At 47.9% G+C, this 142,774-nt stretch overlaps 1 protein-coding gene across 5 annotated transcripts; it reads left to right on the top strand.

Annotated features, from left to right (window-relative positions):
• Positions 1 to 55,081: 55,081 nt before the first annotated feature.
• COL6A3 (collagen type VI alpha 3 chain) lies at positions 55,082 to 130,171 on the top strand. Of its 5 annotated transcripts, XM_046018262.1 has the most exons (45): positions 55,082 to 55,144; positions 55,419 to 55,623; positions 66,101 to 66,221; positions 67,920 to 68,537; positions 73,556 to 74,158; positions 77,896 to 78,480; positions 80,250 to 80,849; positions 82,377 to 82,949; positions 84,322 to 84,930; positions 86,622 to 87,227; positions 88,598 to 89,212; positions 90,106 to 90,705; positions 91,364 to 91,701; positions 92,811 to 92,889; positions 93,290 to 93,435; positions 94,851 to 94,943; positions 95,394 to 95,447; positions 96,219 to 96,290; positions 96,998 to 97,024; positions 97,138 to 97,182; positions 97,296 to 97,349; positions 97,812 to 97,874; positions 98,498 to 98,563; positions 98,946 to 98,999; positions 101,247 to 101,282; positions 101,852 to 101,914; positions 102,890 to 102,952; positions 104,238 to 104,300; positions 105,198 to 105,260; positions 106,738 to 106,788; positions 106,983 to 107,018; positions 107,466 to 107,528; positions 108,222 to 108,284; positions 109,478 to 109,510; positions 109,596 to 109,632; positions 109,736 to 109,747; positions 109,844 to 110,337; positions 111,868 to 111,964; positions 112,836 to 113,534; positions 114,848 to 114,953; positions 117,376 to 117,776; positions 118,814 to 119,077; positions 120,127 to 120,222; positions 128,550 to 128,714; positions 129,359 to 130,171. In XM_046018262.1, exons 3-45 carry the CDS (start codon positions 66,131 to 66,133, stop codon positions 129,397 to 129,399), a joined length of 9,537 nt encoding a protein of 3,178 aa, XP_045874218.1. In that variant the 5' UTR covers positions 55,082 to 55,144; positions 55,419 to 55,623; positions 66,101 to 66,130; the 3' UTR covers positions 129,400 to 130,171. The 5 variants fall into 5 exon arrangements, with proteins under 5 accessions (XP_045874218.1, XP_045874221.1, XP_045874220.1 ...); XM_046018265.1 differs by lacking the exons at positions 55,082 to 55,144; positions 67,920 to 68,537 and having other exon boundaries at positions 55,413 to 55,623; XM_046018264.1 differs by lacking the exons at positions 55,082 to 55,144; positions 80,250 to 80,849 and having other exon boundaries at positions 55,413 to 55,623.
• Positions 130,172 to 142,774: the final 12,603 nt, after the last annotated feature.

Here is a 142,774-nt window from a genome sequence, read left to right as displayed (position 1 = left end):
TGTCATGAGTAGGCTGCAGACATCAGTGTCACAAAAGTGCTTCAGTGGTCACTTCCAAATCATTGGCTTATAAACCGCAGGTAGTCAGAATCAGGAGGCCCTGCAGGATGTTGCCACTGGCTGTGTGATCTCGGAAGGCTTTCCAGGAGCCGACTGCCTACTATTACACTAGGATGTTGGTGACCATTCCCTCAGCCACGGTGCTATCCTACAGGACTGACCCACACAGTCACAGGCCCTCCCCACACCACCCACAAGGAGGGTGCCCGAGCTGTCCCTGTGTCCCAGAGGACTGAATGGCAGGGAGAATGCTTGTCTGAGATGCACAATAAAAACGAGATGGACGCACATACCGTACCTTCCCGGCATCTGGCCCAATAAACGTAAGTGGCTAATATTTTATTTGTCTGTATTATGGTTATTTTCTAGGATTTTAAGGCTTTGTGTAAAAACCCTCAGGACAGTGCTCATCACATTGAGACATCCTCCCTCCCTTCCTCTGCTTTCTGCCCTCCTCGCTGTATTCTGACCATGTGTCCACCTTTGCTGGAGACATAGCAATGAATGGAACTTGGAGGCACCCTCCAGGGCTGATCTCTGACAGTGCCAGGGCCCGTGGATGCTCCCTCCAGCTTCCTGCCCTGGATGGCAGAGTGAGAAGGGACCCAGGGAGCCCTGCGAGGCAAGGCTTTAGGGACAGCAGAGGCATAGTCCCAAGCCTGCCACTGGGCCATTGCCCGCTGATTCCTCTGCACTGAGAGGGAGTGACAGAGGCCTATGGCCAGTGGACTCCAGGGCACTCAGTGGCTGACATCTTGCCCTAAAGGGGCAGTTCTGGCCAGGGCAGTCATCCTGCTAAGGCCAGCTGGCTCCAGAGCCCAGACTCCTGTCCCTTACAGCCTCAGCTTCCCCACCTTTAACACTGGGACGTGATTCCATGCTTTGGCGTCTGAGCTCAGAGGACAGAGGCTAGCCTTCACCAAAGTGCTGTGGAGTGTGAAATAGGACCCCATGCAGCTCGGATGAGGTCCGGGCTGAGCGAGTGAGATTTCAGTGCAGCATGGAGAAGGGGGCATCTCATCCTCTCACTAGCAGGACTCCCTCCCCACACCCTCCTCCTCCTAAGCCTCCCCTCCCCCAATCCAGGCCTGGCTGGGGCCTCTGAAGACTTTCTATTGCTGCCAACAAGCTTGCATCCAGTTTTACTCAAATGCATAATTAAAGGCAGAGATGCGGTTTCTGCTGGGGGCGAGCCCCTCACAAGCATGCAGGTGCCCCACCCTTGTACATCTGCCCCTTTGGTGGGGCTGACTGTGGCCCAGTGGCCCCCACCCTGGCAGATGTCCGCAGCAGCCGAGAAACTAGAAAATGCTTGCCCTCTGTTCTCCAGTCCTTCCCTATGGACCCCCAGGGGCTTCTGACACCTTGGAAGGCAGAACCCCCAGCCTCACGCCCTTACTAGAAGACCTTCATCACAAACCATACTGTATAGTGGACCAGCGGTAACGGGGACCTCGTGGGGACCTGACGGCGTTCCAGAACCCAGAACAGTGAATGTATTAGGTGAACCTGCTCTTACCCCTCCCAGCGTGTGAGTCAACACAAGACCAAACCAAGGTGTAGATAAGTTACGGACTTTTATTTTAATTTATTTTAAAGATTTTATTTATTTATTTGAGAGAGAGAGAGTGAGAGCATGAGAGTTAGGGGGAAACAGACTCTCTGCTGAGATGAGCAGGGAGCCCTGTGTGGGACTGGATCCCGGGACCCTGAGATCATGACCTGAGCTGAAACCTGAAACCTGAGTCTGAAGCTTAACTGGAGGAACCACCCAGGAGCCCTTAAGTTATAGAAATTTAGCACCCCATGTTTTTATCCATGGTAATTACTTGATTGCATTTTTTGGTTTTTTGTTGGTTTGGTTTTAATATCAGATTATAAAGAATCTCCTCTCCTGCCTCTCCCGGTGCCCCTGTCTGGTTTGTTGGTAGTCCAAACCCTCCTGTGCTGGGCCCCTTGGGGAGTCACCCCCACAGCGGGCTGTCATGGGACCATGCCTTATTGCATCACGGCGATTTCTGATCCCAGGAGTGCAGCTTAGGGAATCCTTGGGCCTTTAGAGTGTAGGGGCGGGGCGGGGGTGGGGGAATAGGAGTTCTGGGATTTCCCTCCATCCCCACATACAGGGTCAAGATCCCTGGCTCCTTGCCTTCATACCCCTAGTGCCTGCAGAGGCCTCCAGGGACCCACCCACAGCTGCCTGGGGCTGTCCATTCAGGGCTGCCCCCTCCTTCCCAACCCCAGTTAACAGCTTCTGCTAGGAACACGGAACCTCCAGCGACTCCCTTTCTGGCCTGAACCACCCTCAGAGACCTGGCCCCTGCCTCCTTCCATGTGGGAGGGGCCTTGGGGGAGCCCATCTGGCCAGAGTTGAAGGGCGGAGGACTGTGGGTGGGTGGCCCTGGGTGGCTGGGTGGGAGAAGGGGCCAGACATAACTTCTGATTCTTAGGACGTGAAGGCGTGGGACCTGGGCTTGCCATTTCCCAGGGAACAATGGGAAACTGGCTGTCCCTGTTGGCCACTTCGTCATGCCATGGGTTGTGTGGTTTCTGGCCTGGGGCCGGGCCTCTGTGGCTGTGGGAACATGTGTCCTGGGCTCCAGGCAGCTGAGTGAGGGATTTATCTGTAGAGGGGCTGGGGAGGGCTCTTTTTTGCTGCCCATTCACACCCAGCACCTAGCCCCGTGGGGGCTTCCCTGGTGGGGCGAATGTCCTCTCATAGTTGTCATTCGCCCTAACTCTCCATGCTAAGTCTGGGTCCCCCAACCCTGTGCCCTGGGTTTTGTTCCCCCTGCTCTCCACCAGCAGGACTTGGTAACCTCAGGGCTCCCTGCCCAAGGACTGAGCTCACACTCTCTCATCCTGGCCTCAGGGTGGCTCTGGGCTGTGCACCACATGGACCTCCTGAACACCTTCTCTCTGCCAGCCAGAGTCTGGGCAGGAAACAGCCAGCAGAGTTGTTGCCCAGGGAACACCTGGCAGAGATGTGGGCAGAGTGAAGGGAGCCAGTGAAGGGCTGACTTGCTCCTGGAGCTGGTCCCAGGGGAAGCCATTGCCCTCTCAGGCCTTAAGGAGCAGAGCAGGGAGTGGTTTCCTGAAGTGGCTGGAAGAGAGACTGAACCACTGCACAGTGGAGGTATGCAGAGCGGGGGCCACGAGGCAGGGAGGGAGGAGGATAAGGACCGTGGCCTCTCTCACCGCTCTCTAGGTCCTGGCTGGTGCCCCTCCTTGGCTGAGCCCACAGGGAAGCTGGAAGGCGGGGCCTCGGTAGATGTGGGACATAGAGGTCAAAGTCTGGGACACGGAACAAGATGGAGAGGGGTGGGAGGGCTTCTGAAGGGGCAAACAGAGCTCCTGCACTGGATGGCCCCACCTGTTCTGGGGCTTCTGAGTTCCCGGCAACCCTTTCTGTCCCCCAGATCCTCAGGGTCCCTCAGAAGCAGCAGCTGGTGGCATGAGAGGCCACTGCCTCAATCCCACCCCCCTGACCACGCTGGTCCCAGAAGCAGCCTCCAGAGAGACAAAGACTTCCTCTTCCTGTGTGTCTCATAGCCCAGCTGTGTGCCACGTGTCCGGGATGGTGTTGGCAGATGGTTGGCGCTGAGCCCAGGTTTGTGGGGTAAACAGGTAAGTATTGTCCTGGGCCTCGCCGCCAAGCCTAAGAGGAAGGCCATGTCTTCAGGAGTTGGGGAATGGGACCTCAGGCTGGGAGGGGGCAAGGTGCAACCCAAGAGTTGTCCTCAGGGTCCTGGGAGTTGGGGAGTGCCCTGGCCCTTGGATGGAGCCCAGCCTCCATGCCCAGGGCCCAGCGGACAGTCACTCTCTCCTGTTGCTCATCAAGTGACAGCTATGAGATGTTCAGTGGCTCCCAACTCCTGAGACTTTAAACCATGCATAGCCCCGTGCTGAGTGTTACCAGTGTGATCTCGTTCAGTCCCCATAGCCCACCTGTGTGGTAGGCACTGCTATCAACATCCCCATTTCATGGATCACGAAACTGAGGCTCAGAGGGGGATGAGTGTCAGGTAAGTGACTTCCCAAAGGCCACTGGGCAGTGTAGGCAGGCCCGAGACGGCCACTCGGTCTGTCTCAGAGCTGTGCATGGCCTCCCTGCTTCCCTGCTGTGAGGCCTCTCCTGAAAGGCCACCGGACCCCTGGCATGCCTGCTGTGGTTCTTGGAAGCCGATGACTGAGGGCCAACTCCACTAGCCCCAGTTTGGTGGTGACTGGGCCAGGCCCTCAGGTGGGAGTCACCCGGGGCTGTGTCAGCTAGTAGGACTTGATGTCTGCCTCTCCAGTACCCTGCCTTTGGAGACCCTCCTTCCAGTCCACTGCAGACTGACCCAGGCCCCAGCTCCCCGGCCTGGAGTGGACAGCCTAGAGATTCCCGGTGCTGCCTTTCCCACCCCTGCAACTAAATGCCTCCCTTCTCTGTTAGCAAGCCTCTGATGGGCATTTCTCCTCTCCATTAGCCCTTCCCCGTTCCCTGAGCCTGGCTTTGCACCCCCGCCCCCATCCTTGCTGCATGTTCAGACTCCAGCCCTGCAAAGCTGAGCCTTCAGTGTGGGTCTCCCCCGCATCAGGCTGGCGGCTCCTTCGGCCTTGGCACGTACCAAGTGTTCGCGCTGGAGAGCAACACAGGTCCGACCCCGGGATCTGTGCCGAGGGAGGGAGGAAAGAACCACGTGTCCCAAAAGGCACATGCTGTCAGAGCCTGATGACAGGCCGCCTCCATCCACTGGTTTCCCCAAGCTTCTGGGGCAGCTTCCTCCTGAGCCTGGACACACTCAGTCCTTTAAAGACAGACTCCCGGACCAACTGGCCCCTGAGCACAACCCACTGGATCCTGCTGTCTCTGATGCCCTCCACTGGCCAGAGTCAGTTACTGAGGCCGATTCTCTGGGCCTGAAGGGCCCCGCGGATGGTGATGGGGACGGGAAGGGTGGGGCGGTACTCAGGATCATGCAAACTCAAGAAGACCAGCCACACACCCCAGGCCTTAATACCAGCCCCACAGCATTCCCCGATCTTCTCCATGTGCCCATCTGCCGTGACCTGGAATATGCAGAGAGTCTAGGCAGCCCTCCCAGCCCTGGCTGTAGGCTGTCCAGCTGGTCTCTATTAGTGTCTGAGACACCGACAAACACAGATTGCTCCTGAGCAGACCTAAGTGGCATGCTTTAGTACTTTAATGTTTATATTCTTTTGCTAACTGGCCTGCCACGTCTTTAGGTATCTGGTTTCAACTTGATGGTCTTTGGAATCTTTGTAACGTCTATGCTTGATTTCAAAGGCCGAATGATTTCAGACGTCTGGAGGCTAGAGTCAGCAATGGTTCTGCCAAAACGTCCCCTGTGTAAAATCTGGAATGATGCTTGCCAGCCTGGGAAGCCCTCCTCCTGGGACAGTTGCCCAAGTCAGGTGGCCATAGTCCAGCAGGTGCGTCCGTGTGTCCTTGTGCAAACTGAGTGTAGAGCTTGAAGGCAGCAGCTGAGCCAACTCTGCTCCCACTGCTGCTCAGGTCTGGGCACACCTGGCCTCTCCCACTGTCCCACTAGGGTGACTGGAAGCTGAGCAGAAACTTACTTGTGGAAAGGAGTTTATTCCACAAGACCTAGAAAAGATTGCAGAATTCCATAGTCATGTCTCTTCTTCTAGATCTTAAGGAAATCATTGCTAGGAATGATTCTAAAGTGTTGTTTAATTTGGTTCTTTTCCTTTGGTCCTTTGAGTGTTGGTCAGAGCCAACTCCCTGCTCTGGCCTTTCTAAAGACTTCCATCACTGTCTCAGTTGTTTTGCATTAAGGAGATTCTTCCCCAGTATGAGCTAGCTTCCTCTCTTCCCTCCCCCCTTCCCCCTCCTGGCTCCTCACTCCCCCCTCCTTCCCCACCTACTCCCTCTCTTCCTCCCTTTCCCGTTAGTTCCCCTTCCCTCCCCTCCTTCCCTTCCCTCCCTGCCTATTTACTACCTGCGTTAGTCTGCTTGGGCTATTACAACAAAACAACATAGGTTGGGTGGCTCAAACAACAAAAATTTACTTTCTCATATTTTTGGAGGTCAGAAGTCCAAGACCAAGGTCTCCATCAGTTTGGTTCCTGGAGCGCACTTCCTTCCTGGCTTGTAGATGTTTGTCTTCTTGCTGTGTCCTCACATGGCCTTACTTCTCTCTCTCTCTCTCTCTCTCTCTCTGTTAGAGATTTGTGGTCTCTTTTTCCTTCTTATAGGTGTCACCAAACCTATTAGATCAGAGCCCCTTCCTCATGACCTCATTAAAATTTATAGACCTTCCTATAAGTCCAACATCCAGACACAGTCACACTGGTGGAGAGGACGTTAAGGTTCAGCATATGAATTTTGCAGGGACATATTCAATCCACAATACTACTCATTTTTATAAGATAAGAACAAAACACAGAACTTCCCAACCTTCCAGTTTAAAATGCCTAAGCTGCAGTCACTGTCAGCTGACACAGTCAGTTTCATCACACAAGAATCAGAATTTTAAGGGAACAGCTGGTTTGTAAGAATTCAGAAACACGGTGAAAGGAACATGGCACCAAAGCAGATTGTAGGCCAAGGGGAACCAGCTCAAAGTCAGCCCTGGGACCCCTGTCTTGGTTTGTGTTGCCTAGAAGCAGACCCTGAGCATGTTTGATGCAAATAATATTTTTGGAGGTCACCCCAAGAAAGCACCTTCAGGGGAGTGGGAAACCTAAGACAAGGAATTGAGGTCACAGAGTGTATGATCAAGATGGTTACCGCCATGAGCAACTGGAGACTGTACCTGCTGGGGGATGGGGAGGCAAGGGAGGACAGGCCTCAGAGTTATTCCAGCCTGGGCTGAGGAAGCTGAGATTTTATCCAACAACTCCCTGTCCATTGTTGATTAAGGCTCCTCTTTTCAGGACAGATGTCTCAGGCACAGAATCTTGGGGTTGCTGGTAAGTAGCCTCCAGTAATAGCTCCATGTATATACAAATGTGGCACTGAATATCCCTCTAATGTAATTCTTTCGTGTGTCTTGAGGCTGGTCTAGCCAACTGGCAGGGCTTCCATCCAAATTTCCTGCCCTGTGACTAAAGCCCTATTCCACCACCCTGTGGGAAGTGGGAGCCCTTCTGAGCCTTTCTCATTCTCTCTATCCAAGAATTGGATTCCTAGCAGTGGCTGGGCTCAGGATCATCTGTGCTACTGTCTTGACTCTCACCTGTGTCCCATCTCTGGCAGGATCTTCAAAGCATCCAAGAGAGGGTAAACAGAAATTTTGTTCAAATTATCATTTTTAAGGAATGGATTATGGTGTTAATATCATTATATAATGACAGTAATTGAGACTACATAGAATAGGCAGAGAGATAGACATATAGATCAATACAACAAGATGGGGAACCCAGAAATAGATCCACACAAATATGGCCAACTGATATTTGCCAAAAGTGTGAGAGCAGCCTAATGAGGGAAAGATTACCTTTTCAACAAATGGTGTGAAAACAAGTGGACATCCATGGACAAAGAGATGAACCTCAACCTAAATCTCGTATGTTACATAAAACTCAACTGAAAATGGATCACAGACTTAAATGTAAAATATAAAACTACTACATTTTTATGAAAAAAAAAAAAGAAAGAAAGAAAATATTTTAAACCAGAGCTAGGTGAAAGTTAGTTGAGTTGACACCAAAAGAAAAAAGAAAAAATGGAATAAATGGGATAAATGGGACTGTATCAAAATTCAAAAACTCTTGCCCTGTAAAGCATTCTATTGTAGGAGGAAAAGAAAAGCAACCCACTGCAGGAACATATTTGCAACAAAGGATTAGTATCTAGAGTATATAAAGAACTCATAAAACTCAACAGTGAAATAAAACAAAACCAAACCCAAACAATCCAATTAGAAAATGGGCTAAAGACATGAACAGACATTTCACCAAAGAGAGTACACAGATAGTAAATGAGCACATGAAAAGGTGCTTAGAATCTTAGTCATGAGGCAAATGCAACAAAAAAACCACAATTAGGTATCATTGTCTGTGAGAATTGCTAAAATAGGGGTGCCTGGGTGGCTTAGTCATTAAGCGTCTGCCTTCATCTCAAGTCATGATCCCAGTGTCCTGGGATCGAGCCCCACATTGAGCTCTGCTCAGTGAGAAGCCTGCTTCTCTCTCTCCCTCTCCCCTAGCTTGTGCTCCCTCTCTTACTGTGTCTCTCTCTGTTAAATAAATCAATTTAGATCTTGGATATCAGCCCTTCGTCTGTGGTGTCAATTGCGAATATGTTCTCCCATTCCGTGGGTTGCCTCTTTGGTTTGTTGACTGTCTCCTTTGCTGTGGAAAAGCTTTTGATCTTGATGAAGTCCCAAAAGTTCATTTTTGCTTTTGTTTCTTTTGCCTTTGGAGACATATCTTGAAAGAAGTTGCTGTGGCCTATGTCGAAGAGTTTACTCCCTCTGTTGTCCTCCAGGATTTTGATAGATTTCTACATCACACTGAGGTCTTTTATCCATTTCGAGTTTATTTTTGTGTATGGTGTAAGAGGATGGTCGAGTTTCATTCTTCTACATGTAGCTGTCCAATTTTCCCAGCACCATTTATTGAAGAGACTGTCTTTTTTCCAATGTATATTTTTTCCTGCTTTGCCGAAGATTATTTGACCATAGAGTTGAGGGTCCATATCTGGGCTCTCTACTCTGTTCTACTGGTCTATGTGTCTGTTTTTGTGCCATTACAATGCTGTCTTGGTGTTCACATTTTTGTAGTAAAGCTTGAAATCAGACAACGTGATGCCCCCAGTTTTAATCATGTCAAAAAAATGGGCTGAAGACATGAACAGACACTTCTCCAAAGAAGACATACAAATGGCTAACAGACACATGAAAAAATGTTCATCATCATTAGCCATCAGGGAGATTCAAATCAAAACCACATTGAGATACCACCTTACACCAGTTAGATTGGCCAAAATTAACAAGACAGTAAAAACATGTGTTGGAGAGGATGTGAAGAAAGGGGAACCCTCTTACACTGTTGCTGGGAATAAAAGTTAGTGCAGCCAATTTGGAAATCAGTGTGGAGATTCCTTAAGAAATTAAAAATAGAGCTACCTTGTGATCCTGCAATTGCACTACTAGGTATTTAAAAATACTGATGTAGTGAAAAAAAGAGCCATCTGTACCCCAATGTTCATAGCAGCAATGGCCACAGTTGCCAAATTGTGGAAGGAACCAAGATGCCCTTCAACAGATGAATCAATAAAGAAGATATGGTCTTCATATGAAGTATATATGAAGTATATATATATGAAGTATATATATATGTACTATATATATATATATATGAAGTATATATACATATGAAGTATATATGAAGCATATATACTTCATATATGCTATGAAGTATTATGCCTTGGTCAGAAAGGATGAATATCCAACTTTTGTATCAACATGGTCATGACTGGAAGAGATTATGCTGAGTGAAATAAGTCAAACAGAGAAAGTCAATTATCATAGTTTCACTTACTTGTGGAGTATAAGGAATAACACAGAGGACATCAGGAGATGGAGTGGAGAAGTGAGTTGGGGGAAATTGAAGGTGGAGACAAACCACGAGAGACTGTGGACTCTGAGAAACAAACTGAGAGCTTTGGAGGGGAGTGGGGTGGGGGGTTGGGTGAGCCTGGTTGTGGGTATTAAGGAGGGCACGTATTGCATGGAGCACTGGGTGTGGTGCATAAATAACGAATGCTGGAACACTGAAAAGAAATAAAATAAAATAAAATAAAAAAATCAATAAAACTCTTCAAAAGAAACAATTGCTAAAACAAAAAGTTGTGATAACACCAAATGCTGCCAAAGATGAGGAGCAACTAGGTCACTTAAATTACTGGTAGAAATGTACAGTGGTACAGCCCCTCTGGAAACGAACATGGCAGTTTCCTGGAAGACTCAACATGCCTTTCCCATATGGCCCAGCAATTGGATCACTGGGCATTTCTTCCAGAAATTTGAAAAGTTTTAGTTTAGGTAAGTACTTGTCTGGTGCCAAGGGTAGGGGTTGACTAAGGAGAGGCACAGGGGACCATTTTGAGGGCAATGGAAATGTTTTATATCTTCATTGAGGTGGTGACTACATGGTTGTATACATTTGTTGTAATTCATCAAGATGTATACTTCATATACATAAGTGTATACATTCATCAAAAATTGTTGAAATGTACATTTAAATCAGTGTATTTTATTAGATGTAAATTGTATCTGATTAAAAAGATTTTCCTAAATGTCAGTAGGAGGTTTTTGACTCAGTGGCTAGAGCTGGTTACTGAGGTCAATTTTATTTTATTTTTTTTAACCTTATCTTATTTTATTTTATTTCTTAGAGGGGTGGAGGGGCAGAGGGAGAGAGAGAGAAAGAATCTTAAGCAGTCTCCACACCCAGCAGAGAGCCCAATACAGGGCTCAATCTCACAACCCTGAGATCATGATCTGAGCCAAAACCAGGAGTCAAATACTTAACTGACTAAGCCACCCAGGCACTCCTAGATATCAATTTTAAAGCATAGTTTCCCATGTTACAGTTGACAACTGGATGAGATTTATTTATTAAGAACATTTCTCTGTATTTAACTCATTCCAGATGGGCCCTAACCATCCCATCCACTGTGACCCTGTGATTAATCACCTATTTAAAATTGTCCATTGAGGGGATGCCTGGCCGGCTCAGTCGGTGGAACATACAACTCTTGATCTCAGGGACTTGAGTTTGAGCCCCATGTTGGGTATAGAAATTACTTAAAAATAAAATCTTAAAAAAAATAGACGTGTTCATGGAGGAGAAACTCTGGCAGTGGGTGTGTATACATTGGTTTCTTGAGGCTGGATCCCATTCTTGTTCACTTCTCAGTTCAAGCAGGGTTCCCTCAAGATGACGTTAAGATATAATTTAGACAGGGCGCCTGGGTGGCTCAGTGGGTTAAGCCGCTGCCTTCGGCTCAGGTCATGATCTCAGGGTCCTGGGATCGAGTCCCGCATCGGGCTCTCTGCTCAGCGGAGAGCCTGCTTCCCTTCCTCTCTCTCTGACTGCCTCTCTTGTGATTTCTCTCTATCAAATAAATAAATAAAATCTTTGAAAAAAAAAAGATACAATTTAGACAATTTTTACAAAGAAATAGTTTGCTGTTGTGGATATGAAAGTGTACCTCTTGGCTCTCCCTTCAAGGAAGAATTTGCTGGAAAGCTGGTAGAGTGAGATTGTGGGGAAGCCTCTGGCTTCAGCATCTTTAGGACCCATTCTGGTGTGTGGGCTGAGGCTGCTCCTGTTGGTAGCTCCTGACAGTTTCTGGGCTCAGTAGGGGATTAGAGCCTGGCCCTTTCTAGCCCATGCAGGACCCTTTGGAACTGTTTCCCATGCTCCCACTATGGTCGCCATCTTCCCTCATGCTGGTGGCCTCCATCATGGTGGGTCTGAGTTGGTCTCCTCCTCTATAGCTCCCTCCCCTCCTTCTTTTACGGTGTCATCCACAACAAGCATCTCGCATCATGACCTATGCCTTCCAGAAGACTGGAGGTCACAAATTGCTGGCCTCTTGTTTCATCCAGGATCCAATCAAGACAACAGAATCCATACCCAGCATTTCAGATAGAGGACACAATGCAAGGAAGTGTTTCCACGGTGGTGGAAAGAGGTAAGAAGTGGAATACAGAATGATAAGGCAGTCAAGACATGCGCGAGAAAGTCACTCTCCTGTCTAGGCTACAGGGACAAACAGAAGAGGAGGAGGTGTTGCTGGAGCCTGGGATCTTGGGCGATGTGGTTGATGTTGGAGTCATTTCAAACATGTCAGGTAGGAGCTGAAACCCCAGAAGGATGACTAGCAGGTTCCTTGTAGTCAAGTTGGGGACAACCTCAAACACACACACAGAGAGAAGTAGAACTCTCTGAATTTCTCTCCTACTTGTGTGATTCCACTAGTGTCGGCCCATACCCGCAAGCGAGAAGACTTCAGGGCCTGGGGATTCTACCTTCCTTCAGTACAGAGCAGAGGAAGGAAAAGTGGGAGTATGGATCTGAAGGGAACCAGGACACCTTCCAAAACCTCAACACTGCTAATTTACCAGGAACCTCATTATGAGGCTGCATAGATGGTGGCCGGGGAGGGGGGGATGGGTAGAGGGATCAGGAAGTGATGAAGCTAAATACAGTGAATGGTTAATGTCAGAGTGTGGACACTAGAGATAAGGACATTCTCTGTAAGATTCTTCCATCTTTGCTCAGTGTCTGAACATTTTCATAATGATGTATTGTTGAAAAAGAAATACCCTCTTTAAGCACCATTTTTGTCTTTCAGAGGGAAGAGGCAGGTAGCTTTCTGGGTTCACCATTTCCCCCCAAACAAGGTTGCATAGCCCTTTCTTTCTCCATGCTGAAAGAAGAGCAAGAAACAGTATGACCCCGATGATCATGCGTTTGGGTCTCTCAAATTTCAGTGGGGTCAGAGGCTGTATGCCCAGGGGTGGGCTTCAGTCCACGAGAGGTTACCTGTGACTCACCCATTGCTTTAAAACTTTTGAGTTAGTTACTCTTATTTAAAAATCTGAAAAAATGTCCAACCTCTCTTTGGAAGTAGAGATCCAACAGTGCTGGGCCTGTGTTTCCCCACTGTGGCACATGAATGGAGTGGAACCGAGCTAGATCATACCCCTTCCAGGCTGCCACAGGCTCCCTTGCTCCCTACTATGTCACACCTGGCCCAGCTTACTTAGATTTTCTGTCTCATCCTTGAAGTTTGCATTTAGGATGCTGGACTCTTTAGAGCACTTCTATTTATAAGGAGGTCTCTGTGTGCATGCGCCCCCCCCCCCCCCCCGGCCTTCAGGTCACATTCCTTAAGCTGCACTAATCCATGAAGCGCCTCTGTGACTTGCTATATATCCAGGTGCCACCTCTATTTCCTTGAAACTTTCAAATGGGTTCTTTTAAAGTAAAAGCCTATTTTATATGTTTCCTAAGTAGTAATCCCCATAAAACCAAGAGTTTGATGTACTCAGCAGGGTTTTTTCCTAGCACAAAATAAAACATGGATCCTCTCTGGCCCTTGGTGGCACAAGCACCTTGTTCCAGGCAATGCTGATTGGATTATGCTAAGGCAGATTGCTGGAAAGACTGACCCTACACCAGTGTTTCCCCAGCAGTCTTCCCTGAATTATACTTTAGCCATCCTTGGCCATTTGTGCTCCTGTGAGCCCAGGTTGTCTTCCATGTAAATCTGAAACCCAGAGTACATGGCATGGCCTCTGAAGTCCTTCCTTCTCCAAGAACTGCCTGGTTCTTGCCCTTCCTGAGTCCTGCTTCTTTAGTGTTTGGATTTCAATACATCTTCAGTTTGCCTAAGTTTATCCAGGTTCATCCAGAAGAATCCCAACCATTTGAAACTATAAATCCTTCATCAGGGATGCGGTGTGTGGTGTGAGGTAGGATCATGCTGGAGAGGTAGACAAGGGCTGGGGCTAGGAGGGTTTGCTATGCCACACTAAGGATCTGTCAAGGTCGTTGATGGACTACTAATGATTTCTCTCTCAGTTAACCTAATGGCTCGTAGAGATTGTCATGTTATTCCAAAATAGTTGGAAATCGGGATAACATCAACAGCAAGAACACCACCCACTTTTACTGAGAGCTCACCATGAGTCCAGTGCACACATGATTTAATTTAATGGTCACAAGAACACTGTGAGGGAGCTACTATGACTCTGGCTACTTTACAGATGAGGAACGTGACATTCAGAGAGGTTAAGTAACATGACTAATGCCCCACAGCTGGTAAACGATGGAGCCAGTGATCCAAGCCAGGTCCATTCAACACCCATGTCCACACTCTTGACTTGCTGCTCACAGGCATTTGATGCTGAGTCATTTCCTGTTCATTTGGTGAGTTAATCCCAGTCCCTTCCACCTTCACTTATAGGTCAAATGGTCTTGTTGTTCTTGGATTTCTCTCTGGTTTCTCCACCTTGGTGCTAATATGGCACCATGAATTGGGCACAGTATGTGAAAAGGCTGTACAAATCAACTTGCCCAATGTGGCCAATTCTGCCTCCCACAATGATACTGTGTGTTCTCCTTAACTAGGTGGGAACCAACAGGGTCACACCAGTGGCCTCCACCCTCAAGAGGAGCGCGTTCTGGCCAACACCACAAAATACTCTGAAAAGAAGACAAGAGGTTGGTGTCCTGATGTTCCTCAGTCCTCGTCTTCTGTGGCTTAGTCATGTCCACTGAGTCCTAGAGCCCAGAGCAAGCAGGAAGCTGGGCAGGTCGCACTGCCCTTCAGCAGAGGCTGTTCTGGCTTACACACCCACCCGCAGTGAGTGGGAATCTGCTTGTGCTCACCAACACAGGGGCCATCCTTAGAGGAAGTAGATGATGGGACAGAGGCCACTGGGGCTGATTAAACAGTCCCCCACTCCTCTCCATTCCTGAACTTTCCTTGCAGTCATGTTGAGGTCGTAGGGCTAGCTCTGGCCAATGAACAGAAGCATTCAGAAGTCACTGTACTTTCTCTAGCTCTCTCTCTTTCTCTCGCTTCCTCTGCCATGCTGACTTTGGAGACCACAAATTGCAAATGATGTTAGCTAGACCTGCTAAGGACTGTGGTCTGAATGAATGTGGTTGCTAATCTTTGAAGATGGCCCCCCTGAGCCACATTGCCTAGTGTTCACAGCTGTTTTAGTCTGTTTGAGCTGCCAGAACAAAATATCCCAGTCTGGGTAGCTTATAAATGACAAACACTTATTTCTTACAGTCCTGGAGGTTGGAAAGTCCAATATTAAGGTGTTGACAGATTCAGTGTTTGATGAGAGCTTCCTGCTTTCTAGACAGCTGTCTTGTCTACATGTGTCTCCACCCCACCTCCCCTCCAATAGAAGGAGTGAGGAAGCTCTATGAATCCCTGAGAGGAGGGCCCTGGACTCAAACCAGAGGCAATGGTGAGGAAAAGAAAGAATGGTTTTGATCTTTGGTCCATCCCTCTGTCTGTCATCTGTCCAGCTATCCACACATCTACTCATCCATCCACCTACCTATCCACTTGTCCACCTACCTATTCATCCATCCATCAATCCATCCATCCACCATTCTATCATTCCATCCATCTATCCATCCACCCATCCATCTGTCCATCTGTCCATTCATCCATTGGTCCATCTGTCCATCCATCCATTCATCCATCCACCATCTGTCCATCTGTCCATTTGTCCATCCATCCATCCATCCATCCATCCATCCATCCATCCATATCTTTGTTAGATCTTGCCACGGGCCAGGCCTGGGGATTATTTTAGGGTAAAACAGATATAGTCCTGCCCTTTGTTGGAAACACTTAGTGAGTTACCTCAAACCCTGAAATGCTCAGATTTCATAACCAAGTTCTCTTTTGCACATGAAGGTAACAGTGCAGCTTCTCCCCCAGGCTCTTGTTTAGGGCCAAATCCTGTAACTTGTGCTCTACCTCCTTGGGGCTACCTCACTGTCTGAGCAGCAGCAATGTAAGGTGGGAACTGTTCAGAGGTGAGGTGACAGGGACTGGGGCTGAAGGAGGGATGCTAGCATTCACACCAGAACCAAAGGCCACCAGATCTCCCTGCCCCCGCCCACACCCCACTGGTCCTTCCCCAGTCTGGCCCTGCCTGACCTGCTCTGGACATCAAAGTTTATCTTCTCATGAAGGCAAGGCAGAGGTGATGCTGCAGGGGAGTGGAGATGAGAGGGCGGTAATGTACTTCCATCACCTTCAGAGGAAGGGATGGCTGTGGGCTAGCTTTATGACCAATGGACCTAGTTTCTATGGGAAAGCACATGTCAAACCCCAAATGACTGACTTGGAAACACAGTCCTGGAACTTGGCCTGTATATAAACCAGGGACTATCTGTAATGGTAAAGAGATTGTTTATTTTGAACACAGACCTAACTGAACTTTCCCTTCCTCATTCTCTTTTGTTTTGTTATGTTGTGCAAAGACCCTGTTCTAGCTAATTGGCAAAAGCACACTGTCTCTTAGCAGAGAGTATACATTCTCATAAATATCCCCTAGAGATTTATTTCTTCATTATGGAAAATGTAATTCTGTTTTTCTAAGTGACAGGCTATGTTTACACAGGGACTCCGAGTGGGCTCTAGGCCTGACCAGATGGTTCTGGCTGTGCTCTGTGTAACATGAGCCCTAAGGCCTTCCTTGAGCCACGTGACTCTTGGGGGAGTGGGGTCTGGGTGGCTATGCAGCTGCATGACCTGTGCACACAGAACCATACCTCCAGGATGCACGGTTCTGCTCCCTGGACTCCTTTGGTGGCATTTAGGGTGGGGAAGGGCTTGCTGGAACTGTGGCTTGGCCCTCCCGGCCAAGGGTGAGTCATGCCTATTTTCAGCTGAACCACTCACCCAGGTGGGTACTAACTGCTTTCTGCACTCAGCATCTCTGTTTCCTTTGTCAAATGTCAAGATAGGCTGAGCCCTAGGCCTTTTCCAGCAGATACTTATGCACATATGACTGTTATCAAGGCTGGCAATGTTGGGGGAGAGGGGAGGAAAATCAGCTATTTTGGAAACTGGTGACAAGAGGACAGTGACATTTGTTGAGTGACTTTATGGGCTCTGCAAGCCAACTGGCTAGAGCAGGGATGGCAAACAGCAAGGTACCTGCTGTGCCCCTACTTACTCTACCAATGCCAGACATGACTAAGCGATCATGATGCTCTCTCTTACTGGGCTTGGACAGCCTTCTAAAGGGCCCTCCATTGATTAGCAATGTCTGCCTTCTGGGTTGGAGGGCATTGCTATATAATTTAGTTATTTTATAAAATTTTCTTGTATCTGCTTTATTGACAATAACTTATCAATATGTACAAAGGATCTTATTGGAGTTTCCATCAAACAGGACTTGAGTTGAGAATTTGGCTGCAAGTCATTTATTTGGGGGGTGGCCTGGGAGGCAGGGCAGCAGGGCTGGGGGAGACAGGTGTGTGATCGCCCTGGTTCTCCCTGTGTGTAACATGAGCCCTAGGGACCTAGGGACCTCCTAGGGACCATGCAGAATTATCCCTCTCCAGAGGTGAAGAGGTGAGGACTTCTTTCTGCTGCTTTGGCAGGTCATGGATTGAGGGCTACTCAGGGACCCCTGGCACTGGCTGGGGCTGTGCATGCTCTTGTGTCCAGAGAGAGCCCTGAGGCTGGGAGTGGGGGGCTTGGTGGGAAGTCAGGGCTGTGGGTGGGCACAGTGTCTGCTGGGGAGCAGTCTGATGGTGTTGTGGAACAGAGTCATGGTGCAGCCTCATCAGGCCTGCCTGTAACCCCGGGATGGGGGGGCAGGGAATTGGACGAGGTAATGTCTGTGGGAATGCTTGTCAATGTCAGAGATTGCTGTGATCCTCTGTGTGGAGATGGCTTTTGATGGCTGCCTTCTTTCCATGGGGTCCTATCCTCCATGGAACTCTGGAAACTGCCCTTTCTGATGCCCTACTTTCCATCCAGCTGGACCAGTGGACTGTCCCTTCCTCCTGGCCATAGTGCGTGACCTGAAGAGGGCCAATCCAAGTCTTCCCTGAGCTTGATATGCAGCCCCGGGAGACAGAGGACCTCTGTTCCCAATGCAGGTGGTTACTATCCCTGGTGGGTGGGTGGCTGGGAGGAGCTGGGAAGGCCCTGATGACCCCCCTTGAGTCCTGGATCCAGCTGTCACCATGACCAATGTTATTCTTGAACTTCTCTGCTTAGGGGGCGGGGAGGGTGTCATTGCTTGAGTTCATTGGAATGGAGGTTTCTGTGATTGGGAAGTGATGTTGACCTGGCCACAGTGTATTTGCTGCCACTGAAGACATCAGAGCAGTCCAGCCCAACCAGCATCTGGTGTCAGGGTCTCGTGTTAGTTAGATTCACCCCAGGTACAGTAGGGGAGACTTTGCAAGGTGTCTGCGTGAATACTGCACTACCCGCCCCCCGCCTGGTGACTTTGTACATGGCTTCTCTGAGGAGCACTTTCACAGCTTCTTAGTAAAATCCAGAATTTTCATCCATTCCCTCTTCAAATGCCTACGCTGGGGAGGACAGAGAATGAGCAGTCCAGACGTCAGAGGTCTGGGCTTGGGGCACTGGTTGAACATCCTCTGATGCCTGGTCCTTCAGCCTGAGTGTGCAGGTCAAATCTGCTGTCTGTTCTGTGACCTGTTGCTGTCGTGTTTATCACAAGATTTTCTCAGCGACCTTAGTCCACTTGGTGGCATCTTTGAGGGCAACAGCACTTTAGGGCACTGGGACAGATTTAGCCTGGGAAGTCTCACCCTCATGCCATAAGCAGGGTCCCCAATAGAAGGTTGAAAAGTTGGGCTGGCTCCTGAAACCCCACAAATGAGTCCCTGCCTGGAGGATGTGCCCACCTGTGCTGCTCCCCAGCTCCCTGCCCCACCCTTTCTCTTCTCCTAGTCTGCATGCATCATCAGAGAACACACTCCCCCCCACAGTCTCCGACTTCAGCCCCACTAGAACCTCCCTGGCCCTCCAGCCAACATGACCTTCCCTCCTCTCCTCTTGTCCCTATGGCACGTGGGTTCCGACCTCTCCAAGTCCTTACTTAAGCTCCCGTGAGCTGCTGTCAGAGGCTTTGCACGGTGGCCTGGCTGCTGTTGGGGCCAGATTCCCTTGCCGGTGGAAGGGTGCATGAGGTTGTCGACATCTCTGTTGCAGGGCACAGAGAACCTGCCGACACGTGGTGGGCGCTCTCTAGGTAGGGACTGAGCTGATTCTCCTACAGGACCACCTCCCTCTCTGCGCAAAGCTGGTTTTCCTTTGTGACCACAAGATAAGTTGGTTTGAAAAGGCTCAGCGGAGCAGTAAGGGAGCCAGGGCTGCTGGGGTTGTAGGGAGTGGGGGAGAGAACTTGCCCCTCATTCAGCCAGCCGTCAATGAGCCCGGAAGGGGTGGGTGTGGTCAGCCTCAGCAGAGATGTCTCCCAGCTGTTCATTTTCGTGGGGGACTGAACAGGAAATGGGTCTCAGCTGTAGTGGGAGGGGTCCTGAGTTAAACTGAGAGAGATGCGGCTGCTCCAGGGACAGATGCTGGGAGGGAGGCTTTGGCGACCCAGTGATGTGGGCTCCTATGAGAGGGGTCAGGATCCCTAGAGCCTGACAGAAGAGTGGGGTGCCTGAGCCTGGTCCCCCAATACAAGGAAGTCAGGGACAGCCCCTCCTTGGCCTCCTAAGGGGCCTTCATCCTCAGACTAGCAGTGAGTCCCATGTGGTGAAGGGGTGAGACTTATCGGGCCAGAGTTTTGGCTGAGCCCCTGTGGTGGCGTTATGGGGTGCGTGTGTCCCTGCAGAGTTGCCGTGGGTCTCAGCGGTGGTGTGGTGGGACTGGAAAAAGAAATAGCTCTTGGGCTGCTGAGGGCTAAGATGAGGCCTAGGAGAGACGTGGTCTTTGGTCCGAAATCATGCTAATTGGCACGTCCTTCCAGTCGCCGTCTGAGCCTCGCCCTCCAAACGCTCCGCAGGTGATCCGCAGCAGCTCTGCGAGGTAAGCAGGGATGTGAACACAGACAGCCCGACTGGTTTCTGATGACGGTGCTGAACCAAGCTGATGGAGGAGGTCTGTCTTTCCAACGAATGGCTCTGGAGTAATCAGGTGTCTATGGACAGAAAGTGATCCTTGACCCATCTGCATACTGTATACGGAATTTAACTCCAAGTGGCTCCCGCACTGAAATGTGACACATGAAACCACGAGACTCAGAGAGAAAACAGGAGACAATCTTTGGGACCTACGGCTGGGCCAAGGGCTCTGAGATTTGACACCAGAGAGCATGTCCTGTAAAAGGACAAAAATGGATGAATTGGACCACATCAGAATGAAAACGGACGCTCCGTGAAAGTCCCCATTAAGAAGACGGAAGGACAGGCTGCCGAGAGGTAGAGAATGTGCATGAAGGACAGGCCGGATGGAGGGTGCTCTGAGAATACAACAGGCACTCCCGTGGAGAGTGTCAGTGACGGCTCAGGACCTGCATGCTGGACACTGCCCTGCCCAGGAGGACTTTCTGCAGCCATGGAATCATCTGTTGGCGCTGTCTGGTGTGGTAGCCACAACCACATCCTCCCCCACTGGCCACCAGGGGTGCACACCTGGCCCAGGGTTTTGGCCTGATTGACTCACCCCACGCACCCAGGGATGTCTCAGGAACCCCAGCACAGTGCGAGCTGGATACCGAGGGGATCCAGGCTGTCGCTGTGGACAGCAGGTCCCCTAGAGAGCTGGAGGCCCCCACCCAGGGACAGATGGGAGTCAGTTCTGCTGGCCCCCGGAGCAGTGTGGATGCGGCAGGCAGGGGCTGCCTGCCTGGCGGCTTGTGCTCTGGGCTCTTGGTCTCCAATCGTCCTCGCCGTGCATGGTGGAGCGGACACAGCCTGGCCTAGAAGGGGGAGGATGTGTCTGGGGGAGGGGGAGGGACCCAGGCCCTCTGCAGGGCAGTTCCCTCTTCCTCTGACATCAGCCTTGTCCCCCTCCTTGGAGGGGAGGGACCAGGCTCCGCTGCTGGCTGGCCAGGCCCTCGCCCGTGACGATGGAGGAGCCCACAGCTCCTTGGGCCTGCTTGGTGGCCAGGGGTGTGCTCTTCCTTGACACCACGACAACCTGCCTGAAGACATGTTTTTAGCAGAAAGGTACTGACTCTGAGTGTGGTATGAAAGTGCCCTGAGCATGTTCACTCTGGGATTTGAAAAGATAGACTTTATCCATCGGGGACCAGGGCTCAGATGGTCACTATCCCTTCGTAGCATGAGGACAGGGTGTAGCATGACCCCTCATGGGCCTGGTTTGGGCCTGTGTTGCCTTCCTGACTGTGTCCTCACCCTGGCTGGTTTTCATCCCCCTCCCCCACAGACACAGTGACCCCCCCCCCACCCCCCCATCCTGGAGGCTTCTCTCACTCAGAGTAATGGGCAGGCCTTCAAGGGCCCCTGACACCCAGCTCCCCGTCTCAACCCCAGCTTCTGGAACTTTCCACATCATGACTCCAGTCAGCTCCCTGAGTCCTTTCTGCCCTCACAGGAGCCGGCTTCCCTGTGCCCTGGCTAATGTCACATTGATCTGGCTCCCTCTCTAGAGAGGAGGGTGCCTGAGGGTTGGGGTCTTGGCCCATCCTCCTCTGTCTCGAGGGCATTGCAGAGCTTGATCTGACATGGACAAGGTCCTCCACACACGTGAGGAACGAGCCATCAACTCAGGCCATGCGTGGGACAGGACACGGACCTTCCAGAATGAGGCAGGTCTGTGTCCCCAGCTGGAGGGCCCTGAGGAGGACTCCTCCAGGCCAGGGGCATTCGGGGTCATTCACAGAAGAAGGGGCAGTGGTGGAGGAATTGATGGAAGCCTTGGGCTCAGCTCTGTCTCGGCACTGGGAGCTCGGGACGCCTTTCCTTCCGGGCTGTCTTCTCAAACATAAGCGTCTCCAGCCTGATTCCCAGCTCCCTATGGGATGTTTTAACATGGCTGGGGCCAAACAGGAAACACACGGGTTTCCTGAAAATGGTTTTTAAATCTTTGACAGACGTGCTAGCCTCCGAGAGCTGGATGCGGATGTTGGGAAACTGGAGTGAGATGCACGCGGGGTCCTTGTCCCAGATCATGTGTGTCAGGGCAGGACGCAAGGCTTGGCTGAGGTCGAAATAGGACGACGGGACAGAACGCAGGCACTCTCCTGGAGGAGGGGGGACGACAGTGGGGAGAGGGAGAGAGAGAGACAGGCTTGGGTGGGGGAGCGCTCCCAGGGAAGGTCAAGACCTTGACCCTGTCCGGCCCTCCCACCCAGAACTCTTGAGAGTCCACGAGATCAGACCAGCCCTCACTCTATCATGGTGGGAAGGGAGATAACAAGGAACAGTTGGATAAATACAACTTCCCCCTCAAAGACAGGCCTCAGACATACCATGTTATTCCAAAAAAAAAATTTTTTTTTTGAACACAATTTCCCCATCTTGGCATTCTGAAGGGGAGTTTTATTTTTCTTGTCTTCTGGGTGTTCTCTTCTAGCTGGTGGAAATCTGCTCAGATCCGGGACAAGAAGGATCACAAGAGTGTGGCAACTTCTAGAAGCAGGGTTAGGGCCGGGCCACCTCTTCCTCCTCCGCGCCCCATCTGGGGCTGGACTTGGCCTGCCGTCCCTGTCGCTGTCCCTCCCTATCAGCTTCATCACCAGCCTGGGCACATGGCCAGGGGACAGAGAGGCTCAGACATCCAGTTAGACAGCTGGTGACCTCTGGGGGAGGAGAGAGTTGCCCCCTGAGAACTGGGGTGTAGGAGGGGACGGACACCCTCCTGGGACTGTGCCAGCCAGAGCTTCATGGGACTGGGGTCTTTGTGTCTGCTTACTGTCTGTCTTCCCACTGGGATGCTGGCAGGGGCTGGGGTCATCTGTGATTTGTTCACCTCTGTGTCCCTCCGGCCCAGAACAACTCAAGACTCATCAACGGACGTAAACAATGACTGTCCCAGCACCACTAGTTCCAAAGCGAGTCTAGACTAAAGTGAGATGTGTGGTTTGAAGTCAAGTCCCGTGGAACCTCCAGGCATGGGCTCGAATTCAGCACTGCCTAGAAGTTGCTGATTCCAGGCCTCTATCTTGACCGTCCTGACATCCATTTCCCAATTGGGATGCCATGGGGACAACAGGCCATTGTGGCTAAAATGTTGTTGGAGGCAGTCAGCAGGGCAGACAAATGGGGCACAGCTCCACTGGCCTGGGAAAATGTGGATGTTTCTCACCAGGGAAGAAGTTCAGGTGTGGTAGCAGGTGCGTCTCCGAGCAGCCTCTTTGTCGCTCATCACTGTCCATCACCCAGGGTCGCTGCCGAGGATGCTGGGACATGGTCACTGTGGAACATCTGGGAGGCATCTCCAGGGTTGACTGAAGCCAGAGAGAAAAGGACAGAGTGACAGAGATGGCTGTTGGGGGCCGCTCAGGTCCAGGCATGTCAGGCCGGGTCTGCTCTGCCTCCCACTTTGAAATCAAAAGCCATACAAGTAGGGGTCCCCTGCGGCTGGCTCAGTCAGTAGACCCTATGACTCTTGATCTAAGCTCCACGGTGGGTATAAAGATTACCTAAAATCTTAAAAAAAAAACATGCCATACAAGTGATCAAAGTCATTCCTTCCCAAGCCTAATGTTGATCTCCTTGCTGGGTGATCTAGATGTCTCCCCCCACCCCATGCCCTTTGCACGTCAAGGACTCCGTGTCTCCTCTGGAATAATAGTACACTGAAGTGTCCTGAAAAAGCCTTTGAACTTCGTTAGAGCTAGTAGTGCACGCCTTTGGATTGTTTCCCCCCGAGTTAAGAAATAAGGCTTCTTTGCAAAACCCGTAGCATAACCCTCTCGTAAAATTAAGCGCTTTTCGAGGCTGTTTCTGATTATGGTGGTTTCAGGTTTTTCTAATTATTCTGTTCCAGATGCTTATCTTTTGCCCTAGTGTGCAGAGGACTCCGTTTACATAACATTACAAGGTAAAACAGCCGTATGCTCGGGTTCTAGCCTGCTTGATACCAGAGGAAATGAATGTGTGGATATGGATCAGCTTCCAGCTACGGGACTTCTGTGTCATTAGCCGGAAATCAGGCTGCAGGGCTGGATGCCAAGTCTCTCCCTGCGCACTCCCCGGATTAAGGAATGTTTTCCTTTGGGAAGTCTAATAGAGGTATGAAAATGATACCACATGTAGCCTTGCCTATGACAAACCATCTGCTGAAAAGAACACCGGGGAGCATCCCCAGCACCGTGGGTCACGATGGCTACACTCCTCTGGAGTACGTAGGGCAATTTAACCTTTTAATACAAACTAGTGATTTTTGGGTGATGGTGATCAAGGAAAAAAAATCTGAGTATTTATTATTCCAATTTGGGGAGTGGAACTTCCATGGTTTCAAAAATCTCTGTTACAATCCAATAATTTGTCGAGCCAAGATCTGCCTCCATGTATCCTTCTCCCCCACAGATATCTGAGTATCTACTAGGTGTCTGGCCTTGGGTCAGGGGACAGAGGTTGATGGAACTGGTGAAGTCCCTGGCCTTGGGGAGCTGGTGCTCCGGTGGAGGGGAACTTGGAGGGACAAGGAAGCAAATTGCATCAGAAGATCGCTTTCGGATGGTGATGCTCTAAGGTGGTGTGAACAGTGAGGAGAAGTCTCTCCCCCATGGAGGTTCTCACTCAGTAAGATCCCACCTCCATGGCTGCTCCCCTCCGGGCACTGACTGATGCAGACCAGTTTCCACCAGCTGTGGGAACCCCTCCAGTGGGACACTTTGTCATAAGTACTTGCTGCCAACCTGGCTGAAACTCTCTTGGTGCTGTGCTGGAGTCTGAAGCCCTTTCTTCCTTCCTCCCTCCCTCCCTTTCTCCTTCCCTCCCTCCCTCCTTTCTCCTTCCTCCCTTCCTCTCTCCCTTCCTTCTTTCCCCTCCCCTTCCTTCCTCCCTCCCTTCCTTCTTCCTTCTTTCCTCCCTCCCCCCTCCCTCCCTCTCTCTCCTTCCTTCCTTCCTTTCTTTTCCCCTCCCTCCCTCTCTCCTTCCTTCTGTCTTCTTCTCTCTTTCTTCCTCTCCCCCTGCTCTCCCACAGCAGAGAACACTGTCCTGGCCAAGCTCATCTCCCAGCCAGGTGTTTCCTCTGTGGAGCCATCAGGCTCCCTACCCGTGCCCCCAAATACCTTTGCTCCACTTCAGCTGCCTTTGGAACACTGTACTAACCAAAGGAACATCTGTGGAAATCTTAGTTGGAGAATCAGGCCTGGGTGTTGCTCAATATGTGGAAAAAAATGCAGTTTCCCCAAAGAACTGTAATCCACATGGTGGTCAGTCCATCATCATCACTGAGGCCCTGGTGAGGGCAGGTGCTGGGGAGCCCATTTAGGATCCACCCATCCTGCCCCTGAGCTCTTCCCAGCTGTTGGCGACCCCATGGAGACATCAGGCTTCCCCGGCCTCCGAGTCCTTGTCTGTGGGAGGCCCCCCCGACCATTTTGCAATGCCAGAGTAGGGGTGGTGACAGTCCAGGTGCGAGGCAGGGTCAGAATCAGCAAGAGGTCTGGGGCACAGGGAGCTGCTGGGCCACCAGGGGGGCCCAGGGGTCACCCGGCCTAGTCACCACGGTCACCTGGTCACCATGCCAAGGGCCCAGCCAGGTCTTGGGGCTCTCACACCCCTGTCTGTTCAGTAGATCTCTCCTTCATCGCTGTGCTGGAGCGAGTCCCCGATGGGGCACCCACAGCTCTCCTTTCTGCGGTCCAGCTACAGCTGTTCATGTCACTGTCTCCCCTCCCCGGGGGCTCCTGGGCAGATGCACGTCATCTTGGGGGCACCCAGCCGCCCCTTGCAAGGGGTCTGTGTCTCCTGGGGCTGAGAATTCCTCGCCTCTCTGGGGCTCCGGGAATTGCTGGTCCTGACACAAGCCAGAAGGGTTCTGTGAATCACTTTCATCTTGAATGTGTTCATTATGGAACGGATGGCGCCAATCAAATGTTCACTTAAGCCACATTTTGTGTGACGGAAAGAATTGTATGCTGTATAACTGTGCATATAATTACATGCAAATCTGGGGATTTAGATGCATAGCAGGATGCAGCCTCTTTCACTGCTGCCATAAAATGCCCAATGCATTTAATTTTATATGTGTGACTCTTACCTCTGCCTGGAGTGTGGGGCCCAAGGTGGAGGGATGTGTGTGACAGAGATGGCAGCAAGTGTCCCCAGCCCTTTGGTCTGTTCTCCCAGGCCCTGCCTTGGGATGGATATTGAGTCCTTTACTGGGCATTGTCCCTTTTTCTGCTGGGACACCCCTCCCTTGGGGACACCGGTCATTTTGGGCCTCACTGGCCATCTCTGGCTGGAGCCCTGTAGGGATCAAAGTGATGCCAGGTACGGCATCCCTGGGGCACCCTGGCCAAGCTGTGTCCCTGGGACAAGAGGGACAAGGCTGGCTTTAGTCTACACTTCGTTAGTGAATGATCTGGTGAGCAGTGGGGCGTGTGGCGGGGCGGAGGAAAGCCTGGACGTGGGGTCCCGGGCAGAGGAGGGGTTGCATGCAGAGGCCGTGGGACAGGAAACCCCCAGCATGGACCTGCGGGGGGAGCCAGGCTGAAGACGGTTTAGGGGCAAGTGGAGCATGTCTTCGGATAGGACTGCACATGGAACAGAGCGCACGAGGTCCCCAATCCCGTTTCAGAGTCAGAAGGAGGATGACCAGCTGTGGGGCAAGTGCTCCGGGTGAAAACAAGAGCAGGGTCGGGGTGGTGGGGGAAGCAGCCAGAGAGAAAGAGCTTTAAGTTTCACATTGCTGTTCAAGAAATATGAATTTTATGGCTCGTTTATTTCCAAAATAGGATTTGAGATGATCTTATAAACTCACAAAAAGTAAGAGAATGGGAGCGGATCCTTCTCAGGAGGTGAGATTTCAAGACCTTTGGAGAAGTGGTGGAGGAGCCTAATGGGGACCCTCGCTGATGGGCAGCGTGCTGGCCCCTTGGAGCCTGGACATGCCCAGGACTCAGGGTGGCCTCCCGTGGGGAGGGTGTGGACCTGAGACAGGAGCTAAGTAGAGATGCACCCCCCGTCCCCTCATCCCCAGAATATGTGCCATTTAAGCATTACTCCCCTCCCAGACCCATCTGCCTCCCCTACAAATAACCAAGTGACCCACCTCCCCATGCCCCTGCACCCACGGACCAAGGATTCTGTGCTCAAGGATTTAATGAGTTATTTTGGGAGGACTGATGTTGGTGTTGGTGTGGCCTCTGCTGGGTACCCCAGAGGCAACCCCTACAAGTTTGACTTTTACTGCTGCCTCCCCTGGACCCTGTTCCTGAGGTCCCGAGTTATTGTTGGCCCCACATCCCCCAGTGAGAGGCCCATGGGCGGCCAGCTCCTTCCCCAGGCAGCATCATGGCCCCGTGCCCGTGAATGAACACACAGCTGGGGATAGCCAGACACTGAAGGCGAGAGCCGGCAGCCAGAAAGATGAGAGCAAAGCAGAGCAGTCACATACAAAAAATGCAGAAGAAAAGAACATTCAGAGAGGGATTCGACAGCCATGGGGGGGGTGCCCCTCTGATCTCCTTCCAGAAACAGCCCAGCTGAACTCAGCGCTGCCCAGCCTACAAGCAGAGGCCATGACGGGCAACAGCAGGGGGATAAGGGTCACCCTTTCCAGCCTGTGTGGGACCCCTCTCAGGACGACCCTCACACCAGTGATCCTGATGGCCCGGCCCAGCTATGTTTGGGACTGCATGGCCCTCTTGAGCTTCCCCTCCTGGGACCCCTTTCCCTCTCCTTCTGCAAGGACCAGTCATGCATCACTGTCTGAAGGCTCTTCTCCCTTCCTATCCCCTTCCCCTTTTATTTTCCACTGGGGTGATGCCCAATACATCTCTTGCACCTCTGTCTTTACTTCTGCTTTGCAGGGGACCTGAGTATTAGATGTAGGGGCTGGTTGGTGAGGGGGATCCCATCCCAAGGGGTATGTGGGTGAGGGTAGTGCCTAGCTCAAGACCCTGGCCCACATGTCAACAGTTTTAATGGTGGTTGACTTGAAAGAGTGTCCCAGGGAAGGGGACGCCCTGACAAGTGGGGTCAGTCTATTGAAAGCGAGGAGGCAACAAGACGTATGAGGGCAGCACAGATGCCAGGTTATTGCTGTGTCACATTCAATACGGCTTTGGGGTTGATACATTTGTCAGTGGTACCAATCCTGAGCTGGGCCCTTGGAACGCAGAGTAAGAGCAACCATAATGGAAAGACCAAGCGGAAACCCTGGAAAGTTACCCCTCTTCAGCCAAGAGAGTGAATGGAAAACAATGTCACTTTCTGGAAGCTCGGTGGGTTGGCACTGCCCATACTGCCTTTGAAGGTGGTCGGAATGTGACCTTGAAGAGAGCTGGTGGTCCGTCTCCCATCACTGTTTATCGCCCACTGTCTCACAAAGCTGGGTGTGCCTGGGGGAAGTCTGTTCCACTACGGAAATGGTACTTCTGGGATGGAGCCTGGGCAGGACCAGGGGAAGGGAGTGAGCTGTGAGCAGATGGCCCAGACCCTCACGTCACCTGCCACCGCCGGGTGGGAACCCCTCGTCCAGCTGGCCTCTCTGGCCCTGTGTGGGGTGTGATAGGACCTGCTGGGGGAGAGGAAGATGCCGGAGTTTTACAGGCTCAGCCTGGAATCTGGAAGCCAGCTGGAAATGCTCGCCTGCTGGGATTTTAACGGTCACAGTCTCTGTGGCCAACCTTTGTGGCATTCACTAACTCTGCTCTTCACGGCTGCTTTGCAGATGATCCGACTGACACAAAAAAAGAAAAAAAAAACCCCAGCAAGATCAAAAGAAAAAGGAAGAAGATACAAAAAACTCAAACCCATCCCCAGCTTCGTTAGCCTCTCCAGCGAATTAAAGAAGACAGGATGCATCCATGACACATGAACACAGGGTTAGGAGAACAGAACAGTCACAACAAGGGCATACTGTGGGGTCAAGAGTAGAGGAGGGACCTCAGTACAAGGCTTAGAAGTAGAGGAATTCTCTGGAAAATGGTTCAGAAGACAAAAAAACAGAGGCAATGAGAGAAGTGCCCCAGGATCCATGTAGGAGCTCCCCTGTGTGATTAGCAGCGGCTTTGGAGACTGCTACTGGGGACAGACTCCCCCGGGCAGGTTTCCCAGTGGGTGCCTTCCAGAAGGTTCACGGAGAGGGTGGGGGAGCTGACTGCAGGGCACACAGGTCCTGTCTGGTCTGGTGTCAGGCCTTACAGAGCTTACCTGAGCACCTCTCCCTGGGAAGCCCCTGGAGGACAAACCCCTGAAGGAGGATGGGTTGGAGAAGGAAGCTGGCCTGCCTCCTTGGGGAGAGCCGGGCACCCCACTGGCCCCAGATGGTGGCGATCAGTGGTCCTCAGTCACTGGCGGGAGGCCTTGGGGAGGGATGCCAGGGCGGAGGAGGGAATGGGTGGGATGTGGGGCGTCTTGGAAATGTGGGGGAGTAATGGGTGGTGTGTGGAAAGGACCCGCGTCTGGAGAGTGAGTGTCCTTTCACTAGGACTGCGGGTTTTCTAGGGGGAGAAGTGTGGACGGAAACCGTTTACGGAGTGCAGGTGGACACGCTTAACTTTTATTTTTTTTATTTTTTTATTATTATTTTTTTTAAAGATTTTATTTATTTATTTGACAGACAGAGATCACAAGTAGACAGAGAGGCAGGCAGAGAGAGAGAGAGAGAGAGAGAGAGAGAGGGAGGGAAGCAGGCTCCCTGCTGAGCAGAGAGCCCGATGCGGGACTCGATCCCAGGACCCTGAGATCATGACCTGAGCCGAAGGCAGCGGCTTAACCCACTGAGCCACCCAGGCGCCCCTTAACTTTTAGATTCAATTTCAGGATAATCAACTCAATGGGAAAGCATGTAAATGTTATGATTCAGTGTCACCGTAAAATATGAGTGCTGATGCCTCACGCCCAGCGGGAGTGGGGTGCAGGAAGGGGCAGACGGAAGATGGGCAGGCAGCATCCACTTGCAAAACGGGGTTTGGGAGTCACCCCAAGGGTCAGTGGCTGCAGCCCCTCAGTCTGTTGACTTGAGTCCCTCAATTCTGATGTCTCCCTTTGCTACTTCATCATTTCCCTTCTCCGTTTCATGACTTCTGGGGTTGCTTGACACTTTTGTGGTCTCATCTCTGTGCCATTGTTGAAAATTCCTTTTATTTTTGTTCAGTCTTCTTGGCAATTTCCTCAATTTTGTTTCTTTTTTCTTTTTTTAAGATGTTACTTATTTATTTGAGAGAGAGAGAGAGAATGTGAGTGCTCTAGCTGGGGTGGGGGGAGGCAGAGGGAGAAGGAGAAGCAGGCTCCCCATTGAGCAGGGAGCCGGAATGCGGGGCTCGATCCCAGGACCCCAGGATCCTGACCTGATTGGAAGGCAGACGCTTCACCGACTGAGCCACCCAGGTGCCCCTCCACTTTGTTTCTCCACTTGTTTCTTGAGTTTTGGTTGTCATCCTCATATTTTTAACTATTGAGGGATGATCATTACCCTGTTTTTTAAAAAAAATGTTCTTGAGTGTAGGCTTGTTTCAAGAATCCATTATTTTATCTTGTTCTCTGAGATTTCATGTAGACTCTCTGAGGGTTTATTCTACTCTCTTTCTTGTTTCCCCTTTTCCCTATGTGTGTTGATTTTCCGTGGTCTTTTGACCTCTGTGTCAGGCATGTGTGTCGAGTTGGGTCCCCCGGACGCTGACGGAAGGTCCCGTGTCAGGTGACCTGGAAGCCAGCCGCTTGTTCGTTAGGGACGCCTGCTGTCAGTCACAGCTGACTGTCCACACCCCGAGTGACCTCACATCCTCACTGGGCAAGGGGCCTGTGAGCCCCCTTCTAAGGGCAGCTCCTTCTCCCCCTTTCCTGGGGCTGCTCTAAAATATCTCCACAAGCTTGGTGGTCTAAAACAACAGAAATTTACTTTTTCATAGTTCTGGAGGCCGGAAGTCTGAAATGAAGGTGTCAGCAGAGCCGTGCCCCTTCCTTCCCTCTTGTAGCTTCTGGGTCTCCAGTCCCAGGTGTCCCGCAGTTTATGGCCACATAGGTCCCTCCTCTACATCTGCGTTCTCCTCGCCCTGTGTCTTCTCTCTTCTGTCCTTTATAAGGGCGTGTTCATTGCCTTGGGCCCACCGGGTAAGCCAAGATGTTCTCATCTCACAATCCTTAATTATGTCTACAAAGACCTTTTTCCAAATAAAGTCATGTTCTGAGTTTCAGGGGTTTAGGATAGGGACCGTGTCTCAGAAGCCATGACAGGATAGGATAGGGTAGGACATATCGCTCGGAGGAACATGATTCTGCCCACGACACTCCCTAGACTCCTAACAAGTCCCCTTTTCCAAACTGAATCCCTGTAGAGTGAGTTCTCTATGGAGACTTGCAGGAAAAGACGAGGGGATGGGCTACCTCTTGGATCTCCAGGGAGCCATTCTTCTCTGGGACACTGAGCAGAGGGGTAATAAATGGGATGAATGAGGGGTCTCTCTCAATTTTTATTCATTTAGCAGATATTTATATTCTGTGTGGCACAGAAGGGGTCCAATGGCAGACTGGTTCTCCTGGGTGGACGACGGCTCCCTGTGGATGATGCTGGTGCCCGGGTCCTTCTCCAGCCTCGAAGACCCTTGGCTGGACCTTGACATTGGCCTTGCTCCCCCCTGAACTGGCCTTCCTCTGGGTTGACTAGTTATCTGGCCATCAATCAATGCCTTGACACCCTCTTGTAGCACTCCTTAAAACCCAGACCCCCTCAATGAACCACAAGTTCATTGCCCTTCCCAGGTGGGCCTTTCAACAGAGTAGAGCCTTATACCAGAGAAGGGGCCAGTATGATAATTTTGGGCAATGTATGGTGAGTCAGAAAGAGTCATTTTAGGGAGCTAAGTATTCCTTATAGTAATAAAAACACACATGAACCCTTAAAAGGAGTGGTAAAAGTAAAAGAACAGAAACTGGATTAAGAAAAGAAGTGGGAGAGAGTGTCCCAGAAACACTGAGTTATTCCTCAGAAGTGCTGACATTTTCTGTTTGGGGCCTGTTGCCTAGAGAAATTCCACAACTGGGGCGTCATTCCCGCTGGATCCAGGGTAGTCCAGAAACCTCATGAGACCAACGGCTTCTACTATTTTAATATGTGGGTCAATGGAAAACAGTTGGAAATCTGGTAGTTGGTTAAAATTTCACCGGCCAGGCCCCTGTTTGAATAGACACATTTATTCAGTTAATGCTCAGAAGCGGTTAGAACGTTTAAGTCAAGCTTTTGGGGGTGGGAGGGGTGTGGCTGGGAGGGAGCTGAAAGCTGGGGGCCCGCCCCTCCCCTGATGGGAGGAGCCAGCAACACCGTTATGTGCTATTGTGTGGGCTGGGTCGTCTGCAAAGCAGACGGGAAGGCGGGAGGCCTGCAGGACCTGTTCTGTTTCAAGAATGTTTGCTCCCACGTTTGAAAATGTGCCGTCCCACAAAAAGTGTGGTTTGCAGCTTCTCTTGAAATGCCGGGAGTTCTGGCCACTGTGGGCTGACATCTCTGCGGGTTAGCGGAGGGGTTCTCTTTAACTATGCTGAACTGGAGAACCTAGGGGTCGGGGAGGACTCTGAAGAAGAGTGGAGTCCGTGAGAGGGAAGCCAACCTCTAGAAACCCCAAACTTGTCTCTGGGAGGCATATCCATGCATACCAACAAAGAAACTCAGACAGGTGTGTCTCTGGGTGTGTCTCTGGGTGTGTCTCTGGGTCTGTCTGTCTAACAGGTGTAACTGGTATGGTCCAGTTGTGGAGCCTGGACTCCAATGTATAGACCCCTTTAAGGGTGAGAAGAGCAGAAGCTGACCTCCTGAACCCTTGTAAAATGCCAAACTGAACCCATGGGGAAAGAAGGACATGGCCAGCCCCGAGCAGCTGGGCCTTGGCCTGAAATCCTTCAGGGTTCCAGAAAGCTATGATACCTCGATCAGAACTTCTGGAGAGGAACCGTCCCAGGGAAGATTGTTTGTAACTCGTTTTGAGAACCGACATACTATATTTATTTATTTATTTATTATTTTTTAAAAAGATTTCATTTGTTTATTTGCTAGAGAGTGAGCACGCAAGCAGGGGGAGTGGCAGGCAGAGGCAGAGGGAGAGGGAGAAGCAGGTTCCCTGCTGAGCAAGGAACCCTATTCGGGACTCAATCCCAGGACGCTAGGATCATGACCTGAGCCAAAGACAGATGCTTAACTGACTGAGCCACCCAGGCGTCCCCTTACATACTATATTTAATTGAATGATAAATTGGTTAATTTAATATAACGTAGGGGCAGCTGTTATTATATATGATACATATAATATTTTAGAATTTATATACTGAGTTTTCTGAAAGGGATTGAGAATCCTTACCACACATACACAACCTTTTATTTTGTTTTTTATTTAATTAAAAAAAATTTTTTTTAGAGAGTGAGAGGAGGAGAGGGGGATTGGGGAGAGGGCAGGGGGAGAGAATCTCAAGCAGACTCCCTGCTGAGCCTAGAGCCCAATGTGGGGATTGATCCCTTGACCCTGAGACCATGACCTGAGCTGAAACCTAGAGCCATATGCTTAACTGACTGAGCCACCCAGGCTCCCCACACAACCCTTTACAAAAGGTAATTGGAATAAGAGAAAAGAAGAGATCCACCGGGAGAGTGGGTTACAAGATCGAGATCAAGAGAAGTAAAAAATTTTTTGAAAATTAATCATAGAAAAAATTGTCCACGTAGCTTCTGAGACATCGTTCTCGATGTGTCCATCCGTAGAACATGGTCTTCACAGTACCTTTTTGTAGCTGCTCCCAAAGATGCTGGAAGCAGGGTGAAGAAGGCTCTTCACAGGCCAGAGGGCTGGGGTCCCAGGAGGCGCTCTCTGCCCGGCAGTGATGACAACCGCGGCTGGCTTAACCCCCCGGGAGCCTCTGTTGTCCTGTGCTCTCAGAGGCCTGAAGAACCAGGGGAGGGGATCGCTTATCGTGGCATTGTAAATTCCTCTTATCCAGCTGGGAGATGAAAGTGATTTTTAAAACCTATACGTGTTAAGGCACCTGGGGGGCCTCAGTCAGTTAAGCATTTGCCTTCAGCTCAGGTCATGATCCCAGGGTCCTGGGATCGAACCCCACATTGGGGCATCCCTGCTCAGCGGGGAGCCTGCTTCTCTCTCTGTCTCTGCTTGTGCGCTCTCTCTCTCAAATAAATAATATCTTAAAAAAAAACACAGAACCCACACGTGTCATTGCACCTTGCCATAATTCAGGTTATCATAACACGATGTTAAGACTCTGTCATGGACCTTGTTCAGTGCCCATTCCATACATCTGTCTCCCCTAAGGCTGCTGCAGTGTTTCTATTTCAACACCACCACTATGTGCTGGAGGCTTGATGATACACAGATCAATTCCAATGATTTTAGACATTACCAACTTAAAAAGCAGCTGTATCACAAAAAAACAAAAAATCCCAATTATAGACTCATATTTTTTGTCTTTTCCTGTGTTTTATTGTATTCTAAGTTCTGCCAGGGCTGGGACTATGTCTGTTTGCTGGGTTGTGACATCAGCTCCTAGCCGATGCTACAAATAGCAAATGCCTACTAAACACTGAATTAACGCTGAATTAATTATAGCAGAATGAATGTTGTATCCTTCTGATGGACCTGCGTGTACCCGCTTCCTCATTGTTCCCTGTTGTAAGTGATCTCAGGAACTGTGAGGCCTGACGGAGGAGGCCAGATCCCGTCACTCCTTCTGCAGTTCCTGGAGGAAGGACATAGGCACCGTGCACTGTGCCCATGGGACACAACCCACCTGGGGACAGGAGTCTGGGGATCCTGGGGGGGAATTAGCCCCCACTTTTGTCCAGCTTCTTCTCACCCAGCAAAGACAGCCCCTGAGGGTCATGATGGGATGAAGAATGGCAGGGAAGGAAACTTCCAGGAGACACGCCAAGATCTTGGAGGTCATTGTTACATTCTAGTGGCCTGTTGGAGATGCCTCTTGAGGCCTGGTCCCATTGTGGGGGTTCATGATTAGCTCGTGGCATGATGTAGGGGGACAGGGAGGGAGAGCTGGCAGGTCTGTGAGAGCACCACCTCCCCTCACGTTCCGGCCGCACAGGAATGCTTACAGCTCACTGCACCCCTGAGCTATCAAGATCCCACCCCTCTGCTCTCCTCCTGGTGGAGGGAGGGGCAGAGAAAGGGAGAGGGAGAATCTCAAGCAGACTCCCCACTGAGCACGGGGCCTGGCTCAGGGCTTGATCCCAGGCCCCTGAGATCATGACCTGAGCCGAAATCTAGAGTTGGACACCTAACTGGCTGAGCCACCCAGGAACCCCTACCGTGCATATTTATGTACTTAGAATCAGTTCTTCATGCTTTTTCCCTGGAAATTAACTTCTAGCCTCAGTGCTGTCAAAGCAAATGCCTAATGAATATGCTTAACGTGGAAACTCGGACCATGGCCGGTTTGAGCATGATGGTCTGGAAGGAGTGGAACAGAGGGCAGCGGGTGTCTGACACACGGCCCCGAAAAGGCATGTCTCAGAGGGAGCAATGGACAGCCAGGTGCTTTCTGCAGAGCCTGGCTCCAACCTCACTGTGAACACACACACGTCGTCTGTGCAATAAGTGTCCGGACAAGTACTTCCATTATCCCTACTTTACAAAGGAGGAAGCTGAGGCCACAGAGGTTAAGTTAAGGACCCGGCCCAGGTGAGTCAGTATAGCGGGGATTGGACGCAGACATCCTGGCTCCCAGCTCTTCAAGTTTGACTCCAGTGACGTTCTCTGGAGCACAGGGGAGATCTGCCCTCGGGGTTTCTGCACCTCTGCTTCCATCAGTCTCTGGCTTTGGGTCTCCCCCCTGGAGGGGGACATCACTTCCCAGCATTTGTGAGGGGGTGGCCCCCATGAACCAAGGACAAACCTGCAGAGAATGCTGAGGGGGACAGCCTTTATCTGCTGCACCTGCAACTTGTGGCTGATGGGCCCCCCTAGGATCCTAGGGGCTGGGTGGGGAGCCCAGGGCTGTGGCTGTCAGAGCCCTTATCCCTAAGCAGCATGCAGAAATGTACCCCGTCCCTATAGGTCTGAGGAGATTCGTGAGGTGGGAATGTTTCTGGAATTTTTCCTGGGGTCTGACACCTTGACTGTGGTAGCCACAAATAGCTTTTCTTTGTAGCTCCCTGGATGGGATCCTTCCCTTGGGAATTAGAAGGAGAGAAGGGTGTCCTGAGGATATGTAAGCCTTCCTGTGTGCTGAGAACCACACACATGGGTCTGTGTTTTGGTTCTCTGGCTCCGGCATGTCCTGTCATAAAAGCCCTCAGGGATGGCTGGCTTGTACAATGAATGAATGAATGAAACAACAATGCCCCCATTCTGTTGCCACCAGTTTCCTGGCCATGCTGCTGCTGGGAACCCTGCTGGGACACCAAACCCTCCATTTCTGCCCATTTTTCATCTGTCCAGGACACAGACTTGCAGCCTGCTGCCCTGCAGTTTGACCGGCAGGCTCGACCTGCATCTTCAGTATTCGTCCGAGCGTCGCCCTGTGCTTCTACAGCATGAAGCCACTGCCGTGTGGCCAAGATTGTGCTCAGGGCTGGAGAGGTCAGACGAGGGGAGGGTGCGGTGGGGACCCACTGGCAGGATCACAGTTACTGTTTACAGCACCTAGGCTGTTGCAACCAGTGGAAAAAGGACTTCACCGTTGCTTGTAAACTGTGAATCAGGGGCCGCCCTTGCTAACGGCTTCCTCGGTGAGTGTCCCGTTACTGAGCCCCTGGAGGGAGGAGGGGGGGCTGAGGTGGCAGCGAAGCGGGTGTGTCTGTGCCAGTTGCTATGAATGGCTGCCTGGCAGTCTGTGTGCTCCTCCCAGGACGGCTCATCAACCCCAGCTCAGTGCTCAGCCCCTCCTGGTCTGTGGCTGCAGTGGGTGGGTGGGAGATGAGCTGGCTTTCCTGCTTGCTTCCACCCTTACTCACTGCCATGTCATCTTCTGGGAGCGTCCCCACCCACCTGCCCATGTCTCTGAGGCCTGGGGATGCTCACCTTCCGTCCTCCTATATCAGACCTCCGTCCGTGCCCCCTGTAAAGGGTGCCTGGCGCTGCCTTCTCCAGGGGCTCATCCTCCCCTCCCAGTCCTGTCGGTCAGCAGCATGCTGGATCCCACGTCCAGTACACAGAGGCAACAACGTGGAATGTCGAGCACAAAGCCACAGGGCGCGGGGTCGCTCTGTCCGGTGCCAAGGATGGCTGTACAGAGGAGGTGATAGTTAAAGGTGATGTGGGCAGAGAAGAAGGGAGAGGTAGAGAACCCTTCTAGGCAGAGGAACTGGAAGAGGAGATACGAGGCACTAAGGCTTTTCACCTGTCACCCCTGCTAGACCATCCTATAGCCTTTGGAATGCTTTCACCACCTCCTCTCAACTATCCTCTGTGACAATCTTGTGAGACCTGAAAGATGGGCGAATTATTCTCATTTTATCCTACAGAATGGAGCTCAGGTGGAGTAACTGGCCCAGAGCCCCATGTCCAGTGAGTGGAGAGCTGTGTCTACTGCGATCCACGTCTTCTCCTTCCGTCCTTTTGTTCTTGCTGTGCCCCGCACTTCTTGACTCTTGGGTGGATACAGGATGTGTAATATTCTGATCCATACCACTCTATCCTGTCCAGTCCCATCCCATTCATTCTGTTCCCCTCCCTCTCCCCACGCCGTCCTGCCGCCCCACCGCAGCTCTAAGCAACCACTAATCTTTCAGTTTCTATAGATTTGCCTCTTCAGACGATACATATAAATGGAATCATACAACCGTACAATACCTGGTCTTTTGTGACTGGCCTTCTGTCACTTAGTGTCTTGTGTCCAAGGTTCATCCACGTGGTAGCAAGTCTCAAGCCTTCTTTCATTTTTAATGTTGACTAATATTCCATTGTAAGGATAGACCGCGTTTCATTACCTCCTCATCAGTTGGATTGTTTTTACTTCGGGGATATTATGAATAATGTTACTATGAACATTTTGCGCAGAGTTTTGTGTGTTTTCATTTCTCTTGGATATAAAACTAGGAGTGGAATTGCTGGCTCATAGGGTGACTCGAGGTTGAACCTTTGGAGGCGCTGCCAGACTGTCTTCCCAAGCGCTCAGCAAAGTGGTGTTTCCACATTCCTGCCAGCAGTGAGCGTGTGAGCTTTTTACCTTCTCCACATTCTCACTGGGGATTGTCTAACCATCCTGACAGTTGTGAAGTAGCCTTTCACTGTGGCTTTAATTTGCATTTTCCTGATGGCCAATGATGCTGATTCTTTTCATGCACTCACTGACCATCTGTGGATGGTCTTTGGAAAAATGCCTATTCAGATGCTTTGCCCATTTAAAAAAAATTGGGTTTTCTTGGTATTATTGACTCATGGAAGTCATTATATGTTCTAGAGGCAAATCCCTAATCAGATATATGATTTGCAAATATTTTCTCCCATTCTATGGAATGTTTTCCACTTGAAGGTGTCTTCCAAAGCACAGTAATTTTTTTTTTTTTTGGTTTAGACTTTATTTTGAAGTCATCTCTGTCCAGCATAGGGCTTAAACGCATGATCCCAAGATCAAGAACCATGTGCTCCCCTGACTGAGCCAGTCAAGGTGTCCCTCAAAGCACAAGAACTTTTAAATTTTATGAAGTTCAATTTATTTTGTCATTGCTGTTTTTATTTTAGAGTCATATCTAAGAAACAATTGCCTAATCCAGGTTGTGAAGATCTACCCTGGTTTTTTCCCCAAGAGTTTTAACAGTTTTAAATCTTACATTTAGGTTTTTGATTCATTTTGAGTTAATTTTTGTACGTGATGTGTTACAATGTGAGGTAGGGGTCAGATTTAATTCTTTTGGGTATGAATATCCAGTTTCCTAACACTGGATGTGTTAGGAATGATTGAAAAGATGACTCTTTCCCCTTGGAATAGTTTGGGTACATTTGTTGAAAATCAATTGGATGTAAATATATGGCTTTATTTCTGTACCCTATTCTATTCTGTTGATCTATATGCCTCTCTTAGGCAAGGTCCATACCATTTGATTACTATTGCTCTTGATCTTGGGGTCATGAGTTCAAGCCCCATGCTGGACATAGAGACGACTTAAAAATAAAGTCTAAAAAAATCTATATGTGGTATGATCTCTATTATTTTAAATGTGCTAAGGTATGTTTATGACCCAAAGTGTGGTCTATCTTTGTGAATATTCCATATGAGTTTGTGAAAAATGTTTATTCTGTTGTTTGATGGAGTTTTTTTTAAAAGGTTTTATTTATTCATTTGACAGAGAGAGAGATCACAAGTAGGCAGAGAGGCAGGCAGAGAGAGAGGAGGAAGCAGACTCCCTACTGAGCAGAAAGCCTGATGCAGGGCTCGATCCCAGGACCCTGAGATCATGACCTGAGCAGAAGGCAGAGGCTTTAACCCACTGAGCCACCCAGGCGCCCCTCCAACTTTCTTTTGATAAATGTTAGCACAGTATATCTTCCTCTATTCTTTTACTGTCAATTATCTGAATCTTAATATTTAAATTGGGGTTCTTACAGAAAACATGGAGTTTTTTTTTTTTTAGATTTTGTTTATTTTAGAGAGAAAGAGAGAGGGACACACACATGCACATGAGTGCAGGGAGGGGCAGAGAGGGAGGGAGAAGGATAAGCAGTTTCTGCACTCAGTGCTGAGTCTGAGGTAGGGCTGGATCCCATGGCCCTGAGATATGGCCTGAGTCTGAAGCTTAACCAACTGTGCCACCCAGGTGCCCCAGTTGGGTTATTTTTAAATTCACTTTGACAATTTCTATCTTTACTTGACACATATAGACCATTCTTATTTTAAGTAATGATTGATATAGATGTATTTTAATATCTATGATGTTTGTAAATGTTTTCCATTTATTGCACTTGTTCTTTGTTCTCTTCCACCCAATTTTATGCCTTCTCTGGTTTTAATTGAGCATTTTAACTCAATTTTCCCTTTCCTCAAGAAATCAACTTTAAATCTTCAAAAAACCTTGGTGGTTGTTCTAGGGGTTGCCCTACAAAATTGCAAGAAATCTGGGCCCAATTTCAAATAATACTGTACTGTTTCATAGACTCTCAATTCCTTCCTACAGCGCCTTACAAATTTGCTGCCATTTATTTCATATCCACATGATATAACCATCTGATACCTTGTTGTTATTATTATTTTGAACAGCTATCTATTACATTCATTAAGAGTAAGAACAATAGCAGATTTTATTTTCCCTTCATGTATTCCCTCTCTGATGCTTTTCCTTTCTTTATGAAGATCCAGGTTTCTGGTATTTTTTCTGGCTTTTTTATGCCCAAGAGATAAGCCCAGGATGGTGCTGGGAACATGTTAAGAAACCCATGTCTCTATGGAGACAGAGGAACGGACAGTAAGGGCAGGAGGTGATGGACTCCAATGGGGCCATAGGGCCAAACTTGCTTTGGTTGGGTGGATTAAAGACACTGACAACCCCCAGAGTCCAATGGAGCAGTTCAACAGTCTTTCTTAAAAGTTCTTACCAAGTTTGGGACAAATTCATGCTTATTCTGGGGCTAATAGGAGAGAGAATTTTGCCCCTAACTCTGCACTTACTCTGACTTTAATTATTGTATATTAAACTTGGATAACATATATATTCATTATCTTGGAGACTTGTGACACCAAGCAAGTTTCTTAAAGTCTGTGTTGAAACTTCAAATGTTCTGATCTTGGTTATGAAATGAAGGCTGGCAAGTTAGCAAGGAAGGGCAAAAGAGACTTCTTTCTTTCCCCATGGAGCTTGCAGACATGTGACTCAGAGCCACTTTGGAGGTGTGGGCGACATGAGGGAAAAACCAAGGTTGATTTGGTATGTGGAAGAAAAATCTCATTACAGTGTATCTTCCAACAAAGACTGAAATAGTGAGAAGCTGCCTATATTTTGAGACTGAAAATAGACAGAGTAGAGAAAAACCTGATGTTCTTTTCAGGAAGACTGTGGTTAAGGGTGAGAGAATGGAGCAGCCCCCAGGGAGAACCACAGAAAAATGAGAAGGTTCTCAGGACAGACCCTGTGAGTCGCAGGGTTGGGGAACCAGGAGGCTGAGTTCCAGAGCTGGCTCTGCGGCTAGCTTTCCCTGTGCCTGATGAGTCATGGTCTTTTCCTGCCTTGGTTTCCTCATCTGTAACTGTGAAGAATTTGTATTAGATGCTCTCTCAGGGGGCCTTCAATTCTCAAATTCTCTAATTCTATGGATTGACACATTCTGACATGATGTGAGTTTCTCTTCTTCGATTGCACCAACAGTTGGAACAAACTCATGGTAGATGAGAGGCATTTATTGGACTGAAGGGCAAGCTGAGAGTTAATCTTTGTTTCCTTTGCCAACTGAAAACATCCAATTAAACTCTGAAGAGAAATGGTTTTAGTTGGCAAGGCACTTGTTCATGTGCTAGGAGCTGAGAAATTGGATTTTCTTCCAGGTCTCTTACAGAAGCAATCTGGGCAGACATCATGGTATTTTAAGAGGAGGGAGAAGTGAGGAATGTTGAGAAATTATGAACGGAGGAGGAAAGCCAAATGACGGGCTGTGGTGGTGGCTCCATTAGCCCATCTCCATTTTCAGGGACCTATAGGGCTGAACTCTGGACCCAGCTGTCTTTCTTCATCTCTCTGCCTTGGGAGGATGTTCAGGGCTCAACTGTCTGGATTCCAATCTCTACCCTGCCATTTACTAGATGGGTGAGCTTGGGCAAATGTCTTCACTGCTCCACACCTTGGTTTCCTCATCCATAGATGCCAGTGGTGCCAGGGAGACCTCATGGAGTTGTTATGAGGTTAGATGAGGCAAGCATGTGATGCTATTGGCATTGGGCCTCCATTTGATGGTGGTCATTGTCATTTGGTAGGGGTTGCAGATGTCCCTGTAGAGTATCAGGGTTTATGGCAAATGAGGCTTCCTGACCTTGGACCCCACATTCCAGAGACCAGGCCTCCCCACAGAGACCCAGGGAGCTGAGAACAGGATGAAAACTCAGGGAGGCCCCTGATGGCAGATGAGGAATTGGCACCATTGGGTAAACTAACCATCAAACCAGGACTAATACCTGAAATGCAGCCTTCCTCATCTCCCCCATTAACAGAGCAGAGCAGAGCAGAAAAGGCAGGACTGTCTTTACAGGAGATCCCAGCCATGCTTAGGGCCCAGGAGAAGCTTCTGGCACTGAGAGGGACAGTTGCTTTGGGAAGAGTTGAGGAAGGAGCTCAAGTCAAAGGGACACACCAAACCAACCCCCTAGAATGGCCAGGAAGGACCACAGTGCCTATGAGTGGCAGAAGCTTTAATAGTCAAAGTGCAGATGTCTCTAGAACCAAGTGGTAGGGCATGTGGGAAGGTCTGGTTGGCACAGTCTCTCTAGGATCTGGAAGCTCAAGTGTGGGGACTGGTACTGAAAATTGATAAGCTATGGGTTGGTTTGCAACCACGATGTCCTAACTGCCTCAGAGATGTGCAGCGTCCATGTCTGAGGAGTGGTAGGGTGTGACAGAAGGGTCCCTCAACCTGTCCACCCTTGAGAGCTCTTAAAACTCATCCCAAATGTTCATGGGTTGTGTTGGGGGGAGTGTGGGACAGTGAGATGTGACCCTGGCCTCTTGCCTCTGAAGGTTTCATGTCTCTGCTCTCCTCCCCTTCCACAAGGATGGTTATGCTTTTTATGTACTTCTTTCTATTTCTACTTTAAACTTGTTCAAATTTCTTAGAAACTCCAGAAAATTGGTTCATTGTAACTTTTCTTGGTTACCATATGTATTTTTTTAATGGCAGATTAAATCAAGAGGAGCTGAGCTGTATTGAGCTATTTGGATTTTGTGGAAAGTTACTATGACATGGAGTGGCTGGTAATATCATCTGAGATACCAAGGGGAATCACTTTTTAGTAAATGAGTTTTTTTCAAATGGAAGATTTCAAAGAGCTCATCCAGAATCGGGGTACAGATAAAATGTGAAGGGTAGCATTTCATCTGGAGGAAGACAAAGCTGGACATGTTTAAGGAGAAGAGAGGGCATGGGCAGGTTATCTTGGGGAATGATCTTCCACCATCTTTGCAGTAGGTAGCAGGTGCAATCCTGGATAATTGAGTCTATTAGTCAGCTGTGCTATGGTAACAAACCATTCACAAATATCAGTGGCTTTCAACATTGAATGCTTATTTCTTTGTCATGTTGCATAAAGGCAGCTGTGGGTTGGTTGTAGGGGCTCTATGCTACACATTCTGCTGTCTGGAGAAGCCTAACCTGGTGAAGAGCTCCTATTTTGGACGTACTGGTTTTCTAGTAGAAGAGAATGTTAATGTTGTGGAAATCTGTGATGCATTTCTGGTCTACCCTAGCTAGTCATGCCTAGCTTGTCATGCCTGACAGTGGGGTGGGAATTATAACCTGCATAGAAGTAGATGCTACAAATTAAAGGCAATTGGTGGGAATGCATGCTCTTCTCCTGGGGAACAGAATGAATATTGGGCATGGGGCGGGGGGAGGGAGACAACAATACATTCTACCACATCCAGCGTATTTTCCTCTTTTGCTTGTAAACAAGGCAAAAGCAGAGAATACTGGAAATTTCAGATCACCTTTGCATGGTGGAATGGGTGGGTCATTAGCTGGAATCCCTACACAAATGCAGTGCATCCTATTTACTAAGAGTTTGTAGAAAGACTTAAATAATGACAACTATAGACACAGTTGAGATGATCACGTCACGTCCTGTAGTCGCTGTTCTCCATGTTCTACATGTCTCAAATAATTTGAAACACAAAAACTGCATTAAATTTCACTGACAAAGCAAGTTACATTTGGGGCTCAGCTCTCAACATGGTCTTTTGACCTTCTTTTCCAAGCGGGAAGAATTTCTTGGAACACAGAAATGGCAGTTCATTAGGCATTAATGAAGACCAGATATTTTTAGCAATGTTTAGAAGTGGAACTCTTCTCTTAATAAGTCCTTTGTCTTTGAAGAGTGATTAAAACACTTCTGGAAAGCATAATGACACAGCACAGCTGAGCCGTCTCAGTCCATGCCCATGTGGGGCAGGGCTTGCAAACACCATCGCTGTCTGGCACACAGTGCGCACCACCACAGTGTCCTTGAAGCTGAGACATCGGGGCACAGTAAAGCATCCCTTGGTTATGTTCAGGTTGTTACCCACTATTATGGGCTTCTGCCATTTTGCAGGGCATTGTGGATTTCAAGAAAGAGTTTCAATAGTTCTCCTCCTCCTCCTCCTTTTCCTTCTTCTTTTTTTCTTCTTCTATTGATAAAAATGAAACAACCATGTTTACATGCCTGGAAGTTTTTAAGGCAAATGATCCATTTCTCCAAATCGAAAAAATCGTGCTTTGAGACATGTCAACTTGATGTTGCTGTTAGGGACCCCCTCACACTTTTTTAGCCTTTCATTATGGTCAGGAAATTTGGAAAACAATTTTCACTCTTCTTGTTCTTTCTTGTTCTATGTTCATCCATGTATCTATGTGAAATGTCTGTTTTGTTCTCAGCATTTTCAGTACAAAGATCTGACCTCTTTCTGTAGACAAGAGTGCTTAGCCCTCTTACCTGCACCATTCCCCTTTCCCTTTGATAATTGTATCACATGTTTTGGCTCAATAGTTCTTCTGACATAATTATGAGAGTTACTAATGGCGTCTTCTTGGTTTGTTTATCTAGGGGCTGACCCAGGGTTCCTCCCCAAGCTTCTTTCAATCATCAACAAACACCACACTAATCTATGTGTTTTTTTTTCTCCCCCACCCCCAATCTATGTGTTTTCTATATTCCTGGCACTTCCCTTTTAGAATCTCCACCCTATTGTTCTGCTCCCGGCCCACCATTAGTCCTTCATCATCTACCTGTAAATGCCCTTTTCCTGCATCTTCTGTTAGATCCCCACCTCCCAGAGCTCATGCTTTCCTCTTTTTTGTTTTCTGTCTCCACATGATGGAGCACATCCTTTAGCAGACTCCTGAGAAAAGGTACCAGGAAATAATTATTTGAGATCTGGCCTAATGGTGTCTTTATTCTACCTTTGTGTTCAATTAGTAGTTGTTCAGGTATAGGATTCTAGGGTGGAAATATTTACAATGTTTGAAGGCATTGCCCCATCATTGCCTTGTTTCCAGTATTTCTCCCGAGGATGTCTGACAGGTCTTTTGATCCCTAATGCTTTGTACAAAAGTCCCATTTTTCATTTTGCGTTTTACCTCTCGGTAAAGTTTTAGGATTTTTTCTTTATTGTCTGTGTTTGTGAAATGTCATGGTGATGTGCCTTGGCAAGAGTCCTTCTTCATTCACCATTTCAATGTTCAAGCTGGAAACTTCCACCCTCCAATTATGGGATTTTCAAAAATATCATTTATCTGATAATTTCCCTATGGTTTTCTATTCTTTCATTCTGTGATTCTGTTTCTCAGATGTTGGACCTCCTGGATGGGCCTATAATTTTCTTGTCTTTCCTCTATTTCTTATTTTCTCTCTCTCTCGGAGTTTTGATCATACTCTCTGAGGGATTTCCTTTAGTTAATCTGCCAAAATATTGATTTTTTTTTTTTTAGTTTTACTATGACATTTTTTCCCCCAAATATTTTTGCAAATAAAAATTGTACATATTCATGGGGTATAAAAGAATGTTTTGATATACATATACATTTGAAATTATCACAATTAGGCTAATTAGCATACCCATCACTATACATACTTATCAGTGTGTGTGTGTGTGTGTGTATGGTGACAATACTTAAGACCAACTTTCTAGTGAATTTCAAGTATACTATACAGGGTTATTAACTATCATCATCATGCAGCACATCATGTCCTGGAACTTATCTTAAAACTGTGTCTGTGGGGGCGCCTGGGTGGCTCAGTGGTTTAAGTCTCTGCCTACGGCTCAGGTCATGATCTCAGTGTTCTGGGATCGAGCCCCGCATCGGGCTCTCTGCTCAGTGGGGAGCCTGTTTCTCCTTCTCTCTCTGCCTGCCTCTCTGCCTACTTGTGACCTCTCTCTCTGTCAAATAAATAAATAAAATACTAAAAACAAAAACAAAAACAAAAACAAAAAACTGTGTCTGTGCCCTTTGACCGTCTTCTCTCAAGGTCCCCCATCCCTTCAGGCTCTGGTTGCCACCATTCTCTGCTTTGGTGAGTTCAGCTTTTTTTGGATTCCACGTGAAAGTGAGATTTCTTATGGTGTTTTTAACATCTAAAAGATTTCTTACTCAATAAATATTCTCATTAAAGAAATAACATCCTTTTCTTGTTTCCTGAATGCAATATATGTATATTGCTATATATATATATATATATTTTTTTTTTTTTTTTCGCTTTCTACAAATGTTCATTATTACCCCCTGGAAAATTTTCTTTGATTCCTGCATTGTCTCTGTTGCCTCTAAGTTCCTTAATCAATGAACTAACTAATTAATTAATTTCTGTTGATTGTTTAAGTGTCTGTTTCTTATTTATGAGTTTCCCTAGAGGGCTTGATTCGTGATGAATATTTAAGAATGGGCCATGAAAATCCAGTTGGAAGCTCTGTGTTCACAACTGGAGCTTGTCGGAATAGGAGCTTCACAGTGGTGTGAGGACCCGCCTATTTTTCTGTGGGACTCTGTAGATTAGCCTCTGAATATGTTTTCTTTTAGCTCAGTGAGTTTCTCTATGGAGTAACATTCTGCTTTCTGCTGGGACAGTGTTATGGGTTGAAGTGTATCTCCCAAAAAGGACATGCTCAATTCCTAGCCCCTAGTACCTCAGAATGTGATCTTTGGAAGTCAGGGTGTTGCAGAAGTGATTGGTTAGGGGGAGGGCACACTGGAGTAGGGTGGACCCCCTGATCCAATATGATAGTTGCCCTTAGGAGGCAGACCTGTCCAGGGAGAGACCACATGGCAGCAGAGACAGAGCCTGCAGCCATGTCGTTACAAGCCAAGGAGAGGCTGCTGTCTCCGGAGCTGGAAGAAGAAAGACAGGATCCTCTCCTGGAGGCTTGAGAGGGCGTGTGGCCATGCTGACATGTCTGTTTTGGACTCCCAGCCTCTTTCACTGAGAGACATCAAGCCTCTGGTGTGGCTCTTTGTGACAGGAGTTGCAGGACATAGTTCCAGAGGGTACGGGTCACTGACTGTTGTTGCTGGGGAGGCTGAGGGGAAAGGGGCTAGGAAGGGACAGGTTCTCCTCAGGAGACTGTAAGATGGTCCTCTGTGGCCCTCACCCCTTCCGTGGTCAATATAGCATCTCCTCTTGCCCTACTCTGCACCCCGTGTCCCCAGGGTCTGGACCTTCTTTGGTTTCCTTCTTCTTGAAAGGAGCCTCCTGGTTCCCCTGAGGGGAAGAAGGGGTGACCTGTATGGGGCAGGGATCTTGTGCCCAGGTCATTCCCACCCAGACTCCCAACTAACACTTGTGTTTTCAGCCTCAGCGCACTCTTGAAAAATAACTGGAACCTCCTGTTCCTGAGCCACCTGCTGCCCATATCAAAGGTCCAGTGATCAAGTCCCTCCATTCTTCTGTGGGAGTCAGGACCCCTTCTGTGACCCCCAAGCATCTGCTCTGTGAATTCCCCTGACCTCCTCCTTTGGCCTTGGTCTCACCTGGGGTATAAAAATGTTCTGGAGGGAAGTCTCCATGTCTGATGCATCTGGGCATCACCCCCACTTCCTGGCATGATGTTTTTATATAAGAGCCCTTCAGCACATATGTGTGGAATAAATGAAGGAACTCAGAAGACACTGAAGCTGAAATGAGTAGACAGTTGACGTTATGCCCAAGAGAAAAATCAATCCATCATTTTAGATTGCTAAAAGAAAAAAAAAGAAAAAAGAAAAAAGAAAAAAAAAAAGAAAAGAACCAGTCCACCCATCCTTTATAAATGGAAATTTATATTTCAAAGTTTAAAAAAATGAATCAAAAATAGAATCTTGGTGTAGTCTGTAAATTATAAAACCAAACATTTCCTTACTAAGATTTTTGAATTCCAATCAACTGCGAAAGTTTCTTGGCTTGTCTCACATTTGGGTTTGACATCCTTAAAATTAATTGGCTGAGTATGGTTTATAGCTCACAAAATTCTGGGAAGAATGCTATATTTTTTAACTGGGCAATTTTACACAAATTTTCCTAGAACCAGCTCAATGCTGGCGTGTTACTTCTGCTCAATGTGATCTTCTTATTCCCCCAGACAGAGGGGGCTAACTTGTTCCCCCAAAGTTACTTGTTTAGGATAAATATAAAACTCCTCCTGTAAGGCATTCCTTCGAAAGAACATATATTGTTACAAGGTATTTCTCAGACACTGAAGGTCAAAGGCTTACTTTAGGACTCAAAGCCCTCCCTCATGTCTTGCAGGGTGAATGCTTTTGTGAACATCTAATTTCTATTTTAAGCTTTTGGGTCCATGTGCTACTCAGTGACAAAGACTTCCCTTCCTGATTAGAAAAATGATTTTAAGAAAAATCACAGAAAATCAGGATGTGGTCCATTTTGACTGTAGCAGAAGAAATCACAAAATTCCTGTGGTTATTATGCTATGGCCTGACTGACCTGCTAGCCCAGGACCCACATTAGGAAGTTGCCCTGTGAACAGCTTTTATTCATGCATCAGGCAAGAGTTGGTTACATGGGTGGAAACCTGACTCAAATTAGTGTAAAAAAATAAATAATTTTTTGGCTCACATAATCAAAGGGAAAGTTGAGATGGATAGGGTGGGACAAAGTCTGGGGCAGACTTGGTTTTAGACATCTGGAGGTGAGAGGCTGTGGTCTTCTCTCTGCCTTTCTCTCCTGTTTTGTTCTCTCTGGATGGCTTCCTCCAAATGGCTGCAAATACGGCAGTTCCTGGCTTTGTATCAAAGATGGCCTGAGACTGGCCGGCTCTAGACACAGCAGGTAACCCTGGAGAAGAGCTAAGTTTGGATTCCTTGGGTCATAGGCTCTTCCCTGGATTAACCCATGGAGATGGTGCTGGAAGGTTCTGCAGGAAAAGGGCAGCTCTCTTGAAGCACATGGTGAGAGGACATCAAGCACATGGTGATGAACACAGTATTTTCCTTCATAGCATCCTAGCCTGGAACGTGTTAGTGATTGGAGGTGAACTGTCATTTAGCTTTAGACTTTCTCTCTCTCTCTCTTTTTAAATTTTTTTTTCAGTGTTCCAGAATTTGTTGTTTATGCACCACACCCAGTGTTCCATGCAATACATGACCTCCATAATACCCACCACCAGGCTCACCCCACCCCTAACTCCACTCCCCTCCAAAGCCCTCAGTTAGTTCCTCAGAGTGCACAGTTTCTCATGGTTCGTCTCCCCCTCCAATTTTCCCCAACTCCCTTCTCCTCTCCATCTCCCTATGTCCTCTGTGTTATTCCTTATGCTCCACAAATAAGCGAAACCATATGATAATTGACTCTCTCTGCTTGACTTATTCCACTCAGCATAATCCCCTCCAGTCCCGTCCATGTTGATATAAAACTTGGGTATTCATCCTTTCCAGTGGAGGCATGATACTCCATTGTATATATGGACCATATCTTCTTTATCCATTCGTCCGTTGAGGGCATCTTGATTCCTTCCACAGTTTGGCGACTGTGGCCATTGCTGCTATGAACATTGGGAGTACAGATGGCCCTTCTTTTCACTAGTTCTGTATCTTTGGGGTAAGTACCTAATAGTGCAATTCCAGGGTCATAGGATAGCTCTACTTTTAATTTCTTAAGGAAGCTCCACATTGTTTTCCAAAGTGGCTGCACCAACTTTCATTCCCACCAACAGTGTAAAAGGGTTTCCTTTCCCCCAAATTCTCTCCAACACTTGTTGCTTACTGTCTTGTTAATTTTGGTCATTCTAATTGGTGTAAGGCGGTTTCTCAATGTGGTTTTGATTTGAATCTCCCTGATGGCTAGTGATGATGAACATTTTTTCATGTGTCTGTTAGCCATTTGTATGTCTTTATTGGAGAAGTGTTTGTTCATGTCTTCTGCCCATTTTTTGACGTGATTATCTGTTTTGTGTGTGTTGAGTTTGAGGAGTTTTTATAGATCTTGGATATAGCTTTAGACTTTCATGACTTGCCACAATGGCATTATTGCACCAGGGGACTGAACAGAGGACGGAGCAGGGGAGGGATTGCTTCAATATGTGAGCTCCGGTTGCCTGGGGAGAGCGGGAGGGGGTAGCTAGCCCACTGCTTATGCTTATTTCCCATCCTTGCCCCTGAACTTGGGGTTGGGAGGAGCTGGATCTGGAGAGTTTGGTGTTTATATCCTGGGGCAGGGAAAGAAGCCAAGGCTGGAAATCTGGTTGCTAGGCAAATATGGTTGATACAGCCCCATAGGGGCTCAGTGCTGGACCTGTCCCGACATTGTCAGGCACAGCTGTCACTCACTTGTTCTGTAGACAGGGAAACTGAGCCACAGAAGGCTGGGCTGAACTGCTGGAGACCTGCGGTTCATTAGTGGCAGAGAAGGCTCTGGGACCTCATTCCCTCTTTCCACGATGCTACGCGAGGAGGCTTGAAACTGGCACTGGAGTGGAAGGACGAATGCCAGCCATCCTCTGGCTGTGGGGTCAGTGGAAACCTCAAATCCTCTTCTTTGGTCAGGCTTACAATCCTTCTTCTCTTGAAATAGTAGAGTTGTGTCTCTGGAGGATTTTTACATTAGGTTGCCTCTGGAATCTCACGTGGTCCCTGTCCAAGGAGGTGCTCTGCAGCCTCTCAGGCAAATCTGTGCATGTAACTGCTTATGCTGGTGATGGGCTCTGCAGGGGGCAGACTCCCAAGCATGCAGAAAGCCTCGAGACTCTCCCCTCCATCCACGCTCCATTTCTTCTACGAATTTGATTTTTATCTTACAGGCAGAAATGCCTGTTAACTTGCCTTGTCTTTCCTTTCTCCGTGCCTTCCAATCATCGGCAAGTGTGGGATTCAATGAGCAGGACTCTCGCTGCAAATTCAGGAATGCTTACCACACTGGCTGGGAAATGAGCTTCAGCTCATGTGCCGCGACCTTAGACCCCACCCCTTTCCACTCTCACCCAAGGAAGGTGTCACTATTTGCCTCCCTAGTTTATGTCTTTGTGGAGATTAATGTGCAGCTGATGACAATGTGTTGTCCTTTTATTTGGAGAATAGTGTGATCTTAAGATTGGGGCCAATTACGCAGAAGTGGGATTCTTCTTTTCCTATAATGCTATAGTCTTCATGTCTGTGTGTTATTTGCTGAATCTATTGATGTTTGTTGGGAAGATCCTTTCTCAGTCTTGACCAATATCCTTGGGTCTGTGGAGTGGGGGGTGTCAGCTGTGACCCAAAAAAGGCCTTTTCAAGTGTGGAAGGCTGTGAGGCACCTTTGGACTTGCCAGGGAATCATGGGCTCATCTCAATTGGGGATAAAGGTCACAATGATGGGCTTCTGGGTTCCTTTAGCCTTTTTAGTGCTATCCTGTGGTTAGTATGGCGATGGGGATGGGGGCGGCGGTAGGGAGCCTCTCTGGGGAGGATTATATAAAACGGAAATAGTTTAGCTCTGGTCTTCTCCAGCTGGTTGTGAATCATTCCATGTCCAAAGTGTCCACCCATAACCTCCCTTAAGAGTCTCACAAACTAAATGCGTCTCCCTCTCAACTGTGATTCCGTGAACAACATCGGGGTAGGTCAGTCGTGTTATTTACATTATCTTTTCCATCATCATGGACTTACGTTGAATGAGAATGGTATTTGAGGAGAAGTCATTCTGCATTTAAAAAATTAATTAAAATTCTATGTAAGTATATCCTTCCACATTATATCATAGTATGGATAGATGGCTAATTCATTATGAGTCTGTATCTGTGTGGGTTGAATTTATGTGTTTGCTTGTTTTCTGGAGACTGCAACTGGCAGATGGAATTCAGAAGAAATGCCAAGGGAGAGGTACAAAAGGGACAACAACAGAGACAGTCTTTTGAGAAGATGCTCGAAGCCTGAAAGGCAGCCAGGTAGAGGAGTCCCGTGTGGGACTGAGTGGGACATAAATGAAGAGCAACAGGCCTCTACAATCCCGTTTGGGCCTCCATTACTCCTTTTAGTCTGTCATCTGATATATATAAACACAGCTGTTAGACCTGAAAGAAAGTTCAGAACTGATGTAATAGGTCTGTGCTGGTCAGGGGTTGGTACGGGAAAAAGAAACAGCTCTAGTTCTTGTGAGCACAAAGGGATCCGTGGTGGGGATTTAGGAGATGGGGGCAGTGGGTTGGGCTTGGAGCTGGGCCTCCGGGAACTGCTCCCAGGACTTCCTAGCCTCTCCTCTGGTCCATTCGGGAAGGTGGGGAGCCAGGGACTGCACTGGAGAGCCCGCACCCTCATACTGGGGTATAGGGAATGGAGAGGGGGTGGGGAGGGACATGGACACATTCCTTAGCTACAGCCTAGGTGCTGGGATGTGGACACAGGCTGCTGTCACTGCCTTCACGACTTTCCCTCAACTTCCAGGCCTGCGCTGGGGCTCTGGGATGCCCAGTCCCACTACTCCTGCCCCCATGATCCCTTGGCATGCCGGAAGCTGGAGTTTCCCTTAGAATTCTGCCTGCTACACATATTGCAACCTCTCTCCAGAAGAGACAGCAGCTAGCAGCCCAGGATAAGCCTCCAACATGGGTGCAGGTGTGAGCCATTAGCTGCTGATACCCACACTTGCTGGCTGGGCAGGGGCCCCCTGGCCCATGAAGGAGTCTGGGAGAGGGTGCCTAGCGCCTGATAATCAGCTAGCCAGCAGAAGGAAGATCAGCAGAGAAACCTCCAGAGGCTGGCTTTTCTTTTCTGATGTTACAGCAGCACATCGAAGAGGGGGAACCTAATTCCCACCCAGAGCCTGGGAAATGGGGTTTGTGCCTCTCTAACTTGGGCAGGAAGATCTGGGATGAGGTGCCAGGACCAGTTCAATGCAACTTTCAGGGGAAGCTGAACTGAGAGACTCTGTGGCTTCTGAGATCCCTCAGGTGGCCTGGACTCAGGATCCTAGGGTATTTAGGTCAGTGCTGGTATCTGAGGTTTCCTCCTGGGACCAGGTGTCAGAGAGGAACTTAGACATTTCAGGGAGAATCTCAAAGCCCGGTGATTGAGGAAACCACAGGAGAGAAAATGCTCTCTAGTGATTCCAGGGGAGGATGCTGGAGCTTTCTGCCACCAGCTTCTAGAAGTTTCTTCAGTCACAAGCAGTGTTGGAGATAGCCTAGTTCCAATGCTAGGTACAGACAAATATTATAGAGTATGATTCCTGATTGAACAGGGATTTTTTTTAAGTCTTTAAATCTTGTTCTAGGTGATGAATCGCCTTTGCCTTTTAAATAACAGTTATTATGGGATGAGTAAGTCACAGGAATAAAAGATACGCCAAAGGGAATATAGTCAATGGTATTGTAGTAGGGTTGTATGTGAAGGATGGTATCTCCCCATATGGTGAGCACAGGTGATGTACACACTTGTCCAGTCACTGTGTTGCACATCTGAAATTAATGGAACATGTGTGTCAACCACACTTCAGCTAAAAAAAGACACTCATTCCTAAGGCCAAGGAAGGTGTACTCTTAGGTATTTTGAAAGGAACTGTCGTATTCTTGATTGTAGAAAGGATCCACCGCAAGGGACACCCAGCACACGCTTGTCCAGTAGCCTCTGTGGGCTGGACTGCTTGGAACAGGAAGTTGTCACCAGAGTTGCCTGTTGGCAGCAGGAGACGAGCCCTGGACACACGGCTTTCCCCGGTGCTGAACTTGCAGCTGCCAACCAGCCAAGTCCAGCAAGTGTCCCAGCTGCACAGGGCCCAAGTCCACACCTGCCCTGGGCAGCGGGGACCTTAAGTGGGTTGTGGTCTTCCCAGATGCTGCCTGGACAATGGGGTTCCTGCTCAGAGCCTCTGCTCATTGTTTCTTCATCTACAGGGAAACAGCAGAGTCCAGGCCTCCCTCCCTGTCCCTCAGCCTCTGAGACATTCCTGACCCCCAGGGCACGGAGAAGGGGTGAGGCCCTGCCCTGCGGGAGAGGAGCGTTAGCGGTGGGAGAGTCTGCGATGTGTGTGAGTGGAGGTGTCCTTCTCTGATTCCCCATGTGGACTGCACTGGGATAAAGTCACCTGAAAAGAGAGTGGCAAGCACAAAGCAGTTTGTTAAGGACGCTACACTTTCAAGGTGGGAGAGGGCAGGCCCAGAGGTGGCAACCGTCCTGAGGTCACAAGGGTCTTTTCTTTTTATGGAAGTGGAGGTCTTGGGTCATGGACAGGACAGCACAGGACAGGCTCCTGCCCGTCATCAGGAGGGCTCCACACATGGGTCAAGAAGGGGAGCTTTTGACCCGACAAGGTTTGTACTGAGGGTCCTGGCAACCTGGCCCCATGGTGGGTGGCGGACACACAGTGTTATGCCACCTAGGGGGTGACCCTAGGCAGGAGTCGAAGAGGAGAGCTTGTATTCACACCTGTGGCTCTCGGTGGGTCAGCCCCAGGTGTTGGAAGCCACAGAGCAGGGATCAGGCTTCTGGGTGTACATATTTGTTGCCGCCCTTGCCTGTGGCTCCTGTCTAATCAGCTGCCTACTCTGTCCAGGAGCAGGTATGGTCTCCTCCTGCTGTCTCCCCACCTTCCCTAAACTTGAAGGGGATAATCTGTGGAAAGGAGCACAGGATGTCTTTACTCTCCACACTTGGCTGTGAAAAGATCTCAAAGTCAGAAGTATCTGTTAGAGGTCTCTTGATACTTCCCCTGAATCTCCCCGAGAGTCAGGATGGAGAGCAGGGTCTGGGGGTATCTAAGGCCAGGCTTTCGACCGAGCCCTGCTATGAACCCTGTTTTCTCTCACCTGCAAAATGAGGCCATAGTCTCACCTAACAACAACAACAAAAAGAGCGAGAGAGAGAGGGAGAGAGAAATATGTATTTAAAGCCGTGGGGGTGGTGATATTTGGGAGAAAAGAGATCATGGATAACGTATATTAAAGGGTTGTAAAATGTGCAAAACCTGGCAATTTGTTTCTCAGGAATTTTCTTGAAACTCTGAGCAAGGAAATAGTCCTCGTTCCCCTTGTCCCTGTCCTAGAATGGGACCACGAGTCTCCCAGGCAGAATCATTATGTACAGAGCTTTTAAAAAAAGAAGTAGTAGCTTCACATCTTGTCCTTTCACTGGTGAACAGAGCTCTGCTCAGCACAAGGCCAAGAAGACGTTAATTGCTGGTTTTTATCCTTGAAAGGGAGGTTATTAAGAGAAGTCTCGATTCAGAAACTTCAAGGAGAAATGGGAGGGCGTGGTGAGGGTGGAGGGGGGGGGGAGATTGCATTTCCTGTTTTCCCTGCAGATGGTGTTGGAAAACATGGCAGGAAAACCATGGATACCCGCGTACAAAAATTCCAAAATTCATTCTCTTTGCCACCAGGGGCCCAGCCCAAAAGGTGACGAGTGGAAGAGGTGGATTTCTTTTCAAGGGTCGGGGTTTGCAGGAGTCCAGCAAAAGGCTTGGAGGGTGAAGACAGCCTTCGGAAGGTGACATCAGCCTGCAGCGGGGGCCAGAAGCAACAGAGCACAGAGAGTCTGGTTTTCATTTACAGTTGGGTCAGGCCCACAGTGGGGAGAGGGAGAGGAGGGGTCGGGAGGAGGGGAGGAGAGGAGGAGGAGGAGAAGGAGGAGGAGGAGCTGGAGGAAGCCCTGACTGTATCCTTGGACCAGGTCCAGGGTTTGGAGCTCAGTCTTCCACCAAAGGCCGCTCAGTTCTCCTGCGCTCCAGCCTCCTGTGAGGACCGCAAGGGGTTTCCTCCTCCGCCCGGAGCCCCGCTCTTGCAGAAAGGAAAGCAGACGCCGCCAGCGGGAAAACCATGCGAACCTAAGTGAATAGAGAAGCCCAGGGACATACATTTCTTCAGATTTGCTCAGGGTAAGCGTGTGGTCCCTTCTGCTTTCCCGGGTTCGTGGGCGAGAAGGAACAGTTTCAGACCTGGCTGAGTGTTTCTAGGGGGGGTCTCATGGTTGCTCTGTTGGAGTCGGTGTTCTGGACATGGTTCTGGTCCCTGGAAGATTCAGCTGAGCTTTCTTTCCCACTTTGGAGCCCCGGGGTTTCTGCAGGTTGGTGAAGGCCACGGCCCGCCCGTGGGCTGCAGTCGCGTGGCGCTGTGGGTTTCCTCCACCCATCCTGCAGTGTTTCTGGGCTGCAGTCTGTTTGACAGTCTCTTCTCCTTCTGGAACTTGGGGGAGGGGAAGAATTTGCTTTGTTAGCAGAAGTGTCTTCGTGACGATTCGCAACTACCCGCTGAGCTGCTTTTTGGGGAAGATTCTGTCTGAATCTTCCCAGGTGGGCACATCAGGTGGGCCTTCTGCCCCAGGCTCCACGTGGACAGGGGCTGGTGGAGCGCATCTGTTACCCTTGGGGGCTGGGGGCGACTCGGGTGCCCTGGCTCAGGGCCAAGTCAAGAGTTCCTCGGCTGGTACCAAGGGTTTCCTCTTTTCAGGAACCTGAGGCCACTGTTGGAGTCTCCGTCCTGGGGCGGGGGGTGGGGGGTTTGCATAAAACTGCTGCGGAGACCAGAGGAGGAGAAGGCATTTGGTGTTCGGGCCACATGCCCAGTGGATAAGGCAGGGCTCCTGGGGCCGTGGAGCCCGCCTGGGTTGCCCAGATGTGGTGCGGGTGCCAAGTCGGACGGCCCAAGGCCTGTTCCCAGGCTGGGACACCCAGGATGGACGGTGTTCCCTGACAGTGGCCAGCTGGCCTTGGGGACCTGTTTCAAGTGTTAGAAAGTGGACCAGGATTGAAGCAGGGGTGGGGTCGCTGGGAGGACCCAAGGGAATCCAGGGGTAGGGGGTGGAATATAATACCCACATCAGCATTTCACAGCCTGGCCCAGGAGCACACTAAGAGGCTGGTCTGGGCTCCAAGAACAAGCAGCTCTGAGCACAGGGGTGTGTCCTGCACCCAGAGGGAGTGCAGGGGTGCTGGCCCATGCCAGCCAGCTCCTTGCCTGGCGCACAGCTATCTCCGTAGGATCTGAGGTCTGCAAAGGCACTCAGCCCATGTGGACAGATACTGCTCCTCGACCTGGGATTCTCCCCACCTCCCAGGGCACCCATTCCCAATAGTTCAAGACACTGAACGGAAACGACTTTAATTGACATCTAGATTGGAATGGGCCATATAATTTGTTCCCACCCAGAAGACAGTGCCCTTTGGTCCTATTCTAGCCTAAGTAATGGGAAACTTGGTTTCTGTTCCCTAAGGCTCTTCCTGCTGATGGAGGAGCTCGATGTTGGCTCGAGCATCCCAGCTGTATGATCTGAGCACCTGACCTGAGCAGGCTTCTCTCCTCATTCAGGCCGCCTTTGGGGCTGGGGACCAGAAGGGTGGGACCTGTACTTTACTTTGTTCTTAATGTAGACTTGTTGCTGAGTGTGAAGGCACAGGGATGGGGAGGTGAGGGGCTTTTGTAGGAGCTCAACGTATAGCAATGGTCATGTGGTCTTAACCATCTACGTTGAGGCAGGGGTTGCCATTACTGTGAGACTTATTTTTCTCTTTCCCTAGTCTGGCAGGGAGAAAACCACGAAGAAGACATTGGGTGGAGAACAGGGCCTGGGAGAGGATGCCACAGCAAGGTGGAAAGTGTGGCCATCCTGCATTTTTCCTATGGGGAAATTGGAGGGTGTGGGCACCCCACCTTCCTGGGAGGTGGCCAGGGAAGCCTCTAGAAGGTTAGCTCTTGACTCCAGCTCTGCCAGCTCAATCCCACCATGCTCCTGATGGGATATTTGGCCAACGTCCAAACGAGGGGTCTTAAGGGCATTTTTGATATAAGATCTTTCAGAATAGAAATGTCTTTGTTTCCGCACTTCCCTTTATTCTGGCCACGTGAGTGCCTTTTGTCATTTTCATAGCTTAGAACTTAACACATCACCGATGATGAAGCAGGAAGAAACCCCCAATTGATAATCAATGATGGATTTGTAGTTTTGGGGCAGAGAGCGGCAGGGCCCACTGCTGTAAACCAGCTTGAAATCAGTCCTCTATCCCTTCTGGAAGTTGGTAGAGAGTTCCTGCCTCAGGAACTTCCTGCCCGGGGAACTTGCTCAACCAGATAAAGCATGGTTCTGACCAGCAGCCCGTGTTGCCACACACTTTTATGTGAAATTCCACATTTAGAGTTTAAAAGTCACCAGCAAGCCACAATGTCTGTGCCACGAGATTGTCTTGCAGGCATGCTAATGGCCTCAGCCAGTTTTCTTTAACAATTCGTTTTTGTCACTATTCAGTTTGGAGGAACCCGAGAGGATCTGTTATCTCTTGGAGGAGGAATCACAGGCAGCTTCCCCTTCTCAGTGGGACAAATTGTACCAGGCGGCCTTTCCATGCCACCCCTGGGGTCTCGTGGTATCTTCGCCGTGGAAAGCAGGCAGGGAGAACCACTCCACTGTGGCAACAACAGCTGACAGTGTCAGGAGAGACCTGACATTTAAAGAAATCTCGTTAGCTGCTCTAGCTGAGGAAATGGAAGCCCAACATAATTCATATTTTAATGCAGGGAAGTTTTAAAAAGTTCCTGCTAATTCAGACAGCCTTGAACTAGACAAGGATGCTTCTCTTCACTCCTCGCATTTCCAGATTATTGTCTGTCTTTCCAGCATAAAAATTCTGGAAGGTTATTCTCTGTTTTAAGGAAAAGATGTTGCCTTCTCCCTCTAAATCAAGGGGGATGCCTGCCCCCTACTCATGACACACAGCGTCCTGATTCACAAAGGGTGGCTGTCCACATTATCTTGATTTTTGAAAGCCTAATTTCGAACACCTTCTGGTCTCATAAGTCTATTCTGGGAGAGAGATGAAATTTTGAGTTAGCTCATTGACCCGGTGTAGCTTATCCTGAAAACGCAGGCTGGTTTTCTGTCCTCTAGAGGGCGGTGTGTGCCTCCTTCGGAGCTCTGGAAAAGTTTCCAAGTGGTGGGAGTGCTTCAGGGTGTGGTTTCTGGGTTTGTAGGGAGTAGGTTGATAGCCTTCTCAGCGGGGCTCAGGGGTAACTTTAGACTGTTTAAACACACATCTTTTTAAATGTGACTGTAATACCTGAAGTGGATATAAATTTAGAATTTTATTTTATTTTTTCTGTGCTCAGGTACCAAGGTGAAATTATGCCTTGAAACGAGGCATTCTGCACGCTCAAATAATTTCATTACAAGGGTATCAGTCAAGTAAGAACTTATAAAAGAAACATTTTGCTCCCATCCCCTAAGAAAAGTGTAAATTAACAGTAGGTTGTTTCAGAATCAAAGCAAATTTGCATACTGAGGCCATGCTGTCTCCATGTAGGACTTTTGAACTTTAAAACTGGCAGGAATAATGTGAAGGGGAACTGATCCAGTAATTCCCAAACTTTTCATTACCAGACCTCTGCTACTTGCTCCTGAGAGGCAACTTACTTGAACATGTTTTAAAAAATTCATGGGGCGCCTGGGTGGCTCAGTGGGTTGAGCCTCTGCCTTTGGCTCAGGTCATGATCTCAGGGTCTTGGGATCGAGCCCCGCATCGGGCTCCGTGCTCTGCTGGAAGCCTGCTTTTCCCTCTCTCTGTCTGCCTGCCTCTCTGTCTACTTGTGATCTCTGTCTGTCAAATAAATAAATAAAATCTTAAAAAAAATTTACACAGACTGTCACTACAAACATCCCGTTTTAAATTAGACTTATCGTTAGGTCAGATTGTTAGCCTGAGCTTCCCACCGTTGGGCTTCTGAAGGACGGGATGCCAGCTCAGAGAGAATGTACCCAACCTTCTACTTGGTTCATGTGTTCTCATTCATTCAAGCTCCATGAGCCGTGCTCTGCATCATGGGCGGGGGAGCTTAGAGACTGAGGGAGGGTACAGGAATGACTGAGACATAGACCTCTCCCTCTGCTTGGCAAATATGTGATTTCCATTTGGCTATTTTAAATATCAAAAAATTACTACCTGGGTGGATGCTTTCTCCACACCCTTGACATTTCAGACGAAAGAATGGAGCACAGAGAAGTGAATGACTAGTCTGAGATCACAGTGTTAGTAGCAAAGCAAAGTCAGCATTTCTGGGTGCTCCTGCTCATATTAAATTGAGCTCATCAGCAGATACCCCAAGACCAGGAATATCAAGGGAGCAGAAGTCGTTAGAGAATATTTTAGGATATCGTATGAACAAAGGCACTCCTTCCCATTGACCAGTCTTCTATGGAGTAGTATATTATAAGTTTACTTAGCAGAGAGGTAATTGTTTAAAAAAAATCTGGAAAGAGGAGAAAAAATAAGACAAACAGGAAAAGTTCTGCCAAACCCTTTCCCAAAGGCAAATTGCTAGTCTTTTGTAGGAGTCTGGCTGCATCTAGCAGAACACGATCCTGTCCTCCTTCCTGAATTCTAAGTCTCATGAGATACAGAGAAATATTCATGAGTTAGGAACGGCCAGTGGAAATCATGGTGGGAACTAGTTCTGTAAGAGTTCCCTGGTGTGCACTATACATTTACTTTTCATGGTCCCAGGGCATTGAGCATTGGCCACTGGAAGGAAGAACTCATGGGTCAGTTTAATTGGAAAATTAAAAATTGAACAGCAGCTGTAGATGACTCAGGTCTCAAGGGAAGCCATTCCAGGAAACTGGTTTTTCTCTTCTGGAATCTTCATCAGTTGATTCAGCACTCCCGAGCCAGCACCCAGAGCTAGGGCCAGCTCGGCCGAGGCTCATAGGTTGCCCAATGTGCCCCTGGGGGGGGGGGCTCTCTGTTTCTTGTGGGGGCAGCAGGAGACCCATCCCTGGGTCAGGCCCAGGGAAACAGAGGGAAGGAAATCATAGCAGAACCCTACACGTAAGAGCCTGGGGAGATTAACTGATCATTATTGATAGAGAGTTAAGGAAGTAGAATTTTTCCAGGCTATTACACTAAAGCTGGTGTTGATAATATTATATTAGAGGTTTTGACTTAAATTTTTTTAAAAAGTCTATTTTAAATAATTTTCTCTTTCAGATTTGCTCATGAATCAGAGCAGAAAACAAGATGTTTAATTTTTCCTTGCAGTGTGAGCACATTTTAACCACTTTGGGTAATTCTACAGTGGAACAGCATGGTTTTGGAGAAGCCAGGAGCCCCCAAAGTCTGTGGCCAGGAAAGGCAGAGAGGCAACCAGAGGCCAGTGCCGGCCCAAGCAGCAGTCTCTCGGGACACGGCGCTGGCATGGGCCGGATGTGTATGAAATTTCTTCTAAGTGAGAGAAGGCACTCTCTCTCTGCTTTAATGTCAAATCCCATCTAGTCTCTGCTGAATGTTTATCATTAGCAGGAGAAATGGGGAAAATGCCGTGTCTGGCTGCCTGGTCTTTAAGAGGGCAAATGTTTTCTACATATGCGTGGTGGTGTTGAGCTTTTCCAGCTACCACTGATGTGGAAGTTTCTGCTTCGTGGTTATTATCTTGGACCTTAGGAATATGTCTTTTAAATAAGTTTCCACGTATCTGGCAGCTCACCTGGAGGCTCTTCAAGTGGCCTTTACAGGGGGAAGGAAACTAACACTGATGGTGCTTAGCATACGCTTGCCCGTGGCCTCATTCAGTGGGGAGGCTGCGTGTGTGGGGGAGGAACATCCCATCTCTCCCTTGCTGTATTGCCCTGTTTAAATACACGAGCTGCTGAATGGGTATCGTTTTACTTGGCTTTACCAGGAGAAGCCAACAATGAAAGATCTAGACTTGGCTACTGAGTGTTTACAAGGACACTGTGGGTGGCAGTGAGGCCAAGCCAACACACATCACCAGAAGAGTTAAAATTTCGCTATCACAGGAAACACGTTCAGAGCCTGGGTCAAACAGATAATGTCTCAGACATATGTATGTGTGGCCGATATCCTCTTCCTTTGTGCATTTTCATAGAATGGAAAGATGAGCTTCAAGTTGTAAAATAAACAGTTGAAAGACTACCTTTAGATTTAGAGGGGTTTTCTCTGAGATGTTCCAAAGCATTTGCTTTTGAGGATTCCCCCCAAACTCTTTCAAATGGCAAGGATATATTAAATTCCACCCTCTTCCTTCTATAATGGAGGACCTAATAAATTCTCTTTTCGCTTCCTTCCCGGTGGGCGAGAACGAGGACCCCTTTCCCAGGATTCCCACCAGAAGGCAAGGGGAGTGAGAGAGGAGGGAGAAGTAGCTCGGGCTCCCAGCTTGATCCCCTGGGGTTTCCTGAAGTGTGACTTCTGGTCTCGCAGCAGATAGGCCACACGCCTGCCTGGTCATCAAGGATTTCTGTAGCTCCCACTTTAAATGGGACATCAGGAGTTAACAGAAATCCTAGAACTTGTAGGAGGGCCAGACTGATTTTAAAAAGCCGTGCTCACAGAAGAGTGAATAAATGCCCTCAAAATGGGGCCTCTGGATATATTTAAGCTTTTGTTTCAAAATTATTTCCTTGTGTGCCTGTGTGTGTCTCTTTCTTAAAAAAGATTTCCAGACACGGAAAACGAAAAAGCTTTTGAGTAGACGTTATGAAAACTAATTTCATGGAATTGCAGAACAGCTTGGGGGAAGTCTTTGGAATATGAACCAGTAGGATGGCAAGTTGGAGGTCCATGGAAAGCCATCTTTGAAATGAGAGATGTCTGTAGATTTCAACTGGACAGATACAAAAAGGAAAAATGCAGCTCAGAACCTTCTCAGAACAAGGCAGAGTGAGGAAAGGAATTACTAATGCCAAATGGAAAGATAAGAATGCAAATTTAATGAAGTTCTATGATCGAATCCTCTGACTTCTGGACCCAGAACCTATGACACAAAGAAGAACCTCACCGCACCCAACCCAAGGGTCTCAAGCGGCCAATTTTGACTTTTCTTTCATGTTTAAAAGAAGAGCAGCAGGCAAATGGATCCTTCTGACACAGAATCTGTCCCCAGAGAAGTCTATTTTTTCCCCAGAAGAGATGGGGAGTTTCCTTGGGATCTGGGCCAGACCTGGCACCATCTCTCAGGGTTTTCAGGGGATTTTCCCATGGGCTTTCAAACACAGACTTTGGTTAGGATTCTGGCTAGGATTCTGGTTCTATCTTGTTTTATCCATGTGGTCTTGCCTCCCCTGGTTTCAGTTTCCAGCTATAAAATGAGGGCGGGGGATGGAAGCAGTCATTGGGTTGTTGGGCGGAGGGCATGAAATCCCATGGGTGAGACAGAAGTGCCGTAAATACTACTCGTGCTCTCCTGTCTCTATTTCCTGGGGTGGGGGGAGGGTGATGAGGGAGTGGCTGCGTCCTTCTCCCTTGCTAAAATGAGCAAGCCCACTGATATTTGGGAAGATGATGTTTGACATCTTTTAAAAACTTCAGTTTTAAAAATTGGGACTCCATGACATGATAAACAGAATTGACTTAATTGCAAACAGACACATTAACAAATATCCAGCAGCTGGGCTAGGAACACTTGAGCCACATGACTGGCTCCCAAGCATGATGGCAAGAAAATGTGCGGGACCGAAAGCAGTCTTCCCACCTGGGGATTCAGCTTGGCCAAACCACGTGAGCTCATCAGTCATGAGTGTGGCTTGGATAACACAAGCAACGTCTCCAAAACAGGAGGAGTTTTCTGCCTCTGTCCTCCCTCCCCTCCCCTCCCCTCTGCTCCCCTCTGTTCTCTTCCAGTCTTCTCCTCCCCTCCCTTCCTTCTTTCCTTAATATCTGGGTAGATTTTAGAAAAGATAATTTCTGTGCACTGTACACTCATGTCATTATTTTGTGTCTCAATGGGCAGTACTTCATTTATGGGGTTACTCTTCTGAAGATGAGTATCTTGGAAATAAAAGTTTTTATATGTCATTTTCAACCAATTTAAGGTTCATTTTCCTTAGAAAAGAGTTGGAGTAAGTAATGTCTCAAGAAGATGTTAGAGATTTCATCTCACTACAGTTTAGAATTTTTTGTGCATTATCAAAGATGAAAAAATTATTTCGGAATTTCTCAGTAGAGAGCCTACTCAGTGTTTAACGTATGAGAGGACCCGAGGACTGTAAGAAGTCAGATGTGACACTGTGTGAGTTACAGGGATGGTTATAAGGCCACTAATAAACTGTTGAACACAGTGTACCCGTTTGTGAAGGCTGCTTGCAGGGGCCTGGGGTCTTCCTGTCCCATACCCAGCAGGGAGTGAGCAGATATTACCTCCCATCCCTCTTTTTTCCATACGGATTACATGGTCCAGTGCTTTCTGCTGAGGCCCTGTGATAGTCTCTTGCTCTCATTCTTAAACAAAAGCACTACTTAGAACCTTGCATCTTGTGCGTGGATCAAATGTTTAAAATGGTTGAGCTAGGCTCCCTGAAGGATTCACATTAAAATTTTTCACTGAAGCGGTGGTGCGATGGTGCTTAAACTTTAGTGGGGAGATAGAATAGATGCTTCTAGAATCACACGCAGACACGGATCCTATCCACAGAAAACCCAGTATACTCAGATACAGTTGTGTACACATTTGTGGGAGATTGACATGTCCTTCGAAATTTGTGGATCCATATTAAAAAAAGGTTTTGACCAATTACAATATTACAGGTTGTTTTAGAAAGGGCTGCCTACAGTTTTGGGAAGAATCCAGTAGCATTTAAATGACATGGACATACAATTTTCCCATAAAACTATTTTCTAGTAGGATGCTTATTGATGATAGAAAAATCCAATGTTTAATTTTAATAGAAAGAATCAGCAATAGCACATGTACAATGTACTTTAACATTGTTCTAATGTGTATATCCCTAGGGAGCCTGGGTGAGAGTTAAGCGACTCTTGATACTGACATAGGCCATGATCTCTAGTTCGTGAGATTGAGCCCCGTGTTGGGCTCCATGCTGGGCATGGAGCCTGCTTGAGGTTCTTTCTCTCCCTCTCCCTCTTCCCTTTCCCCCCTCTAAAATATGTGTATATCCTTAACTGAGAACACAAACATGTAAATTAAAGAAATGTCTATTCAAGCACTTTTCCCATTTTTAAGTTGGATTATTTGCTGTTGTTGCTGTTGTTGAGTTGTGGGAGTTCTTTATATATTCTGGATTTGAACCCTTTGTCAGATATGGGGTTTGTGAATATTTTCTCTTTTTTTGTAGGTTGATTTTACTCTGTTGATAGTTTCCTTTGCTGTGCAGAGTTTTTGCTTGATTAACTCCCATTTGCTTTTGGTGTCGTATCCAAGAAAACATTGCCAAATCCAATGTTATGAAGACTTCAATATTTTCTTCTAGAAATTTTAGAGTTTCAGGTCTTATGTTTAGATCTTTAATCTGTTTTGAGCTAGTTTTTGTAAATATTATAAGATAAGCTTCTAATTTTGTTCTTTTGCATGTGGATATTCAGTTTTTCCTTCACTATTTGTTGAAAACTGTCCTTTTCTTATTGTGTAGACTTGGCACTCTTCTGAAAGATTATTTGACAATATACATGAGGTGAGGGTTATTTCCAGGATCTCTGTCTCGTTCCATTGGTCTATACATCTGTCTTTATTCTAGCACCATCCTGTTTTAAAGACTGTAGCTTTGTAATATGTTTTGGAATCAGGAAATGTGACACCTCCGGTTCTATTTTTCTTTCTCAAGGTTGTTGTAGCTCTTTTGGGTCTTTTGAACACCTGTATAACTTTAGGATTTTTTCCCCCTATTTCTACAAAAAAATGTCATTGGAATTTTGATAGGGCAGGGGTGATTTCTGATTTGGGGTGAGAGAGGGTGTTGTTTGTAGGACAAAGTTTTGGTGACACAGGCTACTGAGCCCATCTGAACATGAGCTTGGCTGGTTGAAAGTCATGTGTGCAGCCACCAAGTGGTGTGTGGCTATGGGACACCATGTAGCAACGTGGTCAGCCCTCAGGTTAGGCTTCACAGGCTTGTTGATTCAATGTCCCTGGATACATTCCATTTGGAGATGCTGATTGGCACACAGCAGGTTTTTGTTGGGGAGAGAGTGCTAAACAGAGAGTAAGGGCAAGATTTGAAGTGGGTCCAGAGGCCATGGTTGTGTTGGCACATACTTCAATTTGGGCAAAGCCCATTTTCTCCATAAACTAAAGATTTCCTGGGGGAGTCTTTCAAACCTAATCTACACAATTAAGCTGGGTGTCACAGACCTACCATTCTTTGTGCCCGCAAATACCTTTACTCTTGATTCCTTCTGCCATTTGTTTGGTGACTTGATGCCCAACTCAGTCTGAGAGGAAACAAAGTTTAATTGCCCCCCCCTTTCTTTAAGCTATGGCCAAAGGGATATAATCATTGGATCCAAAGATTCTCATGTATTGTTTAGTCAAAGCTACATTTCATAAAACGGATAAATCCTAGTTTGTAATCTGAGTGTCAAAACTGATCACTTCACTTTGCCCTATTTTCTCGTTCAGGTTCCCACTTGGTGCTTAGACACGTTCAAAATGAGGAAACATCGACATTTGCCCTTGGTGGCCATGTTTTGTCTCTTTCTCTCAGGCTTTTCTCTTACCCGTGCCCAACAGCAGCAAGCAGGTAAGATCCAGAAACATTTCTTACTTTTATCAAAGGAATATGTTCTCTGATTGTAGATCTGAGACCTCACGAGCTTGAGATAGAACCTAGACATGGTTTGAAGGGATGTTGAAACCCTTTGTTATCAGATGTTCATTCAGGCTACAGACCTTTGCAGATGCTCTGTATCAGGGAGAGATGGCTTATTTTTATGAAAACTTGGGTTGGATATCCTGGAGTTGGTTCACAGGTGGTTTGTCTTTACACTGGTTGTGAGCAGAAAGTTTGTTTCACAAATATTTTATTAAATATAGAGCTTTTCCACCTTTCTGGCACTGGTTTGATCTCACAGCACATAAAACCAGAGCAAGACAATGATTGAAAATAAACATTTTTCTTAAAAACAGAACACACAGTTCACCCCCTCTCTATCACTCTGGACACATAAAGACATTTTTCATCTAGAATCACCCTATCTTGAAAAAGTCAGTTTCTCAAAACCATTTTATAAAATAGATCCGAGTTAACTCTTTTAAGAAGTTGCTTGCAGAGTTTTAGAAAATTGAGAAATGCTTCATGCAATATTAGCTTGTAGGGATGTGGGGGAAGGGCTTGGGTCTTCCTCTTCTTTTTTTTTTTTTAGATTATTTATTTATTTGACAGAGAGAGAGGTCACAAGCAGGCAGAGAGGCAGGCAGAGAGAGAGGAGGAAGCAGGCTCCCCGCAGAGCAGAGAGCCCGATGCGGGGCCCGATCCCAGGACCCTGAGATCATGACCCGAGCCGAAGGCAGCGGCTCAATCCACTGAGCCACCCAGGCGCCCCGGGTCTTCCTCTTCTTTGCCTGGAGAGTTAGAAGTTGGGCAGGGATCCTCCCGCCAGGTTCGGTGGTCCTTAGAGGGCAGAGAGCTGAGTACTACCTCAAGAAAAGGGGGACATTCCTTGGGGCATCAGGGAAGCCTGAGGTAAGTAGAGTCCAGGAGCTGGCTGTGTGCGGCCAGCCTGGCCCACAGTGCATAAGGGCACTCTTTGGCCCCCCACAGCCTGATACCCTGAGCCTCCTGCTTCTATTTTTCAGAGAGGACTGGATTCATCTTTGAAAAAGATAGATAATGTCTCACATCTCAAAGGCTTTTCTGGCCCTGAGAAATATATAGTCACTGGTTAGAGTACATTTCTTCATGTTAAAAAGACAGAAAAACGAGATGCTGCTTTTTTCTACAGTGACACAAGTCTTCACTGAAGGGAGACCTCTTTATTACATTTCTTCTTCTCACAAATTACTCAAAGCATTGGAGGCTAGTTGATGTAAAGTGGTGGGAATTTTCACGGTTCCTTCTTCTCAAGGCCCAGTCTCAGAGTCCAAACTGAAGGATGAACTCATAAAATGCTGGTGGGCGATCTCTGATGGGATAGCCTTCTGGTCTCATCAGGTGGGTCTTGGGGCTCAAACTGTCACAAAGAATCATGGCTGAGTTAAAAGACACTCTAGGGAATGCTCCCCCCGCCCCCATTTTCTGGAGCCTGCCACTAGTTCCCATATAGAGTTCATTGCATATGGAACATGGGCTAGTGAGGGGCCACCAGCTGCCATCAAGTCCCCACACCCAGGTAAGTCAGCGAGCTCCCTCAGAGAGCACCCAGTTCAAGGGCAGACAGAGTAGGAAGGAAAGCTTTGCGCTGAACAGGAGAAAAATCTAAACCAATGTCTTTTTTTAAAGATGTCAAAAATGGTGCTGCTGCCGATATAATATTTCTAGTGGATTCCTCTTGGAGCACTGGAAAGGAACATTTCCGACTTGTTCGAGAGTTTCTGTATGATGTTATAGAATCTTTAGCTGTGGGAGACAGTGATTTCCGTTTTGCTCTGGTCCAGTTCAACGGCAACCCACATACTGAGTTCCTGTTAAATACGTACCGTACTAAGCAAGAAGTCCTCTCCCACATTTCCAACATGTCCTATATTGGGGGAAGCAATGAGACCGGAAAAGGATTAGAATACGTAATGCAGAATCACCTTACTGAGGCTGCTGGAAGCCGGGCCCGTGATGGAGTCCCTCAGGTTATCGTAGTGTTAACCGATGGACACTCGGACGACGGCCTTGCTCTGCCCTCAGTGGAACTTAAGTCTGCTGATGTTAACGTGTTTGCGATTGGAGTTGAGGAAGCAGATGAAGGAGCGTTAAAAGAAATAGCAAGTGAACCGCTCAATCTGCATGTTTTCAACCTAGAGAATTTTACCTCACTTCATGACATAGTAGGAAACTTAGTGTCCTGTGTGCAGTCATCCGTGGCTCCAGAAGGGGCTGGAGGCACAGAGACCCTTAAAGACATCACAGGTAATGGCAACACGGCCAAGCTGCTGCCCGCCTTGCTGTACTTTGGAGATAAGCTTGGCAACCGCTGGCATTCGAGCACCACTGTGGCTAGTGGCGGGTGGGTGGGAGTGGGAAGCGATGGCTCTTCACGGGTCTAAAAACAAAGGTTTGACCATGCTCTATAGTGTCCTTCTGAAATAGAGCTCTCACCTACCTCAAACAGTTTAATATGAACTCAATAATACCCCCACCTGCCATTACGATCCCATAGGAGGTCCTTCGACCATTCCTAGCAAAGGCACCTCCACGCTGTGGGTCAGGCGTTTAACAAAAATCCCTCGCACCTGTTACCTGAACAGAGAGGCTGTTTCCTGGAAAGAGGGCTCCCTGCTGGATGGCCGTGGCGGAGCTGGCAGAGAGAGAGTGAAAGAGAGGCAAGGGGACCTTCTTGGGAGGGAAATTTGGGATGGTAGTGAGTCAGCTCCTGCAATGGCCCACACAGGGGTCCTGCTTTGGGGAAGATGGGGGGAAGATGGGGACAGCAGTGTGGACCAGGATGGGGAGGAGCCCTAGAGAAGCAACCGGGTGTGCAACCCGGGGAACGCTACCACTGTGGATGGAGGGAGACTGAGGGCTGATTGTGGGGGTACGTAGTGTCCGGTGATGCTCACAGGCCCATGTGGCCCTCACGTGTGTAAGGTGCAGTGGGAAGAGGGCCTTGGGGAACCTGGGAGGCTGGCATTCAGGAGGGTTAGCCACAGAGACGTTAAAGTCTCTGGAGATGAGCCCAGGGTGTGCGGCGTGGACATAGGCTGAGCGTGATGGGAGGGAATCCCTGAGGAAGGTCAGAGATCACTTGGCTGCCCTGAAGAGAAGGAGGAAGTGGATGATTCTTTGAAGGAGGCGTGAGTGGGGAGCGGCCTGGGCAGGCACTACACTGCACCCGGGAAGCCACCACGGGAGCAAGATCCACGGCCATGGCTTCTCCTAAATTTCCAAAGTGGTTGCCGCCCAGGGGCTCAGAGATAAGAGGCAGGAGGCTGGGTGACTCGCGGAGAGCCTGTCTCTTGTTGATTCCACACATGGGTGGAGCAGGGAGAAGAAAGAGTTGAGATTCTGAGGCATAAATTGGGCAATCTAAAAGGCCACATGGGAGGGGCTGGTAGAAAGGGGCAAGAGGGGCATAAGGAGGGGCATGAGGAGTCTGGAGAAAGGTAGAGCTTTCTGGATTGTGGTGAGGATAATGGGGGAATACAGATTCAGAAAGCAAAGGCTGGGGAAGAAGTTGACTAGATGTCAGGAGAAGGAACCGGTCATCTCAGGCAGAGTCTGGAAGAGAGAAGGGTTCTAGAACTAACCAACCCCAAGTTGTTTCAGAGAGTGGACTCATGATCTCAGTTGTGACAGGGGTGGGAAGGCGGACCCCCCTGCCAGCCGGTCTACCTCGGACAGAGGAGTGAGTGACGGCTTCCATCATTTATGTTTAACCCTGGAAAGTGCCCTCTCCTACGTGTGACATGCCTTTCATGACAGACGTGTCGATCCTGCCAGATTATAGGAGAAGGAGCATCCCAAACCAAACACTCTGGGCCACAAGGTTATGACACAAGGGTATTTGTGATGACCTATCCCAGTCTCTACAATATTCTGTGTCGGTAATTCACCGACAATCACATTTCTGAATGGAGGAATAAGAACTAATCCGTGTCCAAACAGTGAAGTGATCAGCAGAGAAATGGGACATCTTTTCTTGAGTGCTGGCTTGGCTGACTCAGGAAAACGAGGGGATGAGTTTGCCCTTACATTTAACCATTCTATCAATGAACAAGGAGACTGTCCATAGAGTCTGTTTCCACACAGATGATAAAACCTTTGTTTTTATGCCTAGAAAGCATCTCTGTCTTCTAGTGTCCAAGCCACTAGCAGCTCCAGGGTGGAATATTAATCCGTTTATGTTGTCTTTTCTGATTAACTTCACTCTGCAATTCCTCCAGTATCACAGCCCACTGCATGTTCCACAGCCAAAAGTAAAATAATAATCATTCTCTGCTTATGGTTTTTAGGAAAGGTTGCCAGAGGGCAGTATAGAGATTGCTAGTAAGTTAGGGCCATTTCTTCCCATCACCTGTATGTGTACGAAATGTTAATGGTCCCCACTGTTCTAAATGAACTCTGCTCAAGTCATCAGTCTCTGAAGGTTGCGTTTTTAAAAATCTCTTTGTCATTCTTTTGTAACGCCATTTCACTAAGATACAAAAGGTCTGCACTGAAGCGAAACCTGTAAGTGGTCTGTATTTAGTGAGGATTTCAGCGCCAGCCTTCTTTTCTTTGCAAGATGTCGCTTTAAAGCACTCACAAAGTCCATCTACAATTTTTCAGATTTACATAGGAAATATGTATGTGATCTTTTTTACTTTTCTTAAAAAGAGGAAGCATCCCACGAGCTCAGGAAGGCACTGTGCCCACACAAAGGTGCTCAGGGAAAGAGTGTTTCCAACAGTGTTAAAGGAGCCTGATGTTTCCATGGACATTGTGAAACGTCTCTGTAGAAAACGCCAGAGAGGGTGTGATACACGAGCCGTTAAAGCAGAGAACCAGGCAACCTCCTGTTTTTAGGTTTATTACACCTGGTTATCCTTACGAGCTGGTGTTGGTCATTTAATGGCTTTGTTGTACACAAGAACCCATAGCTTTTGTGCTCGTCTGAGGCTTTGGTTCTCCTGGATAACACAGCATGCCCTTGTTCGTCCCATCATTGTGTGCATCAGAGGACAATGTTGTTTTTTCAGTGATGACAAATTATCCAACCTGTTTCTATGACCTGCTGCCGTTCAGTCTTTAGGAAGAGAAAAGTTCAAGGATTCTCCCACAGGTCTTCTCTTCTTTATGTACTCCTGGAAATTGCAACCACAAAATAATAATGCGATAAATTAATTAAAAAGTAGTAAACGAATAAAGAATGTGCCATTTTATGTTTTAGGTGTTGTTTTTCTCTTCTTGACCCTAGGCTCATAGCTAATCCTTCTTTTAAATGACCTGGCATGTGGAGTCAGTGGCCAATCTTCCATCATCTTTCTGGGGCGTTGATTCAGGCCTGGGAAATGTTGAGGAATATGGTGGTGTGATTGACAGAGCGTCTGGCTCCAGTGATGCTGTGGGCCATTTCTGAGGCCCTGCATCCTCCCAGAGATCCCTCAGGAATCTTAAGTTTCGGCTGAAGAGTAGCAAATGCTTTGGCGTTCTTAGCAAAGTCCCACTCTCATTTAATACTTGGGTGTGATGTTAAAAATAGGAGAAGCAAATTAAAATTACTGTGTCAAAAATACTATAGTAAATTATTCCTCTCATTAGAGCTCATATTTACAAGTTAATATCTTCCCCATGCAAGGAATTCATCTGCAAAAATGTCAAGGATTTTGTGGAAGGGAGGGAAGAACAAGCTGTTTCGATTCTAGCAGTCCCTGGCTTGGCATACATTGCGAGGGAATTTGGGGAAGAACATAATTGCTCTATAGCAAAATTCTTTCATTTTATGAGATTGGATTTGTATCCTATTTCTATAGTGAAAATGAAAGCAATTTTGCTGACCCAAGGAAAAATTCATTCTAAACATAAAATATTCACTGTTGTTAAAAAAGTCAGAATAACTAGTCATAGTGTTGTGATTATATCCTAAATACAGCCTCCTAAAATATCAGAATATAAATATCACATATGCTCCCAAAGAATCCTTTCCTTTTCCTGACATGCACTTATTACAAAACATTCACCAGACTAATTTGTCTTTTCCTCTAATTTTAAATCAGTCTGATGTAAATGTTCTAGCCAAACATTTGAAATATTCTGCTCAGGTCTCTAAATTATTGATTGGCCTTGTGAAATCCCCATTCTCCCTAATGGGATAGGAGTGTATAACTTGCCATTATGGGGAGAAAAGAGGCCTAGGTCTCCGTTTTTATGTCTATCTGTATAACCCCAGAGCTAATTCTGATTCAGGGTTTATCAGAGGCTCATGGTCTCACTAGGCAGTCAGTGTAGGATGTCATAAAAATAAGGTTGGATAATTATGTCACGACTGGTTTCATATCACTCTGCTTAACATTGTTCTGCATTATGTGATTGAATATAGAGGCAATAGCAAAAACACACGAGCAAGACATCTAGCCTAATCCCAGACCCACATGTGAGTTCCACGCAACTAAATGTCATATGAAAAAGGAAAAGACCTTGATACAATGAGCACTGGGTGTTACGTACAACTGACAATTTTCTGGACTCTACATCTGAAACTAATGATATACTAGATGTTAACTAATTGAATTTAAATAGAATAGGTTATTAAAAAAAGAAAAGACCAAACCAAACATCTGTAAGAGTGTTTTTAAGATGAGAACTTTAAGAGTAGCTTGAGTTCTTCTTTTCAAATTTATAGAGTCGCGTGCCTGTGCCATTTTGGTTTTTATAGAAAAGAGAAGAAACTGTTGCTCAAAGAATTGTCTAACACGCTGGGACGCTAAGTCACCAAACCCTGAATCTGAGATTCTGTTTCCTAGCTGTGGATTTGGATAAAGAAAATTCCTATGATCGCTTGGGGATTATAAGAGAAATGTCCAAAACTTAGAAATCATGTTTGGACTTCTGTTAACAGCACGCACTCCCTTATCTTCTCCTGTGGGTATGGTAATGCACAATTCCATGCAACAACATCTCCCTCCAAACTCTGTAGAAGTTTCTAGAATACATACCCATGATTTCTCAGACAAATGAATATGACGTTTGAAGTGTAACTGCAGAGTTGGTGCAAATGCAAATTTGGTATAAATGTCCCATTTTTACACCATGGTTCTTAAGAAGTTGCCTCTTATCCATTCAGAATGCAGAACTGAAACAGAATTTCACATTCCTTAATCAACATGTGTTTTGTGTGTCCATATTTCGTGTTTCTTATTGGTTTCCAAAGAAACATGTCAGAACACTGAACGATGCATGTGGTCACTTGTTCTAACGCTTTCACATTTTTGCATTTCTCTCTTTTAAAGCACAAGACTCTGCTGATATTATTTTCCTTATTGACGGATCAAACAACACCGGAAGTGTCCATTTTGCAGTCATTCGCGACTTCCTTGTAAATCTCCTTGAGAGACTCTCAGTCGGAGCTCAGCAGATCCGAGTGGGGGTGGTCCAGTATAGCGATGAGCCCAGAACCGTGTTCTCCTTGGACACCTACTCCACCAAGGCCCAGGTTCTGGACGCAGTGAAAGCCCTTGCGTTCACTGGCGGGGAGCTGGCCAATGTCGGCCTTGCCCTTGATTTCGTGGTGGAGAACCACTTCACCCGGGCAGGGGGCAGCCGAGTGGAGGAAGGGGTTCCCCAAGTGCTGGTCCTCATAAGTGCTGGGCCTTCTAGTGACGAGATCCGCGACGGGGTGGTAGCACTGAAGCAGGCTAGCGTGTTCTCGTTTGGCCTCGGAGCCCAGGCCGCCTCCAGGGCCGAGCTTCAGCACATAGCTACCAATGACAACTTGGTGTTTACTGTCCCGGAATTCCGTAGCTTTGGGGATCTCCAGGAGCAATTACTGCCGTACATTGTTGGCGTGGCCCAAAGGCACATTGTCTTACAACCGCCAACCATTGTCACAGAAGGTACGTATGCTCTTCTCGCCATCCGTGGGGGCGTGGGGGGTTTTGTGTGTTGGTTTTTGTCGAAGCAAGGCAGGCTCCTACAGAATGATTCACCTCAGGAGAACCTGTAAGTACCCACAGTGGAGTCCTTCTGACATGTGCTAGCTCTTGGATGGGATGTCTGTGATTGCCACAGTGTGGGAAAAACCCACGAGATCTGGGGGTGAGCCTGAAGCTCGTGCTGACATATGCATTGTCAAGGAAGTGTGCTTTGAAGGTGAATTTTAGAGAGCTGTTACTCTGAGGTTGTCGAGCATCATTGTACTGTTTACTTACGATCCAGTCATCTGAAAAATGGATCTCAGGGGCTCATGACAATTCTGAGAAAACTGGTCTTGGATAATGGCATTGCCTCGAAGCCGGCATGTTAAGAGGTGTGCTCATAGGTAGGTGTGGGCTGACCCACAGGGTCCTCTCTGTGCTGGGTGTTGAGGACCTCTCTTCTGAAGGTAAGCAACAACACAGCTCCCATCACGGGATATTCAGGAGATGCTGTTTGCCTGGGCTTGTCCAATTTCTGACTGGTTCTTTGGAGTGGCAAAATCATGACATACCTTCAAATGGGGGGCCTTTGGCATAAGAGCCCAGCTCGAAACATTTCTAAACATGAAACCAATCCCATTACCTAACACATATACATGTAACAAATGTGGGAGGTGAGAATGTGTTTTCAAATGTGAAGAGTCCAGCTGTGCTTGAGGCTGTGGCAGAGAAGTTTCAGGCAGACCTTCTGGTACCAAGTCCCCTTAACTGGTGATCTCATCTGTCTGCCAGAGATCACCCGTGGTATTCTGCAAAACTGCTGGGTAGGGAAAACCAGAGTTGATATCCAATTCTATCCTGAAAATCCCCTTAATGTTTCTAGACATCCCTCTGATTGGAGGTTTCTCTGGATTTGTACACTTTTGGAAACAAACAGGTAGTTTCCATAGGTCTTGTCCACACTGAGGAAACACCACAGCTGTAGCTGGGAGAACTGGCCTTTGGTCCCGGGTCTTATGGTAACCAGCTGTGTGATCCTGGACAGGCTGCAGAACCTCCCTGGGAGGTTTATTGAGTTTTATATTTGTTTATTGAATTTATTGAATTTATGGCCAGGGAGCTATGGAAGAAGACATTTCTGTTCCAGAAGAAGCTTCATGTTTTTCTTCTTCACAAGCAGCACACTGCTCTCATTTCAGTTCTCCTAAGCTAGGGGGTTAGCTCCTCACTCACAGACAACATCTTTGATCTTTGTGACTACTTTGTGAATATTTAACAAAGATCCTTGGCTCTGTGGTGTGAGCTGGACACCAGAAACACAGTGATGATGGAAAAGAGAGATGTGGCCACTGACCTATTACAGGATAGTATTCCAAGTGTGAGAAGGTAGATGACGGCAGCCTGGGGCTGCGAGGGGAAGAACAGGGGGAGAGAGCTTCAGATGGGATGGCCAGGGATTGCAGGTTAGAGAAGCTGCAGGATAGAAAGGGGACAGCAGAGGGACAATGTTCCGGGTGCATGTCCCCACAACACCAAGGAGCAGGCCCTCTTTCCAGAACTGTTGGAAGGTAGTGGGGCTGGAGCTCACTTAATCCGCAGAAAGTTGGAGCTGAGGGACCACCCTTTAGTGGTTCTCTTTTCTCAGGGATCTGTGTGGTGAGATGCAGCATGGGTGTGGGCCAGGTTGGAGCCAAGAGCAGAGGGTGAAAAGTGGTCATTCCAGAGGTTGGGAGAAGAAGGCTTCCAGGAGAGCACTGGTCATCATGGGCTGGTGTAGGTTACCTCGCAGGTGGGCTGTGGAGCAGGGTGAGCAGATCTGGGGCTTGGCATGGCGGAGGCAGGTGGAGCATGCATGAGCAACAGGCAGAGGCCAGGCCGAGGTGGGGTGGGTGGCAATCTCCAGAAAGAGTAAGGGCAAGTGGGGCCTGAGATGCAGTTGCAAGGTGAGGGGTGGGGGGTGGCGTGGGAGGACAGGCCTTACTGTGAGCTAGGGTCCCGAGTCGCTGAAGATGGGCGGAGTCGGGTGGAGACAAGATAGCCCGGAGAAGTGACAGGAGGGGTCTGGACGTTTGCCGACAGCACTGGGGCACTACCAGGGGAGCCAGCCCAGTTCTGGGCTCCTGAGGTCTGGGAGGATATAAGGCATCCTGGGGGTGGGCTGGTGGCAGTCACTGTAGGAGGTGCGGGCAGAAGCCTGCTGATTAGCAGGACCTTAGGTTCAGCTCCCAGCAAGGATATTTCAAACCCAGTCCCAGCAGAAGACAGCTGTGTTCGGGTTGTCATCACAAGTCAGGAAGGAGATGTCACTTACTGGAGGGGGAGGGGACCTGCCACTCAGCCAGCGGAGGGAGTCAGCCTGGTGATCTGGGATGACAGCTGACCTGTCTTTCTATTCATCTATAGTATGTGTTATATACATATATGCATGTACCTACGGGAAATGCAGGAACCTCTGCATTTATGGTCTCAGGATCAACTTCTACGTCAGAGGTGGGAGAGGGGAGTGTGGGAGTGCGTGCATCTGGGCAGGCTCACTCCCCGTGTGTTCATGGAATGCACACGTATGGTTAACACTGTACACAGGTACCTACATCTGTCTTCTGTGTGTGTGTGGTGGGGAGGAGGAGGCAAGCTGTGTCACACTCATGGTCTTTCACACACACACACACAGACACACACACTTAGTGAGAATTCCACATGTCTGCACGTCTCCGTGGAGCATTTAAGGACTTGGAACTCATCGTCTACCCCACAAGCCATGGCCAACGCAATGGTCCCTGCATGCCTGTCCCTGGGTGTTTTGTGTCCATGTGTGCATTTACGTGTTCTCCCTGAAAGAGGAGAGTTTGGACGGATAATAACAGAGTCAAATGTCAAGACATGTGAACCACATCCTTCTAAGTCTTGGAAGCCCCAGCAGGTGTCTGGATTGGGTGTAGTGCCTGACCTGATTCTTTGTGCCTGTGGCTCAGCCTGGCTGCTGTGTGTTCCTGTGGCAGGCAGACCCAAGTTTATAGTTGCGAGGCAGTGACCTCACCCAGATGCTTTTGCTCTGCAGTTTTTCACAGTCCTAACATGAAACTCAGCCCCCTACCAACACAGGTCTCTCACATGGACACCCTTCTGTGCCACTTGCTGACTTTGACATCAATTTCTTTTCCATAAGCTTTATGATGTCAAGTACTTGTTTTTTTTTCCTTTGCCTGAAAAACTCAGGCATGGAGAGTAGAATGGAAGGAAATGGGGATGTTTACGCTCTGTCAGCTTGATGGTAGATGATCGTGATGTCACGGCGGTGAAACAAAGGACCCCCTCAGTAGGCACCGATGCTCCTTTACTCTGTTAAGCTGCGGCTTCATTCTGGGCTCTCAAATCTAACCTACAGACTTTTGGCAGAAAAGAGCTTCCTGGCTTTTTTTACTGACGATGTGCTAAGCAGGTGGTTATTAAAACTTAATTTGTTTTTGTGCAATGATTTTGTAAAAAGTTCTAGGAGTGGGTGGGGGTGGGGGATTAGGCCAACCTGCCACCCCAGAGGGAGGATGCAGTTGATGGTAATGTGTGTGTTCTGACAGATTCTCCTGGGGCTCCCACTGACTTTACGCTGGCCAGAGCAAATGGGAGTGCCCTCCGAGTCGTGTTAGCTGTCTAGAGAGTCTTAGTTGAATGTGATAGGTAAGGCCATTCTACTCACCTTATAATGTTGCTACCTACAGTCATTGAAGTCAACAAGAGAGACATAGTTTTCCTGGTGGATGGCTCATCCGCACTGGGACTGGCCAACTTCAATGCAATCCGCGACTTCATTGCCAAAGTCATCCAGAGGCTGGAAATCGGACAGGATCTTATCCAAGTGGCAGTGGCTCAGTATGCCGACACTGTGAGGCCAGAGTTTTATTTCAATAGCTACCCCAATAAAAGGGAAGTCATTACCGCCGTGAGGAAAATGAAACCCATGGAAGGCTCGGTCTTGTACACGGGCTCCGCTCTGGACTTTGTTCGCAACAACCTGTTCACTAGTTCGGCTGGCTACCGGGCCGCCGAGGGGGTCCCTAAGCTTCTGGTGCTGATTACAGGCGGTAAGTCCCTAGATGAAATCAGCCAGCCTGCCCAGGAGCTGAAGAGAAGCAGCATCATGTCCTTTGCCATTGGGAACAAGGCGGCCGACCAGGCTGAGCTGGAAGAGATTGCTTTTGATTCCTCCCTGGTGTTCATCCCTGCTGAGTTCCGAGCTGCCCCTTTGCAGGGCGTGCTGCCTGGCTTGCTGGCGCCTCTCAGGACCCTCTCTGGAACCTCTGAAGGTATGGTGGGGAGGAAGTCAGACTCACGGCAGGGTGGGTCTACAGGCAGAGCCTTTGAGAAACCAACCAATCAACCAACCAACCAAGTTTGATTCGTGCTCAGCTGAGAGACAGGTCTTAAATGATGCAAACAAGAGCCATAACCAAGAATTATTTCAGGCTTCTTTTTACCCTGAGTTGGGGATTGTGTGACTTGAATGCCATAGGATACAATTGTAGGCCCTAAAATGTTATCATATAAGAATCGTATGACCTCATGTGTCATCAAACAGAAATCATATGACGGAAACTGTAGGGCCGAGGGCCCACTGTCCTTCTAGCTTCTGGCTTAGGAGGTCACTTCTAGTTGTTACCTCTTGTCAGATCCCAGGATCTGTCTCAGCGGGTGACTCCTGCCAGTCTACTTCTGCCACCACCAAGATGTGGTTTGGCTCTTGCTTTCCTGAACTCACAGTCCCCACTCAGTGGCCCAGCCCCCAACAGGGCACAAGGTTAACACTCTCTCCTTTCTCTGAGGGATTTCCCTTCAGTCCATGAATGGGCATGGAGATAAAAGCCTAGTGGCTTCTGAAATCTTTCATTTAATAGGATTATCAGTGAAAAGTTATTTTCAAGGACACGGTAATAGTCTGTGAGCTCACACACTGGTTGGGTACAGTTCGCCGTCCTTAATGAAGATGAATATCACGGGAGCAAGCTTTTCCGCCTCACAACTTCACCACTGGAAGACTGTCAGATGCATGACCCATATATTGCATGATGCTTGCTTTCTCCTCAGGCTCTTTGCTCTTCTACGCCATCTTGACTCCTCCCCTCAGGCTCTTTGCTCTTCTAAAAGCCTCTCTCTCTTCCTTCCTTCAGGCTTCCAGTCTACACTCTCAGAGCCAAAGCCGTTTGATAGGACACAGGATAGAATTAGTCATCAGGTTGAAATTTTAGTGAGACACCAGGGAAGAGATGGAAGAGATTTTTTTTTTTAAAGGCATGTATTCCTAAGTGTGCTGCTATAAATTCTGTAATTTGGGAACTGTTCTTTTGAATCTTCATTTGCCTATCTTCAGCCAAGCATGCCAAATAGTCTTTTTGCATCCTAACATGTTTCCATGATCTTATTCTCTCCCTCTGGAGGAATTCCTAAGGGCACCCCATGGGATTATTGCCAGGCAATGCCGTGACTCCCAACAGAAGGGAACCAAGAAAGAATGACAAAGGGGTCATCCTAAGAATGCTTCAGGAGGAGAACAGCACAGTTTTATATATTTTTTTTTCCCTAGCCTTCAGGAACCCGTCTTCTCAGGTGACTTGGGCTAACACTTCTAACCTATCTGTAAGTGGAGCTCTCTCTGCAACTGTGTAAGAGGGGAACCCCGGGACCCGGTGTCCCCCATGTAAGCCTGGCTGCGACCACAGTCCTAAACCCGAGTGAGGTGGAAATGCAGGGCATGCTGGTCACTTCCCTTCCAGGGAAGAAAGGTTCTGCTTCAAGGATTCTGATCACTTTTGTTGGTTGCAAACACTCCCTTTGGCACTCTCTCTCTCCACAAGCCAAGTTGGTGTCGTCAACTTGGCTACTGATACGCCTCACACACCCCAGCCACCATGAGAGGAAAATATGTCGCCTTCTGCCATATTTGACGAGCCGGACACGCTTTGCCTCACCGACTGTCTGTGTGTTCTAAATGTTGGCATGTGTACCCATGGTGTGGGCACACATGGAGTGCCCCTGGCGGTTGTGTATGTCTCACTCTGTTTTCTGTGCTTCACTGCAGTTCACGTAAACAAAAGGGATATCATCTTTCTTTTGGATGGATCGCTCAACGTCGGAAAGGCCAATTTCCCTTATGTGCGGGACTTTGTCACGAACGTAGTTAACAGCCTTGATGTCGGAGGCGACAATATTCGTGTCGGTTTAGTGCAATTTAGTGACACTCCAGTAACAGAGTTCTCCCTAAACACATACCAGGCCAAGTCAGATTTGCTGGCCCATGTGAGGCAGCTGCAGCTCAAGGGGGGGTCGGGCCTGAACACAGGCTCGGCCCTGAGCTACGTGCACGCCCACCACTTCACCGAAGCTGGCGGCAGCAGGATCCGTGAACACGTGCCACAGCTATTGCTCCTGCTTACGGCCGGGCAGTCCGAGGACACCTACTTGCCCGCTGCCAATGCTCTAGCGCGTGCGGGGGTCCTCACCTTCTGTGTGGGGGCTGGCCGGGCGAATAAGGCAGAACTTGAGCAGATGGCTTTTAACCCAAGCCTGGTGTATCTCATGGATGATTTCAGCTCCCTGCCGGCTTTGCCTCAGCAGCTGATTCAGCCCCTGACCACTTATGTTAGTGGAGGGGTGGAGGAGGTGCCGCTCACCCAGCCAGGTAAAGCTCCCCGACTGCGCGGGGCTCCCTTCCCTCAACACCTCCCCCCAGGGGAGGACAGGTGGCCCAGCCTGAGCTTGAGAGCCTGCGGAGCTATAGAATGAAGACTGGGCATCTGTGGTCCAAGTGTTTTGGATGGGGGTTTGAGACACCATGCCAGCAAGTTTAGATCCTCTGTCTAAAGGCTGTTCATTCACAAAAGAAAGTCTAGGACATCCAGCTGCCACTCCTCCCGTCTTACCACCACCCGCCTTTTTTGTCCCAGTGCCTGAGAATTTTCTGGAGCACAGATCCAGATAGAACTGAGAGGGAGAGGGATGGCGTCCTTTCATACGAGAGAATGCATCAGGGTCATTTAAAAATGGCAATTACTTTGTTTATATGTTTATGTTTTTAAAAAAATATTCAAAATCTGCCGAAGGTAGAAAATTATTTACTTTTTTTTGAAGAAGCCCAACCAGGGCTGCATCTTGATGTGATGACAGAATGATTTCCCAAGGAAGTCTGGACTAGTGCTGTCACTGCAAATTAGCATGGTGTTGAGAGTCCAACACATTGACTCTACCAGCTTGCTGAGATCACACAGATGGGGAGCAAGACTGAGACGACTGAAACCTAATCAAAATACCTCTGAGAATTCTTTGAGCTGAAAATAATGCTCACGTGACATGTTGTAGCCCCCTATGGGCTGTCCTCCCTGTTTTCTGTTGGCTAAGTACCGCAGATTGGGATGCACTGATGGACAGGGTGACCCAGAGTAAGGATGGGCACTCTTTAGGGTCCTAGCCCATAACCTCAAAGTTAGGAAAAGATACTCCAGTTAGAGCAGATAGGTGTCAACTCAGTTCTCCTTGGGTAGTTAACCCATGTCAGCCTTTGTTGCTAGAGACGGGTCAGTTTTTAAGCAAAAGGATGACTGGGACCACATTTTAAGTAGTTTAATTTATAACAGTTGGAAAACACTCTTCTCCTAGAGTGATGACCTCCTGATGCAAGAATAGGACCCTCTGGGGTTCCCATTGTCTTGCTTTGTTGAAGAAGCATGATACTGGATTGAGTAGACCCATCCAGTTCAAGTCCTTTGCGAACAGGCACTGCTTTGAAATGGGACATTTTAACTACAGCTGGTGCTTCAGGTTTTTTTTTTTTTTAAGATTTTTAATTATTTATTTATTTGAGAGAGAGAGAGAGAGAGAGGGAAAGAGAGAAATATCACAAGTAGGCAGAGAAGCAGACAGAGAGAGAGGGGGAAGCAGGCTCCCTGCTGAGCTGAGAGCCCGATGGGGGCTCGATCCCAGGACTCCGAGATCATGACGTGAGCCAAAGGCAGAGGCTTAACCTACTGAGCCACCCAGGTGCCCCTGCTTCAGGTTTTGACAGTGGGTTTTCTCATTCCTTGCTGGTACAGTGATCATCAGACGATTGTGTGATCTCCCATGACCAAATGCTAGTGGTACTGGGCTGAAGTCATGTCGGTGCTGGTTATGTTCTCCTCCCTCACTGTGTCCCAACCTACTTCTGTTGTAGAAAGCAAGCGAGACATTCTATTCCTCTTTGATGGCTCAGTCAATCTCGCGGGGCAGTTCCCTGCTGTCCGCGACTTTCTCTACAAGGTTATTGATGAGCTTGATGTGAAACCGGAGGGAACCCGGATTGCAGTGGCTCAGTACAGTGATGACGTCAGGGTGGAGTCCCGTTTTGATGAGCACCAGAATAAACCCGAAATCCTGAGTCTTGTCAAGAGAATGAAGATCAAGACCGGCAAACCCCTCAATCTGGGCTATGCACTGGACTATGCACAGAGGTACATTTTTGTGAAGTCCGCGGGAAGCCGGATCGAGGATGGAGTGCTTCAGTTCCTGGTGCTGCTGGTTGCGGGAAGGTCATCGGATCGCCTGGACACCCCTGCACTCAACCTGAAGCAGAGTGGGGTGGTGACTTTCGTACTGCAGGCCAAGAACGCAGATCCTGCTGAGCTGGAGCTGATGGTGCCTTCCCCCGTCTTCATCCTGGCCGCCGAGTCACTTCCCAAGATCGGAGACCTTCAACCTCAGATCGTCAACCTCTTAAAATCGGTGCACAATGGGGCACCGGCACCAGGTATGGCACAGACATTCCGCTTCCTTCTACAACCCAGTTCTGCAATGCATGAGGACGGTAGGCTGCTCGCTCTTTCTTCTCCCACTTTATTGTCTAACTGCTCTCAGGGCAAATCAGGAGAATCAGGATGACATTAGAATATTTCATAATTAGGTAGATATTTCATAGTTAGATGATAAAGATTTAGACACATTAAGAGTTAAAAATCCTTTTACAAACACTATTTTTACACTATGCCTAATAGAAGCCACATACCTTGGGTGGGTTATAGCTAAAACAGTCTACAGCTTTGTAGTCCTCTAATGTCTTACTTTAAGTGGGTCTCACTGCTGTAATTCATCCACAACTCATTCATCAAGAACATAAGGTGTGATGAGAGGCGGGTAAATTTCCACTGTAAATGCAACACTGGAATTTCCAGCTGCTAATCTGTGTTACCATGACTTTGTGTTTAACCGCTTTCCATTTGTTGATGAAAGTGCAGTGAAAAGAGTAATTAATTTCAAGTATAAATCTTTTTATTGAAAACTGATAATTTAGTACTTTTGCATTGACTCTTCAGACATACACTGCTGGTTTTGAACTATAAGCCTGACATCTGGTCTCCATTTTCCCCCATTGATCCACTGTGACTTGCAGCAAATCATTCGAGAGCTCCCATCTATGTAATGTGCTTATGGTTACGTGGGTTCTGCCATCATATCTCTCTACCCAACACTGTTTCCTGAGTATACCTTTGAAAATTGACAATGCTGCTCAAGTATCAAGAAGTTCTAAAATAAAGGGCTCTCTCTCTATCTATCATCTATCTATCATCTTTCTATATTGCTGTATTCATTTTTGATTTCTGCAGTAACAAATTACCATAAACTTAGTGGCTTAAAAGAAAATGGATTCATTGTCTTCCAGTTTTAGAGGTGAGCAATCTAAAATCAGTTTCACTGGGCTAACAGCAAGGTGTCAACCAGGTTGCGTTCCTTGTGGAGGTTCTCATGGTTTGTGCATTCCCTGGCCTTGTGTGGCCCACACTCCTTGGCTTGGGGCCCCTACCTGCATCTGCAAAGCAGAAGCAGAGCCTCTTCTGTCTTCTCTGGCTTCTGCTTCCTCCCTTAGAGCTTCTCCTTAAATGCTCATCACCTTATCTCCCTCTTAGAAGGACACATGATTGATTATACTGAGTCTACTTGGATAATCCAGGATAATTTCCTCATCTCCCGAACACTTCATGTAATCATACCTGCAAAGGCCCCCTCCATAAGGTCTGAGGATTCTGAATTGGATAGCTGTGTGGGGCCATTATTCAACCCAATCATGACCCATAGCAGATGGTCCCTTTGGGTCCCTTGTGTCATTGAGGCTGTCTCCCTCCCAGTTTCAGGTGAAAAGGATGTGGTATTTCTGATTGATGGCTCCGAGGGCGTCAGGAGCGGCTTCCCTCTGTTGAAAGAATTTGTCCAGAGAGTGGTGGAGAGCCTGGACGTGGGCCCGGACCGGGTTCGTGTGGCCGTGGTGCAGTACAGTGACCGGACCAGACCCGAGTTCTACCTAAATTCCTACATGGATCAGCAGAGTGTGGTCAGCGCTGTACGCAGGCTGAACCTACTGGGAGGGCCGACCCCCAACACTGGGGCTGCCCTGGACTTCGTCCTGAGGAATATCCTGATTAGCTCGGCCGGAAGCAGGATAGCAGAAGGTGTCCCCCAGCTCCTGATTGTCCTCACAGCAGACAGGTCTGGGGATGACGTGAGGGGTCCCTCGGTCGTCCTGAAGAGGGGAGGGGCAGTGCCCATCGGCATCGGCATCGGAAACGCCGACATCACGGAGATGCAGACCATCTCCTTCATCCCCGACTTTGCCGTGGCCATTCCTTCCTTCCGGCAGCTGGGGACCATCCAGCCCGTGATCTCCGACAGAGTCATCCAGCTCAACCGGGAAGAACTAAGGAGGTTGCAGCCAGTTTTGCTCCCCCCAACGAGCCCGGGTAAGGAGGGCATTCCTTTGGTCATTATTCCTAGAAACCACTGGGGCTACTTGTTTGGACTGTGGGCTCTGAAGTGTCCTCTGTTGTTGTTTTTTTTTTCTGCTATATTGGGTGAAAACTGGCCTTTCATGAAAAATTAGGGATGATATGCCTTTGCTCTCAGTGGCCAGAAGCGGGAGGGGGGTTGGGGACATGCTACAGTTCATGTTTTGGATTAAATTAAAGTTTCGAAGAGTGCCGACCCCTAAGTCTATGTAGAGGCTTCTGCATAATATCGGGAGGGATGGGGCCATCTCATTGATGACACCAGCTCAATATCAGTTCTGAGCAGTCCCTGGCAGCCTTCTGTGATCAGGAGGGGATAGGACCACAGGATCCCTCAAGCTGGGGCACAGTCTCTGAAATATTGGTATTTCCAGAGGCGAAGTGTGATGACTGTTCTTAAATATGGCTAGTGTTGAGAAGTAAATGTCTTAATTGGCAGGAATGCACCTTGCTCTTATAGCTGCAGTCCATTCTATTTCATTTTTCCTATTCTGCTTTGTAGGCCTGGTTATAATAAGCTAGAAATCAGTGTGAGCCTGGCTACTGAGAATGAAGAGGGCTGAGATATATTCCTCCTCACAGTCCCCACCGAGGACCTGCCTGCACTGGGCACTTGGTAGAGAGGGTTGCAGTACTGAGGAGGCAGCAGTGACTAACCTTCTACAGAGTGCCCTGTGCGGGTGGGGTGGGGGAGGAAAGGCAGAGGGGAACAAAAGGGAGGGAGAAGTAGAAGCAAGGGAGACAACAGTCAGGTGCTGGATATGGTGCCCTTTGGGTGAATGAAGGAGGTGAGGATGACTGACATGGTGCAGTTGAGAAGGGCTTTTCTTTGCTGGTGTCCAGAACAGAGTACAGTATGCCTCACAGGCTTCTGTGGAATGTTCTAAAGGGTTTGTGGTGACATAAATCTGGGAAACAGTGGGGTAAGCAAATCCCACTCGCCCTAGTTGATGTGTATTGCATTTCTTCAATTCAGTAAGAGAATGCCACATTTCCAAAATGTATGTGACTGCAGGATCCTTCTATATGGTGCACCCTGGGTACCAGGGTTCTCAAGAATGCACTTTGGAAATCTTGTCATAGTGCACATGTGACTTTTTGACTTTAAATACGAGCATATATTTCTACAGCACGTTTGCTCTCCCACTCTTCAAAATGACTATTTTCTACCTTTGCCTTCTTCCTATCCTCCTACCCCTACACTTTCCCTCTTTTCAGCACTGCTGTCTATATCTCAGCCCCACCTGTTCCCAGGTGAGCTGTCTCTGCCTCCTGGGCATCTGCCCATCTCATCTACTCGAGGGCGCCATCCACCATTCTCTCTCCTGCCTCATTGCTTCTCCACCAAGGATGGGAAGGACAATTCCCTTCTGGATAACAACACTTCATTTTTCTTCTTTCTTAAAGACTGTATCTTGATGCCTGCTTCCCCCTCCAGCAGTGCCTGAATCTCCTTTTAAAAGAGTTATCTAAATCTTTACAGATCCCCTCTGAACTCACACTGATCTGTATTTTAACTAGAATAGTCTGAATGAAGATACCTTGCCTGTTGGGTGGTGACTCCATGACAAACCGGGGGGTGATTCATTAACACTGAGAATTTGGTGCCTGCAAAGGTGAAGCCCATGATAACATGTGATTCGCAGGTGTTGGAAGCAAGAAGGATGTGGTCTTTCTCATTGATGGGTCCCAAAGTGCTGGTCCTGAATTTCAGTATATCCGCACCCTCATTGAGAGGCTAGTTGACTACCTGGACGTGGGCTTTGACACGACTCGGGTGGCAGTCATCCAGTTCAGCGAGGACCCCAGGGTGGAATTCCTGCTGAATGCCCATTCCAGTAAGGATGAAGTACAGAACGCAGTGAGGCGGCTGAGGCCCAAAGGTGGGAGGCAAATCAACATTGGGAGTGCCCTGGAGTACGTGTCAAGGAATATCTTCAAGAGGCCCCTGGGAAGCCGGATTGAAGAGGGTGTCCCTCAGTTCCTGGTCCTCATTTCATCTGGGAAGTCTGATGACGAGGTAGACGATTCTGCAGCCGAGCTCAAGCAGTCTGGTGTGGCACCATTTACGGTCGCAAGGAATGCAGACCAGGAAGAGTTGGTTAAGATCTCCCTGAGCCCTGAATATGTGTTCTCAGTGAGCACATTCCGGGAACTGCCCAGCCTAGAGCAGAAACTGCTGACCCCCATCACAACCCTAACTTCAGAACAGATACAGAGGATCTTAGCCAGCACTCGCTATCCTTCTCCAGGTAAGATAGGCTATTTGTTGTTGTTCTCTGAGTATTTTTTTTTTTTTTTGATATAAAAACATAACAAGTTCAGAGGTCCATGGAACTCATGATAAGTTAAAATAAAATAAAGGGACATGTGACATTGAACTAGTTACATCTATCGCTTGTTGAAAGGAGGGAAGATGCACATGGTGGGGAACCACGGAGCATCTCAGTAAGAGGGCATTAGAATGGACTTAGGATAGGATTTGAGTTCGTGGTAGGCAGTTTTGTGGAAGGCTGAAGGAAATGGCAATTTGGCCTGGATCAGCTATTGTCAAGCAGTGAGAGTAATTCTGGGATTAGGTATCTTTCTACATCCTATGGCTAAAGCTGTAATTGGTAAAGAAGTAGCATTCATTCCTATTAGCCAAGATGGCAGGTGTTCGCTTATTTTTGTCTTATTTTTGTCACTGTGTATGCATGTTTGATTCTGGTGTTGATGTCCTTTGAAATCTTTTGTATTCTACAGGAGAACCCAAGGCCTGGATATATGTACTGGTCCAGGTTTTCTCTTTATTAATATTAATGGCTCAATTCCATGACTTTCTCAGCATTTGCTATGCTGTGTTTTCATTATAAGTAGCTGAGGGATTTATGAGGCAAAGAGGCTGAATTTGTTGAGTGGCAATGTATGAGTAGCTCAATAAAATGACAACCAAGAAGGATCTAGAATTCTAACTAAGAGGAAAACATGGCTCATTTTCCCCAGGACTTGTTGATTAGTTTTGTAGTTAAAAATGGATTGATTCATATAAAGAAAATAGGGACAATAACAGTGAAGACAAAAAAATTGTGTAAATGCTAGGCAGGAGGAAATCCCATGAGTCAATCACATGCAGAGCTGTTGTGGCACACTGGGAGAGAGTTGGCATTCTCCAGGTGTCCCTATGTGAGTGGTGGCCCTGGACAGAGAGGCCCTTTGATCTCAGTTGTCTCTCTCTTCTTGTACACCAAAGATGTTGCTCTGGGTGATCTTGATCCCTTCTGTAGGAACAGCTCATAATTCTGTAGATTCTGATAATCCTGTTTCTAAATGCTGTTTACACTTTTTAAAAATGAGTTGTAACCCAGACTGCAAAGCCAAAATCAAAATAAAGTAAACGTAGAAAGTTTTGGAGAACCTTGAATAATTCAAAAAGCAGAAACTGTTTTGGTGGAAAAGGCCCAAATTTTAGTGATTAATTTTAAAAAGCTCAAGAGATAAGCACATGTACCTCAGCTTATAATTATAAAGTTAGTTAATAATGTGCAATGGAAGGCAAAGTTCAGAAATGCAAGCGGAAACAAAACCAGAGAAACAACCAGTTGTGTACCAAGTTTTCCTCTTCTTTTCTTTCTGCCCACAGCTATTGAGAGCGATGCTGCGGACATTGTCTTCCTAATTGATAGTTCTGACAGCATCAAGCCTGATGACGTTGCACACATTCGGGACTTTGTTATCAAGATCGTTCGCAGACTCAACATTGGCCCCAATAAAGTGAGGATCGGGGTTGTACAATTCAGCAATGAAGTCTTCCCAGAATTCTTCCTGAAGACCCATAAATCCCAGGCCGCTGTGCTCGATGCCTTACGTCGCCTGAGGTTCAAAGGGGGGTCCCCACTGAACACTGGCAAAGCTCTGGAATTTGTGGCAAGAAATCTCTTTGTTAAGTCTGCTGGGAGCCGGATAGAAGATGGGGTGCCCCAACACCTGGTTCTCTTTTTGGGTGGAAAATCCCAGGATGATATTTCCAGATTTTCACAGGTGATTAGCTCCTCAGGGATTGTGAGTTTAGGAGTAGGAGACCGAAATATCGACAGAACGGAGCTACAGACCATCACCAATGACCCTAGGCTGATATTCACGGTGCGAGAGTTCAAAGAGCTCCCCAGCATAGAAGACAGGGTCATGCATGCCTTTGGACCCTCTGGAGTCACGCCTGCACCTCCAGGAGTGGATGTACCTTCTCCCTCACGGCCAGGTATGACCCGTGGGACCTGTAACTACAGAGCACGTCATCAGTTATCTTTTAATTGAAAAATATCATCAGCATTTATTTTAATAATTTTCATCTGTTAGGGTTGTTGCTGCACATAAAATTAGAAACTAAATACTGGACAAATGATTCAGTTGAAACTGTAGAAGGAAACATAGCCTAAGAAACATGGTAAAGGATTCCTCCATGAGGCTTCTCTGAGGCTACTCACAGTGCCATTGAAAGGTTCTGCGAAGGGGCATTAGGATTAACCATAGATTCACTGGCTCTCAGAATAGGATGAAACCTTGGAGGTTAGCTAATCCATGCCCCTCTTTTACTCCAGACTTGATAGCTTGATTATAATTTGGAGATTACCCCCAGATGCCACTGAATTTCGGCAGGCTTCCATGAAGCTCTTAGCATGTGGGCAAGCATTCTCCAAAGATGTACGGGGTCTGCTTCCCATTTTCCAACCTGCTTCTCCCAGCCCTTTTTTTGACCTGCCTCTGGCTCATCTCCCTCGACTCCTGTCAGACACCATTGTTTATTTTTGGTCAGAAGGAAAGGGGTTAGTGGCATTTGCTAAAACATCTGAGTTTATGGACCGGTGAATCTGTGACATGATACCATTTTGCATGGGATAATCAGGATCAGTTCTCAGTTTCCCCGAGTCCTTCTGTCTCCTATCTTTTCGTTCAGATGATTTATCATTTATCTTCTTTTTTTTAGCATCATGGTGGGTGTGAATTTAGGAACTATAGAGTCAAGGAATAAAGCAAAGGTGTTCACTGTGAATATGTTAGGAGAATGTCTTATTCCAATTACTTTACACATTGTGTATTTGGTGTGGATATGGAAAGCGGATTTCTCCCCATTTCCATTTTAATTATTTTTAGAGAAAAAGAAAGCAGACATTGTATTCCTGTTGGATGGCTCCATCAATTTCAGGAGGGACAGTTTCCAGGAAGTGCTCCGTTTCGTGTCTGAAATCGTGGACACTCTGTATGAGGGGGGTGACTCCATTCAAGTTGGGCTGGTCCAGTACAACTCTGACCCCACTGATGAGTTCTTCCTGAAGGACTTTTCCACCAAGGAGCAGATTATTGATGCCATCAACAAAGTGGTCTACAAAGGGGGGAGACACGCAAACACCAAGGTGGGCATCGAGCACCTGCGGGTGAATCACTTCGTGCCGGAGGCGGGCAGCCGCCTGGATCAGAGGGTCCCTCAGATCGCCTTTGTGATCACGGGTGGAAAGTCGGTGGAGGATGCCCAGGAGGCCAGCCTGGCACTCACCCAGAAAGGTGTCAAAGTGTTTGCCGTGGGCGTGAAGAACATCGACTCAGAGGAGATTGGGAAAATAGCGTCAAACAGTGCTACCGGGTTCCGAGTGGGGAACGTCCAGGAGCTGTCTGAACTGAGCGAGCAAGTTCTGGAAACTCTGCATGATGCAATGCATGAAACCTTATGTCCAGGTGTGACTGATATTTCCAAAGGTAAGGATCTGCTTTATGTGCACATTTTTATCCTGTCATGCGGATGTTTAGGACTTGTTATTTAGATGCCTTGTGCTGGCCCAAGGAATCCAAAGACTTCCTTGAGCCTTTGGCTGCTTCGGGCGTTCTTCCAGTATCTGGGTGGGTTGGGTCCTGGCAACCACCTGGTTCTTGGTAATGAGAAGGATATGTTATCTTTCAGGTAAGGGTGGAAGTCTGTATTTCGTTGTTCTTCCAAGATTTACTTTTTCTCTCTGTTCCTGGATCCCCCAAATAATTCAGAATGATTGATCCCTGTTTCTGTTTATAGGTTTTATTAGATCAGCTATTTGAGATCAGAATATTTGAGTTCTCAAGTGCATTTAACTTAAAGCACAATATGGGAATGCACATAAACACTAACTAGAAAGCAGGCCAAACGGATTAACATCCCAGAAAAGCAAACCCATTAAAATGGCCTACATTCTCAGTTCCCAAGAGTCAGCACTGGTGTTCCCCAAGAGAGAGGCAGACTGGGATTCCTTCTCCAAGCTCATATGTAAAGAATCTGGTTTTGCCCTTGAGTGCGACGCCCGGTGCTGGTCCTGGAGCTGTACCTGTGTGTCCAACTCATCTCGGTCACCTGACTTAGATCTCCTTGCGTATTTCCCTTTTGCAGCCTGTAACCTGGATGTGATTCTGGGGTTTGACGGATCAAGAGATCAGAATGTATTTGTGACCCAGAAGGGCCTTGAGTCCAAGGTGGACGCCATCTTGAATAGAATCAGCCAGATGCAAAGAATCAGCTGCAGCGGCAGCCAGATGCCCAATGTGCGCGTGTCAGTGGTAGCCAACACGCCCTCAGGTCCTGTGGAGGCCTTTGACTTCGCCGAGTACCAGCCGGAGCTGTTTGAGAAGTTCCGGAACATGCGTGGGCAGCACCCCTATGTCCTCACTGCAGACACGCTGAAGGTCTATCAGAACAAGTTCAGACAGTCCTCACCAGACAATGTAAAGGTGAGCACGGGCTCCCCTTCTTTCAGCTTCCCGCGCAGTTTCTGGACTTCTAGTGGTCAGGGGGAGCACCTCGATGTCCAGATGCCCCTTTCCCCAGAGTGTTCTTCATCTGTAAACATTCTCCATGTTTGATGGGGTTGACAGCACTGAACAAAAACACACTTTATCGCCAACTGATCATAACAGTCTGAAATGTTGTATCTTCCTCATTTCAGTAGTTTTACTTGTGCTCTAAAAAATAATTCCTGGAAACCAGTAATTAAGTTGGACTGAATTGAAGTTATGAATAATTCATGTTTAATTGTAGTCCTATCCATCAAGGACATCATACTGTGTTTCTCTCTCTTTCTCTCCATGGGATGTGTAGATACATGGATATATATACCTATACAGACATAGTGTGAAAACACACACACACACACACACACACACACACTCTACTAGTCTGCTCAGATGCCATAACAGATTACCACAGACTGGATGGCTGAAACAACAGAAATTAATTCTCACAGTCCCAGAGATGCTGCAAGTCTGAGATCAGAGTGTCTGCTGCGTTGGTCCTCAGAGGCTTCTGTCCTTGGTCTCCAGAAGGCCACCTTCTCCTTCGGTCTTCCCTCTGTGTCTGTGTTACAATCTCCTCTTCTTAGGAGACAAGCCCATGGATGAAAGCCCACCTCAATGAACTCACTGAATTTAATGACCCTTTAACAACCTAATCACCAAATACAGTCATATTCTGGAGTACTGAAGGTTAAGACTTCAACATATGATATTTGGAGGGGTCTAGATCAACCCATAATAAACATAAATACACACACACACAATTTCTAGAAACTATATCACATCAATAAGAAAATGAGATAAACTTTTTATTTTTATTGTGATTTTTTTTTTAGTAAATCAAACACCACAATTGCCTTATTTATTTTATCTCTCATTTAGTGTAGAGTATTAAAGAGCTATGCGCAGGAGATGATGGCTTCTCAACGTTGGCCCCAGTGTCCTCAACTGTAAGGTGGAGGCTTTGAATGGTCTCCAGTCTCCCCTCAGGGAGTCTGTACTCTTTCCTTCTAATTGTGGCTGGGGTTTGACCTGTTCTTTATTTGTAGGTGGTCATTCATTTTACGGATGGAGTGGATGGAAGTCTGGCTGATTTACAGAAGGCATCTGAGGAACTGCGACAAGAAGGTAGGTTTCAACTTTCTAACCGTGAAAGTTGGCCGTGGTGAGAGGCAGGAGTCATCTGTAGGACCCCTGGGGTCCCCACAGCCTGAACATCTGTCAGCTGCCTGGGGCTCTCAGGGATCCCTCCCATAGCACAGAAGGCTAGAATGTATGAACAAGTTCTGTGACGTCGCCTCTGGTATTTCTCCTGATCAGCTTAGTTATAGAGCTGAAACAATTGCCCAAGAGGTGTCCGAAGTTCCCGGATGTGAATTCTTCAGAGTAGCTAACTAGTTTGATGCCATACAGTTCAGGTAAAGGTCACATTTTATACTGAATTTTCTTTAAAAATAGAAGGTCAGGAGGGCGGAGAGGTTGTGGCTTGGAATGCTGGCTGAGCTGCCCTGAATGTCTCTCCTTGCAGGGGTTCACGCTCTGATCCTGGTGGGCCTTGAACGTGTAGCCAACTTGGAGCAGCTGATGCAGCTAGAGTTCGGGCGAGGCTTTCTGTACAGCCGGCCACTGAGGCTCAACTTGCTGGACCTTGATTATGAGCTGGCAGAGCAGCTTGTGAGTTTCTATGCCTCTCCCCACAAACCGGTCTAGATACCAAATTCTTTGTCATCTTCAGATAACGAAGGCATTTTTTTTTTTTCTTTTGCCGGATAAATGGCAGAAAGGCCCTTTGAGTAGGTAATTCAATAATTCAATTCATTTAATTCATTTGGGAGGGACCTGCCTTGTTGCGACCTCTGGCACAAGTCCTGAAACTGAGGTATCCAAGAGCTGGGAGAACAGCCCATGGGATGGTGGGTCTCTAGCCATGCTGCTGCTGGTGTCACCTGGCCATTTCCTCTGCTCCCCCTCATGAGCATCTTGCTCTTCATAAGATTGCCATGAAGGTGAAACACCAGAGTGACTGTCCCCAAATAAGGAAGAGTGTCATCAGCATCAGAAAGCTTGCATGTGAAAACAAGGCTATGCAGGAAAAGAAAGACCATTTCTGGGCAGAGGTGCCTCTCTGTTGCTTTCTCTCCTAGTTTCCTCTGGAGGAGATGAAGGTGCCCCCCTGAGGCTTCCCAGTGCGTGGGTTCAGCCTCCCTCAGCTGCAAGTGCTAGCTCCCGGGTTGGGAGTGGGGCAGACCTTTGGGGGATGTGGGGCTGAGTGGTCAATTTAGGGATTGTTTGCTGCTGGCAAGAGTGGGCCGTGGGAAAATTGACTGTCCCTTCTTCCCAGAGCTGGCTTTAGGATTTTATTTTGTTATTGGGTGGAAGGAATTGTGTTAGCTGGTGTATCTGGGACATGGAAGAATGTGAAATCTCTAAGAAGCCCAGGACAAGAAAAGTGTTTGACCACCATGAGTTGAAAAGTCGGAAATGTTGCTTGGGCCTGAGCTTTCCCGCAAAGTCAGGGGCTAGGATAGGAAGGGAACGTCGAGGGTGTCTGCTGAGGGTGGCCCCACTGGTGACCCAGAGTGGTGGTCCTGGTGGTTAAGAGGCAGGTCACTGGGGTCTGCCCCCACATGGAGGCTGTTCCCAAGGCTGCTTCTGGGTGGACAGCATAATCTGTGCTCTAACCATGGTTGTGAGGAAGGGTGTATGGATCTCCATCCTGGACATCCTTCTGTCTGCGCCATATGCAATTTGTGTCTTACGTCTTGCTCTTTGCATTTGAGAATACGTGAGTTATGTTTAATGTTTGAAATTGGAAGCTATATGTTGGAAACTTCTAGAAATAAGGCCCAGCCTGAGGTGACACCGTGAATAAGATCACTTTGACCCTGGTTGCTCTTCATGCTCCCATTTGTGGCTTCCCACTGCCATCCTGATGCTAAGCCAGTCTCGGAGGGAATGCCACACCAGCAGAACTTCATCTCTCACTGAGAAAGCCAGGCACGCAGATTTTGACCTTCACAGCATATTTATGCTCTTTGTTTTTTTTTCTAGGCATTGTTGAGACTTGAACTTTCTTTTCTTTTTGGTAGGACAACATTGCTGAGAAAGCTTGCTGCGGAGTTCCCTGCAAATGCTCCGGACAAAGGGGAGACCGTGGGCCCATTGGCAGCATTGGGCCAAAGGTAAGGCGACTTTGCTCTCCCTTACACCTGGGGCTAGATCTCAGCGGAGTCCCAAGGGTGCAGCGGGAGGGCCGAGGGGCACTGGATGCCACCGTCTTCTCTCTTTCTTTGGGGTGAAGGCATCTGTTCTTTTATACATTGTTCTTCATTTTACAAAATACTGTTAAAATTGGTAGGCATCCCTGACAGCCTCCCTGTGGATGATCAGCAGGATTCTGAGCAAATGTGTCTAAGTTACAGGAAACAAACAGAATTTCTTGGTAGATCAGCCTGAAAGATCCTGATTAATTATGCTGGAATAATGAGCAGAAGCCCAAGTTCAAGGGGACAGCTGAAGCCATGCTAATCAGTGCCACTGCTCTATTGAAGGAAGGGGGTCGTGGAGACATTTGAAGGTGGAACAAAGAGAACTATGGGCTTTAACTGAGGAACTGGTTTTCTCTGTTCTAGGGTATTCCCGGGGAAGATGGCTATCGAGGTTATCCTGGTGACGAGGGTGGCCCCGTAAGTACAAAATAATTTTTTCTTGAAGTTTTTATTCCCTTCTTGCGCCCCACATGGGGTGGTTGGGTTCTGGGCTTCATAATCTCCATTTCCAGTGACTTTCCTACTGGGAAAACAGTTTCTGACATCCTCAACAGCTGTCCTCAGATCTCTACCCTATGGAGGACAGTGTGGCGACCGGGACATGCTCAATGTGGGCATGAGGTATGGGTGTCCTGGTCCCATTTCAGAGGGACACACTTGATGGCCTCTGAGACTGGGGACCACCGAAGGGTCCCACTGGGGGTTCAGGAAGCAGTGCCTGGAAGTGAGGAGGTCTGAGAGGCTTTGTGACCCTGGAAGGAAGGCTGACCCTGGGATGATGGGGATAAAGGGCCCGGTGGGGAGCATGTGAAATCACAGGGTCCCAGCTAGAAGTGCTAGGGGCAGGGTTGACCCCAGCACCCTTCGGAATGCTTGGAACAAGGGATAGTGCAGAGGAGTCCTCAGGCCAAAGATTCTTCCAGCACCCACTACCCAGAGCCTTGCCCACCCTTGGTCCTCCTGGGAGGTACCCTCTGAGCTGAAGACCCTCCCAGGCCCCACTCCCTCCAGGGGAAGGAACCGCCCAAGGCTGGGGGTGCAGGGGTGTCGGAGGCTTCACTGGGGTCAAGCAGCCTCCCTGCCCAGTGAAATCTACCTTCTAGGACACGCCTTTCCTGGCTGAGCAAACTCAGTGGAAGTTTGTGACAAGGAGCTCCAACCTATAACTGCCTTTGTCTGTCCTGGCAGGGTGAGCGTGGTCCTCCTGGTGTGAATGGCACACAAGGTTTCCAGGGCTGCCCCGGGCAGAGAGGAGTAAAGGTACAGTGTGCTGACCCTTGAGTGTGTGTGTGGGGGCAGACTATGCCCCAGGGCCCCGGCAGGCGGAGGGCACTCAGCAGCATGTGCGGAAGTGAGACAGTTTCCCCAAATGCCTCCTTGGGGAGGAAGACCCCCAGGGGTTTTAGGGGCCTCTCATTGGAGGTCGGGTCCAAAGTATGGTGGGCTCAGTAGCCCTGGCTGCTGTGGGAAGGGCGCCTGAGGATGGTGGAATAGTTTCCCACGGGCACGTCAAGAGGCAGTCACAAGGACAGAGAACGCATGGGCCAGTGTGGAGGGAGGGCCAGTGGCCAGTGTCTCCAGCCCTAGACCCCGAGAGAAGCCAGGGAAGTGTTGGGGCAGGGTGGACGGCACATGCTGGAAGATTCCTTATGTGAAATGCTTGGGTGTTCTTTCTCCTCCATTAGCTGAAGTTTGAAAGCAGCTGCTGGAGGGAAGGGGCCACAGGGCCGCAAAGTCACAAAAGGGTCTTGGAGCCTAGTCCCCTCCTCCCCAGGGAGCCAGGGTCCCAGCAAATTAGCCTCAGGATCCCGCACGTGATGGAGAGTGGGCAGGGGAGACAGATGAATCCGTAGCACTGAATTTTGGGTTCGGGGTGTTCAGGTGGGGTGGGGCCTCCAGCCTGTTCTAGCATCTTCTCTTTGGCCTCCAGGAGGGAGCTAATGTTTCCTCTTTCCCCTACCTTCCAGGGCTCTCGCGGATTCCCAGGAGAGAAGGTACCTATGCATGTTTTTGTTTTTTAAATTTAAAGCTATCCCAGTATTTGTCTTTTTTTTTTTTTTTTGCCAGATGGCTTTCTATACTCACTCTGTGTCTTGCTCCCTCGCAGGGTGAATTAGGAGAAATCGGGCTAGATGGTCTCGACGGTGAAGATGTAAGCGATTTCACACTCAGTCCACACCGTGTCCAGTCCTGAACATCCCGGCCACTCATACCTCAGTCCTGGAAATTGTGCTGGGAGTGACATTTTCTCATTGTCTTTGACAGGGAGACAAAGGATTGCCTGGTTCTTCTGGAGAGAAAGGGAATCCCGGTAGAAGGGTAAGTCGAAAAACTAAAACATTTTACTTAAGGAATATATATATATATATATATATATATAGAGAGAGAGAGAGAGAGAGAGAGAGAGAGAGAGAGACTGCTTCCTCCAGGAAGCCTTCCCTGATGTCCTCAAGGGGGGCATCCTTGGTATCTCCTCTGTCCTCTGTCAGCTGTGACAGATACATCAGATTTTTTTGTTTGTTTGTTTGAAGAGTAGGTCTCATAGTGCAGGGACCGAGTGAGTTCTGTTTAAAAAACTCCCTAGTGTCGGGTACAGACTAGGTCCCATTAATACTTGGATTACCTGAACAGATCAGAAATACCTGGAAGTCATTTTACCTTCATGTAAATGAGCAAATGCTGTTCTGTTGAAGATTTATGAACCAAAGAACATGAGTTGAAGGGTGAGATACAAATTAGAAACCCCATCTGATTTTTGTCTCCACTTGTGATTTCATGTAGGGTGACAAAGGACCTAAAGGGGACAAAGGAGAGAGAGGAGACATTGGAATTCGAGGTGACCCGGTAAGGGAACTTCCTCGTCCATAGGTTGAGACCCATGTCTGGAGAAGAGGGTCACGGGGAAGGGGGTTGAAAGGAAGAATTTTAAACCAGAATTTTGAAATTGCCTTCAGATTATGTTGATGACATATATGGTTTGTCCTTTTCTTACAATTTTGGAGATGTGTTTGCTTTCTACCTGCAAAGGTAAGTGTTTGCAAGGCTTAGCATACAAAGAAAGACCTCAGAAGTTTCTCTAAAGCTGGTCTTAGGCACTTTAATCCAGCGGGATTGGGTGGTTAGAAAGGTATGAAGGGTGGCAAAAATGTCAGACCCTGAGCCACACCCCTTGGCCACGTCCCGCACAGCCCACCCATCCTACCAGGACAGCCTGACAACAGGGTCACCAACCACTCTTGGCTCCGGACGGTGGGCAGTGGCCCTTCCTCACTGGGGAGGGCAGGGGCCCAGAGTCACTATTGCCTCGTTCTGGCCCGAAGGATGGGAGGCTGGCCTGGCATGGGTCTCATAGAGCCACAGAACCAGAAAAGCTGCAAACCCTTTTATTTCTTCTCCCTTCCTAAACTGAAATCAAGCATCCTTTTCTTGCCTATGTGGCTCATGTCCCTGACCCGTGTTGTTGACAGGGTGACTCAGGACGGGACAGTCAGCAGAGAGGACCCAAAGGAGAAACTGGAGACATTGGTCCCATGGTATGGCGCTCTGCATTCCCAGATCCCCTTCGCTGAGGGCTTCCCCCAGCCACAGCGGCCATGAAAGTGGTCTCCAGGGCTGTGGGGCGTACGAGGTTGGGAGCGGACCTGTGTACGGGTGAAGGACGTCTCCCCAATAGGGAGCAGAAGCAACTGCCACCAAGAGGGGTTTCCTTTCTGCAGAATTCGTGCCCCTTAGATGTTCATGGAAGGTGCTTGTCAAGCCAGAGGCTTGTCGAGATGGTCATGACCGCTGTCTAAGGGGTTCCACCAGGCATCACCCCCTGGGTGTGGCACCTTTTCCTGTGGTGTCCGGTGCAATGTGCCAGAGCTGGACAGTCTCCATAGATGAGAATCTTACGCCAATTTTTCCCCACTTCAGGGTCTCCCTGGGAAAGATGGAGTATCTGGAGGGCCTGGAGAAACCGGGAAGGACGTGAGTGCCTCTTGGGGCTTGGGGGGCTCTGTAAGGGGTATTTAGCAAGTGTCCCCAGAGTTGCCAAGACGATCTGGGGCAGAGTTACTCAGCAACTTTATACTTAGGGACTTTAAGGGAATTTCTGGAACTGTTGTCACCCAAAGCTTGCTGCTTATAGAAATTTTTCATTCTTACAATTTGCTCTGTGCTGTCTCTTCCCCCACCTCCTGGTTCTGTCTCCTTCCCATACAAAAAACCACATCCAACAGATGCTTTTAGAAGGAGTATCTTTGCTGCTTTCAAATATTTGGCTAGGTTTTATCCTGTTAAATATTTTTAAAATCCAAACAGAAGCCTGAATACAGGGGAGTGAGGGAGTGAGGGGCAGCAAGGCTGACGGGTTGTATGGCTGACAGGCTGACAGGCTGGTTGAATGATTGTTTGTTTGCTTGTGAGGCTGGAATTCAAGAGATACACCCGGGTTCTGTTTGCTCGTGAATGGTGTCTTGCAGCTGCCTTTTCAAGACATTTCACAAACGTCTGTTGTAAGACAGCTGGTGGCGTGCCGGCTCTTTGAGTCTTGTTGGAGAGTTGATAAAGCGGAAGCTGGGTATACAGTCTTCAGGTGGCTTCCTGGGAACCCAGAACTTGGGGTTCTGGAAGGGGAGAGAGTCCCTGCACAGGGAGAGTGGTCTGGAAGTTAGTAAGTTTTCAGGTGTTCACTGGCTGGTGCAGACAGCCACGGGAGGCTGGGCAAGAAGGTCACCTCCACCAGCCACGCCCTGGGGGGACGATGGTGGGGGGACCATCAGAGATGTGACCTGCACTGAGGGCTTTTGGAAGGAATGACTTTCACCCGTGATCAGATGATAGGCTTTGGGCATCATTTTTTCAATTATGCTTTTAAAATTCAGAAGAAAACAGAATTGAAAAGGCCATCTTGAACGTTCTGAGGATTAGAGCTGGATAATTCTGAGAAGCTGAGTAATGACACAGGGATTGAGGACACACTCAATGGTCATGACAGGCTCTCAGCTCCGTGGGTGAGCAGAGCCAAGGCTTGTTTTCATGAAAGGACTTAAGATAGAGGCATGCATACGATTTGTTTGATTTCTAGGTGCAAGGTAGAAACCTGGGTTTGAATTGGATGTGGTCAAGAGCTCTTGCAGCCTCCGTTCTTCCCTTGAGGCTGGGTGAGGCCTGGCTGCTGGCCTCCTCCTTCTATTCTATTATGACCTCACTGTGCCAGGTTCATGCCGGGATGAAATGGTCCCTCTCTCTGGGCCATGTTGCCCCTCACACCACCACATCAGGCTTCTGGAGGCCGCCTCTGGCACGAGCTGTGTGTCATTGAGCACTGGTGGCCTCTGGCCTTGCTCCAGGATGTCCCTTTTTGGGAGAGGCCAGCCAGATTGCTACTTTCAAGGAGTATCCTGGCTTCTCTCCTTTTCTGCTGGTCCATGTGTCGCCCGTGGAAGAAGGCCAAAGTCTTCCATTAAAGGAGCTGCCACCACAGTGACTAATGGCAGAACAATCACCCCAGAAAATCTCTGGGCTGGTCCACTAGGAGCAGAGAATGCGAGCTGGTGTGTTACAGAATCCAGAATACCAGCCTTTAACCTCACGGAGATACGCCCAGGACCTTCATGCATTCCCATCCTAAACCTTTGCACGAGAGAGGAAGCATCACAAAATTGGGATTAAAGGATTACTTAGCACAGCAGGCCCACACGTATTTGAACTAAGGGTCACTCCTGGAACATCGAGAACGATGTTGCCAAGTCATGAGCCCAGACTAAATACAGTTGGGCTTTTAGGTTCCACATACGTGCACTCCCGATGCTTTCCTTAACGAAGTGTGTGTTATATTTGGCCAGGAGCATTTGGAGAGTTTGGGACTCCCTGACATTAGAATGAACATATTTCATTACTTCTCCCCACTGTTAGGAAAATGATCGTAAAGCGGACAGGTTGACATTACCATTTCACATCCTTGTTTGAAGCTGGCTGGGATCATGCAGCCAGAACGAGTCATTATTTTGCTTGGCAGGTCTGAAGTTAACTGTGAAAGCTTGCATTTGGGTGGTTGGTTAACAGGACTGCATGGAAGCAAGAGCTCGTGGAGATGAGGGCAGGAGGGAGGACATCTCTTGTGCTTTTCCCTGGGCTGGCTAGTTTTGGCATCTGGTGCTTGGGGGCTCCCATCACAGAGAGCCCCGGGCTCCATCCCCAGGCTCCTTTTCAGTTTCTGTGACTTCTCCACAGGGTGGCTTTGGCCGAAGGGGACCCGCGGGAGCTAAGGTAGGTCTTTCACTTGGCACCTCTTTTCTGCTGTCATGTCGGGACTCGCTGTGTGCTTTCAAAGGGCAGGGAGGCAATCCAGCCAGGGGGCCAAAAACATTGTCCCTTGTCCACCAAGATATAGAGCTCAGACAGCTGCCCCCACTTTCTCCACCAACTCCTTAACTTGAACCTCTTCTAAATGGTCTGTGAAACTGAGTGGCTGTGGGGACGAGGGGCAGAGATAGAGGCGAGAGATGGAGGTCACTGTGTCCGGGCATCCCTCAGCCTTAACGTGCCTTGGCCAGTTTTAGCATCTAATTGTGTCTGTCTGCTCACCTGTACAAGGCAGAACTCCCCATTTCACAAAGCCGTCCTGAGTAGACATTGAAAATAGTGGGAAACCATCATAAGAGTGCAGAGTGACACGGGCTGCAACGTGTTGTGTCTCATCCTGGAGGCACGGTGCCAGTGGCCCCCGCCCCCTGCGTGGGGCTGTTCGCCTGTCCTCCTGTCCAGATGTGGAGCACACAGGTGACATTGGCATAAACCACCCTGACCTCTCCCCTCCATCTTCTTTTGTTTCCAAGGGCAACAAGGGCAACCCCGGCCAGCCAGGCTCGGTGGGAGAGCAGGGGACCCGAGGCGCACAGGTCAGTACCCCCAGCAAGGCCGCGTGCCTGTGATGCTTTCCCAGATGCTCTGGTATTTGCTTTTATATTTAAATGAGGTGACAGTCAGTTTTACAAAATTGGATGCAAATTAATCTCTGTAAAGTGAACAATCGGTGGCCGGTAGTCCATTCACAATGTTGTACAAGCATCAGCTCTATATAGTTTGCAAACACGTTCACTGTCTCCAGAGGAGTCCCCTCCCTGTCAAGCAGTCATTCCCATCTCCTCTCCCCCAGCTGCTGGAAACCCCTCATTTCTCTTCTGTCTCTGTGGATTTTTCTCTCTTGGAAATTTCGTGGGAATGGAATCACATTCTCTGTGACCAGTCTGGCTTCCTTCCCTGGGCATCATATTTTTGATGTCCGTCCATGTAGTAGCAGGTGTCTCTGCTCCCTTCCTCTTCATGGCTGAGTCATATTCTGCGGTGTGGACAGGCCACAACTGGTTTATGCAGGTGTCAGCTGGTGGATACCTGGGCTCTTTCCACCTTTTGGAAATTGTGAATAGTGCTGCTATGCACATCTGCGTACAAGCTTTTGTGGGAACTCCTGTTCCTTGGCATTTTTAAAAAGATTTAATTTGCTTATTTTAAAGGGAGCGGGGGAGGGCAGGGAGGGTTGGGGGAAGATGGAGAAGGAGAGAAGCTCAAGCAGACTCTGCAGTGAGTGTGGAGCCTGACATGGGGCTTGATCTCACAACCCTGAGATCATGACCTGAGCTGAAATCAAGAGTCCGATGCTTAACTGACTGAGCCACTTGGGCGCCCCTTGCATTTATTTTTTAAACTCACTTCCCCATTTGTGTCCTGGGTTGGGGTTGCTGTTTGCTGAGACTGAAGAGTGGTCGCTAGTAGGGTTTTGGGCCTGCAGAAGTGAGGCTCTGGCTTCTGGGTCCTGAGCTTCCTCACGGAACGCAGCCTCCACGCAGCACTTATGTTGGCCTTTTACTTTTCAGGGTCCACCTGGTCCTACAGGTCCTCCAGGCCTGATCGGTGAACAGGGCATTTCTGGGCCTCGGGTAAGTTGGCTGGATCCCAGCCCTGTATTTAGCTAAGCAGAGAGCACAGGGATGCACAGGCTGAGGTCCCAGGGACTGTATTACTGTAGACAGACTTCCCTTTGCCTTCTCCCCGGCCACCCAGACCCTGGGTCACCCTCAGTCTTCACAGTGACTGGCCAGTTTCCCCGAGGGAAGAAGAGACCCCTTTCCTTGTTGCTCCAGGGTCTTCTAAATCCCAGTACTGCTGCTTCCAAACCTGGACCAGCTGGGTGGTAAGCAGAGGGAGGCCGTCCTGCATCTCCCAAGTCTGAGGATAGAACATAAGATCTAACTAAATCTGTCAAAATTCTCAGCACATGCCAGATTGTGTTATAGGTAGCCCCTAGAGGTTGCCTTGTGGTTTGGTATTTTGTGTAAGGCATCTCCCAGCCTCAGGTTCAACACAGAAGCTGTTCCTTAAACTTGCATGGCCGCAGGCATGAGCCTCCGTCTCGGCGGTTGGTGACGGTGTGTGGCATATGTCAGAGCTGAGTGGGGACCAGGCACCCAGCACACACACTCCGGCATCCCTCCTGCCTGATGGGTACCCTGGCATTTGTTATGGAAAGTCAGAGCTACCAAAAACCGGCAGAGACCTGACCTGTCGCAACATGAGTGAACAAAGGTTGGGATAGCGAAGCAGGAACTTTGTGCGAGCCGTTGTTTACGGAGACAGTCCTTCCCCCATCTGCGATCTGAGAAATACCTATTTTCTGAGCTTCTGTGGTTTCAGTCCCATTATCTAAGCTTTGATTAGTCACAAGTTTAAGGTGGAATGGGGGCATGGTGAAGCTCTTCGAGGGGTCACCAGTGACAAGTAGCTGCTCTCCTCTGTTGTTGGCTGTCTGTTCTGGTCATTTCTGGGCTCTGGAGGCCGCACTCCATTTTCAGAGCTATGTTTCCTCATTATTTATTTGCTCCTTCAATGGATACATGTCCACAGGACCCCACACCTGTATACACAGGTGTTAACATGGAGGTGTGCAAAGAGAAACAAAGGCAGGTGAAATCTGGGTGCTGGCCCTCTAGTCAGGGACTTGGGGTATGTGGCTACCAGCATGGGTCCTTTTGCGGACACTTGTGTCACACGGTCACACTGATGGTTTAGATTTGCACAAGTCCTGTCCATGCAGGCTTGCTTTCAGGTCTCTGGCACTCAGCGTGGTGGGATGGGGTGCAGGGCTCAGGCCCTTTGGCTTGGTGGCGGGGGGGGGTGAACATTTCATAAATATTTCATTGACGGACTCCTCTCCCTGTGCTCCAGGGAAGCGGAGGGACCGCGGGTGTTCCTGGAGAACGTGGCAGGACCGGTCCCCTGGGAAGGAAGGTTTGTCTTGACAAACGTAGAGCTCATTTCCTGAGGTCAAGCCCCAGCCAGACAGTCCCCTCCCCTGCAGCCTCTGTCTCATCTGTCCTTGTGTTCCCAACACGCCCTGCCTCGCGTGCACCCAGCTTTCCCCGTCGCCAGCCGACTTGGCAGGGGGGATCCCTGTCCTGTCCCTGCTCAAGGAAACACGCAGGCCATACTCAGCGGACTGGCTGTCTTGGGGCCAGGACGTGCCAGCAGCTGGGGGTTCTCTGATCTCTTCATGAGGCGGCATGTGGCTCCTCACCATAGGCAGACCAGAGGCGCTTAGCACTGCATCAGAGCTGGGTTGAACACACATTCTTTAAACACTGGCTGTGCACACACGGAGAGCGCTGGCCATATTTAGCTAATCCAGGAGCCCCACATCCCTGACTGTTTTGGATAACGGCAGCTTGTTCTACGCAGGCTGTCTGAGAACAGACTTTCCATAAGCCTGAAGAGAAACCACAGTTTATCAGAACCAGTCTGAAAAGGCAGCATTTTCTCAGTCAAGAAAATGTGTTCATGGGAATACATAGTCATCTCTGGGTCTCTTGCTGGTGTTGCTGGGTGTCCCCCGGAATTCAGCGCCCACTGACTTTCCTGGCTTCTTCCCCCTGTTTCTCCTTCTCGTTTCCCCACCAGCATGTCCCTGTGCTGGGTTAATGCAAGGAGCAAAGACGGACTCTCCCAGATTCTTTTCTGCGAATCTGCACACTAACACTGCAATTTAAAAAATCATTTTTATCAGAATCTAGAAGTTAGCAGCTTGTGGCAACTTCACCACCGGCATTTTGTAGAATGCAAAGGGCTTGGAATCACATTTTAAGTTGGCCTTGGACCCACAGCTGTCTCAGCTTTGTTTCTTGTGTGTAGGGTGAGCCTGGAGAGCCAGGACCAAAGGGAGGCGTCGGGAGCCGGGGCCCCCGAGGGGAGACGGTAAGGTCATGATGTGCTGTGGCTCACCCTTCGCTGAAAGGTGGGAGGCGAGGAGGTGGGGACCTTGCTCTGGGCTAGGCTTCATCCTCGCAAACCGGGTTGGTTCTGAATAGAGGAAACTTGATCATTGCTTCTTATATCCTTGGGGATCTGATTGAACACAGTGAAACCTTCTTATAAACAGCAAATCAATTTCCAAGTAAGTTACATTTCAGCAGGAAGAGTGGGCGAAGACACTTCCCCCCCCCTAAGAATGTGGGGACACAATGGAGCTTGAACCACTTTCATTTTCGGTTCTGCAAAGGTTTGTGACCATGACTGGGTAGAGCTTTCTTGCAAAGAAATAAATATCCTTTGGCTGAAATGGAGTTGGATCTGATTAGGTCTTGATCCAGATAGAAACCATTTCCTTTGAATGAGACATCTAGGAATAGAGGTTATTACTTTGATAACTCATTTAGAAGTATCATTTAAAAATAATCTATAACAATAATCTATCTGCTCAGTAACAATAATTTTGTAGTATACATTTCCTTTACAGGAAAAAGATATCTACAGAACATGGAGAATTTTTAAAAAAATGAGGTGATATACCTAAACATTGTAAATGGGCCAGATTTATCTGATTTATAACCCCAAACTTCAAAATATTTTTTGCATGTATGCAATTTCTCTACAAGAAATTGAAGTTTAAAAGATCCATTTCTGTTATTATTAGTTTCAGGAGTGGGGGTGGGGCGGGGAATCAAAGTTTAAAATCTATTCAGACCATTGAAGGAAATCTCTTCTTGATTCTGTGTCCATACATTTTTGGGCAATGGCTCTTCAGCTGTTGATGTTTGCTTCAAGCTATAAATGAACTAGGGAGCATGCTCGACATACGTTTTAGGGATATAAATGTATAGTTTACATGCAATCTTCTGATTCTTTTGAAAGAGTTGATGGAGTCCAGTTCTGAAAGTCTTCCATGGAGGTGTTGACAGGGTAGATCTGAGAGAATAGGAGGGAGGTGTTTGGAAGGAAGGCAGTCTAGTGGCACGACTAGAAGGAGGAGGGGGCATCAGAGGAGGGGACAAGGTTTGAGCACAGGAGACTTGGGAAGACATGAAAGACTGAGTCCCATGTTTTTGCTTTGAAGGAGAATCAAAGATTCCTAGATGCAGAGAGTCAGGATGGATTTCTAAAGAGTCTCAGTTCAGTGGGTCTTTGATTCTTCACCCAAGTGCTGTCTTTCCCAGTGGCTGTCTGTTGTTCTTTACAATGGTGCCACACCAGCACCATTTTGCCAAAGGAGTCCATTAAGCTTACGTACAGACTCAGTCTTGTTGCACCTGGAGGATGGAGTGGGAGCAGGAACACTTCCCTGATCTGGGAACACTTCAGGGAACCAAGGACACTGTGCTCAGGGCTCTAGACAGAGGTGGTTGTACCTTGCCCAGCGTGGCGGCCTGCAGTAATGCTCTCTTTCCACCCCCAGGGCGATGATGGCAGAGACGGGGTTGGCAATGAAGGACGCAGAGGCAAAAAAGTGCGTATCTGCTAGATTTCTTGAAGTTCTGACAGCTTGTATTTTTTAAGAATTATTTCCCCAAATTTTATTGTAATATTGTGAATTTTTTCTCTTGATGACTCCAGGGATGTATTTTTCCTGCTCAAGAATAATTTATTTTAGATGCCTTTAAATCGGGACCAAATATTGAGTTATTTATTTATCTCTTACAGGGCGAAAGAGGATTCCCTGGATACCCAGGTTCAAAGGTAATACTTGCAAAATAAATACTTGCCTGGTGGTGGGACATCACCGTTGTTTGGGGCTGAGTCTGGTACGATCGTGGGTTGAAAATCAGAATATCGTTGTGCCAGTGCTGGGTCAGCCGCTTGTCACCTGGTGACCCGTGGAAGGCGCCACCTCTCTGACGTGCTCCCTCCCCTGTTACGTGGAGGTGACGGTGAGGGTTAAATGAAATGACATGGCAGTAACATACTTTGCAAACGTAAAATGCTGGGATCTGTATGATATTGTCATTACGGTTCAATAAGCTAAGGCCGACTCTGCGAAGGACACAGGTGTACGAGGAACCCAGCAGAATGTAAATCAGAGTGAGCCACTTGGCTTCCCGGGGAAGTGTGGTCTGGATGCCCAAGGCCTTCAGCTAGACTCGCCGTTTCAGATACTAATGCATCTCTTTCTGGCTCTCTTCCCAGGGTGCCCCTGGTGAGCCGGGGACAGGCGGAGCTGTGGGACCCAAAGGCATTAGAGGCCGAAGGGTGAGTCTGTCTGCACCTGGATGCAGGTGGAGCATGAGAACATGTGAGGTGAAGATTATCCCTCTTCACTTGCAGTGGGGCTAGTGGTAGTAGAGGGTAGAAGAAAAAGAATCCTAAGCCCTAGACCAGTGTCCTCTGGACCCTCCATGATTGTCTGCACTGTCCTCCTTCAGCAATGCTGTCCTTATGGGGAGGTCCCAAGAACCCCTTCCTCTAACAGATCTCAAGGATCACTAGACTGCACACTCCTCCTCTCCCCATCATGAGAGTCCTCTTCCTTAAACTACTTTTAGCTCTGAATGACTCTCTTCAGTGGATGTTTACTCATCCTCTTAAGATTGCACTGTGTCCTGACTTAACAAACTGTGGTCTAGATGTGGGAAACTGTTATTTGTAATGAAAACCATCCTATTATCCTGTTCATTTGCTCAACGAAGAGTCAAACTACACCCTTTAAGATTGAAGGTAGGGTTTTAAAACATTGGATTGGTTGTCTTCACTGAACAGTGACCTGATTAATTGCCATTTCTTGGTTTCTTGTACATCCTCATTAATGGTTCTGGGGGAAGCATCTTATAGTGAGAGAGTTCTCGTGGTGAAGGGGAATGCAGGGTTAGATCACCTTCACCACCCCTGCCAACCACAGGAGTTGGGAATCTTCTGCCACAGCTGAGAAGTGTTTGTTCTTTCTAGGGAAATTCAGGACCTCCAGGGGCAGTTGGGCAGAAGGGAGACCCTGGCTATCCAGGACCATCTGTGAGTATCCACCCAATTCTGATCAAGCCACTGGGACTGGATGCTTTCCACATGCCTCTTTATAAACTTTCCACTGTCTCCTCTCCTCACAGAGTGGGTTGCTGCATTTTTGTCATTACTGCTTTTTTTTTTTTTTTTTTTAAATAAACCACTTTTCTTTTGATACCACAATGGAGAAAACAGCTTTTGAATTTTAGAGTTACAAGAAACTTTAAAAAGAAGTTTCTTGTGGAACCTTGTGGTCTAGGGTATATTGTAATTTGCCTTTATAATTTACTGGTATAGGTTTGTTTGAGGTTTGTGTACAGGACCAAAAAAAAAAAAAGTACAAGTTTTAATACCTCTTGGTTGCATCTTGCAGAATTAGTATAATTTATGTCAGATGTTGGTTTGGAGACTTCTTCCTTTGGTTTATAAAATCCCCGGGAGAGCTTCAGATTTGTGGTTTAAAAACCTCGAGTGCCCGGCCACCTGGGGACTGGAGGGTGACCTGCAGCCTTTCCACTACGTCTCTTCACTATGAATGTCTTTGTTTCCTTATTTGAAGCTCTCCCTGTGTTGTCTCCCAACATGAAATTTGATGAGGTTCAAGGAATGATAGATAATCACTCCTACAAGGAAATGTTGAGGGACTAAAACAGGTTGAACTTGGGTGAAGTTCAAGTCAGGTGATTACTGCCTTTTAAACGTGAACCATTTAATGGGAAAAAGTAAGCCAGTCACGTATCTTGTGGGAAGACACCTGACTGGCTCACAAGAGGACTGCTTGACATCAGGACGGCCACATATTGGGACGAGAGGCTGAGCGTTGCTGTGGGTATATCCTCGGAGCTCCTTTGACTGGGGTGGAATCTGCCTGGAGCTGAGGGTTAGCTAATTGACTCCTCACTGTCCCTTCTGTGCTGAGACTCAAGCCTAAGTGTGCAGTCCCTTTGATTTGTCATCAGCTTCCAGGTTTCCAAAATGTAGAACTACTTATCTTGCAAGGGAAACACTTTTGCCCTCAAAGTTGTCTCCCTTTGTTCCTTGAGCAGTAAAGTCAAATTTATAGGGCAAGTCTAGAAAGGTTCAAGGTCAGCCAAGGTCTACCTTTGCTTCCTCTGTTGTATTTCTGGGATTGGAGGGTGGTTCCTTTGCACTGGTGGTCCTGCCCCTCTGCCTGGCTTCTCATCCTTTCCTTCCTTGTTTCACAGGGTCCCAAAGGCAACAGAGGGGACTCCATGGATGTAAGTTGCATGCGTACAGCTCCAGTCATTGCACTGTAAGCCTTTTGTCCACGCCCCTCACACTTCTTTCCTTTCCCTTTTAAAGCAATGTGCACTTGTCCAGAGCATCAAAGATAAATGCCGTAAGTACATGATTCTCTGTTGTCCATGACACGCCTCTGTATTTTACATTTGAAATTCTGACACAGTAAACATGTTTCATTCCTCTCTTCCTCTCTTTCGTAGCTTGCTGCTATGGTAAGTTGATTTCAGCCGTTTGACTTCCTCCTGCAGAAAGAAGAGCCCCTTTTCCAGTAAGTCAGGTTTATTTTTGAAAATCCCCACTTCCCACAGGGCCCCTGGAATGTCCCGTCTTCCCGACGGAGCTGGCCTTTGCTTTAGACACCTCAGAGGGTGTCACCCAAGACACATTTAGCCGGATGAGGGATGTGCTCCTGAAGATTGTGGGTGACCTGACCATTGCTGAGAGCAACTGCCCCCGGGGGGCACGTGTGGCTGTGGTCACCTACAACAACGAGGTGACCACGGAGATCCGGTTTGCTGACTCCAAGAAGAAGTCGGTCCTCCTGGACAAGATCAAGAATCTTCAGGTGGCTCTGACATCCAAGCAGCAGAGTCTGGAAACAGCCATGTCCTTTGTGGCCAGGAACACATTTAAGCGTGTGAGGAATGGATTCCTGATGAGGAAGGTGGCTGTTTTCTTCAGCAATAAGCCCACGGGGGCATCTTCACAGCTCAGGGAGGCCGTGCTGAAGCTTTCAGATGCAGGGATCACACCCTTGTTCCTCACGAGCCAGGAGGACCGGCAGCTCATCAATGCGTTACAGGTCTGTGCCCTGTGGGTGTCCTTGGCACCTCCCTCTGTTCTTCTTCGGCCCCGAGAAGGTTCTCAGACCCATCTGTGCCTCCTTGATGAGTTCATGTGGAATTTCCCAAAGCTCCTGGATGAGGTTGTTGTGATTGGCAACTACTTGAGTGAGACTTCCAGGACAACCAATGGGGCTGGCTATAGGGCAACATCCAGATGCCTGTGATTTATTCCCACTGTGTCCCTCCTCATATGCTGGAGGAGCATCTTCCAGGGCTGACCCTGAGGCCTACAGTCTTCTAGTGTGATCTCCCTTCAACATCAATTACTCTAGCACCCCCTATCTATGCCCCTCTTCAAACCTTTCCTCAGCCTGGATGGCGGCCAAGGCTTAGCCTTCACTGTGAAGCTACAAAGTGCTCCCTTGTCATTAGCTTGTTTAATTAACAATAGAAATAATTACTATAGTAATTAGCGAATGAATCAATTAATATTTATTCAGTGCCAATTCTGGCAGCATTGCTCAAGATAAGTGGGGGGTGGGCATAATGAGAAAGAGCCCTAGTTCCATTACCCCCCCCCCCCAACTCACTTTCTAGCTTCAAGCCACCACAAATAGTATGGTCACGTCACTTAACCTGCCTGGGTCTTAGATTTCTCGCCAGTGAAAGGTGGGGTGTGGCAGGCTGGTCTCTCGCATCTTTCCTCCCAGACTGGGGCTTCTATGGTCCTACCACGGCCTATGTCAGTGAAAGACAGTCTGGACATTGGTGCCATCTCTTGGGGCTTCTTCTGCCAAACCGCAGGCTGCCTTGAGCCCGGAGCACTGAGCTTGGGAAGCCAGCTGTGGTTGCCAGCTGTCTTCCCTTGTAAGAGGGCTCATTTATGTACACTTTCCCTCACAGGGGCTGAGGGACCCAGAACCACATGGCTCTTGACCGCACTGTTTCAGCAAGTTAGAAAAGTCAATTAATCATTCATTAATTAAATTTAATTATTTACTAAATAACTACTTAGTGATGCTGTGCTAGGCACCGCGATGATGAGCAGGGCTTCTTGAATCTTCTAGAAGTGCCTTTATTACTTGCTTTGCCATTATTTTCCTTTCTGGACCTGGGAGAGCTGGAGAGGATGGAGCTACCATTTGTCAGTGGCTGGAACTGCTGCTGAAAATAGTCGTATTACCCATGTTCCCACTATACCCTAGAGGGAATTTACCATTATCCCCATTTTTTCAGCTGAGGAAACTGGACCCCATACAGGTTAAATGATTTTCCTCCAGGCCTGACAGAAAGGGCAGCAGTGGGATTTGAACTGTAGCTCATCTATACAGGAGAAAACCTGTGTTTCCCTATCAAGCTCAGTAGCTCCTCCCTAAGAAAACCCCTGAGAGGATACTGATAAGGTATCAAGGGTACCAAGAAAACCCCCGAGAGGATACTGATCTGTTGGGGTTTATTTTTCTGAGGTGACTTTCTTCCTCAGCTCCATTTCAAGTAGTTCCTTACCATGGACACTCCTACCAGCCATTTCCTTTTGTTTCAACCAGATCAATAACACAGCGGTGGGACATGCGCTCGTCCTCCCTGCTAGGAGAGACCTCACGGACTTCCTGAAGAACGTCCTCACATGTCATGTTTGCCTGGGTAAGGGGCTTCTCTAACAGGAAATCTGTTACAAAACGTACTACCCAGAGAGCGACACTTTAATGAATAGTTGCCATTCATGGAAAGGGGTTAGGTTAAACGAAGATTCACAGAGCCTCATGTTTACCAGTGTAATTCCTATATAGGTAGCTTCCATATTTAGAGTGGATCCCCTCAAACAGAGCTTCTCTTTGTTAGGGAATGATTAATTTTATAGAAAATAAAGGAAAAAGTTGGCTTTGTTTACAGTTTGACCTTAGAGCTCAGATTTCAATTTTTGGTGTTTGTGACTTTCTGGAACATATTTTTTCAAAGAGTGGCAAAGAAATAGTTTCCTTTCCTTTCCTTTCCCTCTCCTCTCCTCTCTTCTTCTTCCTCTCCTCTCTCCTTTCCTCTCCTCTTCTTTTCTTTTTTTCCTTCTTCTTCCTCCCCTATCCTTCCCCTACCCCTCCTTTCCCTATGTCTTCCCCTCTTCCCACTCCTTCTCTTCCTCCTCCTTCCCCTCCTCCTCCTCCTCCTTCTGCTTCTCCTTTTTCTCCTTCCTCTTCCTCCTCCTCTTCTTCTACTTCTCCTCCTTCTCTTCCTCTTCATCCTTCTTCCTCTCCTCCTCCTCCTTCTTCTTCTCCTCCTCCTCCTCTTCCTCTTCTTCTAATGTCAATCCCATAGTGTACTAACAAGGACTTTAGCTTCTTGATCTGTTTCATTTAGGGTTATATGATGAGAACTGAAATCTGGCCACAAAATGGCATCAAGCTATAAAGGGCTTCTATATTATGTGACGATTTTAATTACCCCCAACCCTCAGCACACTGACGTACAATATCTTGCTGTGGGAGTCACAGAAAAAATGGGTTTCCATGCTTCTTTCTAGACATCTGCAACATTGACCCATCTTGTGGATTTGGCAGCTGGAGGCCTTCCTTCAGGGACAGGCGAGCGGCCGGCAGCGATGCGGACATTGACATGGCTTTCATCCTAGATAGCTCTGAGTCCACCACTCTGTTCCAGTTCAATGAGATGAGGAAGTACATAGGGTACCTGGTCAGACAGCTGGACCTCAGCCCAGACCCCAAGGCCTCCCAGCACTTCACCAGGGTGGCCGTTGTGCAGCATGCACCCTACGAGTCTGTGGGGAACGCCAGCGTGCCGCCCGTGAAGGTGGAATTCTCCCTGACTGACTACAGCTCCAAGGAGAAGCTGGTGGACTTTCTCCACAGCAGAATGACACAGCTGCAGGGGACCAGGGACCTGGGCAGCGCCATTGAATACACCATAGAGAACGTTTTTGAAAGTGCCCCCAACCCACGGGACCTGAAGATCATGGTTCTTATGCTGACGGGTGAGGTGGAGAAGGAGCAGCTGGAAGAGGCCCAGAGAGTCATCTTGCAGGCCAAATGCAAGGGTTACTTCTTCGTGATTCTCAGCATTGGCAGGAAGGTGAACATCAAGGAGGTATATGGCTTTGCCAGCGAGCCAAATGACGTCTTCTTCAAACTACTAGATAAGTCGACTGAACTCAACGAAGAGCCTCTGATGCGCTTTGGGAGGTTGTTACCATCGTTTGTCAGCAGTAAGTCCTACATCAGACAGTGTGGGCTGGTCCAGGGCTTCCTGCCACCTCATAGCCTTGGGCTCTCTGGGACATGGGGCTATGGAGAAGATGTCTGATGTACTGACGTTGACTTGTTCATTCATCCAACATATATGTATTGACACCTACTATGTCCAGTCACCCCTTAGAAGCCAGGTTGGCCATGAACACATGGAAATCCTGTCCTCATTCACTCACTTTTTCAGCCAAATTGGACTGGCATCTTTCAGCCATAGGCCCTGTGTTCCTGAGAGTGAACATGGGTCAAGTGCACATTGTGCATGACATCAAAAGTGGGAAAGCTCCTCAAAGGCCTTGTGTTGATCTGGGCTTAGCCCCAACCCCCACACTTGGAAACCCTGGACTTTTGCTGATGTGAATCTCCTCCCCGCTTTAGTGACAAACCCACATTCAGCTTCAAAGCAAATCCATGGCCTGCTGGTTATTCCTATGTGGCCTGTGTTCCTGGGAGACTGGATGGTCCTTGAGGAGATGCATTGATTCCCCTGTGCTCCAGGGCCCGGCACAGTACATAGCCAGCCCCAAGGCAGCACGGGAGAGTATCTAACCTCTGAGGGAGCTCTAGAAGTTAGGGACGAACATGTATGTACAGAGAATTTATTACTCACGGGAAAGGTGAGGTTCATGAAAACTGTGTTCACATTTGTGAGGGCTTGTTCCTCAAAAGCATTAGAGAAAAAACATGAAGTGAAAGTGAGGCAGCAAGTTCACCCCGGGGCCACCATCACTACCTTCCGAAGATTAAAAACAAAAGCTTTATTAAACACAACATTGAGAAAACATTAGAAGTAATTTGGTTAACTTTTGATGTTCAAGAGCTTGGAACTTGTTCAACTCTGTGTTTGATTTTTCTTCTATTCCTGTCTCCTCCTCACAATGGGTAAATGTTTTCTTCAATCCAATCACCTAAATATTGCCTAACAGGAGATTTTTGGCTTGAGATATTTTATGGGTCAAGGACCATGGTGCTTTAATGTTTAAATTTACTAAATGTAGCTTGTCTGGAGGAATGAATTAATTTAACAAATATTTATGGACTACCTGCTGTGTGATCCATTTAACTCATTAGTAGATTAATTTTAATTTGCATGGGACTCATGTGCACTTAATTTTTTTTCCCTTGGGACTCCTGGGTGGCTCAGTTTGATTAAGTGTCTGCCTTTGGCTCAGGTCATGATCCCCGCCCAGGGTCCTGGGATTGAACCCCATGTCAGGCTCTCTGTCGATAAATAAATAAAATCTTTAAATTTTTTTTTTCTGTTTCTTTCCAGGTGAAAATGCTTTTTACTTGTCCCCAGATATCAGGAAAGAGTGTGATTGGTTCCAAGGGGACCAACTGTCAATTAAGAACCCTGTGAAGTTTGGTCACAAACAATTGTAAGTATCATAATAACTGTCTTGAAAAGTACAGTGTAGGGAGAATGCAGAGGTCCCCCAGACAATGCCTAACCTTATGGGTAAAGACAATGATATCCAGGAAATGTGACTTCCTAAAGGTCATGTGGAACATTCTTTCTAACCTGTTGTCAATTTGCTTTGGTTGCAGAGCAAATTGCTTGAAACTCAGTGGCTGAAAGCAACTATTTATTTAATCTGTAGTTCTGTGGGTTAGCAGTTTTTCGTGGGCTCAGCTGGGCAGTCCTCTGGCCTCGGTTTGGCTCACTTCTGTGTCTATGGTCAGCAGCCTGTCTGCTGTGAATGGGGGTCTGGACGGTCTCAGCTGGTTGGCTCCCCTCTACTCTATGTGGCCTCTCCTTCTTCACGAGGCTAGGTTGGGGGTTGGGTCCCAGGTGGATGGGTGAGCTTCCATGAGAGAAGTCAGATGGCATGAGGCCTCTTGAGGCCTGGGCTGGAGCCAGCACACTGGTACTTCTGCCATATTCCATTGTTCAACGCACGCCCAATGGCCAGCCAGGCTGGATTCAAGAGTTGGGGGCTTGACTCAGTGGAGGCCCCGTCGTAGCCCATTGTGAAGGGCATGGGGGCAGGGCAGGTGGGAAATAGAGGCCATGTGGTGAAACAATCCATTACACCTGGTATCCATCCTACAGAAGGATTGACTACATTAACCAAAAAATGGGCTCCAAGTCTTAAAATGATTAGTGTCACAATAACACAGGTGATGGTGGTAGCACTGGGAGGCAACGTACGTGTACTCCTGGGAAAGCCAACGAGAGGGCGGGGCCCAGGGGACTTGTACCCACAGGGATGCTAGCCCAGCTCCCTCTGTGGTACCAACTCCAGTGCAGAAAGGCGGGCTGTGTGTCCATGTGACAGAGGGCGAGGTGACGGGGACATGGTGGCTGGAACTGAGCCCGGGCAATGTGTCAGCACTTTGTCCCCCTCAAGGGAGTGCCACAGACTGTCATGGTTGCTAGGTAGGAGAGCTTTCCGACCGTAGCACATGCAGGATGTAGACTTGAATTATCTTTGACAAACTAGTGTGGGGCTTCCTCCTGGCTTGACCTCCAGAATGGGGACAGAGCGCCCGCCTCCATCTCTCAGCCCTGAAATCTTCCAGCTTTTGCCCTTGTCCTTGAAGGCAGGCTCCATGCTCAGCTGAGCAGACTGACCATCACCACTGAGGGTTCTGTGAGCTGTGTCCTGCTTTGTCCAGGTCCAGAAACTCTCTTCCCGGTCTTAGTTACCTTTGTGATTTCTGTCAAACACTCCCTGAACCGTCCTCCACCTTATCTTCAGGAAAACAGGGTGAACGCTATAACCTTGTGTTTGAAGTTGTAGGACATTACCTTGGACATAGACTGCTTGGGCCTTAGAGCAGTGGCCGACAATGAATCAGTGAGAGTCTGTCTCTGGACAGTGAGCGAAGGACACCTGGATCTGGGCTGTTGCATCCGATTATGTGGCTGTGCTTTTTAGGGATCTGTAATAGATCAAAAAATGGTGAAAAATACCACAACACCTGCAAAACAATGTAAACAAGTATACACAGTAAGCTCTGAGAAGGGAAGCACATGCTGGCTTAATCACGTGGAGCTCAACACGGCATTTTGTTGTGTGGATACGTTCTTAGAATGAGAGTAGCTGTTAACTGGTTTCATTTAATTCTTCGTGTATATGCTTCAGTTGGTCAATTTTAAAAATGATCATTGTTAATGATAATAACATAATATTTATTATGTCTCATAAATTAAAAGCAAGATGTCAGATATATTTATAGTACAATACAACCTTCATTTTTGATGATTATTATATTATGCCTTTCAACATCATTTCTGTGGCACAGATTCTAAAAGGAAGGAATTTAATGTATGCGATATCTGTAAAACATAAAAACTACTGCATCATATGATATGAGGACATGGAGAAGCAACATGGGGGGGGAGGGGGATAGGAGAAGAATAAATGAAACAAGATGGGATTGGGAGGGAGACAAACCATAAATGACTCTTAATCTCACAAAACAAACTGGGGGTTGCTGGGGGGAGGTGGGATTGGGACAGGGGGAGGGGGCTATGGACATTGGGGAGGGGAGGCGAACCATAAGAGACTATGGACTCTGAAAAACAACCTGAGGGTTTTGAAGGGTCAGGGGTGGGAGGTTGGGGGAACAGGTGGTGGGTAATGGGGAGGGCACGTTTTGCATGGAGCACTGGGTGTTGTGCAAAAAGAATGAATACTGTTACGCTGAAAAAATAAAAGGGAAAAAAAAAAACTACTGCATGCGTTTTGATAAAGCAGCAAATTTCATGTAGCTTGTGGGAATTAGGTTTTTGTAAATTTAGAGAGCAGGCAAAACTATGTATGGATTGAAATGATATTTAATTTGTTTTAACAGAAATATCCCGAATAATGTAACTTCAAGTCCTACATCCAAACTAGTGACCACCACAAAACCAGTGACCACCACGACCAAGCCGGTGACCACCACGACCAAACCAGTGACTGTGGTAAACCTGCCGGCTTCAAAGTCGGCTGCAGCAAAGCCAGCCCCGCCCAAACCAGCTGCTGTGAGACCCGTGGCCGCAAGGCCCGTGGCCACCAAACTCGAGGCCACCAAGACAGCCACAGTCAAACCTGCAGTGGCCGCAAAGCCGGCAGCCGCGAAGTCAGTGGCCCCAAAGCCAGCTGCTGTAAGGCCCCCCACTGCAGCCAGACCAGTGGCCGCCAAACCCGAGACCCCCAAACCCCAGGCAGCCAAATTGGCAGCCACCAAACCAGTCCCTGCTAAACCTGCAGGTAAGAAAGCATGCTCAGGGCTGCCAGCGAGGGGCATCCTCATTTCCTGTGTTCATGGCATACCCCCTGAAGCCTGTTTATAAATCAAGTGAAATGCAGTCACTGATCCAGGATTTGTACCTCTTAATGTACTTGAGAAGGCGCTGGTCAGAGCACACAATTATCAAAACATTGCTTTTTTTTTTTTTCCTGTTAGAAAGCAGTTTTTCTCTTCCTATCTGAGGCTCGTGAGCGCCACAGGAAGAGCAGGTGGGATGAGTCTCCCACCTTCTGCTGCTTCTTTCCCCGTTGCCCAGGCCAAGCCCCGAACCCTGCCTCCGGGTGGGGCAGAAGCACGTTCCCACAGGAAAATCTCCATGCAGCACACTGTGGGAATTGTGTGGTGCTCTGTTGAGCTGACCGGCAGCTCAGAGCCTTCCCCCCGAGACTGAATATATGCTAATGCTGTCCATGGGGGAGACACTTTCGAGATGGAGTTAGATATGAGGATGGGTGGGCTTCCCGAGACCCAGAGTTAGTTATTTTGTTCTTTCCTCCAGATGCTGGAATATACTAGAGAGCCACAAACCATACAGAAAGATGAAGGCAGAATGTATATGTTTGTGAAAAGGTGGAAATTGTCTTCCTTCGATGATCAGACAGGAAGCAGGGATTCCTTTAAAAGAATTTCTGGTCATGTCCTAAAGTTTGGTGCATTTTAAGTGATGGGACTCATTCTGTCTTGAATGCTTGCCTGTGTCTTTTCAAAGTCTTTCCTGAGTAGGAGCGATTCTCATTAGAAAAGGAATAGATTTGTACCTTGCTGAGAAATAATGAGAGGATGCGTTCCACCTTTCATGGATGTTGGTAGCTTGCAAGACTAATGTTCTTGGGAGCTCAAACAAGAAATTTGTGCCCTGCTCACCTAAATTTCTGTTCCGTTGCCTGCGGAGTCATCTCTTTCCATTGCTGTCTGTCATCTGTGTGTCACAGTCATGTGGGGCTTTAAGCTTTGCTTAAAAGCTTAACTTTCCCACTCTGCTTCACCTGTCTTCCAGTGAAGGCATCCCGAGAGGTCCAGGTGTCCGACATCACCGAGAACAGCGCCAGACTCCGCTGGGAGAGGCCCGAGCCCCCCAGCCCTTACTTTTATGACCTCACCGTCACCTCGGCCCATGACCAGTCCCTGGTGCTGCGGCAGAACCTGTCGGTGACGGAGCGTGCCATCGGGGGCCTGCTTGCCGGCCACACGTACCATGTGGCCGTGGTCTGCTACTTAAAGTCGCAGGTCAGAGCCACCTACCAAGGAAGCTTCAGCACAAGTGAGTACACGGTCAGCCCCGAACAGTTGGTCCCCAATTTTCATGTGCAACCTCAAACGGGACATAAAGGGGACGATTCTGATTCACTGAATCTGAAATAACAAGGTTAGAGCAAATCCTGGGTGTGTTTGGGGAATACCCGGGTTCAGAAATTAACACAACGGAAGGTGGGATTCCTTGGGAACTGTTGCCCTGCCCTTGGGATCCTGGGATACTTCAAGGAGGAAGCCAGATCCATCTGGTCCAAGGGCAGTCCCTACTCTGAGAGAAAGAAGTAGGTTCACGAGTCCTGGCTGGGGTCTTGACCATGTTTCTCCATGACCATGTTTCTGAAGTATGTCTCCAGGTTCAGTGAGCACATAGTACCACCGAGACTCTGGATCCTCAGAGTCACGGAGTCCGTGCAATCTTACCACCCCAAGGCCATGGGATGTCTATGGCCACTGTGTGATGGGGTTCAGTGTGCCCCTCCCTAGTTCACCCCACTGGGGTCTCCCCTCCGTGGCTCTGCCCTCCGTGTCCTGTTGTCCCCCTGGCTCCTTTGTGGCACCGAGACCTGAGACCTACTCTTGCATGCATTCTAGTCTCTGTTATTATTCACACCCCTGACCTTTCAGAGTTCTCCCAGATTCCCCCAACCCCTTTCTCCTTGACCCATGTTGGTCCTGGGATGCAGAGGGGTCCACATTCCTTTCCCTGGGGTCAGTGTCACTAAGATCAAGGAACTCTGCCTGAGGAAAGGGAATTCCCAGCAGTCACCATGTAATCCATGAAGATAGGAGTGCAAAAACCCTTCAACCCCAGGGCTCTTTTTTCATGGATGGAAGCAGAAGGGGTTATGTAGGAAATTTTGAGAGATTTCCTCCATTTGCTTGTTGAGATGAGTGGAACTTGCCGATGACAGACATCCGTAGTGTCTGTAGAGACTTGGTGGGTCTTGCCATCATGTGAGCTGTTCACCTGGGAAGGCTGCTTGCCTCGGTCCCTGAGAATTCCTAAGCCCTTTAGCTTCTGGGTTTCCTACTGGTGGCACGTGTTTTCTTTTCTAGAGAAAGTTCAGCTTCCCTCTCTACAAGCAAGGTCAGCTTCTAGTTCAACCATCAATCTCATGGTGAGCACGGAACCGGTGGCTGGTGGTGAGACAGGTGAGTTGTGAGAGTAGTAAGTCCATTAACAGCACTAAGAGTCTCCTTCCAGACCTTCTCAAACCTTTGAAACCTGGATTCTAGGTTGTCTGCTGGGGTTCTAATTCTCAGGCAAGCCTGACTTCTGTGGGAAAGCTCCCAATGGGCTCTCTGTGGCCCAATGTGATCTTATTCTGCATAGTCCAAGTTGTAAATGGTCACTTTCCTTTCCTGCCACCAGACTGTTCAAGAAAACCAGATGGGAATTGCTTTGGAGCTTGAGCCAAGAATTCATGTGACTCTTGATCATATTCCCCTGTTACTCCTATTGGGGTTGGAGCTGATTTATGGCTTGTGATGCTGGAAGCATAGGAACACTTGCTCCCTCAGTGACTTAATCTAATAACAACTGCTTAAAAGAACACAAAACAGATTAGGACACGTGAAATAAGTGGGTTTGGAAATGACCCCTGGGGTGGACATTCTGATCCTAATTCCCTAAGCACACAACCTGCCTTAGTCTATCATCCCCGTGTCTGCGTGCCTGAGCCTGAGTGTGTGCACATTTCAATCAGTGGTGGGTTGTACCTGTTTCTGGAACAGAGAGCTGTTTACCTGCTTTTGTTCGTGGACAGTGGGACCTTGTGACTCTGTGTGACCTCAGCCCTCATTCAGTGGAATGTGAGCTTGGAGTGTTCACTCATGAGAGACTGGTTATTGATACAGTTAATACGTTCTGTTTATGGGTGTCCTGCAAAAGATGTTGGCAGTAATATCTGAAGTCAAAATTTCATGGGCATTTGCATACTGTATTGTTTTATGGACCCCAAAGCTAAAGGCTTCCACACATTGGGGACAAGTCCTTGTTCTTTAATGTACTGGCCACTGTCCCGAGGAGGAAGGCATTCCTCTTTACAGTGTTTCTTTCTGTAATTGACTCTGACAAAAGGCATTTACTGAGGCTCGCTGCTTTGGGGCTGAATTTAAAAGCCCTGTGCCTTCTCTGTACACACTGCCTTGCCAGAAGCCCCGGCACACTGCTTTCTGGGACTTTCTTCAGGATTCCTTATTTTTCTCTTTCCTCTGTAAGTTTTTAAAATGATGTCTATTTCTTCATCTTACCCCTTCTGTGGAGACTGTGTCCTGTCCCATCTGCGTTTACACAAAATTGGATGATTTCTGACTCCACACATCCATCTCTTTGGGGCACCTGGGGGGAGAGACCTCTTGATTCTTTTAGTTGTTTCTGAAGAGAATCTTCTCTGTTGCTAGAATATTCTATTCCATCAAGAGGCTTCCCTTATAGCCATGTCTGTGTGTACAGCTGTATTTATTATCTGTATCTGTATGTGTATCTCTATTCTGTCTCTACATCTGTGTCCATCTGTCTGTCCATCATCCTTAGTTCAGCTGCAACCTGACTGACATGTGGCATCAAGAGTTACTAGAGAGAAACCAAGTCACAGCAAGAATTGTGGAACTATTATACACATAGATGTGTAATTACTCTAAGCCAATAAATAACTTATATAACTGAAAAGTATTTAAAATAACTCGCTTTTAGACACAAATTTAAGAATCGGTCTGTGGTAGAGACAACCGTGTGTTTTTCAAACTCCTGCAGCCTTCCGGTTGGAAGGATTGACAGAAGAGCAAGATGTTCTCTTCTCTCGATCTAAATTTATGGGAACGATTCAGGAATTCAAGGTAGACTGGGTAATGTAAACTTGAACTTGTTAGGGGCTGTTGAAAAAGATTTTGTACAAACTTTTAATGTTCTAATTTTCAACTCAAACTAACACAATGGGAAAGTAGGGTTAGGGATGGAGAAGATACACAAGTCTCTACACAGAAGCAGTCTTCTGAGTCCTGCATCAGGAGCCTGTGAATGAGCCTTTGTCCCCTGCACCAGGACACCTGCAGCTCCTAACCCACTCCCGCTCCCTGCCTCAGTCCCCTGCATGGTGACTGGGTTCCCAACATGGCACTTGAGCTCAGACAGAAGCTGCAAAGAACTCACTAGGATTTCCCCCAAGATATGGTCAGGACAGATGAAATTGTAACTTCAAAGTCATTATGCTCTTGCTTCCCCCCTCACTGGGAATGCTACCCCTCTCAGAGTGTAGGAAATACAAAATTCCTGCAAATCCAGTGCTTCATTGAGGGAAAAATGACTGAGAGTAAGTTCCATGGTGAGCTTTGGGCATGTTTCTGGTTTTCTTATGTGTGGTCCAGAAGGGACACAAATATATAAACAGTATTTAGTTAATATAAACAATGTAATTTTTAAACAAGAATCTGGCTGGGCTGTTATGTTTGTTGTTTAAGACTGAGTCATAGGTTCAGACTTAAGAAAGTCCTTTTAATCCAGACCTTTTTACCACTTAGGTCTCCTCTCACCATGTGGCAGGGAAAAGGGTTTTTGTCGGGGCGGGGGTGGGGGGACGGCGTGTGAGTCTTTCATGGTTACAAGTAGTTAGATACAGATGACTAACCTTTCTCCTTCATGATGGTTACTATGTAACCTCAAGCCCAGAACTTAGAGGTTTTTAACCCTTCCCTGTGTGGACACATGCATAGCTGTGTGTTTTCCAGCTAGGGATTCAAGTTAGTACAAAGATATAACTTGCTTTGTGAAAATTTAAATTCAGTTAGCCAACATATAGTAAGTACATCATTAGTTTCAGTGATTCATCAGTTGCCTACAGCATGCCATACTCAAGAACAAGACCCTCAGTCACCATCCCTCGCCCCACAGTAAGAAAATAGCATTTTGCTGGAGAAGGCCTTTCATACACATTTGCTCAATGAATGTATGTAGGTGTGCACGTGGACGGCATTTTTGGGAGCTCTTTTCGAAGGAAACCAATTCGATATTTATTGTGAAATGTTTAAATCTCACAATGGAATTGGGAGTCAGAATCAGGAGGTGAAAGCTTCCCCTCTCTCCCAGCCTCCCCCCCCCACCACTTCCCTGCTACAATGAAGTCCTCTTGGGAATTTTCCGCAGGGAGAAAAACATTTCTATGACATTCATATTTTTTGCAGGTAGAAAAAGAGTGATAATGAATCACTTTATAAAGTTAACTTTTAAAAAATATACTAAATGGGGGTGGGAAGTTAGGATAGGGTTGCTGGGTTATGAACATTGGGGAGGGTGTGTGCTATGGTGAGGGCTGTGAAATATGTAAGCCTGATGATTCACAGACCTGTATCCCTGGGGCAGATAATACATTTTATATATATACATACACATACACACACACATACATACATATATGTATGTGCATGTATATATGTATACATATGTACATGTATACATATACAGTGTGTGTGTGTGTGTGTGTGTGTGTGTGTGTATACACACTGACTGATTCATGCCCAGTAGTGGCTTGCATATTTTGCATCCAAATATCAATGACCATACTATGCAGTATTTCTCCAAAGATGTATTTTCTTGATAATGCAGGCAAAATTAAATGTAAAAGCTAGTTTTTATCTGTTGACATGAGTGTAGTTTAATTGTACTGGTTAATTAGAAACATGGTTTGTAGTTATGGAGATGTGTCCATGTCCCAGGATTAAATGTTAGATACTTTTCCTTGTCTTTTTTTTTTTTTAAACCTTCATGAATAAAAATTCTCTGGGGTTTGATTCTACCTTAAGGAACTATAGTTTGTTATAGCCTAGCACTTTGGATTTAGAACACATGGTGACCAGTGTTTGAATCTGTGTAGGGATTTGTGGGTGAATCCCTATGAAATGTAAAGTACTCTGTCCATGTCATCTGATGGAGAGGAAGAAGAGTGAGCAGTTTTATATCTTGACTTTTTGTTGGCATAAGTAAATGTTGGACAATTTAGAAATTATGCTTGGGGCGCCTGGGTGGCTCAGTGGGTTAAGCCGCTGCCTTCGGCTCAGGTCATGATCTCGGGGTCCTGGGATCGAGTCCCACATCGGGCTCTCTGCTGAGCAGGGAGCCTGCTTCCCTCTCTCTCTCTCTGCCTGCCTCTCTATCTACTTGTGATCTCTCTCTGTCAAATAAATAAAATCTTTAAAAAAAAAAAAAGAGAAAAAAAAGAAAAAAAATAGAAATTATGCTTAACAGATATTCCTTTATTAGGCACTCCTTTGTTTGATGTAGACACATACTGGGAGGTGCTAGTGAGGGCATCCTTTGTCCCCCAAATAAGTTCTGGCCCTCTTCAGCATTGAGTATTTGTGTACCAGGAAGGCCTGGACTTTGAGGGGAAGGTTGATGACAGTGACAGACTGATGGCATCATTACTCACCACTCAGGATTCTAGGCTTTGCAATATCACACAATTCCATTTTAAATGGTTAGTACTTGCATTTTCTTCAGCCAAGCAAAACAAATCCCCACATTCCAAAAAATCCCATCCCACTTTATGCTTTTCTCAGGATCTAAAAGAATCACATCCACTTTTCTGTGATGCATTTGCTGCCTGTAAGGGCAGTTAGCAACAACTAAACCAATCTTTCAGCATTCTCAAAGCCTTTAAAACCAGTAGGCATGCCTGTGCCTGTTTTGTTGTGGCTAGCTTTGGGACTGCTACAGAGTTGCTAATTTTGGCTTTAGGTTTTGGGCACATTTCCTTCATCCTTGTTTTTGGCTAAAGAGGACGTGAATAGATATTTCCTATGGCTATCACTGCTAACAGCAAGACTCCAAAATTTCTAAACAACACACAGTTCTTCTTTCTCAGAAAATTTACTTTTTCCAATATTATAAAGAGAATCCTAAGTTATTGGCTTGCCCCATAGGTATTGGAGATGTTTCAATGCAGAAGAGAGCCCAGATAACTCCCCGAATGTATAACATTCTTTTTTACTTACTCTAGAAATTAACAATCTGTAGAAATAACCACTTTGATCAGGTGTTAGTGAGTCAATCACAGAGCTCTGAAGGAAGTTCTTCAATGTTTTATTTATTTTATTGATTCTAAGATTCAGTATTTTCCCCTAGTAACACTTCTGAAATTGAAGCGTGACTCACAGTTGATGACATGGCATGCTTTTGACAATGTTTTGTCCTACTTAGGGGGATATAAAATAATAGTGCACGTTGAAATTAAGATATCTTAGATTGGATGACATATAGCACTTGGCTGGCTGTGTTCCAGTCTGTCACATTGGCTGGCACAAAATGGCATGATGAAGGAAAATAGATGACTTTGTGTTAGTGCTCATTTATAGAATGAACTTAACCTCACAGATTGAGGTCGGCTAAACAGCTACAAATATTTTCCCTGCTTGGTAGAAGAGAAATAGCCTTTCCAAGGCTTTGGGTTTGCTGTTGTGTGAGGATGTGTCTGTATCAATGGCAATGTTTGGGTTATGAGGAGGCTCACAGGGCATTTGCCATTTTTATAAAAATGCTAAAAAATAAAAATCCATTGGTCAAGATGTAAAAAAGCAAAGGACCCCACCCCAAACCTTAACCACAGTCACGTTCCAAATAAGGTTAAAATACAAAGTTTCCTCTGTATCCTTTGACCCAGCTTATGCTCAGATGTAGACTCAGGCATTCACTCATTCAGGCAAATCATACCTGCTTCTGTGGCTGGAAGCATCTGATCCACATCAACTATGCTGGGTCTATTAAACCTCCTTATGTTTGAAACCATTAAATCAATGAGGAGCATATTTACACATATTTACAATTGTAGCATAAACACCCACCCTCCATTCCATACACCAATTTTGCTCAAGGAAGCACTTAAATACCAGTCACTTGTTGGTTTGGAAGATGTCCAAGCAGATAACTTTTAAAATGCTGCTCTTAGACACTATAGAAATCTCAAAACTATATATAAAAAAAAAGGGCAAGATTTTTCAATGGAATGCATTTTCTTTTTCAAAGTGTAATATCATAGGTATTCATAGTTGAGAATCCACAACATATGGGAAAACACAAGAAAACATTCGTTGCAATGCTTATGACCACTGTTAATGACCTGATCAATATCTTTACTGATTTCCACGAATATGATGCTTGGGCATGCTCGCACATGCCTGAATATGCACATGTCTTTGTGACAAAAATAGACTGTGTTTCTGAGGGTGGCTTGCACCCCATGGTTCTGTTGTAGGATTCCTAGGTTGGATCCGGAAGCTTCCATGAACAGCTGGGATTCCCTGGCAGGGTTTTCTCGACATTGTGCTGGTCTCTGTTTCTCCTTATGTTTGGATGCTCACTGATGCCCAGTGACCAGTCACTATTTCATCAGAAAATTTCACCAGATGGTGATCGGCATCAGGCAGCCCCTCAAGTCTGTCTTTTAAGATGAAATGTATTTACATTATCCTGGGCAAAAGTGAATCAGGAATGGTTATTGATCATTGTCATTCCCTATTGTCCTTTCGGCTCCTCTTGAGTTCTCAATATAAGGAAGAGAAAATTAGCACACACATGAATACATTTCTCTTGCGCTACCAGATTTCTGCATGTCCATAGTGCCAGCACCCTGTGCCATGCTGGTAAACCCTATGGGGTCTTAGCAGCAACTGTCACTGGCACCAAGGGCATGGGATGCAACAGCAAGAGTTTGGGGCTGGACATTAAGGGCACAAATCCCAGGAAGCCAGAAAGCAACCAGTCAGGGAGCAGAGTGTCCTTCCATTGGGTGGCCTCAAGCTGTGTGTCCCTGGGTCTGGGAAAACTTGTGTCCATTTCAGGAGTGTGTGGAGAGTGGGAACAGAATAGCCAAACACAGGTGGCCAGGACTGAGAGCATTTGGAACAAAGATGGAATGAACATGAGCCATGCAGTGGATGCTAGGGGGAAGAGAGGAGAGGGGAAGGGTTATCATTTGGTCTGAGATTCCCACTAATAGGGGAATGCACTGGCAAAGAAGAGGTAAGCTTTGGTGGTAGAATAATTTTGCCTTGCTCTGTCCCCTGCATGACATTTCTGGAAAGCCAGGCGTTTTCCTTCAGTTGGCTGAAAACTTTTTTCAAGTGGAAAAAAGTTGTTTTCCTAAATTGTCATCATTTTATTCTGGATTCATTGGTTCTTCCAAGTACCTTCTGGGCCTCTGAGAGGGTCTACAATTAGGAGATACTGTGGAACCCCCAGTCTTTGTGCCTGCATCATGGCCTCTCCAGGTGATCAGGGAGCATTTTAGGCCAATGCTGAGCCTCAGTCCTGGGTACCTCTGAGTCTGGTCCATGACGGTTGACCCAAGCTTTGATTCTCTAGTCCAAGACCTTGGTTTATCTTTTACTTCTTGGCGCAATCAGATCTGCGGGCGCTCACAGCCTCTGCAGCTGAGGGCAGCCCACAGGGATGGGGACAGAGGCCCAGGGAGATGTCAGCTCTGCAGGGTGGGGGTTCCTGGTGACTCAGTCGGGCACGTTGGCCACTCCCATAAACGTGCAGCATCGTCCACTCCAGGGACTTTTGTTGAAGGAAGGCTTACGGTTTTCAAACTTTTGGATGATGGTTGACAGTAATGCCTCTCTTTCCCAGCGTGATCTGGAGTTTGCCAGAAAACTCTGTAAACAGACGTTTTACTGTGGAAGGGCTGTAAACTTTTCTTTCCAGGCATCATGGAGAGAGTGTAGCTTCTACTTTGCAGCTGGATGTTTCAGAAGTATGCATTTAAAACATAAACTTCCTTAACTGGAAAAAGAATGCTTCTGTGTCTTCAAAATAGCTTTGCTCTGTGACATTTTTGCCATCATGGGTTTTAGATCAGTGGTAACACTTCTTTTACTTGTTTAATTTGGCTACTCTCAAAGGCCCTCAGCTACACACACACGCACACACACACACACACACACACATGCTCACACAAGCGCACAGATTCCAAAAGGATTTTTCTTTTTCACTTTAACTTTTATTCCCCATCTGCTTATCTTGTCATGAAATGTATGGCTTTATTTTTGAACTATATTCTGACAGAGCGTAGTTGCTACTTTGCCGAGGAGTAGAAAATGACATAGTTTTTATTAAGATGTAGTTCTTTCCGTGGGGCTTTAATAGCGAAGGAACTGGAAAACAAATGGCCCCATGACTGACTGGAAAGGGAAAACACAGTTCATTTCATCTGAAATTATCTGATAATGATGGCTTGCATTTGGGATTTGAGGGAAGTTAGCAAGGTCCTTCCATCAAGGTCATTGTATTCTTGCCTTTATTGAGAAGCACATGCATCCCACAGCCAGGGGTGGAGGCAAGGCCTGGGGAGGCTAAGAGGGTTTCCCTCCTCAAAACTCTCCTCTTTGCTCTGACAGCCTTGTGTCGAGACCTTCAGCCCCGTGCACTAGGGGCATAGTCCCTTGTGCGTCCTAATGACTGCTCTTTTCTCATCCTGTTATTAAAGACATATGTAAGTTGCCCAAAGAAGAAGGAACTTGCAGGAAATTCATATTAAAATGGTACTATGACGTGGAGACCAAAAGCTGCATGAGATTCTGGTATGGAGGCTGCAGTGGCAACGAAAACAGATTTAATTCACAGAAAGAATGTGAAACAGTTTGCGCTCCTGGTAAGTGACCGATGATTCTTTTGTTTTTGTAGCTCTTGTGAGTCAGAGAAGAGATCCAGGCCAATTATTCACGCTGTGAAGATATTTGAATGACAATGATTATGAGCTTGTGAGGAGGAAGTGGATGGTATCTTTAGATAAGGAAGATAATTCAATTCAAACACAGGAAATTCATTTTCTGAATTATCATTATTTCCTCAAAACATATGTGTGTACTTGGATTTTTGCCAATAAGGAAAGACACATCCACTATTCCTCCCTTTTCATCTTTAAATAATTATGCTTCCTCTATACACTGCTGTTGACACTGGGGCCACCCACTGTCACCATGGTGTTGGCCAACTCAATGGCCCATACCCGAGCCTGGCCAGAGCCAAAATGGAGAGAGCACAGTGTGCACAAAGGCCCTGGGGCCGGGCAAGCAGCAAACTCGCTCACATTGCATACAAGGCCCTGAACCTGGGCCAAGGAGGGCCAGGTGAGCTGTGAAAGACACTCAGCAAAAAAGTGAAATGAGGGAGGAAAACCAGAGGCCGTAGGACAGTTTTCGAGAGAAACACCATGTCCTTTTTGGTCAGTAACGTGACTTTTCCCCTGCACTTCTTTCTCACCCTCCCCCATCTGCCCGGTCCATCAACACTCAGCGCTCGTCAACCCCGGAGTCATCGCTGCCATGGGGACCTAAGCGTGGCCGACTAATAGCACATACCTCTTGAAGAAGAAGGAGTCAGCCGTTGCAACTCGTCTCTGTAGAAGCTCTGGGTATAGACATCCTCGCACTGTTCCATTTCCTGCTTTGATTTACACTCGAACTTGGGAGGAGCCATTCTGCCGCATGACCCATCAATATGGTGCTAAATGTGTCTGTGGACCCAACCCTCTCTGTCTCCGGGCAGTTATATCGTATACTTTGAACGTCGTGTAATAGTTACCCATGGCCGGTGTTCATGTGAACATTTCTATAAACTCCGACTCCCCCTGGAGTTTCACATTCTGCCTGTTTCGGGCACATGTAAGGTCTAGGATGGAACTCCACATTTCACTGCTATCTGTATACTTCTGCTTGGTTCATTTCTTCCCTCTCCAGTAAGCACGACTTTAGATGGAAAGCCTTGTATGGCGAAGAAACAAGAGTCCAACTTTTTTTTTTTTTTTTAACTTCCCCTAATTTCCTAGATTAGATTTCAAGCGAATTTTCCTTTTCTAAAGCCTCTAACAAATGACCTAGTTTTAGAAGGAAGCAAAATCCCTAAATCTTTGTGCACTGTTGTGGGACCAATGCCTTCATTAAAGAATGAAAAGAAAGTCATAATAGAGAATATTTTTGGCATTCCTCTAACGTTGTGATTTTTTTTTTTTTTTTTTGGTGCAGGGTGGGGGAGGGTGTTTAATTTTAATATTAAAAATTTTAGGAAATTTATACAAAGAACCTTTTTAATAAAGTATATTGAAAGTGTCATGGGTTTGGTGTTACTGGCTGTCATATTTCCATAGCACCTGCTGTCATGAGGACCCCAGGCTGGGGGAGTGTGGCCCAGCCCACCACCACCCTTTTGTTTCCAGGGGAGAGACAAGGATGCTCTATCGTGGGATGTAGGGAGACTGGGGCTCAGCCCACCAGCATGGCAGCTCTCTGTGGCCCCATGGTGCCTTCCCTGCTTAGGACCCTTTCTGGAATCTTCATGGTCTTCAGAGCCAGAAGGCTTTTATCCTGTGCTCTACCTTCTGGTTGGACCCAGAGTCTTGAGCTCCTCACCTGCATCCTCTTTAAAGTGACTGTTTCCAAGGGTTCGGTTGGTTCCCACCCCACAGGGGCTGAAAGATGGGGCACAGTTGGCTAGGACACCCTAACCTTCTTCTGGAGTCTCAAAGAAAAAGCATGAAGTCTTTTTGTTTTGTTTTTCCTTAAAGACCTTTTTCTCCTGTCTTCAGAAGTAACACAAGAAACAAATAAATACGTATTTAGGTAGAACCTGAAGCCCACTTAGGAAAGAAATTGAATTAGTTTGACAAATCACATGTACTCTGACAAATGCTCCAGTCAAAGCTGCAGGGACCTTGGATGTGGGTGGAACTGCTTTATGTCAGATGGGGGAGGAATCTGTCCATTAATCTACAGAGAGGAAGGAGAGGTTAGAGGGTGTGCAGAGCTCCCCGTGATCCACTCCCTGTAACTTCCACCCAGATCTTTAGTTGAACTTCCTAAATCTTCAAAACGTACTCAGTGTGGCTCCATCTGCCTAGAAACTGGTAGAAGCACTGAGCTCTGTGCCCCTATCAAGGAAGAGACAGAGAAGTAGAAGGACGGGGTGGACAGAGGAAACCCCTGCTGGGAATTTGCAGAAATTTAAGGGAGGACTCGGGACTTCAGAGGACATTGGGGATGTGAGTTTTCTTGCCTTCTCTGGGACTGAGAGAGCCTGGCTGGACATCAGGGCAGCTTCAGGGGAACTAAAAATCTTTGGGAACTCCTAAGACACTCTCACCATCAGGGCACCTTTGCTCACATCCTGCACAGAAGCCCCATAGGGTCCTCTCTCTACTCCTGTTCTGGGTGAGTGACATGCCAAGCCAACCTTTCTCTAAATCATGCTGACCCCGTCTCATCTTTAAGGATCCCTTTTTCGGATTAAGGCCAACCTAGGGGACTTACAAAGAGCTCAGAGACGGTCATGAATTCTCTTTAAATGGATGGATAGTCAACCTGTGTGGGAAATGTGCATTCTGGGACTTTCTCAGGGACGGCTGCCCCAAAGTTCCCTAGCTCCAGAGGAAAGATCCCCCTTTCCAGAGCTTTATCTTCTCATAGCTCTTGGAGGCTGGACATCCAAAATTGAGGAGTTGGCCAGGCCATGCTACCCCTGAAATCTGTAGGAAATCATTTCTTGCTTCTTTGCTTTCTGGTGACCCCTTGGTTTGCACCTGCATCCCCCTGATTCTGACCCTGTCTACACACAGCTGTCTCCTCATAATGACATCAGTCATATGGGACTAGGGGTCTGCCTACTGCAGTGTGACCTCACCTTATCTACTTATAGCTGTGATTGGAAACCTTACTTCCAAATATCCTGCTGTAGTGGGGCATTAGGACTTCTGACTTATCTTTTTTGGGGGGGAGGAGGTAGAGCACCATTGAGCTCATAAGACCGTGTTATAATTTCTGATAACCTGCTCCCCACTTGGTCACCATGCAGCTAGCGCCTGCAAGGGCTTTCAGCTGAATCCTACCACTTTCTAGTCACTTTTGGTTATGCAAACCATCTCTAATGGGTCTTATGGCTGGGTCCCCTTCATTTTAAAACTTAAATACCAGATAGTCTTCACAGCCTTTTGCTGTGAACCCCAGTGCCGGCCAGACTCATGGTGCTGGGTGGAGTTGGAGTGGAGATGTTCATGGCTTTTTCTCTTCCCCATTCCTCCTCATCCTCCGGGCCTGTGGAGTTCTGCATGTAGCACTGTCTGGGCTTCCGGGGCCAGGCTGGCTCTCTGCTGTTGCCTTGCCCTGCCTTGGGCTACCTCTGCAGCAGGGTTCCCAGGCTGGCTCTCTGGAGACACATATTGGTTCTCAGGGGGGAAATTGGAGGTTCTAGTTTCCTGCCCCTTCCTGCCACACTTCCTGCCCCTTCTGTCACCCTAGAAAGTGAGTCCCTTTCTTTCCTCATGGGATGCGAAAGAAGCAAGCACTGCTTTGCCCTCTAAAGGCCACCATAACAGGTGCCATGGTCCTCTTCTGTCTCAGTAGTGACTGTAGAGTCCTCAGGGCAGTGTGCTCTGAGCTGGGCCCTTGAAGATCCACTCTGAGAAGGTAGGATCTGACAGCCAGGCAACACCAGCCTCTAGTAAGAATGCAATAAGAGTGCGCTGGGCTCTTTTGTGATGGGCTGAACATTGCACTTCCCCCTTCTCCTCAGGGGGCATCTAGAAGGAAGACTCACACCCAAGGCACCCCAGTAGCCTGTGAAGTTCCTTAGCGACAAATGGACATTTCACTGAAGACACTTTGAGGGGTCTGGAGAGAAGTTTCTTGCATAATCTGTGGTTTACTTCATACAAATGCCCTTGGACAAGCTGCCTCTGCTCCAGAGGTCCTCACCCCCAGCAGTTGCCTCAAGTCTCCCCCTCCTCTTCCCTCACCCAGTCTCTTGTAATCCTTCATGTCCACAGCAGTTTCGGCCCTCTCCTTGGTGTGGGCACTTTGGATGGGAAAATGAAAGTCCAAAAGGTGGGGAATGGTGGGTGTTGTGCTTCTGGCCTTGTTCACAGGACACCTCTTCATCTCATCACATTTAAAAAAACCTCAGGTTTGCATGCAACCAAAAATGCATCCATTTATGTGTGTTGCTTGATGAGTTTTGACAAATGAATGCCCCCATATTACCCTCCCCCCACCCACGATGGGCAGCATTTCTGTGATCCCATCTGGCCATGCATGTGAGTTTCCACGACTTCACCAAGTATACAGTCAGGGAGGCACAAAGATTCTTGTTCAAACATATTCTGTGTGGCTTTATATGCGATGACAAAAATCAATTCAGGATCATGAAAATGGCCAACAAGAAGGGGATGCTTAAATTCAGCTTACCTTGCCCACAACAAAAAAAGATAAATAGTCAGTAAATATGTCATAATGTTGATAAATGACCCATGCCATTAATTGGTTGTGGTTTATCACAGAATATTAAAAAGGATACAAATCTGCATATTTAATATGATAATTACATATATGTACAGGCACACACACAAACATTTTCTTTTTAAGAAAGAGAAAATATATTGGGGCACCTGGGTGGCTCAGTGGGTTAAAGCCTCTGCCTTCGGCTCAGGTCATAATCTCAGGGTCCTGGGATCGAGTCCCGCATCGGGCTCTCTGCTCAGCAGGGAGCCTGCTTCCCTCTCTCTCTCCGCCTGCCTCTCTGCCTACTTGTGATCTCTGTCTGTAAAATGAATAAATAAAATCTTTAAAAAAAAAGAAAGAGAAAATATGTTAAAAGCAAATACAACAAAAATCTCTTGGCCAGCTGCAGTGCCTTCCCCTATAACTAGGCCCTAATATTTTTTTATTTTATTATTATTTTTTTAGACGTTAATGTTTAAGTTGCTTTTTATCCCCATGTTAATTACAAAAAAAAAAAAAGTTGATAAGCCACAATGGGCTTAGCTACCCCAGATTTCCAACTGTAACACAAAGATCCCATTTCCATGTAATTCTGTTTTGTTCAACAGAGATCCTTGGTTTTATGTTCCTTCATTTGGTAAATACTGAGCACATCGTATGTGTCCCCGAGGAGCTCACAGTCTCAAGGTGGGAGAGGGACAAGAGTGGGAAACGTGACAAGAAGCCAGTGCCAGGCTGCTCTGGGAGCTGGCCAGGCTAGGGCAGGGACGGCCACCAAATCCCAGCAGGGTGACTATGGTGGTCTGGCCGGGGACTCCACTGTGCAAAAAACACTTGGGGATGATGAGGGAGGTGGCCAGGTGACTAACTGAGGAGGATTCTGGGCAGAGGGGACCCTAGAGCACAGAGTGCACCTCAGGGTGGGAAGAGAGCCCAGAGAATGGGTGGAGTGCTGGAGGTGCACTGGGGGCCCCACAAGCCTGCTGGCTTTCACTTGGACACATGGGAGCCATTGCTCAGTGTGCTCAAGGGACCTGCCATGAATTTCAAAGGGGCCCTTGGCTGCTGGGCATAGACATCAGAGCAGTGAGATGGGGGTACCAGTGATGACACTGTGGCGTAAACTCAGGTAACAGTGAGAGGCTAATGACAGTGGCCAAGATCAAGAAACAGCAGAGGAGATGAAGTGTGGGCTCTGGGTACATTTTGATTTAAAATATGCAAGAATTGATTGAATTGTCATGTTTCGTTTTTCACATGTATACACACAGAGGAACTAAAATCCCTGCTTTAGATCATCTGTCCCAACTTTGTGTTCAGCAAAGCATCGTCTGAGTAGCAGGAACCCGGACCCCCTGACAGCTGTGGACTTCTTTTCAAGACCCGTCCATTCCCAGACCATACCGCAGACCCTGTGTCCTTCCCTGAACCCTGGTGCGCCCCTGGCCTGAATGTCCATGCCGTCCTTTCTGGGGTAGCCTCAAAGAACTTCCAGCCCGACCTTGTGGATGTGGCTTGCAATACTTGTTTTGGATTTTGTGAGCAAGACTTAGACCTCTCTCGAGGTGACGCCCTGAGGGTGTGGCGTGTCCTCACAGCTGGTGTAAACTTAAACCGAATTCACATCTATCCAGTAGCGGTTGTGTGTCAGATGAAGTATTAGGTGCTTCACACACCTACCCCAGGCAGTGCTGCTCGGTAGCAGTCACTGGCCTCTACCCTAGTTTCCCAGATGATGAAACCGGGGGTCAGAGTGATCTAGTTCACCCTGGTAACAATCTAATGGAGGCTGTATCTGAGCAAGTCATCATGACCCAGAAGTGCTCCAGACTTCCCAAGGACGTGTGGGTTCTTGCGGGACCCTCACTGTCATTCCCCAGGGGCTTTGGACTGTTCCCTTGGTAGCTGGGTTTCAGCTGGGTTCCATCTTCTCTGGCACAAAGCACGTTCTACCCAGCATCCTACGCAAGACCTAGTGTTTCTCTCCATGGACACAGAGTCTCTCTCCATTCTTCCCTTTTCCTCTCATTACAACCATTCTCATCTCTTTCTCAGTATCCAGAGCTGCTCTGCTCAGGGAAGGAGCCAGAGAAGTTGGACGTTTGGCTCAAGTTCAGGGCCTGAGTGGAGGATGGCCTGCTCGAGCCTCTGTGGCCAGGTCACAGGGACATCTGGTTGGACCCAACTATTAGCAAATTTCAGTCCATTCATCGTCATCTTTGCTGGATTTGTGATTAAGTGCCTTCCACTCCCTCCTCACCCAAACTTTTTCTCTTTTTTAAAAAAATTTCATTTTATTTTTTCAGTGTTCCAAAATTCATTGTTTATGCACCACACCCAGTGCTCCATGCAATACGTGCCTTCCTTAATACCTATCATTAGGATCACCTAACCTCCCACCCCCCCCCCCAAAACCCTCAGTTTGTTTCTCCACAGAAACTCTCCATGAGAGTCTCCATGGAGACTCTCCATGAGAGTCCACAGTCTCTCATGCTTCATCTCCCCCTCTGAATTCCCCCAATTCACCTTTCCTTTCCTTCTCTCAATGTCCTCCATGTTATTCCTTATGCTCCACAAGTAAGTGAACCCATATGATAATTGGGTTCTCTTACATACATACGTACATATATGTAATCATCATATATCTCTCTCTGCTTGACTTATTTCACTTAGCATAATCTCCTTCAGTCTTGTCTATGCTGATGTGAAAGTTGGGTATTCATTCTTTCTGATGGCTGAGTAATATTCCATTGTATATATGGACCATATCTTCTTTATCCATTTGTCTGTTGAAGGGCATCTTGGCTCTTTCCACAGTTTGGTGATTGTGGCCATTGCTGCTATGATCATTGGAGTACATATGGCCCTTCTTTTCACTGTATCTGTATCTTCACCCACAACTTTCTATAGAACTAAAAATCAATCAATCAACCAACCAAGCAATCACAATAAGCATGAAGACTTTTTGTAGGAAGCCAATATCATAAACTCAGAAGATAAATTTTAAGTTTCTTTCGACATGGTGATTCATTTTTAGGGAATGGATCGGATTTCCTGGCCAAATTCTCCATGTTGTCAGATTTCCAGCTGGACCTGATTGGTGCTCAGGAGCCAGGTTCTCCGGGCCCACCCATCAGGGTGCGGCTTCCAGAGAAGCTAGGGACTGCTGCCCAGGGGCCTGCTCCTTCTCCAACCTCAGTATGCTGGGCTGAGCTTTGATGTCGACTGTGCCTCCCACCTTCTTCTGGGCTGAAGTGCTAGTGGTGGGCTATTCTAGGCACCATCGGATTCCCAGAGGGGTCTTCCTGTTTCTTTGGAATCATGAGTCCAGAGTTGGACAGTCCTTTAGAGATTTGGAGGCCCAGCGTGGACACAGTGCAGGGATGTCTTTCCATGTTGTCCCTGATTCTGGAACCTGCATGGTCAGCATAAAATTGCCAGAGAGAAAAACCAAAGGAGAAGCATTTTAAAGTCCAGTTGTTGGAGCCCAGAGACATTTGGTGGCGGGGAATGGGAAAGGGCCTCTGTGCATAATGGCGACACCTTCCAAGTAACACTCCACCTGGAAAGTAGATATTATTTTCCTGCCTTAAGTCAGAGGTCTGTGAAAACCTTCAGGCCACTGTTGCAAAATGTCATCTCATGGAAGGGGCTTGGGCATCTGCAGAGGGATCTCGCCAAGCATGTTTGAATTCGAGAGGAATGCTGAGGTCCCAGGATTGGTGTTACTTTTCCAGGAGATGTTAGAAACAGACATGGTTAGCACGCTACAAAAAAAAAAAAATGCTGGAGTCGGTCTACTAGAGAAAGGATACTTCAATTTTTAAAGATTCATTTTAGAGCAGTTGTGTTTGATAGGTGCATTCTGGCTCAGGGAGCTCCTGGTCACTTGTGAACCAGGCCTAGTTCGGGTGCATCTGAGAGTGGACCCTAACGGCTGGGTTGCAGGTAGCTGGTTTGGGAAAGTATGTAGAAAGCACAGGTGACAGAATTGAGAAGCAAACCCAGAAGAGTCAACAGAAGGTATGTTATTTTTGAGTAGGCCACTCTTAGGATGTCCGTGACTACCAGGATTCACCTCACTGGGGAGTATGTGATGAGGAAGAGGAGGATGAAGGCTTTTCTTTTGACTCTCATGTCTTTTGGTTGGGGCTGCCTTGGGGGTGTGAGGTGTTTGGCATTTTTGAGAAAGTCCTCAGGCCCAGAAGTCGGGAGATGTGGCTCCTGAAGTAGAGAGCCATCAGCACACCTGGAACCATCCACCGTGGCTGCAGGGGAACTCATGGGTGGGCTCAGGAGGATGGTGTAGATGGCCCTGGCCACCAGCCTGTTTGGACATGAGCCCACAGGAGCTTAAGCAGAGACATAAAATTGAGTTGATGAGAGAGGGCTGTCAGAAAGAATGGCAGGAGACACTCCACTCCTAATTACTCTTGTGGGAGCAACGATGGAGCGGATCCTCTGAGCTCTTCCCAGAAGTCCTTGTATGCCCAGCCCTCCACCAGGTGGGGTGGCAAACTGTTTTGGTAAAGGACCACCCAGTGTCCAGCGATCTGGGCGTTCTAGAGAGAGTTGTATGGCTGGTGGTGTGAATTCTGGCTGTGACTCCCGCTGCTCAGCAACCTGGTTCCTGTCTGGTTTTCGAAATGATCGTCTAGTCCTCCCATTGTTGCTGTTGGCCATTCAATACCCTTCTAATAAAGTAATTTTCTCTGTGCGTTACGCAGAGTGACTTTCTGGCCCTGGCAGCCCAGAGCCTGGACTGGCTCACATGCCATCATCTGTCGCTTACTCAACAAGCATTTGCTGAGCACCTGTCATGTGCCAGTGCTGCAGGAGGCAGCACGAGGAACACACACTCTCCGCCCTCACTGAGCTCACGTGGCGAGGGGGATGCATGGTGGAGGTCAGGCCTTGCAATACACAAGGAGGCTTCAGCGGGGGCCAAGAGGGTCTGTGGAGGTCCTTGGGGGGGTGTGTGTTAGGGCAAGCTTTTCTAGGAGTTAGTTTATGAGCTAAAACCCAAAAGGGCAGGAGGGAGCCAGCCTTGGAAGGACTTGGGAGAGGATTTCAGGTTGAGAGAAGAGGTGGGTCAAAGGCTCTTCTGAGTCTGGTACATGGAGTCTGGTGCTTTGGAGAAGCACGAGCGTGGCTGGTGAGGCCATAACCCACACGGGAGGTGGCGGTTGTAGGAACTGCAGCCCTGGTTAGAGAAAATTGAGGCTTGAGTCAGGTTGGTCATGGACATGGAGAAGGGAGGACAGGTTTGGACTTACATGGAGGGTAGGGTCCATAGGACATGGCGAAGACTTAGACATATGGTAAGAGAAGCCAGAGAGTCTTTGATGCCTTTCACTGAGATGGTGTGCCATTGGCTTATTTCAAAAGTAGGATAATCAACAACTCTGCCATGTGCATTTTAATTTGGGATGCCTCTTGACCTTTCTGGAGGTGGTACCAGAGAGGTAGCTAAAGTCCAGGCTGGCTTGGGAACAGAACGTCTTTTAAGCCATGAGTCCAGAGAGACGGCCTGGTCTGCGAGTGTAGGTGAGGAAGGGAGTGGGGTCAGGAGAGGCCTCTTGGCACATGGACAGCTGGGGCCGGACAGATGGAACAGGCCCAGCCCAGGAGGCTGATGAGGAGCATCTGGAGCAAGAGGAAGGCACCCAGGAGGGAAAGGGGTCCTGGGAAGCATGAAAGCAAACTATTTCAAGGACACGGAGGGCTCAACTGTGTTGAACCCTGCTGAGACCAGGCCACGGAGGTCTAGAGAAGACCTGTGTGGATGCTGATGTGTGCTGTAGAGGTTCTCACCCGCTGGAAACGGAAACCCCATCTCAAACTGGATTGGATCTTAGGGACTTTCTTTTTTACCTCAGCTGCACAGGAAATCTGGAGCCTGGACTATGGCAGCGGTCAGTCAGGTGGCTGGAGAATGCCATTGCTTCATCATGGTCTGCTATCTTCAGGTGGGGCTCTATGCTCCAGGCTGGTACCAAGATGCTCTTATTGGGTCATGGCACCATTTAAGGGAAAAGCAGTTCCGGTCTTTCGGTGGCTCTCTCAGGAGTGAGGCAGTGTCTTCCCACAGCCCACAGCAGACGCCCCCAGGGTACTCCCCTTTCCCAAGCCAGTCACTGGCAGGGTGACCGAGGGGCCAAGAAGTCCCCCTCCCTTGGGGCCTCGGATCCTGAGGGTCAGTGGGACTCTGGTCAGGAGGATGTGGGCCAGTTGGATGCATGAGCATACCCATCACTGGGTGGGTTTGTGTGTGTGTCCATGGCACGCGATGGTATATGCCATTTAAGACACTGTGTAGTTCATCCAGCGGCATAAGATTTACTCTTTTCTCATGAATCCTTTCAAAATTTTCCAAAGAGAACACAGAACAGCAAAGACAAAGTTTTGTGGCTTTGGCTGAAGGGAAGCACTGGCGCTAACGGGACTTCCTAACATTTAGTTGATCGTGGTTCCCTCACCTGGGCCCCGGAAAACCCACGACTGTTAACCCAGCCCCCTCAGAGAGGTGCCCTTTGGCAGCATGTCTTGATTTGGATGTTGGTGGTCTGTGCCAGGGCCCGCTTGTGCCTAATCTTTCCCGCCCACCCAACTTCCTGGCTGCCTTCACTGACTCCTGGGCCAGATTTAATGCTTGGGACCTATGACAAGGTTTTGGAAAACAGTATAGTGGTTGGGTATTAGTTTAGTGCAAAAGACTTCAGACATTTTTTGATCTCAATTTTTCTGAGTTAGTGGGATAATAGAGGGCTTGGCCTTATTTATATGCAATAAAGAGTTTGTTGAATTTCCTATCTCATTAAGGGAATGAAAGCTACTCAGGATAAGACACAACTTCAGGATATCAAAACCAAATATTAACCACTTCCCGAAACAAAAACTTAGGCATATTATACACTAGTCAGCATTAAGACCCAAAGTTAGAAATATCCTAATCCTATTCTATTCTATTCTTCTTCGAATATATTCAGAAAACTGTTTCCTTCTGTGGATTGCCCTGGGAAAGGCGTGAGCCGAGGACCAGGTCTGTTTAGCATCAAGCTCTAACCAACAGGCCAAACAGCTTTGCTTCGTAAAGTAAACGTCTGAAGGGGATTTATGTGAGTGTCTCTGAAGTCTCTGCCACAGATGAATCACACAGGGATGGTCTTTCCACCGACCGTCAGAATGTAACATGTCCACGGGCTCCAACCTTCGTCTGGGTTTGAGTTTCAAGATAAAACCTATTTTCCCCTAAAGGACGCTCGTGTGCAGGTCCTCATTGGTTCGCTGATTGTCCCCAAAGAGCTCCCTAGGATGGAAATGCGTCCTCCATGCGGGGTCTGGGCTCCTGTCCCCTTAGCCATCCGATGTGGCTTTCTCAGGCCTTTTAAGGAAACACAGTCAGCCTCTGGAAGCGTTTCAGGCGCCGCATTCCCGATTGCACACATGGAACCCATTGCCTGCCATCAGCGGGAGAGCGTCTGCCAGCGTGGCAGGGAGGAGCTAAAAATAGCTTCACTGCCCGCCCCAGCCCCCATCCATTGGCATGAAAATACAGGACCTGTGTCTCGGATCTCCCTGGCACCCCAAGTTCTTCATTTGTTCAGCAGAAGTCGCTTCTCAATCTGACCCCAAATTAATTTTTGGTTTTCGGGGGAGGAGCTCCACTAGCACGGAGCCCCTCAGACCCCTGTGTCTTGTAACCACCCTGACTGTGCGGACAGTGACACATTCTTGGCGCCTGGGCCCTGCCGGAGGTCCCCACCTTTCTCACGACAGAGTTTCCAGGTGGACAGAGAAGAACAGGCTGAAGAAATGCATTCGCAGCCAGCAGCCACGGTGACCCATCTCAGAGACCACCCTTGGGCTCAGCCCCAGGGTCTGGAGCTCACTCGCTTGCTTTTAGTGTGGTCATAGATGGTCACAGCCCTCTGCCCAGGCAGGTTTGCAGACAAGTAAGGCCAGAGGAGAGACTGCCGGGACTTGAGGCCGATATGGGGAGGTGTCTCTCTACGGGCATTCAGGTTTGATGACTTGAGCACACTGCTGCCAAAGAAATGTCCTCTAGGTAAGGCTGGGCCTTGGGCCACTAGTTTGCAATCTCTGGTTTGGAGACACTGAGTTAAAATTCAATATTTGCTGCATCTGGTCTGTTTTATATGGATTGTGCAAAACTTTGCAGCTTTGGCCTGGAAATGGAGTCCCCTTGACCTCCAGGTCCCCTCATGTGACCCCAACGGAAGGACAGAACACAGGGTAAGGCCGGGAGGTCTTTGCCCTGTGCCTGACTCAGGCAGTTGCTAAAGTTTTCTGAGGGTTCAGCCATGCTGCCTTCATAAAGAACAAATAGAGTGTGTCCTAGATGTGTGGGCATTCAGGGCCACGAAGGAGAAGGCCATGTGCAGCGTGAGCGAAATGCTGAAGCCATTTTCAAAAACCGAGGTCTCAGAGGAAGAAGTTTCTGGAAATGAAGCCACAGACTATATCTCCTTTCTCCACCTGAAAAGTGACACCGATTTCTACTCCTACTAAAGGGCTTTGAAATATTCCATCTGTCTGATAGGAAAGATGTTGATTTTATGAAATCTTTGCCCTTTCAATATACGAGAATTTATGTGGCATTATTTTCATTTTTAAATCATCAGAGAGGTTAACAATTTAAACCAAGAGAATTCATTCTGAACCGTTGTAAAAAGTCTAACAATACAGACACAAAGGGTTTTTCAGGCCAGAGACTGTGCTCCGTGCCCGGCACCCAGCACATCACATTCTCCCCACAAAGGTGCAAGCTCTCCATTTTGTAGACAGGGTGACAAATCTCAGAGAGGTTTCGTAATCACCCTGGGTCACACAGCTGCTAAGTGGACTCAAACTGGCTTTTGGATTCAACGCAGTCTGAGAGGCCATCTTGCTGGCTGTGTTATTTTTCTTTGGGCTTATTTATTCTGTTTTAAATCTTTCTTCACTTATTGAATGACTTTCACTAATTGCACATTTTTAAAGTAGTCACCATTTTCCTTATATTTTGTGGCTTTGAATATTTATGAACTCACATCTATCATATTTTTTTTCCCCCTCACACACCTCATCTCTGCCGCCACGTGTGTAAATGCCATGGTCCCTCTGCCGGTTAGAACACCGTATAGCACATGCTGTCCGGACACCGGCCCAGGCCCCGGGTCTTCTCTGGCAAGTGCCGCATGGCCCCACCTCCTTATATCAGAATTCATGTCTTACTCAAGGAACCACAGCAAGGTCCAGAGTCCAGCTGTTGATCACAGAAGCAAGGTGAGTTTCGATTGTCATGTCAGGCAGGCAAGCGTTTAAGAGGAGTTGGCTTAGAGTTGTCAGGCTGTGGCTCAGACACCACCAGCTGAAATGGAGAGGCAGCTTGCCAAGGTTCAGTGGCTGGAGAAAGCCCAGGTGTTGTGAACAGAGATCTCAG

Source organism: Meles meles, chromosome 9 (genome assembly GCF_922984935.1).
Source record: "Meles meles chromosome 9, mMelMel3.1 paternal haplotype, whole genome shotgun sequence".
In the NCBI taxonomy this organism is placed as follows: Eukaryota; Metazoa; Chordata; class Mammalia; order Carnivora; family Mustelidae; genus Meles; species Meles meles.
Note: the sequence above shows the minus strand (reverse complement) of the source record. Positions and strands in the feature narration are given on the sequence as shown.

What these genes read in the sequence shown, in the direction of transcription:
- COL6A3 (XM_046018262.1), top strand. Translation starts at nt 66,131, where the DNA reads ATGAGGAAACATCGACATTTGCCCTTGGTGGCCATGTTTTGTCTCTTT. An exon ending in CTGGAGACATTGGTCCCATG is followed by an intron (nt 98,564 to 98,945) that starts GTATGGCGCTCT and finishes TCCCCACTTCAG; the next exon opens with GGTCTCCCTGGGAAAGATGG. An exon ending in GGGGACCCGCGGGAGCTAAG is followed by an intron (nt 101,283 to 101,851) that starts GTAGGTCTTTCA and finishes TTTGTTTCCAAG; the next exon opens with GGCAACAAGGGCAACCCCGG.